General features: G+C 35.4%; 1 protein-coding gene across 1 annotated transcript; it reads left to right on the top strand.

Annotated features, from left to right (window-relative positions):
- The first annotated feature begins 41,930 nt into the window (after positions 1–41,930).
- Positions 41,931–136,494, top strand: LOC149770180 (kin of IRRE-like protein 2). Its single transcript, XM_089949273.1, has 8 exons — positions 41,931–43,688; positions 113,384–113,520; positions 126,407–126,617; positions 127,032–127,073; positions 127,560–127,580; positions 128,861–129,151; positions 130,849–130,875; positions 135,179–136,494. Exons 1-8 carry the CDS (start codon positions 43,502–43,504, stop codon positions 135,289–135,291), a joined length of 1,029 nt encoding a protein of 342 aa, XP_089805399.1. The 5' UTR covers positions 41,931–43,501; the 3' UTR covers positions 135,292–136,494.
- Positions 136,495–144,179: the final 7,685 nt, after the last annotated feature.

Raw genomic sequence — 144,179 nt, 5'->3', positions numbered from 1 at the left:
AAATAGAAGCTTTACATGCTTAAAATCACGTACCCTAAGTACAGCCTCGATTTCACTCTATAAATCACACACTAAGAATGAATATAAAACAAAATAACAAAGTTGTTTGCTGATTCTGAATCCAGGTCAGGGACTAGGTCACCATTTTATACAAAGTTCCAATATTAGGTTTATGAAAAACGTTCAGGTCAAACTAATTTCTGGAAAAATGTCAAATTCCAATAAATAAAATTACATTACAATAGCATGTAATGGAATCAAAAATTAAAATTACCAAAATGACAATTAAATTAAATAAAAGATAAATTAAATAAAAAAATGCATAACAAATTATTCTCAGGTGTACCAAAGGTACTTGCTTGATTGTCTTCACACACTGCTCGAATCGCTAACATATTTGCAGTGCAAATCGTTGATAGTCTAAACAATGCTGTTCAGGATCGGTTGGAAAAAGCTGGGATTGTAAACTGCTCAATCGAGTCGTGATTGATGATGAGGATTAAGCTCTAGAGCATCATTAAAAAGAAAGAAAGAAAAAGAAAATAGGCGAAACCTCCATAATCATACTACTGAGAGAGAGAGAGCATGAGAGAGGGAGAAAGAGAGGAGGAAACAAAAATATAAAAAAAAAGTGTTCTCTCTGGTTCCTACAAGCGAACGCCTGATAACATTAACATAATGTTTAAATGCGAACAAAAATTCCATACAGATTACATAACTGTTTTTATTCATACTCTATAAAGTTTAGAACCCGAACTCATGTATTACGGTACCCATTACCTTGCCTGCTACGTACGAATGCCCACGCAAAGGACTGTTTAACATCATTTTTAGTGACGTTTGCATGGTCGAGATAGATATTAGAGCAAAAACTAACATCATTACTATCAATATTTTAGTATATTATTTCCTTTTGTATGTCATGGAATTGTGATGATTATGCTTATGCAGGGGCCCCGAGTGGCCGAATGGTCTAACGCGCTCTCCGTTACGGATCATTGCCATCTCACCTCTGTCTGCGTGGGTTCGAGTCTCGGATTCACCCAATATGGGTATGTGAGAAAGCTTGCCAGTAGCTTCTCGTGGGTCGGTGGTTCTTTCCGGGGTTTTCTCGGGTTCTTCCTCCGCCATTAATACTGGCCGCCATGTATAGCCTATCGTGTGCTGAAAAATGGCGTTAAACCGTACAACAACAATAACAACAACAATGTTTATGCATTGTACCGGAACGAAAATGTACTCTGCTTTTGTTACCGCGTACTTGATTACCCTAGGTTGGTTTGGTTTGGTTTTGGTCTTTATTAATTTTAAAATACTGAATTCGGTTCATCAGATGCGGCACTATCAAAGTGTTGGCAGTGACAAACCCGATTACTTTAAGTTCTCTGGCCGTGGATATCACCATAACCATGTTACTTACAGAGTTAAGTCTATTACAACAAAACGAGTTATTTCAAGAGGCTGTCCATTTTACAGAAGGTTTCCTGGCCAACAAAAGCCAGTAAAGCAAAATACCTTACCGATGTTGCTCAATCAAACTTAGCATTAATTGTATGTTGAGAAATACATACACCAAAATCTTTACTAGATCAACCTTAAGCTATAGAGATATGTGGGATATATAACTACGTTGTTTTCTCTCTATACGTGTTATGTGATCGAATTGTTTGATACTTGGATGTACCAGTATTTATTTTAAAGTCATTTTATAAGTAAACAGACGACTTTATTTCGTTTACGCATTGCATTTAATAAAGGACGAGAAAATGTTCGAATTTTTACAATTATGGAAGATTATTCTTAATCCAATGTATATTCATGTATGAAGCTTGTTATTATAATAATCTCGTACAATAGTTCTGGCAAAATGATTAAATATGTAAGGAAAGAAATTCACGTGCGCTAGTGCGTAACGTATATAATTACACCTGTTCTTGACCGTGTCTGGTATTACTGTACGGCTCTGGTCATTATAAATTTTGCTAATTTTAGTTGGGGTGTAGTATAACTGTTTGAGGATTCCTGTAAGCCGTACGCCGTCAATCGTAACGTTGCCTCAGAGAGACATATTGACTTCTCGCGATGAGGGTAGAAAGCTTTGGTAGCAACGGGTCTACAACGATTTAGGGGCTCTTTAGGTATTCTTTGGCAGACTGGGAAGGGCAGGCCGTTCCTGGGGGCTCTTTGACCATATAAAGAAAGCGCTGGAAACGAAAATAATTCGTGCTCATTGACTGGGTTAGAAATGTTCCGTTGCTAAGTCAAAATTTAACATCGCTATTTGAGCGAAATCAATTATTCAGTATCGCTAGATAAGTGTAAATCAATCAAATACATGTCCTACTAGTGGATGAAACATTATTCGGTGACAGATGAAACATTGTCCAGTTTTGTTTTTAACTTCTAAACATTGATCATCCATGGTGATAGATTCATATATCAATCATATTTGTTTATCAGTTCCATACGTTGAGTCGTGTTTGATTACTCGTTTAAGCTACATGTTCTAATTAGACCCAGCTAGGCACGATATCATTTCATTATAACAATTCTAACTCACTGTGCATCATACTGTAAAATCCATCATTGGACTTGATGCGAACGCGTTTCGTGACGGATTCATTGATCGCTCAGTACATAATAAATAAACATCTCATTCACAAAATTGCTTTCAGTGTCTTTTTCTAAAATCAAATGCCATCCCTGCTTAAGCCTGTTACAGAGAAATTGTATCTCTATCAATAGTAAGTAATTATTTGATGATAAACCTGCGATGGATGATAAGACACGCCCCGGAAGACGCGCACTCACTTATGAAAGTTGTAGACCACCAATACTTTTAAACAAATACACATGGAACCCCCCCCCCTCCTCCGGTTAATCAAGACAGGGATCATGTACTAAGTGCAGTATATGAGCACTTTAACGAATGGGGATAATTTAAAGCAAAAATTAGGAGAGGGCCTGAAAATATGTTGCATGTTAGTTGTGCATTCTTTTGGGGGGCAATATGCTTGTGCATTAACTCGAATCCAGCAGTTCAACATCCTAGAATTGGCCATAAAGAGCATGATGTACAAAACATAATGTAGGTGGTAGGTTACATGGTACAACCTAATCGACCACTAGATAGTATCAATAGTAACATACGCTGTAAATCATTCATACAGCGTACAGATTAGATGCTACAACAGAGAATGCTGTACAAACATAATGTAGGTGGTAGGTTACATGGTACAACCTAATCGACCACTAGATATTATCCATAGTAACATACGCTGTAAATCATTCATACAGCGTACAGATTAGATGGTACAACATAGAATGTTGTACAAACATAATGTAGGTGGTAGATTACAACTGGCAGCTAAATTTGATTACCTGCTACTATTATGGCTAACAGGGGATACTTAACGTTGGACAAAAATTATCTTCATTATCCAGATTCTTCCTATATATACCTTTCCTTACTGACCACTGTTGTTTTGTCTTAATTAATCTCCTCCTCCATTATATTAATGATGGGATTTTTTTTTGCCCTCATAAAGCTCAGGTAATTTTTATTATACTAATTTTACATCGTTGGCCGAGAAAGTTTAATGGTACTAACCTATAATGATGATTCAACATGGGCCCAGTCGCAACAGTATTAAGAAATGGTTTAATTAAATTATATAAAATTTATCGTGGATAAAAGATGTCATTTAAAAAAGATAAGTACATATTCAGATTCTTTCCCAACATGCTAAAATCTATGCAGTTTATTTTGTTAATTTTAATCAAAGATTTCAGTTTTATTAGTAAGAAGTACAACGTTGGGCATAGCATCTAAAGCGCTGGTATCAAGCAAATTAATATGCCAATTCTCTTGGTACATCAAATTGTGACCCGTTACTGGCGCATTAATACGAATATACAAACATTCTTTCAATTGCAGGTCTATAGATCAATGATGAATTTCCACCCATTAATCATTAATCACGTATGAAGAAAACTATACAAATTATTAATAGCCCAGTTTTCTAAATGAATTTAACATGGTACACAATTTCATCGCAATCCTTTATTTTTTCTGCTCCCTCTCCCCTATCATTCATAAGGGGCAAAATACGCCGAAATATGGAGTGAGAGAGAAAAAGAATCTGGGTTGGATGAACACCTTAATACTGAACTTGAACCAAGTGACCTACAAGAATATGATTCATCGTAACGGTATGATTACACTTTCCTTATGATATATCTACGGTGTTCATAATATCAACGATACATGGTTGCTATAGCCTGTCGACGCTTTAAGTTAAATTTGTTGGTTACGAGGCACATATATTGTAACGTATTTATTGCTTTATTGTTGTTGTTGTTTCTTATATCTATTATAATGTTCTAAATATCGATTATTATGAATTAAATATGAAATTAAATGCCTAAACGGCGCCCTCCCTCTTCTCCTCCCTCCCCCCCCCTCTCTCTCTCTCTCTCTCTGGGCCATTGTAGCAAGATACCGACAAACATCCATGAAAATACGAGCGTTGGGGATTGTCGCTCATGTCATACGACCATGACTCTGGACCTACGAATGATGGTAAAGTTAAGTCAAACCGTCCGAAGGAAAAGGAGAGACACTTTTATGGCCAGTAGTAATGTTAATTAAACCAAAATAATGACTTTGGTCAGCTGTAAATATATAAAAATATTTTAATTGCCTATTGTTGGTTCGCCCTTTTGCTTAATTTCTATTCCACACTAATTTCTATACGCCATTACGTGAATGTCTGAGCGTTCAAACCATACAAGAGGCTCATGAGTTTGTCGTGCTCTACTTTCTTCAAAAACAACCCCAATCTTTCATGTTTCAATCACAAGCGCGTCTTATATTAATTGACATTTCTGCGTGTGTGGCAGAGACTACTGTCAGTTCTGTCCACGGTAACTTGTTGTTCATCATTAGAAAAATATTGCTTTAACACTATTGTGTTACAGCCGGCGCAGTGATTGTTTTGTTTTTTCAGCACCATGACAAATTCCACATCTAGATCAAACTGGCGTATTTTTTTTATTCTGACGCATAACCAGCTAATTATTTATTCATCTCATTGATAATTCCCGGTGACAATCTTGTTGTTTATGACGCTGTTGGTAACTCGTATGCAACCCTGTGTGACTGAGATAATCGTGTTACTCTAGACACAAATAAAGTAAATTGAACATTCAATGCGATCATCAAACCTACAGATATTTGGTATCTGATATTTGTACTCCCTGAGACGACTGGATTGTTATTGCATATCCCAAAGTCAAGCACGATGTGTTTGGCTGCTATCTTTGTGGAGAGACTGCCGTTTGCGTCTTCAACACAGACAAAGCCTGTTGTACAGCCTCTACTGGACCCTAAACGATATCATTAAGAACGAGTTTCTGTCTCATACCGATTCCAGGAATGTCAACGAGTATATTTTTCGGCGTGTATCTGTTGGTCGATAACGTAATAAAACTAGCTGATCAGAAAATGTTTGCTTGTGAAGCTGAAATAATTTACGTTGAAGTGAATAACCGACGTCTTGCCTGGATACAATATTTAGATCATTAGGGTGCCCTAAGTCCCAGAAATCTGATATTTTAGTCTCTTAAATTACGGTACGCAGTATTTCACATTGAATTTTGTCAGGTTGTAATCTGTTTAACGATATCCGTTGTCGATGCTGTTCATCCTGTGATCGATGGTCGTACAAAAGTTCTTCATAGTGGCTGGCATAGTTGACCAACCATTCGAGTGGAGATTCTCCAGTAAACGGCAGAGGCTATCCATGATCGCCACACATTGTAAGTGCAGTAGATTGTGTTGATAACCAATCAAGAAATATCTGTAATGTTTCTTTGGATACTGCGTAAATCTGATCCCAGATAATTGGTCTCGGGAGATATTTCTCACCCATTCGCTGGGGGTCCAGGTCTCGCCTCGCTATCTAAAGAAACTATGATACGTGCATGTGCTGACACCACGTTGTCTCATCTCTCTGGCAAGCCGGTGAGTTGTCATTAACACAATCATGAGTTTTGTTATGTATATTTAATCTAATTTATATTTCCTTTAATTTAATTGTTTGTTTGTTAGTTTTCATTTTTTATTGCATTATATGCTGTTGTTATGTAACTTTATTTACTGTATTAAATATTGTTCAGTTCTTACTGTTAATTGTATTTTTGACATAAATATCTTTACAGAAACATTGTACCTAATACTGACTTAGTTTCTGACCTTTGATACAGAACCAGTAATATATTCTAATAAACAACTTTTTAAACAATATCTTTATTCGTTATCAGAGTAAGATTCATAATGTGGAATGGAGGCCTTACTTGGAGTACGTGACAAATAACATGTAGCAATTGTTACAACCTCTGGTTTTTCCAGAGGATTGACCCACATCCGGGCATCTGTTTTGCGTTGTAGTTAGATTTTTTACTGATGTTTTGAGAAATAATAGTTGTCTTTGCCTTAAACACTTAAGAAGTTAAAGTGTTTTATGCTGTGACCAGTTTATGGCTAATTATTTTTTTTCTTCTATTTGTTTGGATTTCAAGTTTGTTTTCCGTGTAAATACAAGCAAGTACTCTAAATTAATTATTGTGCAAAGACATTTATTTAAATTAACACAGAATTAAAATACTGGCATATTTTTTCTGTAATTCAACAAAGAACTGTTGACACATCAGTATGACGCTGACCACAGCATACGTCATCGGCTTCCATTTTGGATTTTATCAGGATAGGAACTCAGTTTCATTAGGACTTTTTATCTATAGGACTTCTATTTTTTTAATTCTTTGATTATTTTGGATTTGATTTTTAAAACCGTAAGTTCTTTTTCTCATTTTTAACTTGTTTTCTAGGGAAATAAATCATTTGTTAAATATTACAAAGCTTGTAGCCTTCACTTTTTTCTTGTCACGCTCTGTAAGAGCCTAAACACGTAACAGTTTGTAAATAATTATATTGCACGGGTTTTTCTACATTAACCACCTGGACCATTCAGATAGACTGTACTATGTTTGTGATTGGATTGTTTACTGACGGTGACGATGAAATCTGTGATAAATTATCGTTGTGATAATAAACATCAGGTGTTTTAACGTCCGCGGATTCATAAATTTACATACTTGTTCGTGTTTTATTCGCCACGACCCCAAGTTTACACCCCTGGTGTCTTCTTCTATAAATGGCTTAAGAATTTCCATTTTACAACGACTAATATAAAAAGAATCCTTTGCGACTCTAACAACGTCATTGGGAAATCTGTTGATCATCGATAATAGGTTTATTGATGTGTAGGCAAGCATTAATGATCTCATATGAGTGAACTGAAGAGATTTCCCGTAATAGTAACTAATGATAGCGCCGATAATTATTCCGTCTCGTGTAGTTGCATTTCTCCGTGACACAAATATACCTTATGCCGCTGTGTCCTTGATGACAAAAGCTAATTCTGCTGGATCCATGATTACATTTGTACAACGACGTGATGACACTGAATAACTTTACCAATAATTGTTCTGCAAATATCTTTGTTGTCTTGTGGTAACCAAACTTAATGTTGTTGTTTGTACGAAATTATTGCATAGGTTACCGTTAACAATATGAAAATCTTTGCATCGAGCATGTATCGTAATAACACGATTGGAGCACAATGGCGGTGTTTTTTTTGCGCAATAGTTGTTGAGATTGACACTAGTATCAGGTTTATTAAAGTGTCTACCAAATAAAATTCGTATAATCGGATGAATACTCGCCAAAAAACTCGAATGATTTCAATTTTGGTGCATCCAGTAAAATCGATATTTGGTAGCAGCCCGTGTTTAGCAACTCTGGTCCTTTCGTGGTTTGGGTGCACGAATCGTTCAAAATAACGAAGACTCTTGCCAAGCCCATCAAAAGCTGCCAGGTAAGCTGCGACATTGTCATCAGAAATCATGCTGAATGTGTTATATTTTGTGTTCCAAAGACCGTCATCACCACATTTGACACAAGTGTGTGATATATCACCGAGAAATTCTGTTGGAGTTGGTAGCCAGGAATATTTTCTTAGGTTATATGCACAGCAACAGACGGCGCCTTAAAACCATTTTTGAGTAATTCATCGTTATCTATGTTTTATTTTACCAAAATATGTTTCATATTTTGTTGGAGTGATTCATTCCGATATATATCTCCAGATGGTATCATGCATTGATCAAATGTTGATTCATCCGACTCAGCGTCATTTCCGTGAAATGACCAGACTGGTACAGGGTGAAGCTTACTTATGTTGTAGATTTCATCGTAGATATTGCCGTCATAAAATCGCATTATTATCTTCCTTGGAAATATTGTCACCGAGTCGGTCCAAGTATGTGAAATTTGATCATATAAAATTATTGGAACCCCCTTACTACAGTATTGACCAGAACTGTACAAAACTCGTTTGTGAATGTTTTTATAATTATCTTAAAATGCTCTATTAATAAGAAGGTTTTCCGAGTAATCTATGTTTTATTCTTGATTCTGTAATTCCGTTTCCTGGTTTTGAGTTTGCAAAATGTTTTTTGACCCGTTGAGCAGCACAATTTAGCGAGTGTGTTTTCATCGGAGCAAAACCAGCAATGTTTGGTTCATTCATGCAATAACTTGAGTAAACAACTGCTGTAGCGGAATAGTGGAATCGGAGTTAAGGAGAAAATTCAAATGTGTCTAGTGTGTGGATGAAAAACATATAAAACATTCGAGCGATATTTTGAGATAACATATGCTTCCGATAATGTAAAGATAAAAAATGAGCAAGATTATATTGACCGCTATGAAACGAAAAAATCAATCGTGTTAGTGAAACATCTGTTGAACAGGTTGGTGATTCAATTAACCACGACAGTGAGAAATCCGTTGACCAGTACAGTGATTAAGTTGACCAAGACAGTGACAAGTTCAGGAAACATCCTTGTTCACTATATGCGAATCCGATCGAGGTTTAGTTATATGAAATTGCATAAACAAGAAACACCTCGGTTAGATCCACAGATATGAATATCTTACTACTGGTGTCAGAATTTCAACTAAAAGACTAAAAAACATTTTAACACATAGGTCCATATATGAATGTTTCAGTGATATAATCAAGGATGGTTTAATGATTGATCATATCAATTCTCTCAGAACAGACAATCGTATTCAAATTCTAGAAGCTGTCACACAAAGCGAAAAATATCAACGTTTATAAACTGGAAAACAAAGAACAACCACGAGAAGTTAAATTAATTAATATAGATACAGGTTAAAAATAGAATTTAATTCGATGTACTCAGCAGGAAATTATTTCGATATTAATTCGAGATCCATTCAAAATGATGCAGACGGAAATATAGCTCAAATACATCAAAACGACTTAATCATGAAATAAAAATATTACTTATTATATAGTGAACACATAACAATACCAGTTGAGCGATCATACAAATTGTTTGCCACTCACATTGATGTTTTATTTAAAATATATTCATATTTTATGGCACATATAAAACATCATGATGTGTCAAATATAGTTCATGTTAATGCTCATTGGTCATTCCAACAGCTCCATTCCCTTTTTTTTTATCAATTACAATAAATGACCGGAATCTCAGTTTTACTCACGGCTTATACATTACCCTGGTCACGTGACTTTGCTATTAATAACACCCAGTGATTCCCAATTGAAGTCACGCGGTTCAATGCGCTAACTCGCTGAAATGTACAGGTAAAATTGATTATTGTACACTCTGTGGAGAATTATATCTTTTACATTAAAAAGATACTTGAGGAATGAATAATACGATTTAAATACGTGTGTATGTTTTACGTATGTTGGTTTGTTCAGTAAGTGTATGCTCATATAAATTATTTCATCGTTTATTCTTAACTATGACAGTGGGCTATGTATTAAAGCGTAATAAACTTTCAAATGACATGTGAAAAGCGACTTCATGGGTTCGATTCCAAAAAGCGCAGTAAACATTGTCGGCGCTTGCGACATATGCTATTATAGTGAAAGGAACCCGAGGCGCATCGAAAAATGACTAGATATACTTAAATGGGTAATTGCACACTTGTATAAAAATAAACTAACCTAGGTGCACCTCGCCTGGCCCTCCTGATCCCTAAAAAGGCGTTCATTTTAAAGAGCATGGGGTTCACTTGCGGGTGCGCGTTCTTATAAATTGACACACTAAACTTCAGCCTGGACAGCCATCTGACTCTCACCATGGGGTGTAGTCAAAGAAAAATGGAAAATAAAAGCATTCTTTGATTCTCTAAACATTCGCACTCAGCGATCTACCGATTGCAATGGAAAACCAAACATATAACAATTACCCAACTTTTAAGAGATATCCAACGTCATTCAACCTGGTCGTGGAAAGTTCCGTTTGCTATTTTTGTTTGCCGTGCCCCCTACTATAATATAAAATCCTCGAATTCGCCTTTGGATAGTTTAATGAGTCAACACTACGTGGCTAAAACAACGTTTACTGTAGCATCCCCCTTTTGCAAAACGGGTCTTTTTCGGTTCCTTCCCCCTCCCTTGATCCTGATAAAAAGAGGTGAAAAAAACATATTTATACAGTGTCAATACAATACAAGAAGAAGCGTCTCAAACACAAAAATATAAGCCAACAAGACAACAATTTTAAGCAGGAACATATGAGATAATTTGTCCGTAAAACAACACGATATGTTGTTGGGAAATGCGGACGTGGAATTCTCAGTAGGTAAAGTAAAGTAAAATTGGTTATTCATAATTCAATAGTTCTGCCTTCCGAGGATTTGTCCTACGTTAAAGAAGCTTCCAGCGGTCCCGAAAGAGAACTGCTGTTGTAACGATGGAGGTGACTGGGGCTGGCCGTAAGATTCTCTTGTTATCTAAATATTTCAAGCAATCATCGGGTAGTAGGCGACCAATGTAACTGTTGAGAAAATGGTCAACAAGTGTTTGTCTCCTTGTAGCAAACTCAATGTGGCGACGGCTGCTCCGATGACACGATACGCCACAAAGATATGGCAGTACAAAACCGATTTTCCATTTAGGGACACGTTCCGCACCACTCCCAGTAAGTATGCTTTTGTAGCTCTTCACGGTTGAACTCTGTTCTTCAAACGTTCTATATAAGTGTAATTTATAAATATACCCGCTCTGCATCAACCGAATCCCCATTAACGTGGCAACAAACTAATAACACTAATATTGTATACGTATATACGACTGTATGGTCTTACAATGTAAAAGAAGAGAGTGAGACGAAAGCTATTTTGTTATTCAACAAATAATTAATTTCCCTAGAATACAGTGTGAAAATGTAGAAAAAGAACTTATGTTATTGAGAATTAAGTTACAAATAATTCTAGCATTATAGACACAAGTCCAAATGATTAAAGTTCTGAACAAATATTAGTATAAATTCAAATTAAATCAAACCGTTTAAGTTTTGATATGCCTGTGGTGGTGCGTGTAGTCTTGATGTGCCAATAGTCTTTTTTGTATCACAATAATACAGTCAACGAATCTCTCCCTGTTTTAAAATTTCACTATCAGTTTCAGTCTCTATTTCCAAGAATGTTTTTGAGCACGTTGTAGTTCCAATGAATAAATGATTTGAATAAATATATTCTATCCTTAACTGAGTGACTGAAAAGAACATATAAATGATTCTACTAAAATCTTAAAGCACTATTGAATACATTTCAGAAAAACAAGATTATATAGTCCTCTACATTACATCTATTTTAACAAATACCTAATGGAAAATTATTTCATTCTGGAAAGTTCTAGATGTTCACCAGATGAAACCTTAGTCATAATTAGAAGTCTGATTCTAAGATTATAATATAAAATGTAGTAAACAACATTTACACCCAGCATTTCATTGGGAATTTCCGAAGTCTACAATAAACCCGAGATAAACATGTTGTTTACAAACCAAAATCAATGATTTAGGTCAGTCAGAAAATGGACTTAAAGTCAAGTACAACATACAATGTTATATTATAAAAAGCATACAATGAAATATAACGAATTAACAAACTTAACAAACACTTAAAATTATAAAGATTTATGCCATGAAGCTTTCTTTAAACTATTATATATATATATATATATATATATGTGTGTGTGTGTGTGTGTGTGTGTGTGTGTGTGTGATAATACTTTACATTATCTTATGAATGGCACAAATTATACATGCAATAATTTAATATTTCTCTACACGTGAAAGTTCATCTGCTATTAGATTGTCTTTTCCCTTGACGTGCCTGGTGTCAATATTATATTCCTGGAAAATCAAACTCGACCTTAATATTAGGATTTTTGTTTTTCATCTTGCTAGTGAAGTTTTTTGCTTGTGATCGCTAAGTACAATACACGGAGGAGGAGCTGAACTGATATACACATCAAAGTGTTTCAAAGCCAATATCTAATTCAAACATTCCTTCTCACTTTTGGAATAATGTCTTTGCATTTTTAATTTCTGAGGAAAATAGCAAATTGGATGATCTCCATTTCCTTGTCTCCTTGAATCAATACTGCAGCAGCCATCATCACTTGCATCAACATACATTTTAAATGACTGCCTGAAATTTTGGATTGAAAGAACTGGTGCCCTCTTAAGTATGGCCTTTAACTTATCAAAAGCCTCCTGACATTTTGCTGTCTAATGAAACTTACTCAATATATTTTTCAGGTGTGCAATAATTATGGAAAATTTGGAACAAAATTTCCGATAGTGTCAATGCACACCCAAAACATATCATGAGTGTCTTTTACTGATGGGCACGGGGAATTTAGCCTTGATGTTAGCATCTAATGGTTTAACTTTTCCATGTCTTACGATATGTCTTAGGAATGTAACACAAGCACGACAACACTCGCTTAATGATAAATTAACTGTCGAATTTTCATCAGTGAGTCTGTCAAAAAAATCTCCGAATTGTCTCTTGAAAGTGATCTTTCCGTGTTTCAATGTAGATGACGATATCATCAATGTAAGCATCACAACTATGTAGACCAGATGTAATTATGTTCATTAAACATTGAAAATACAAAGGGGGAAACCTTCATTACTAACGGCATGACTTTATATTAACAAAGTTCATCTAGAGACAGGAATGCCGAAATTTCCTTTGGCCATTTAGCAAGTGGAATTTGCCAGAATCCTTTCAGACGGACGAATTTGGTAAATGTTATTAATGCAGTCATCGATTCTTGGCAATAGAAATTAATCTCTTTTGGTGACACTGTTCACTTTCCTATTGTCGGTGTAAATGCGGAAAATGTTATCTTGTTTCGGTACAAAAATGCATGATGAACTCCAGTTACTTTTACCTGATTCTTCAGCAAATACTAAATAACTTTTTTTGAGACATTCCTGTTTGAGAGGGCATATCCCGTACTGGTGCTGTTTCACATACGTGGAATCTACAATTTCAACTTCATGGTAGATTTTATTTGTTCGTGTAGGAACAAATGCAAGCAAGTGCTCATATTGAAGGAAAAGCTGTTTAGTTTAACATTTCTTATCGCAGCAGAGGTGAGAGCTTTTGGTCCAATTTATTCATAATTTCTTAATTCTAAAGATAGGTTTCCCCAAAGTCACTACTGCCCGATTGCATTCTATCACTGAAATTCTTACTGTGTAGGAAAGGTACAACTAAATTAATTATATGATTAACATTTCTATCTCTATCAACGTACCGGCACACATTTAGTATACTGTTATCACTTGATTAACAATATTGTAATTAACTCACTCTTCTTGTTTCTAACTGTATGAAGACCATGATACCTAATCTGAAGAAAATGTTGATGACTGAGCAATAACAACAGTAAATCATCAGACTGAAAGTTCTTTTCCTAGCAGATCTGTCGTACCATAATTTTACTTTTGCCTTGAATTGCTGGAAACTTCCAGACAAACAATTTGACCCTTGATCAGATTGAACATATTTGGGAAGGTCAAACTGAGTAAAAGAAACTTTGTCAAAGCCATTACTATTGTCTTAATTTTAATATTCCTCAAAGGAATTTCCTCTGGTAATGTTGTTGATGCACGCATTGTCATCAACAAGTATTGGTTGCCTGACTAGGTCATGGTAAAGGGCCCAACACAACCTACCATTTTTGTACTAAATGGTTCGTCAAATACAGTAATAGCTTGCAGATGAGCCTTATGTATCTTCTAACAGGGTTGTCCTACCATTTGACAATTGTGCCTAGATCACTTTTAAGTTTCAACCAACAACAGTGATTGAAGATATTGTAATAAGTCTTATTGACTCCTAAATGACCAAGTCAAACTTGTTTCTTGGGCTACATTTAAGCTAGTTTCATAGGCTAGACGAAGAAGTTCCTCTTTTTCTGACATGTGAACTACAAATTGATCGCTCACTGACATCTCGTCACCGGCACTAACCTCAGGGTGATCTCCATTTTCTCATAAGAATACCATTTTTCAAAAATTAACAAACTTGTTTGCGTTCAGTTTTGCCTAATTGCTATCTGAAACAAAAATATTTCAGGATGTTGTTCCAGGTCGACAACGAGCTATGGTCTTTTGTCAGCTGGATTAGAACAAAGAGAGAGAAAGAGAAAAAAAGATAGTGAGATAGACAGACAGGCAGGCAGGCAGAGAGAGTAGAGAAATTAGGATCACTTTAATCAATTACAATTATTGAATCAGTACAGGAATCAATCGGGACTACTTAAAAAAGGAACCAATACATGTGGCAGCAAAAGGAACCAAAGATTTAGTAACTGCACAAGCATAATACAAATCAGTGAAACCACTCTCAACAGAATCAACGTTTTGATCCGACCAAGTCTTTTCAGTTACAGCTGGATTAACAGCGACATCATTTCCGACTAGGCCAATGCCTAATGATAAGATTAGTCTGGTAAATACGACCGATGCCAAATTAGTACAATGGAGAGGAACATTAACAAAGCCGTACTCTAATTCCTGAATTACTTTAATTAGAAGACTTCTCAGAAAAGGCAAAGTAACTAATACCAAGAGACTGAGAAACTGTACTGGTTTTAATACAAGACCCTGACATTTACCTGTTTTAAATAAGAGCTTTTGGAATAGCTCTAGTTTTATTCCATGGATTAATGGTTAACCTAATAATCAGCAATGACGTGCCCTTTATTTTACAATAAAGGAAAATGATAGATAGAAAAAGATATGGATTTCTGATCAGTCTTATCAGCTGTTTACTTTCTAAAAGCTCTGCAGGATTGAGTTTTTGAAGTATTCATATGAGACTGAGATAACTTTGCCACGATATTGCTGAAGGGGTGAATTACTGTCAAATGGCAATTTTTGCTTCAATGAATATTGATCATCTGCGCGAGCAACATTTTTCAAAGTTTCCACGCATTGCAGATCAAGATAGATCCTGAAATCATTAAGGATGTAATGCTAGAATTTTTCAATTAAAATGAGCTGTCTGAGATTATCGTAGTCGTGATTGACATTCTTAGCTGAGGATCACCTAATAAATGGTTATTCTTCTTACCTTAAATTCAGCTTGGGTTTCTTTTGTTCTTTTCAACATTTCCTAAAACTGTGTCGATATGCGTCAGGTACTAACTCATAATCGATATATCCCTTAACCACATCAACACTTTGCTTCACAGATACAGAAGTGTCGACTGCAGAGTTATTAGTACCAATGAGTATATTTTGTACTAATAAAGACCACTGCTCTCAGTGCCGTTTCAATTTTCAGCAATGTTCTCAAATTGAAGATAGTATTTATATACTTCTTTTCCGAAAAACAATGGTACTAACCGAATAGTTCTGGTATTATTAAATCTGAATTTATATGTAAAAGCGGGATGGTCGTGGAGTGCTAAACCTGCAAGCCATAATAGTGTAATCTATAGCGCATATCGCTGTATTCTCTCTGCATTTGATGCATTTGATATTCCCTCTGCTCTTTATCCCCTCTCTTTGTGCCTCTACTTTTCCTATCTCTGATCTTGAATTTCTTTTTTCCCCCTCTTTCCGTCTCTGCTTATGCATCTGCATTTGCATTTATCTCTCCTTTTCTCTCTATCTCTCTTTCTGCATAGCTCTCACTCTCTCTCTCTCTGAATTTCATTTCCATCATTTCCTTCGGAAGCTGACGCTTTCGTAATTCCAGGTCCATCTATTTTTTTTAATTTATTTTTTTTGGTGGGGGATGGCTGTACTTCTTTTAATTTCCTATCTAGACCGAATAAAGACTTGTCAATAAAACACATATAACTTTTATTCAAAAGTTCCCTTCCCACCAAATACTGAATCAAATATTCTTTATCTCTTGCTTTGTTAAAGGCGCTTTCGATTCAGAAAGATCATAGTGACTGGCATGCTCAAGCAGCTCATATTTTTGCATATACTCAAACCCATCCTGGGTAGGATTCTAAACAAATTTCTTGATATTAGATGACATTATGAATTCTAGCTGTTTTTGTACCAGCAACAATGCAAATTATCACAGAAAGTCAAGTTACATGTTAAATAAATTTGGATCTCAAATGAACCCTAAATTTATGTTACGACCATAGGTCTTAAAATATGTAACACAAAGAAGTGAAACCGTCAATGTAAGTGATTCCAATAAATTATATATTTCCCTATAGTACAAAATTACGACACAAAAGACAGTTACAGTGTTTTGAATTAAATCCGAAATAATAAGTGTCATCGTAAAATAAACAATTTTCCAAAAGTATTGAATTTCGGGGTACATTTCAAGTTTTCAATGTCCTCATGTAACACAGTGATGAAGTCCAGAATGTCCTTGAACTAGTTCGTGCTATCTTCAAACTAGTATATAGTCCACAAGCTATCTAAATAACTCTTTAGTGATTCCAACAAATATTTGAAAAAAATGATTCCTCTCGAATTCTATTTGACCGTCAGAAATAAATGATTTGTTTATCAAATCATTATTTATACACATTATCACTTGGCCGATTGCATAATAGAATGTGAAGATCTCCAGCAGAAAAGCATCGTCTAACTGTACCAAGTATGTCTATTTAATTTACACTGTTTGTTACCTTTTCATTTTTTAGTATTATTTCATTATTCAGTTATTTAAGTTAAGTAATTCTTCAAAAAGAACATTCCTGGAAATAACGAAACGAATGTACAGTATACTGAAATTTCAATTAAGGATTTAAATTTTGGATTATGTCAATGGGATCCAGAATAAAACTGTTGAAGCATTCCCATTATACAGGCCACCACATGCACATCAACACCTTCAGCGTTGGATATAATTTGGATTACCAATAAAGTTTATTCATAGCTTCAATCAGCACGAGCTGTGTCGGCATTTCTATGATGACTGGGATTTAATTGCAATACCGTGGGTTCCATTTTTATACTTTCACTTTTGTATTATAGGCAAATAATGTTTTTAGTAAATTTACAAAGCTTTTTGCTTTTCATTCTTCTATATTACTTATTTTGCAATCATAAAGTCGTAATAGAGGACTGACTTTGAGTTGTTCCTACGTAAACATGTTGTTTACAATTTACAATTATAGACCAAATTTGGCTATGTGAGCATTCTATTTACTTACAACCATGGACAAACGTTAATCACACTCTATCAATTAAATATACATATCATTATGATAATAATATGGATGCATTAAGTTGTCTCAATAATGTTATTTGATTTATAGCTTTATGGTAGTACGGTTTTCTCTTTTTCGTTGTAGTCCTTGCTGTAGTGAGATCGCAAGAAACAACAAATTGAATATGTTGAATATGTTGAATAATAAGAAATACAATATCAGCGTAGCAGTAGTAGTAAATTGATTCTAAATGTCTGATAAATTGATACAATTATGTTATAATAAATACAATATATAGTGTTCACAGTAATTCATTAAAATTTGTTGAAATAGAAATATATTTAGCATGAAACGAATTAATTTTTCATGCTCCTTCCACTAAAATGCAATAGTAACTTATTGTAAATCGGTGACATTTTTCGTGAACAAGTTTTTTTATATATATATTGCTATAATTCATCTAAGTGAGGTGTTAAAACTTCATGGAAAATCAATGAAGCATATCGGTTATATAAACCTTTCCAATGTTTTTTTATAGCCTAAAGTGTCTATGTGACATACTCGGTTAGCCAAATTTTGCCTGGCCACTTTATAGTATATTTAAATATGCATTGGGTAAACATTGACAAGCACCTGGATGATCGTACTGGACTAAAGATTTTTTCAATGATTGTCCTGCAATAGTGGATCTACCACTACCGTGTCAAGCCGAGAGATCAATAATAATTGTTTGTCTATCATGCATTCTAACATTTGGTTTTACTGATTAATTTTGATATTTAATACAAAAGCGTCCTAGACTAATTTTCGTATGTTATTCTTTCCTTTTTATTTAAATTTGCAGGGATTACTGAATAATATTATTTTATATATGTCTTAGTTTAAAATATTTGTGCATAAAAGTGTATATCCTGACATAGATTTTCCAGTGTATCAAAATCTTGAAACACGATAAATAGCTTTTTGATTTAGTTTGATGCAACTGTTATCATAAGATACCTAGCTTTATCACGAAGAATGCAAAGTTCAAACGTTTTGACAACTCAGGACAATTTCATTAACTTTACATTCTGAAAACGATATGTCCTTAACTACATTGAACGGTGAGACGTAAAAATGACACAATCGGTAGGATATACAGGTATTTGGCGTTGCTCTTAAATCAACGTTTTCGATAGAACAGAGATGCATGAAAACTTCAAGTGTCACTGATGTCTAAGTAAATCAATGCACATTTCTATTAAATGATTTGTTAGGAATGCAAAAATAAAAATTCAGAGAAATTTTTTTTATGTTCTTGTAAAAATAATATATGAAAATGATGAAATGTTTAGAAAATTCGTGGCTAAAAAGAGTAACTTGTTCTATCATATATATATATATATATATATATATATATATATATATATATATATATCGTTTATTTATAGATGATTTTAGATAGAAAAATTCCACATCAAACACCTAGACTAGAGTTTTGACACTATGATGCGCACTGAGTTAATTAAGTGATCAATAACTGATATAACACAACAAAAATGATGTGGCTCATGACTGGAATGAATCGTAAGATATAATATAAGCAGGCAGGCAACAACAATAAATGAAAAGTGTGGATATATATCCTGCAGAAAGGTAAAGACAAGCAACAAATATTTTTATATAGTTTTGATGATATTAAGTCTTGCGTGAAAAATATAAAAATATAAAAATACGCGTGTATGACAAAGTATGAAGTTCTGTAAGGATGACTATAAAGCTACATATTATGCTTATGATGTTAGTAATTAAAAGAACAAATGGGATTGTCAGTATAGGTGCAATGGGAATTTAACATCAGGTTGCCATTTTTGATTGGATTATTATGGGGACAAGTGGAGCTTAATGATACAAACGTCCGTTTGAGATTGAATGTCGTTATGGGAGCAAACCATTTTAACATTACTTTGAATACGCGTAATCACTAACATCTACTGACCAACACACTGTCTTACTGACCAGAACCCATAACAACTAAACAGTACCCATCTATTCTAATCTGCGCTCACATCAACCGCCTGACACACATTGTTATTGACCAGTATCTCAAACTATTCAAGAAAACCTAGACCTACCAACCAGTTTACAGTGTTACAGACCAGAATCTATATCTACTCATCAACACTCATACCTACAGTGATGTGTGTTATTTGGATTTTTAACTTAGCTTTAACAACTTTTAGTCATATCGCTACGATGTCTGCAGTGTGTCAGTTTATATGATGGATAGCACTGGGGCATCATGCCGCAGACATGTAGTATGATGTCCCACCTAGTCACATTATCCTGACATCAAGTCGACTAGTCATAACACTAACCTCTTAATGACGAGCGACATTTTTATAAGTATTTGGTATGAATAGGCCAGTGATCGAACCCACGACCTTCCGCATTCGAAGCGGACGCTCTAACCACTAGGCCACCGGAGCGGTCCCAAACCTACTGACCAGAACACTATTAAAGGGATGTAAAGTACTAGATTGAGTATGCAAAGGTAACACATGGAATACGCAATATACATGAAGGCTCTAACCCCAAATCAGCGGGAAGTGAAAGGGGAAATGCAAAGGAGCCCTGAGTTATACAACAATATCATCACTGACATTTATACTGTCACACACTGAAATAAAGTAGGATAGAAGGTTTTAATTTCTTTGTGTTGCAGATAAACATGTACAAGCATAAAAACAAACATAAATCACATAGTGTGGGTAGGTACTGAGTAGCAGCTCATTTTCTGAGACATATCGGTGGCCCTGAAAAAGGACATTTAGTTTAGCCATATGAAGATTACTTTTTACCACACTGACTTTAGTGGCCAAATCTCTCTGGTCGGTTGCCACAGGCAACACATCTGGATGTATATGCATCCTCCCCAAGGGACTATTTGACACAGAGAGTATAAAGTGACACTGATTATCTTCATGTTCCCAGTTCTCGCCTTTTGAGAAGAGGTACCCTTTCTCCTCTTGACTTTGCGTGTGCTGTTGTTGATCTTAACCTCTCCACTGACAGAAGAGCCGTCTCGTTCATGGCTACAGCTCCTGTTGTTTTTGCTCCTACTTTAACCTCTTCTCTTTTTCCCCATACGTACTTTCTCTCTCTATTTCTTCCTTCGGCACCTCTATCCGAATAATTGTATTCATTCTAAAGGAGACTGAGCTTTTTGTGACCAATTTCTTATTTTGAGTACCTTCATTTCCCCTACCCGGCTCAGGACGTGATCAAACAATTTCCAAATATTACAATGCCTCATTCAGTCTTCCGCTAATGCTGAAACTCATTTTCCTTTCATGACCATAAATCTCGTAAAGTGGTTAATACACCGCTGTATGTCACATAGATGAAATCATCCACAAGGTCCTCGAAACGGTCGTACATTAAATCATATTTAACAAGACATGTACATTTGATGGAAAACTTCCATTAGAAAATTTAGAAAGATCGAATGATAGAAAATGAAAGAGCATCGTAATAACCTTTTGTCTTAAATATAAATCATAACCAAACAGACAAAATTTCAATACGAACCAATATTTTAATAAGCCTCGCTCCTCTGCCTAAAGAAAATAAAGACTGAAGAGTGAGAACTAAAGCAGCTCGACCTTTTTCATATACGCTATTTTAAAATATAGATGTACAAAAGAGTAAACATCACATAAACATATATGCATGGCTAACATAGTTTTTAAATGTTTCCAATTATCTTGGACAGTTTTATCTCGCCATAGATGTATACTATGTTTCTTTGCTAAAGGAAACATATATTTGTAATGATTACTAAAACACATTTCAATTTGTTATTATTTCTAGTGAAATCACGTCCAAAACAGCCAGTATATCTTCCAATAAAAATCCAAAAGATCGGAAAATACATGCAATATTGTCTACAGACTATATACTTTCATCCTTGAAAGCTCACAAAAATGAATTGGACATCAATTTATGTCATAAAGTCTGTCATACCGTCTTCCATATGAGCTAATCCATGCAAGCCAAAATATTCCACGCTGTGCCTGTTGTAAAAATGGGCCGACACCCAGTTCCAGGTCGACGACTATCATCTGTATTGATGCTCGAATGTCTTTAAATTTTCTATGAGCAAATTCATTTTCAGCACAAACTACTGGATTCCAGTGGTCAAGAGATATTTATTTCTCATAAGTATGGATTTCCCAGTTGACAATTTTAAAGTGGTCTGCGAATTAAGCCAGTGACATAGTCTGAAAAATCCATTTTTAGACGAGAACTTTAATGGTACACAAACATTGATACGTCTGTTAGTTTTATCGAGTGTCTTTCCAAAACGTATGTTGCAAATAGCCGAAATTGTATTGACGAGATGTGAAGCATTAAAGTTGTGGATTTTCTAGGGTAATTAAATTCTGGTCCTAAACTATTCTTGATCTTGTTAGCTGAGTATTGCTAAGGCAAAACTATTTTAATGTCCTGCAATATTTAATATTTGTGTCAGATGACTAATTTCTAGCAAAGCTACCTCTCGTTGACCTTCCTTGTTCATGCGTATGATATGATGTGATTTCACCGCGAAAGAACATAAATTTATTATTGGTAAACGCACACAGAGAACTGTTGCTATGTAATGTAAAATAAAATTGATGATTCATCGTTCGATAGTACTTGTCTCAGAGGAGGCACTCAAGCTCAAAAGAGAATGATATTGCATTTCTTCTGGAGGGTTGTTGTGAATAAAATTGTTTTAACTGGAGTTTGCTTAGATACCGCTGTTGTTACTACAATCTGGTTAGCAAGAAGATAACCAGTGCCATTGCTGGGTTAAAATGGCTCACAGTTGTTTATTCCCTTGTCGCAAATTCAAAATTTGAATGACTACTTCAGTGACAAAATACACCACAAAGATCTGATAACAAAAAGATGCGACGAACACGTTCTCCACACCAAACCTACTGTTGTTGTTTTGGTATCTGTATCTCCTGCAATGATGAAGTAGAAGAACGTGGCACGATCTTCAACTACATATTTCTGACTTCAGATTATTGTGATAGTCGATGATTTGCAATGTCGCAATCTAAGAACTAAATATGGGTGGAGATTTATATTTAAAGTTTCTTTTAACCTTCTTCGGTCATATCTGTCAGTGTATAGACAGGTGGAAAACGTCCACTCATTCGTCCGGTGATACAATTACATCATTCAATTAAACAATTAACTTTTGTCAAATGTTTGTTTTCTTGGCCCAAGCTACACTCAATCTCCTGTGTAAATTTCGTCCTTCTTAGATGTCTCCGGTATTCGAAGCAATCGATCAAACTTTGTCCTCATTTTGACACGAGTTTTATTTTGTATCTATTCGGTTTAAGTAAATGTGCTAACATGGCCGCAATACTTTTAGGAAAAGTGCTTTGGATGCTTCTCTCTCGTCTCTCTTTCCATTATCGTTCCTAACAGTGGCAGTGTTTGTGGTTTTTGTAAACGCTGTTTCTGATTTTTTCGTGCTTCATCACATTCCTAAATTCACAAATAGCAGGCCGTATCGATGATTTATTTAGGAGCTTTTTTAGTGGTCTTGCCTAAAGTTTTTGGTGAAACAGGCTGACGAAGTGCCACAATTTGCCGTGCCTTTGTGATGTTTCTCTTTCTACCATGTCTGTTCGATCTATCATTGATGGTAAGTTTTGCTCTATGTGTGACATCTCTGTGAGATTAGAATTAAATGGTAAGTGATGTATTCTTTCTTCTTACTGATGGTGGAGTACCATCTAACATTTACAAACGTCTGAAGTTATTTCTCGTCATTTAATAAGGTCCATGTGTAAAGGTGTGACGTCATTTGCGAGGGTACAACCCTGTATATGTTCACCTCAAAACTCCAGTTTGCTAATTAGCATTGGAATAAATTCTCCCCGTTGAATGAGCCCATTAATCTTTTTTTCTTGATTACCATGTATTGAAGAAGGCAGCATTGTCGTTCTAATCGATGTTTATGTGTCTTTGTCAAGGTAAACATTCCTTTCTTTCCGTTTAAACAAAATGTGCAGGCCGTATCGATGATTCATTTAGGATCTTTCATATAATCTGATTTCGCACGCTGGGCTTTTGCTTTGGTGAGCAACGACAATATATTCCGATGTTGTACTAAACGGAGAGGAATTACCATTTTGTCTCTTGAATCACAAAATCTTTAGATATTGATTCGTTAACTGTTAAGGGAGGATATTTTGTTTTAACAAGTAATTAGACTTTGGTCCAAAACTTCTTTCCTATTCTGGAATTCGTCTATATTCGTCGTCGACTTTGTCACCGATTACATCAATACAAAAATGTGTTACCGGTGGACTTAATATGCAATACTTTTCATCCAAATCAATCGAACGTTGTAACATTCTTATTCTATCTTGCAATTTTGTCCTAGGTAGGCGACCTTTTTGGCCGCATCATGAACGGCTGAAACAGAAGCAGATAAAGAAGAAGAAGGAGGAATAGAAGTCAATTTTGAAATGGGTATTAATGAGGCGTGCGTCTTCAGAAGATGGTGAAACACTTCTCTTAAATTAAGTGTCTGTTACCATTACTAATGGAGAAGTGGAGGAGGAGGGGGAGACCGCATAGGATGTAGGCTTGATGCGCTCATGTCGTGGATTCCGTGATTTGAAATCGATATACATGTGACAACTGAGTGGTGTTGTTATAATCATAATTCAGTCAGAGTGTTCTAGCTATTTGTCAATGCTTGGATTTAAAATGGGTCTTTAATGCTTTTGAACAATGACATATAATAACCTTTGAGACTGATTGTGCAATGCACTTTACTTTGCTAAAAACAATTGGAGTAATATTAATAATCTAGTGTTGCGATGATGTCCTTTTCGTGTAAATGAACGGTAAAGTTCTTCTACATATCCTCGTAACACGTCATCGTAGATGGTGATATTCTCTTAGTGAAGGTCCGGCACGATCCATCGTCTTCGCGAGGAATACCTTCTACAAAATTAATCAATTCTTCTTGACTTTCTTTTAGTACCGCTTGAGCCGACTGTCACTCTTTGTAATACCATTGGTACGGGGGGCCCCGAGTGGCCGAGTGGTCTAAAGCGCTCTTCGTTACGGATCACTGCCATCTCACCTCTGTCTGCGGCGGTTCGAGTCTAAGATTCAGCCAATGTAGGTATGTGAGAAAGCTTGCCAGTAGCTTCTCGAGGGTCGGTGGTTCTTTCCGGGATTTTCCTGGGTTCTTCCTCCACCATTAATACTGGCCGCCATGTATAGCCTATCGTGTGCTGAAAAATGGCGTTAAACCCCACAACAACAACAACAACAACAACAACCATTGGTACGTTGTGGAGTGTGTTCAACAAGGATGATTGATGTTTAATCAAATGTTTGACAGATTTGATCCCACATGAATCTCTAGGTCCACTAATGAACATGTTAAAGGGATGGCGAAGACACAGTGAAGATTTGACCTTTCGTCAGTCACTTTGAGAAAGCACAAATAATCATCGATGTCTCTTTGAAATTTGGAAACTACTACGTAACACACAATATATTTCATACACAAACATTATTTTCATCTGTTGTACAAAAAGCAGACAAAACACACAAAAACCCACTACATAGCGAATTAAAAAATATTCATTTCGTCCATTTTATTGGTCAGATCACAGGAGGTTGAGAATCTTTTTTGGTGAGTTAGGGTGTGAACATTCACATAGAACTATTGCATAGTTAGCAATATCTCTTTTTCCAAGTGATGAATTCAAAGTCCAGTCATTTCCGAGGAACGCTTATTGGTGTATGCCATTTTTGACTCATACGTTTTGGTAAGCATGAATTATGGATGTGGCCAGTCTTATCTTCACATAATGTTATATTGGGATTCTTCATTAATTGCACGATCTTCGACAATACGACTTTTGCTAACAGACAAACAGAAATCCACCTTTTGCACCCAAATTAAAAGGTGTAATATCCTCTAGTAAACTGTATTAATCTAAAAGCACTTTGTAGTCCTCTAAGTCTTGTCTCGTTTCACGAACTCTTCCCAACACCCACAGAATTCGTTACAATTCTGAACGCAGAAGTCGTGGCGTCACAGGTTTTATAACATGTTCGCAATTTATTAATGTTTGACGATATGAACCATTCCATGGTAATAGTGTGGTATAGCATCGGATGCAATGATTAAAATGTCTATGCTGCGGAGAATGAAATTGCTTATTGCGTTTAACTTGAACCTGTTATAGCCGCAAATGCATTTTTGCGTTGGCAATAGTGAAATTTACCTCGTCGGACAGACGATATATATTATTACAAAAATACATAACAAGGTGAAGTGCATACTTAAATCAACCATATCTCTGTCTCCTTCTTTCTCTTTATATCTCTCACACACTCTCAGCTGGTGGGCGGATGCTTATGTCTGAGGGAACGATTTACCCATGTCACATCCTTCGAATCGTTTGTCTCTCTTGTTAAGGAGATAGCATTCAGGTTGATCATTGATATATGAAAACAGATTTTTGTTATAAGCGTTGTAATTGTTACTTGTGAAATATTTGCAAATAGTTAATGTACCCAACCGGACAAAAACTGTTTGTTTTTATGAGCATTGTTTGCAACTGGATTTCTTTTACCTGCATGTAGATTGTCACTGTTCATGTTTGGTTTTATTTGTTTTTCCAATACCGAATATTGATTCGTCGTCCGTTCTTCCGACTCGCCATAAGCGCAACATGGTAAAAGAGATTTACGCTAATTTCATTCGTTTCCAACGTCATGGGTACATGGGATGATATAATCGCAATGTCACGTACGAGAAGCCTTCTGCAAATACCTTACTTCCAGTAACTCGTCTCTTACTACATGCAGGAGAAGGTCAATGTCATAATATGCACTCTTAAGATGGCATGGGTCTGCAACATCTTGAAAGTCAAGTCTGAACTTCTAACAAGGAATGCAAATAAACCTAATGCATTTGAAGTCTTTAAGTATAGTCGTTTTTACCTAATCGAGCTAAAATTATTGGTTTAAACGTTTTTCTAAACCTTCGTAGACGTAGTTTCATGGGTCAGACTAACTCTTTCCTGTCATTGCGATTTTGAAACTACAATTTGATAGTCACTGACCACTCGCCATTAGCAGGTACCTCGGGTGGTCTCCATTTTCTCATAAGAATCCAATTTGTAACAAAAAACAAACAGGTACTTATGTGGCTTCATTTTCAATAATGGCATTTTGAAACAAACATGAGATCTCATGATCCTTTTCTTGTTCGACAACAAGTGATTGTCGTTTGTCACCCTGATTAGAACAAAGAGAATGAATATTTAAAAGATGATCACTGTGATCAATTTCCTTTGATTGATCCAAACGAGGAGTGAAAGTGACCACATCAAAAGCTTGAGCAATAAATATGTCAGCTACAGGAATACTTTCTTGGTCAACATTATTCTCAGGAGCTTTCTTTTTCATGGCTCTAGTAACTGCACAATCTGGGTATACATTAGGGATTTCTTATTCAATAGGAACGAATATCTAATCCAAATAAGGTTGTCAGTTATAAGGAGATTAACAACAACCTTATCTCCAGCTATTTCACTGCCTAGTAAACAATGAACGCCATCCATAGGTAAAGAAGACACTGTCACGGGGGCTAAGACAAGTCTGATGACAAATTTACACAATGGAGAGGAACATTAACAAACCCGTACTCTACTCCCTGAATAAGAACACTCTAATCAGAAGAACACTTCTCAGAAAAAGGCATAGTGTCGGATAAACAAGACCCTGAGAAGCTTCTATATCCATTAATAGTTTAGTAGGGATAGGATTTGCCTAATCACCCATGAGTGATATATAACCCTTTGCCATGAATGGTTAGTAATTCTCCATTAAAATTCAGACTGGGATTTAATAAAACCAACAACAATAAAAAACCATTGCTTTTAAAACACGACCGTGATCTTGACCTCTTAAAAATAAGAACATTTTGAATAGGTCCCTCTTGATTCTGTTGCTTATTTTTCAATTTGAAAAGTCAGGAACAACGTGTCCTTTTTCTTGCAATAGGTACACGTAGGAAGAGATAAGAACTTCTGATTATTCTTATCAGAAAGTTTATTTTCAAAAGTTGTGCCAGAATGAGATTTGGAAGGGCTCGTATTAAGATAGAATGCTCTTTCAACAGAAGACTGCTGATTGGAACACTTAATAACAAAAGACCCTTGATATACTGAGGAATACTCGTCAGCAGTACGAGCAGTATTTTCCAAGGTGTCGATCTTAGGCTCATCGACATAGGTCAGATCAGTTGATTTTCTAGAATTCCTAAAACCTAGTCGATAAGACTGGATACCTACTCATAACTCTTCAAGATATATTCCTTAAACACATCATGATCAGCACTCTGATGTAGTGACAGTGAAATGTAAATATCACATGCTTTGCCAGTAAGTACAGATTCTAGTAACAGAGTCCATTGCTCTCTTGGCCATTTAACATTTTCAGCTATTATCTCAAAACGAACAAAATATTGACCGACTTCTTTTTCTAGAAAAGGGGGTATTAACTTGATATCTTAAAACATCAAAAATGTAGGAACGTATTTCACTTGCCAGCTCTAACTCCTTTAATTTAGTTTGAAATTTCATTATTTTCTTTTTCTCTTTGCATTTGTCTTTCTTCTCTTTCTTTCTGCCATTGTCTTTCTCTCTCTCTCTTCACTCTCTGTTTGCATCTTCAACTGTGTCACGTTTGCTAAGCCACAGCTATATAGTCATGCATAAGCTATAATCTGCTGTCTTGGAAATATTAATGTGGCCATGTGTTTGATTTCTAAAGATTTCAGCATGATAGTGTTAACTCTAAAGCGACCTGGAATCTTAGAGAGGCAAAGCGATAGATCGTTCGCATCTAAACAAATGCTTGTAGTTACGATACCTACGTGATAAGAGGTTAGGTTAGGATCAAAAGGAAGCCTGCTGGGTGAACGAGGCGTGTTCTCATCCGTCTTTAGTTTGACAGACAACGAGAGGGACATTGTCCGCTAAGTTTGATTGGATCGGATCATATCGATATCCAATCGAAATTGAGATAAAGGGTGTAATTACAACGCAAGGCGAATTATAAATTTTATAACTCGTAAACAAAGTTAGTTTCGCCTGTGTATATTGCTGAACAATAGGGTTGCTCCGAGTGGACCATTCGTAATTTGGCAGTAAAACTTAGAGAGTTAGATCCTGAAGAAAGACAGCTCTTCGGAAAGGTTTTTAAATTAATTTAAATTATTTGCTCGGTTTTTGCAGAGTATTACGGGATCATAATTGTAATAGTTTCTAGTATGCATGCGTAATAACTAGCAGTATGTATGCTTACCTTTGCAGTGTTTCATTTGCATGCGTATTTAAGAAATGGGTTTGAGTCTTACGTAGAGAAATAAGTAGATTGTTAGGTTGTGGTCAGAATTAATTTTGTAATTCATTCGCTATTACATTACTTCGTAGTCAACTAGCGCATTTAGTAATGCATTATGTTACACATGCTTGAATTATGAATTAGGAAAATGAGTGAAGTATGTAAGGTTAGTTTCTATGGACGTATGCATATAACAGAGCATGGATATTTGAATATTTGTGCACTTTGTGTGAGTCATAAGGTAAAGAAATGTCTCTGATTATTGTGATATTGTTTAGTATAACAGGATTAGGAATGTGTATTGATGTGACAGAATTTATTGAAGTGTGCATAAAAAGTAATTGATACCGTGCTGTATTATGACGTTTGTTTTACCGTACAAGAACGTATGGGAATCTCGACGTGAATGAATGCGTGACCGAAGAAATTAAATACCCGTTATCGGATAATAGACTCAGTTTAGTGTGAGCTGAGAGGGCTAAGGAAAAATATTGTACCGTCCTTGTGTTTTCACAGGAAGCATTTTATGGGACACAGAACGTTGGGTTCGATTGAGTTCCGAGTCTCAAGAGTTCGAGACGAAAGTGAGACTAGCTGAAACAGTCTGTGGAGAAAAGTTGGAGGAGGAGGAAAATGAGTTTGGAGTAGAAAGTGGAGGAGAAGAAAGAGAATAGAGACGTCGAGGAGGAGGAGAAGGAATTTTGAGAACGTCAGGTTAGAAGAGGAGAAGGAATTGGGAGAAATAGGAGAGAGAAGAATACCACAGATGAGTAGAATATAAGAACAGGTGGAAATCGATCTCACACTGCTAATCAAGTGATGCAATAGGCTATTAAAGGGACGAGCGGAAGTGGTGTAATTGGGAATTTGAATCATTTGATTATTGTAATTCTTCTTGAATTGTTATTTATTGAACTCAACTATTTTGTATCTTTAACCATCTAACCGTCGGCACTGCTAACTAGGGGCTCAGTGCTTTAATCTATCTTTTACTTATTTAACTTCCAACCAAAACTTCTATAATATTTTAAATAAAATATTGGGAGCACCCGCCACAACCATAACATCGCTCACGATCCTTTCTACCTGAAACTGAACCTTTCTTAACCATAATTCTAGCATTTTTAGCTTTGATTCCATTTTCAAAATTTCTAACCACTCCTGAAGGTGTTGCCGTGTATCTTATTGCTTACAGAGTGTTGATGTGTCAACAGTCTTTTGTTCAATCACAGTAACCTAATTCCAGGTTTGATTTCCGTATAAATTCCAGTGAATGTCTCTATCCTAAAATGTTATCAGAGCACTTTTGTATTTGCAGAGAAAATAATCACTGCTAATTTGAATAAAAAGATTCCAGCCCGAAATGCACAAAAAATTACTGGTCTCAACATATAATACAACTTGACTGTGCTGATGCAAAGCATGAAAGACCAAGTCCTCACAATAACAAGATTATACAGTTCTCTTTGTGACCTAAGGTCAAGTCCAGCATGTTACAATATCATGTAATGAAATAAAAAATGATAACCAACCAACAAACCATCAATTTAAATATGCATAACAGTATAGGATAAAAAAACAACTATAAAAAGTGTTGTAATTGCCATAAAATCATAGCCTGTCACCTACATTAAAATACAGATAGTCCTATCAAATTATATTTGTGAACCTCAGGTGATTTCTCTTCGATCATAGTAATGAGGTTCTTGTACAAATATCCTAAGTCCAACATGCTAAACCAATCGCTCTAATGGCCTGCAAATATAATCAGAACATTTACATATGGAAACAATCATGTAATTAACATTTTATCTTCCTAAACTGAGTGGCTTTCTGCGTAATGTACATCTTTTCTGGACTTTTCTCGATGGCAGTGTTTAGTCCTTGTTACTTTCCTGTAACGTATTACTTCCTCTGACGAGAGATTGATTAGATGGATACGTTCGGACAATTTTGGTAAAAGGGCAGTTACGAAATGGTGTCTGTTTGTTCGTAAAGAACAAACGCTAACAAGGAAAACAATAGTGACAAATCCTTTACTGGTAATGAATAGTGCGTACCTTGTTCCCTTTAGGAGAAAGAGATAGTCAGTGTGGAATAATTACAAATATTACACTTGCAAAAGTAGAAAAGGCAAAAGACAGTCTCGCGACAACCATCAGGGCTTTACTGCTCTGTCAACAGCTTGCCAAATCCTTGCCAAAATTCTGCTGAATAGTCTTCTGTGTCACATCGATCAATATCTCCTGCTAGAGGGTCATGGTGGCTTCAGAAAAGAAAGAGTGATCACAGACAAGGTGTACGAAGTTCGTCAAATCCAGAACAAATGGCAGTAACCGAACTCTTTGCACGACATTCATCGATCTAACAAAAGCCTTCAGGAAGTCAGCCATGGAAGCCTTTTGGAACGATCACAGCAAGTGATTGTTTCCCAGAGAAATTCATCGTGATAAGTTCGTCAGTTCCATGATAACATGGTAGCACGTATTGTGGATGGAGCTGTGTCATATGAACCATTCAGTGACCAATAAAAATAAACACGATCCCCTGGCTATAAACACTTTATCTCATAAGTGTGTAAATACATTTCTGAGCGGGCTTTCCTTTATATATAATCGAAACATCGAGTTTTAGGAAACGACGCGTTTCGCTTACCTGCCCCACTTGCAGCTTTTTCACCGTCCTTGCCTCTACCTACAACGATCATTTAGCCCTTATGTGAGCGTTGTTTGAAGTTCACTTTGAATTTGATTATGCACACATTCAAGCAGACGCGTTAATAGAGTGCATTTTTAACTTGGAGCTACTATTTTATGTACCCACTTGCAGCATTATGTTTTACAAACTAGTAACTCGACACCGAAAAACCAAATTCAAAAACAAAGACCAACACAAATAAAACCAAATCCAAATCCAAACACAAACACAAACACAGAAAACAAAACCCAAACATTCAACAAACACATACACAGAAGTCGAAAAGCAAATCCAAACACAAACATCGAAAACAAAACTAAATCTAAATCCAAACACAAACGCCGAAAACAACAAAAAACAACGCAAAGGCCAAACACAATCACGAAACCAAACCCAAAAAGACATCGAAGCAATCACCAAGAATCCTCAACTCATAATTAAGCCATGGTAGCTTCGGCAAAAGATTTGCTGCATTAAGGGTCATGGTTAGGGAAAGGTGAGGAAGTGTGGAGAGGACGCAATGTGGGCCAGTTAAGGCAAAACCCGTAATGTTCTACTGCTTATGCACACGTCTCTCAGTCACGTTGTACGTATCCTCACCTCTGGCCGCGAGTCAGGTCTAGGCTATATTTCTTTTTCCTGTCTCGAATACGGAGCCTAAAGCTTTTTACTTCATTATCAAGGTTGGGGTAAAAATCAGACTGGGCCCTAGGATGTGTGGCGCCCAAAGCAGCATGTGGGGCCCAAGACATCAAAAGTGATGCACGGGGCCCGAAGCAAAAATACTGCATTGCCTGAAAGTGCAGAGCCCAATATGGTTGAATTGTTCGCCTTGCCCTAGGGCCGGGCCAGGTAAAACTAATTATGTCACCCTTCTCTTGGAGAGGGTGATTAAGTGGGTTGTAGTGGTGCCAAACTTTCACGTCTATTAAACTGACTTCAAAACTTTTAAAACAGTACTTGAGATAATGTTTATTGATTGCACTACATCCTAAAAGAGAACAGAGTAGTCACAGCAGACTGTTCACATTCAGAGTAAATACACGTTATCACAGCAGTCTGTTCAGTTTCAGACCAAATACGTATATGGTATAACTACATGTTATTAAAAGTCTGCAAATTAGACAAAAATACTCGATGTTGTTAAGTTTGATGATATTACAAATATTTAAAAATTTCCTGTTTTATTTAAGATTTCACATTCATCGATTGATCCTTCCATCCATCCATCCATCCATCCATCCATCCATCCATCCATCCATCCATCCACCAATACATATATATCCCAACTGTACCATCAGTAGAGTCGTAATGAGATTTACAAAACAAGAATTTGAATTATATACAATAGGTTCGTATTACGATTATGTATCATCTATGTGACTTGTGATGATAATTTCGCGAGACAGTAAAATAGAGGCAATACTTAATACCTCTGGGGTTCTTAAGGAGCTGTATCACTAATTAAAAGGGTTTTATTAGTTAATGCTGGAAAACTATTTGTGTGGGCACTTGACTTTGAGATAAGACATTTGACTTAAGATAACGTAGGAGGCTTATCTAAACATCAAGACGGATAATAATAAAGGTTAGTAATAAATCAGTAAGATCTTACGTAGCAGTCATGTTGTCTTGGCATCCGTCCGTCTACGAGAGACGATGGCATAGCTCCAAAGTACGCTTTTGCTTATCCTTCTTTTTAGCTCTCTTTTCAGCTTGTTTTATTCTTCTCTTTTCCTCTGCGTTTTGAACTCCCTGCCTGACAGCTAGACGCCAGCTGGAACGGTTGTTTGCACAGCTCTCCCAGTCGTTGACATTGATGTTTGCCGTCTTCATATCCTTCTTGCAAACATCTTTGTAGCGCAGATGTGGTCGTCCAGTTGGTCGTGCACCTTCTGCTAACTCCCCATATAACAGGTCCTTGGGAATGCGACCTGGGTCCATTCTCTTGACATGGCCGAGCCAGCGAAGGCGCCTACCAGCGAAGGCGCCTCTCGCTGAGTATGGAGAACATGCTGTTCATGTTGGCGCGTTCTAGAACCTCTGTGTTGGGTACTTTGTCCTGCCACTGGGTGTGCAGAATGCGCCGCAGACATCTCAGGTGGAAGCTGTTGAGTTTCCTCTCGTGTCCTGCATAGGTGGTCCATGTTTCGCTGCTGTAGAGAAGTGAGCTGAGCACGCACGCTTGGTATACACGCAGTTTGGTCTTCTCTGTGAGGTTGGGGTTGTTCCAGACCCTCTGGTTAAGTCTGGCCATCACTGCTGCTGCCTTGGCAATCCTGCCGCCCACCTCAGAATCAATGGAGAGTGAGCTGGAGATGTTAGACCCGAGGTATGTGAAGTTCTCGACAACTTCCAAATTGTACCCATCGATGGAGACAGAGGGAGGGGAGTCTGTGTCCTGTGCCATGACATTCGTTTTCTTCAAACTGATGGTCAGTCCAAATTCCTTACATGCATGGGAGAGGCAGCATACCAGCTGCTGAAGTCCATCTTCTGTGTGTGATGTCAAGGCTGCATCGTCGGCAAAGAGCAATTCACGGATGAGTACCTCTGTGACTTTAGTCTTAGCACGGAGACGGGCGATGTTGAACAGCTTGCCGTCAGCCCTGGTATGGATGTACACTCCCTCGCTGCAGTCCTTGAATGCGTACTGGAGAAGCATGGAGAAGAAGATGGCAAAGAGCGTCGGTGCAAGGACACAGCCTTGTTTGACTCCGCTAATGACTGGGAATGCTTCAGATGTTGCGCCATTGAAGCACACTGTGCTGTGCATGCTCTCGTGGAATGACATAATGACAGCAAGCAGACGTGGGGGGCAGCCGATCTTCTGCAGGAGTCTGAAGAGTCCACTCCGACTAACCATGTCAAACGCCTTCGTCAGGTCTATGAAGGCAATGTAGAGGGGCATCCGCTGCTCGCGACACTTCTCCTGCAGCTGACGTAGTGAGAAGATCATGTCTACAGTTGACCTGCCGGCTCGAAATCCACACTGGGATTCTGGGTAGACGCGGGAGGCTAGGATCTGCAAGCGCGCCAAGGCAACACGGGCAAAGGCCTTTCCGACGATGCTGAGGAGGGAGATGCCCAGATAGTTGTTGCAGTCGCTACGGTCTCCTTTGTTTTTGTACAAAGTGACGATGTTGGCGTCACGCATGTCCTGTGGGATGTATCCCTGTTCCCAGCAAAGGCAGAGGAGTGTGTGTAGGGGCTGGAGCAGTGCTGGTTTTCCGCTCTTGAGGACTTCAGGCGGAATGCCGTCGCTTCCAGGAGCCTTCCCACAGGCAAGGCAATCGATGGCTTTTCCGAGCTCTTCCAGGGTGGGCTGTGTGTCTAGCTCCTCCATGACAGGCAGGTCTGGAATGGCGTCCAGGGCAGTTCCAGTGACATTGTTTTGGGTTGCATATAGCTCGAGATAGTGCTCAACCCATCGCTGCAGTTGTTTCCCCTGGTCTGTGATGACTTCGCCCGTCTTGGACTTGAGGGGGGCGATCTTGTAGCTGGGGGGGGGGCCTGTCGCCTTTTTGATACCCTCATACATTCCTCTTGTATCCCCGGTGTCAGCAGCTGTCTGTATACTGTTGCAAAGGTTCAGCCAGTAGGTGTTGGCACAGCGGCGGCCGGTCTTCTGGGCGTTTTTCCTTGCAATCCTTAGGGCTTGTAGTGTTCTGGGGCTAGGTGCAGCCTTGTATGCCAGGAGGGCTTTCCTCTTTGCCTCAGTCACGGGCTCCATCTCCTCCCAGTTTGCTTCATACCAGTCGACATTCTTTCGCTCCCTCTTCCCGTAAGCTGTGATGGCTGAATTGTACACAGAGTCACGGATATGGGACCACTTGGAATCAATGGTGTCATCAGGTGTCACTTTGGTGAGGTCTTCCTTCAGTTTGCTGATGAACTGCTGTGTTTTCTCTGGGTTGCTTGCACAGCAGGTGTTGATACGTGGGTGACCCTTCTTCTTGGCGTGGTGCAGCTTCTTGGGTAATATTCGCACCTTGCTGGCCACGAGGGAATGGTCCGAGTCACAATCGGCACTGTGGTAGCTGCGGGTAAGGAGGACACTGGCCAGTTCTGCACGCCTGGTGATGACGAGGTCTAGCTGGTGCCAGTGGCGTGAACGTGGGTGTCTCCACGACACCTGGTGGATCTCCTTGCATTTGAAGAAAGTGTTGGTCACACATAGGCTGTGGGAGCAGCACATCTCCAGCAGTCACTGACCATTCTCGTTGATCTTGCCCCTTCCGTAAAAGCCGAGACAGGTGGACCAGGCCTCATGGTCAGCTCCCACTCTAGCATTGAAGTCTCATAGTAAGTAAAGGCTTTCATTGTTGGGGATACTGGATATTGCCTGATCCAGAGCCTCATAAAACTTGTCTTTCTCCTCGTAGGTGGAGTAGAGGGTTGGGGCGTACACACTGAAGATGTTGACCGGGCCTAAGGATGTTGACAGCCGGAGGGCAAGGATTCTCACAGTACCTGATGATGGAGGTTCAATGAAGGCGATTAGCGTGTTCTTGACAGCAAAGCCTACACCACGCTGCCTAGGTTCATCCAAGGGCTTCCCCTGCCAAAAGAATGTGTAATTGGCTTCCCTGATGGTGCCACTATCAGCCAGTCGGGTCTCCTGGAGGCAGGCAATGTCGATGTTCAGTCGGGAGAGTTCTCTGTCGATGACGGCAGTCTTCTGTGCATCGTCGATCTGCTGTAGGTCAGTGGTCAATCCAGGACAAATGGTCCTGATGTTCCAGGTTGCAAAACGAAGAGTTGGAGTCTTTTTATTTCTTCTTTTAGTCTTTCCTGGTGCAGAGTTTTGTGGCCCACTTGTCGAGATGGTTCTCTAAGCTCCACGCACCCAGCGAAGTAGGCAGGCCATGGCGGGCAGCACCTTACTGACTGGGGGCTGCCCAGCTTGAGGCGGGCGGTAGCTGTCCAGTGAGACCTGATGATCTCTCCCACCGTCAGAAGTAACCCCTGGCGCCAAGCTCTACGCCAATCGAGCTTTGACTTAGAACCGGTAAACTGCTACTTCTCGTGTTGTGCCGACGCCGTACGACGACGCTGGAGTGTCCTCTCCAGTGGAGCTATGAAGCCTGGGCAGGGTGGAATGGAGAATCAGCTGTTGCCCATGCAGCAGATCCCCCCTCTCCACGCAGCTGGTGTGCCCAAGGGAACGACGAATGCCGATACAGCTTGGCACCAACGGCGTCGCAGGAGTTGCCGGAATGACGTTGAAGTCAATGTCATACCGCCTTAGGGACTCCATCTCCGGATTTTCTGTCGGGGTTTACTCCCTTAGCCTTTCCCATGAGTGGGTATAGCCACAAGGCAGCAGAGGTTTGGAATCGGAGTTTTCCTTCTCCTAGATGAGCTACCATCCAAGGTTTACGAGTCCCATCTACCCGAAGCAACTGGTTTTAAGGCGCCAGTGGGCCGCCTTCACCCCTTCTCCTGTTAGTAGAAAACATGGTCTGCCGGGCTTCAAATCTAAGCCACTCGCGAAGGCCAGGAGCTGGATTTTAGTTGACAGAGGCAGTAAGAGACGCAGGCCGTATGGGGCATTTTGGAGGATTGGGGCGCTTGTCTCCCACTCCCACCCCGGGCAATGTCAACCTTAGACCATGTTATCATTGACAATTGTAGGAAAGTGAAGTTGCATAATACAAGGTATGTAGGTATGACTGAGCTTTGCCTGACAATATGTAATCTGTATACATGCAGGTGTACTCAGAAATTCAATATTACGTTGACAAATATTTATTCAACAAGATGCAATGAAAATAATGTTAACTTTCAAATGACATACCAAGTATATATAACATACTAAAATAAAGTCGATGACATTCCAGTGCATACTCCTGCGCTTTGACGCTATTCCAGTTGGGGTCTGCCTTCGCCCATAAAACGCTGCTGCAGTTCTGTAAATATATATTTTGTTCTTCATGTCCACTTAAAGCATGCATAGGTATATATTAGGAATCATTATAGTTACCAAGCACGGCAAGAGTAAACCGCATGGGGCATAGCCCAGTGTTTAACAAAATGTACAAGTGCATGTGTCTTCATGCCCACAAAACGAATATTAGATTATTCGGAAATGATCTTTATAATTTCAAAGTTTTGATGTGATGAAGTAAATCCCCGACCCACGAGGCATGATCCAGCGTATATATTGGATAAATACCTCTTTGGCCTCTTGCCAATTAAAGCAATATATGGTTATAGGTTTGGGATACTAGCAGAATCCAAGTTATTACCCTATGAATAACATTCCCCATCTAGACGATTAAAAGATTCATACGTACATAAACATTCTCAATAAAATAATTAATAACAATTATGTTCAGACTGTCAGTACGTTTTACTCATCATATCTGTGAACGATCATAGTCATTTGCGAGAAATTCATTCAAACAATCGAAAGGACGATTTTTCATTTTGAAAAGAAGTGTACAAACCATTATAGTGTATGTTATAAGAGGTTGTATCGAGTAATGAAATAACAATCATTCAATTTATGTATGTGATAAAGAATTGAAGAAAACACCTAACAGACAGTGAAAACGTTTTGAAATTTGTAATGGTATGGTACAAACAGCCGTAGGTTTTGCATATGTTCAGTATAGTCAATACTTTAAGTAACTTTATTATTATCGTATTATAGAAGTATAACTTGTAATATGTTATGAAATCACTTTAAACATGTAAGTAAGAGGATACTGAAATGGATATAGATAAATTGGAAATTGATTCAATTATACTCGCATAATCTAAGGTTAAAATATGCTAACCGCCATTCTTATTAAAACAGCTGCTGCTTCATAAATAATAGAGTTTTACGCTTCGTGTAACAAATGTAGTTCACTTCGATGAACCATGAATCATCCAAAAATGCCCGTCTAGCAAATACTGTACCTTGTTAACAAAATTGCAAAGTTCGGAGAGAGAATACACGAGTGGGCTTTTATTCGAAGGTGAAGGCTATATTAAAAACACCATGTTAATCGATTACTTGGAGAATGAAAAGGACACTCACACGCGCCCCCCCCCTCTCTCTCTCTCTCTCTCTCTCTCTCTCTCTCTCTCTCTCTCTCTCTCTATATATATATATATATATATATATATATATATATATATATATATATATATATATATATATATATATATATATATATGTGTGTGTGTGTGTGTGTGTGTGTGTGTGTGTGTGTGTGTGTGTACAAAGATCAAAAGATCAAATATTACAAATTTGAAAATAAAATCAAAACAAACATTCCAAAAAATTGCTCGAACTAAACATGTATTGCTCTTTGCGAAATGTTTACAAATCCATATGCAAGTTTTTTAAACCTAAACTTCGTAGTATCATGCATCAAACCATGTCAATAGCAGGTGAATACTACTAGAGAAATTCGACATTGGTTTCACATATACGCGTAACAAGCAATAGACCTACGAATATAAAATAAAATATTAATTAAACCACGAGCATTCAAAAATGACCAAACACAAGCACTTGATTTGCTGTGTCTAAATCAACAGTTAGCTGCACACGAAACAGTTTCTGAGCGAGAAATGCGCCCATCTTAATTGCAACCTGTCAAGTAATCAATCAAAAATCTTAATTAACGACTGTGCATAATCTGTAGTTGATGTTGCAAAGTGTCAGTGCTAGGAAACAGTTCTAACTATTAATTTCTTCAATATACGCAATAGTGCAACTTCTAATAATCTAAAGGAACATGAAATTTGTGTATTTCAATATAGACAATATCAAGATTCTTGCATTTCACGACCATAATTTTGCTAGAAATCATAAAATCTACAATATACAGCAATATTACATGTATTCATTTCAACCCTATTTATAATTTACATAACTTTAAGGCGTACCGTCTTTGAATGCCAGAATACTCTAATCCATTCAGAATCAGCTATCAATATTTTCCTGCAAGGAGGACTCTAAAAAAAGAAATTTAATTTGGTAATATTACTTCCCCTTGTTTGATACCCACTCTGTTAAAATATCCGGATGTTTCATGCAAGATTTACATTCTTATACATTGTGTTTATTACATTAAAGATTTTACCGCGTATTCCTGGTTTATAATTGTTATGCAACAATCCATTCCAATATGTTGAACCAAATGCTTTACAAATTATTTTTGTTTTCTGATATACTTTGTGATCAATTTTTCTCTTCTTCTGCAATTTAACAGTCTAACTCAGAAACGCTAGCTTCATCAATACTAGCAAGTCTTGGTCTACAACATGTCCAGCATCAGCAACAAAGTAACATTGTATATTATCCCTCTATATACAGGGCGAACATGAGTCAAAACATTAACTATACCAACAAACAAATCTTAAGGAGAAGAAACTAAGAAATTATTAAATTGTAAGGAAATAATGCTGTCAAAATAATTAATCCCAATATAAACTCAGTCTAAACAAATAATTACAATCTATACTCTGTCCAATAAATTGGAATTGATATAACAGAAGTTCCCCACTACTCTCTTTTGCACGGTTTCTGGAATATTGTCTGTTGATGTCAAATGCCTTATAACGATGCAATCAATATAACCTTTTTATTTGTCCATAATTTCATCAAAGTTAAATGATTAGTCTGTGAAAATCCTTAGAACCATTCTTGTCACAAGTCAGACCAATAATAATAATAATAATGAGGACTTTGTATAGCGCCTAATCTTTAGAAGGTCTAAGCGCTTTACAACATTAGACAACACCTATAAGATAAAAAACATATAATGATATGATTACAAAAACAAACACAATGAAATTAGAAAACATAAAAAACATGCTGAATATATTTAAGATAGGAAACATTGTTATTAACATTCCATTAACCTTCCATCTCAAGAAGTTTAGCCCGGCCACAGATAACACTTGTATGTATATATATATATATATATATATATATATATATATATATATATATATATATATATATATATATATATATATATATATATATATATATATATATATATATATATATATATATATCTATATATATATCTATATATATATATATATATATATATATATATATATATATATATATATATCTATATATATATATATATATATATATATATATATATATATATATATATATATATATATATATATATATATATATATATATATATATATATATATAATCCGCTTCCATTGTCTTTATCAGACTTTCATCTCTTGATAGAAGTGTATATGAAACAGCCACAATTACTACAACCACCACCACTACTAATAATAATAGTAAAGAAAAATTCAAAGTACATTGTATTACTGCCTTCATGTTTCTCAATATGCACGCACAGTTGCTACCGTCGATCTTGTTTTAGTGACGATGATAAAGTATCATACGTTACGCTACTTGTTGTTGTTGTTGTAGGGTTTAACGCCATTTTTCAGCACACGATAGGCTATACATGGCGGCCAGTATTAATGGTGGAGGAAGAACCCGGAAAAGCCCGAAAAGAACCACCAGCCCACGAGAAGCTACTGGCAAGCTTTCTCACATAACCGCATTAGCCGAATCCGAGACTGAACCAACGCAGACAAAGGTGAGATAGCATTGATCGGTAACGGAGAGCGCTTTAGACCACTTGGACACTCGGGGCCCCCGCTACTTGCAGTTTAACTCCAAAACTGAGTTTAATTTAGTCAAAGTAATTTTCACCATCCCACCATAATCGCTACCGTTAACATTACGTCATGGTTATCATCATTTTACAATAATAATAATAATAATAATAATAATAATAATAACAACAATAATAATAATAATAACAATAATAATAATGATAATAATACTAATTAGTAGTAGTAGTAGTAATAGTAGTCCTATGAGTATTTTCTTTCCAACTAACGGTTGTAGTTTACTTTTGCTTTGACAATTACAACTGTTGTTATTCATCTTTCCTCAGCTCACATTTAATATATATTGTAAAGATAATGTTTTGATAAATTTTCTTGATTTTCGTCTTGTCAATCTAGATAATAGTGCATAACAGTTATGTAAGTATATACATAGCATTTCTGAGTAATAGTCGAAAACATTGCCAGAAAGAGGAAGCTGCAGACACTTATCTGGCTACATCTCTTTCATAGCACAGTGGGTTAGTCCGCTAGCAGTCTTAGCAGTCACAATCGTTGGCAATATAAAACGGCCGTGAAATCTCACAGCGACGTCTTGCAACAGTTTATATTGATGCGATTGGGAGCTCCAAACTAATATCGACTTCAAGCACACAAATCTGGACCAAGTTGACATGGGAGGGCTCTAAAGTGAAGGATGTGCATTTTTTTCTCCTGCGGAGTCAGCTATATTTAAATGGTTTGGTTGCCTTCAAAAGCGGTGTTTTTCTAGACATGTTTTTGAAGCAATTTACTTGGAGGAAAATTGTATTTCCTGCAACAGGAAAGAAAGGATTACATGGATTTATATATTAATTTCTAACTGAGTTTGCGTAACTGGATCTGTATTTCTTTCAAATGAGAAAGAAACTCGATGCCTTGTAATAAGCGTTTGTTTCTGATCATCTCGAAAGCAACTCGGTACGAAAAGTATCTTAAGGCATTTGTGTCTTTGTAGTAATCTACACATAAATACTTTGAGAAGAAAAAAAACAGTGATCTCCAAATGGAAGAAACGTGTGTAAATTTGCAAATGTTTAACATCATAAATAGGTTATAATTTCATCCCTATGAAAAGATACAGATGCAAAATATAAAAAAGTACTCTTGTGTTGGAATGAATAAAATTCTGCATAAGGAGTGGTTTGGAATCAATGAGATGTCACATTATTCAATGTTTATGGTTTGTCAAATACACGTTTTGCTTTGAAACTTGTAAAGATTTCATAAATTTTGGATTTAAGTGATGGGATAGCATCATGTTAAATGTATATAAATAATAAAAACGAGAAAAATAATTTTCTATTGATGCTTTACACTCTAATATCGCTAATGCTGATTCAATTCTGAGATAGCATGCTGCTGAGAATGGTAGACGTCCTAAATAAATTGATTATGCTAATCAATGCAATTTCTGAATTGGCTCCTGAAAATAATACATAAATAAATAAAAGAGGGGCTTTTGATCTTGGGTTCTTTGATTGGATTAGGTACCGGCGTGGTGGTAATTTTTATAGCTGATATTAACAACGAAACTGTTTGGAAGTAAGACTATTTCATCAATTATACAAAGGTTGTGTCTGTAGTATTACTGACACATCAGTTATGTGGATTACGTCTACACAAAACGCATTGCAGTGTCTTAAATTGATGGCTAATTCTGTGGCGTATTTGCTCAAAGAACACGTTTTACCTTTGGAAACAGATATCAAATTGTTGAATGCGCCGGTGGTTATGCCGGTTCTATTCTAAGAGACTGATTATACGTCAATGCGACTCGCAGAAATGCACAGCATTCATCAATAATTTCCATGCATTATTCTAGTATTAATTCTCCTGGTCTACAAGCTTAATGTGGGATAAATCTTGTAAATGGTAATGATGTGTTAATTTGTGGATATACGTGGATATTAATGGAGTTAGATGGTCCTTGGAAAAATACCTGCATGAGTAAGCTAGAAATTGTTGAAATGGATGGGCTGAGTGACGTTCTCCATACAAACGTGACACAGTAACTTCGAAGTTATTACTATCATTGCAACAGTTGTTCAAAGATGAAAGTTGAATAACGGATCCGCTCGATGTTTTTAGTGTTCAATAACAATTGGTACCTTTTGTTGAAAAGCATATGCAATTCGGAATTCTCTGTGAGAATTTTCCTCTACACGATGTTAAATGAGAACGGCATTTTGGTATTACATATTGCAAGCTTTTGGTTTCCACTGCTGGTGATCTTCTTCCTGATGATTTGCATGGTATCTTCACAAGGTGAGTGATATTTTAAATAATATAACATGTAACCGCGGTATTGATTTCTGTCTCTTTTGTTCCTAAAGGAAATATATAAAAATAACCTGGTAGAGTAAGCTAAGAGTTTATTTTTCTCTCAAGCATAGAGATATTTTTATATCATTGAATGAAACCCAAATGCCTATTGATGTATAATAAGGTTTCCAAAGATATATAATAAAGTATATGTCATTCTATCTTTATTATCTCTTTGCTCAAAATAAGATACAAGTATCAAAACTACAACCAATGAAACTTAGTCCCAAATTTAGACTGAACGACATACGATCTCTTCAACGATTTCACTTTACCTAGACTGCCTTTGCCGTAATAATCCGTAAAACGTTTACCTATGACCTGTGCTCAGTCTTTTCTGGGATCTTGTCTGTTGAACTATGACGTCATTATTCCGAATAAAGGTGTAACTGAGGTTTAGCTACGGTCTGACAGAATGAAGACGGATGGCAGATAAATGGTTCCACTATTTTAATCCTGACTTATGAACTGAACCCATATGGCGGGAAAGAGATTATTGTATTTGTTCCTAACAAACCTTTTTCTTGCTCAGAAAAATGGCATTGTTTTCTGCTAACTAAATTTTTTCCGCAACAGTTATCTTTGGTCAGAGTGGAAGATGCACCATTGTTATCCGATCAGTTTAGAAATATAATGAAGCTCAGAAATAGAGCACATGTTGGTGAATTATTACTACGTAATTTTGCAGAACTGAGTTCAATATATTATTAATACAAAAGACTAGCTTGCAGCTACTTACCATCTTGACAGTTTACTTCTAAAATAGAAAGGCCGTAGGAAGTGTACAGAATGAACATGCATATAAGCCTTGACACTTTATGTATATTTCTCTTTTCAGGATTGATATTTCGCCTACTTTAACTACTTTATATTTTACTCGCTATTGTCTTCTTCTCTTCGCTAACCTTTTCATTGTTTGCACTTTTCGTCATGTTGGAAAAATAAATAACAATGTATTAACGATAACCTTTGTAAATAATAAAGAAACTTGAATCAAGCACATGCAGATTTGGAGATTAGGGTTGGATATTTTATTTTGTCACAAATTAAACCCAATAAATAACGTTCTCTATTTGCTAATTTCACGTGTGCAATTTAAATGTATTGTAGAAACCGAGTTGCGAGCCCCGAATTTACTATATTGTATTGAATTCTGAGAACTTCTATAATTAAGAGGGTTTGCTGAGCGACTGAAAAAGAGTTATATATGCAATATTGTAAAATAAAAGCTGTTTCTTTGTCGAAACGGCCTTCGTTTCATAAATATTCCAGATTTACGCTAGATCGGTCAACTAATCAGCAACTGAATGACCGATTTAATCATGAAAGGACTGCTTATTGAAATCGTTGAAATCATATTATATTTCAATCGTGAGAACTGAGTGGATGTATGTTATAGCATCAGCTGTGTGACATCTGCGTTGATACGAGCTGTTTCGTCATCTGCTCAAGATCTGACTTGATACAGGCAGTTTTGCGACATAACTCAATTTGTTGCGATTGTACTGAATAACTTAAATCTGTATGCCTAAATTTGTTTTGTTTTTTATATGAACTGATCAAGATAAAATCCGAAGTTTTACTCCTTCAGTTAAAAGGCTGTTCATCTACTTGTATACAAATTAACAACATTATGTACGTTTTGAAGAGAAAATGTTGTCAAGTAGAAAATATAGATTTTCTGTATATGGTTATTACGTTCATAAATATAAGTTACTACCAAGATCGGTAAAAAAAATCAACAAGGCTACACAAGCAACCGAATTTTTGCCAGCAAACGTTCGTCATAATGATTTAGTTTAAAATTATGTTATCACAAAGTTTGTAACGCCGTTTCTGACCAGTACATATGAATAAAAGAACGGCTTTGCTTCTTCAGTGGTACATTATTCATATAAATTACGAGAGACGCGCAATGTTGGAACAGTTCATCTTCACCACCTTTGCTATTTATTGTAGGTGTCATTGAATTTTGGATTTTTAACTGAGCTATTTGTTGTAAATGGGTCTGACATTATATATACTGAGCAGTGTATGCTTTCCACGTAAGGCTACAGTTGTAATAGCTTTCTGAGCTGACTGCATATTACTTAATAATATACGGTTATAATTGTTGTTACTGAGCTACAGTTAATCCTAAAAATATGGCGCAAGTCAAAAGTTTAACGTACCCGCTCAGATACGATAAACATTATGTGACTTTACAATGCAGAGACTGCAGTGAAGTTTTCATTAAACAAGATTTACAACATATTCGATTATCAAGAATCGATATTCTAAATAAACATGATGCTGGTCTGACTTCAACATGACCGTATTACCCGACATCTTTAAAACTTTTGTTAGTGTTACTTCTCCTTATCCGATAAGAGGCATTTTTAGATAGCTATATTTTTGTCAGGTACCATAAGCATATCTAAAAATGCCTCTTACCGGATGAGGAGAAGTAACACTAACAAAAGTTTATGGTACCTGACAAAAATATAGCTAGCTGATGTCCAACATATTAAGTAAATCTACTTGACAGTTTAGTCAAATTATGTAAATATATTGGCCATTTCCAAAGTCTTAAAGGAATACCCCGACTGCAGGAACTATGGCATTGATATTTGATTTTGACTAATGCACGTATCTCAGTATGATCTTGTCCCAGAATGAAACTGTACAGATCTGACCACCAACGTGTATGTAATAGTGAAAACCATTTAGTAAACCATACCTGCTTGACCACGGATGCAATAATGCACTTATCGAGCTTTTGAGCTTTGTAACTTGCGCTTCTATAAATTATAGTTTGACTAGACTTATATCAAGTTATTTTCAGTATGCAAGTTGATAGTCAACATTCTAGCATTAAAGATGGACGCTCAGCTTCCAGCATCTACTGGATAATGAGCATCATAGCATAAACTAATATCAATGTTTTTTGTTGCCATGTTTTACCTTTGTCAAGCCCAGATTGTGAATATACGGTTAGAATTCCTTCAATGATGCGAACTCAGTAAACGTGTATTGATCTTTTATCCAAGATATGCTGTTCTAGGTCAAAGATAATGAACAATATATCCATAATGCACTTATTTAATCAGCCTGTTATTCGCACAAATAAAAGTATTTTATTACCGAATTGGATACATTGAATTTTCTCAGGAACAACTAAGATGGTTTAAATGTTTAGTAATTAAAAAAAATAGAGTAAAGTACATTTCTACAAATTCTTTGCAGCTAGTATAGCGTCGGCTCCCCGTCAGAAGTCTTCTGTTTTATTGGTGTTAGCCTGCTCTTTTATTTTAATTGCCAGCAGACACCTATAATATTGATTCGTATTTGTATTATACACAGTACCAGACAATGTAAAATTGGTCATTTACAAATCTTAATAATATATATCTGGTTTCAATTAAACCCCTGTGCATAAAATATAGTATCTTGACCTTATTTACGAAGAGAAATCAATATCACATAATATTTAGTATACACGCATGCACCAGTAATGGTCAATCCTGTAGTAGATCCTAATTTATTCAAATTAATATTAATCCGAGTGAAAACCTGAGGTTCACATATCACTACAAATGTACACGTTAATAATGCACATTACTTATCAGAAGTGCGATTTAAACAAATTATATTGCACGCTTATCCTGTATATAAATGCATCGTTAATAAAATTTCGTTTATTCGATATTAAAGTTTTTCAAGGAATTCAAAAAGTATGTACACTATAAATAAAAGCATTTTAATTACAACTCTTCTGACAAGCATTAATACCAACATGTACATTATGTATCAACAAGCAATATGGAACAAGTAATATCACTAACACATCTCGGCGAATGCATCAGACATTATTCTACTTAAATGATTATTGTATTTTTAGGTATTTCTCAAAATCTCTGAGAAATAATAAGCTGGCAAATATTCAATTACTAAACTTTAGAAGCTGCATTCTTCGATGAAACTAGAAACTGAACTGTTTAACGAGAATTGCTGAAACAGAATTTAGAAAACAACGTTTCGTTTAATAATTGCGGATCCAGAAATATTGGTTCACGCTCGTTTTTCCCTTTGTTTTTCTACTTTTCTTTTTCTGGGATGGATGGAGGATACAGGTTCTATCTTCCCACTCCACGTGAAAATACATGTGTATGAAATAACGCGCCATAAAGGGATCAATGACATAAACCATGGACAATTAACCTGGTTTGGTGCATTAAGGCAGATTAACACAAGTAGGTTATTTAATGCCAAGGTAAATGGAGTAAAATGACTTGCCCTCGAACACACCCAGGCAAATACGATGGTATGTTTCGAACCTGCTCCCTCTCGGTCTTGCATCTGGAACGCTTCAGATACCAAGAGCAATCCTTCATAGGAAATAAATGAACATGCCATATTCGAAATGCTATGTCCTTTTTAGCTTTCCATCCCTGCAACAACTTGTATTAAGGAACACATTTGGTGGCAGTATGATAAGTTTTAGATTTAATTGAATCAGCTGTCTGTTTAGTACTGTCTGGATAGTCTGTCATAATCGTTTGCCTAACTGATTAATTAGGGTTTTCTTTATATATTAAAAGGACATTACACGTTATGGACCCACAGTAACTTCAGAAAGATTCAGACAAAATCTCACAAAATTATTTAATGTCTATTAATGGCTATGTTTATGAAGACATTATAATAGCTTCACCAGCAATATCAGAATATCACAGATGCTTGTCGTTTATGTTTCGAATCCAATTTGTCTTCGAACTAGTTCTGGTAAAGCTAAAGTATTCAGTTTTCATATTCCGATTATGTGAAACACTGCAATGCAGATTGGAAGAGCAATGGTTGCAAACCGTTTCTGCACCCAGTGCATCCTAATGATGATTCTAGCAGCCATCAAACAAAGAGTGGGTAGTTCTAACGTATGGTTCCTAATGACGTTCAAATTTGAATGTTATAGTTAATTTTATACATTCTTATATCGTAGGCGATAGGATAAAAACAATATCATTCGAAGGTAAGATTTTTGTCAGAAGAGACATGCTACAGACGATTATTCATTTGACTTGGAAGATGATGTTCTATATGCAAAACAAAACAAACAATACAAGCATCAACAACAAAACAAAACACAACAACAAAGCACAGAAGAAAACCTATCATCACAGTTAAAAGGTTCATATAAAGGAAACGAAAGATGAATTGTCATAGATATATTAGACATACGAAACTGCATGACATTCATTGTGCTGTACAAAACACTTTCGTCCTTAGAATGTATGTTTCTGTGTTAATAATTTGAGATTTGAAACAAAAATGATACAGTAAATAATTACATCAATTCATTAGATGATGTATGCCGTTTGTTGCCAAGTAATAGCAAAATGATATTTATCCTAATGCACATATCATGAATAAGTAATGAAGATACCACCTGTGATTAGACACGCAATGAAATTAGATAATGAATTGTTTTTATAACACATGGTACGAAACATTTTTATTTCCATCCAATGCATGTGTCTGTTATAATTATGTTGATCGAGTGACTAATGTTATTGATTTTAATTTAACAGTTCTGCTCCTACGATATCGTTTTCAGAAAGTACACTCTTTTGGTAATACTATTTTTTTTCTGAAAAACCTTGTATCTTCTTCGTGATTTACGAAATTATCATTTGCTTTCATTCAGATTACGAATCTGTACCACATTTTCTATCATAATACTGAATCTGAAAGTTTACCAGTCGCATCAGATCCTTTTGGAATATATTGTCAACCAAAGCGATTATATTTTTTCTACTTGCTTTCATGTTACGGTGATTTATTGGCTGAAAAATAGATAACAACGAATATGTGTTTACGAGGAACTAATTTGGAATTACTGTTGTTCATCGCTTTATTTATGCTGCTTTATTGATGAAGCATTTCATGAAAGACGCTTGTTTTTATTTTCCATTTTTTTAGGTCACTGAACACAAATATATCAAGGTTCAGTCTGTCGTTAGGTTGTGCTCACGTTGAGACAACGGATCCTTACTGTCATGGCTGTTAATCGGCAAATCGTATCTCTCCGCTGACCCCAATGTTTAGTGCGCCACGGATGCGGTAGGTGCCGGGATCAAACCCTGGTAAAGCCATACCAAAGACTTATACAAATGGTACAGCTGCCTCCTTGGTGCTCATCATTAAGAAGTTAGTGTCAGTGTTAGGGCTGGTCGGCCTGGTGTCAGAATAATGTGAATGGGTGGAACAGGATGTTACATGCCTACAGCATGATGCCGCAGTGTTAGACATCGCTAACTGCCACACTGCAGACATTGTAGGGACATGACTTAAAATTGTTAAAGTTACTTTAATAATCCAACACAAAACACACACTTATCATTAAATTTGCTAGGTTCTTTGGTAAAGGAAATCAGTGCTTCAAAGACATTAATACTAACACATATAACACATACTACAAAGATTTTAACCAGAAATGCTAGTTAAAATATTTCTATCTGTTGCTTGTACAGGTTTGCTCTCCTAAAGGCTTTGAGTGTCAGCATATAATTATTATTCACACAGGAATGTTTATTATAGTCGTTACTTTTTTCAGATGAACTAAAACCAGGCAGTACTTACAATCTACATTTTGAGTACTAAATCGAGAAATAATATTACAATGAATCAACGCATTTATTTCATTTTTGTATCTCAGGTAACTCAGTCTTGTGTGATGCATATTTATTTTATTTTGTGTACCTGACTTTTGTCATGATTGTGATTGTGGGTTATGAATAGAGTTTCTACATACCTGACTTTTGCCATAATTATAAATAGTAAACAAAATGTATACCAGAATTAGACTTCAAGGTTTAGTGGAATTTTACATTTTAATGAATAAGTTTTCCAGATCGTTCTATTGCGACGTTGTTCAAGTCAAGTGAGGATCTATACAAAGGGGAATTGATACACAATTACTCATTCATGCTTCATATCCGACTTTGTAATATGCGATAAAAGTTTGCAGTTGTGATCAGATGTAATTTGAGAGGAATTATTTATTTGAATTATTCATTGGAATTGCAAAGTGCGTATTGATCTTTTGGACTTAAACACTTTGGGATTATTGAGAACTCATTGAAAGAAATTCTGGATATTATCATTGTGGTACATCACGACATTCAAGATTATTGGAATTCATTAGGAACATTCTATACATTTGGAATATGATAGCACAATTAGGGGTATTTCGAATTTACCATGTACACATCATGCATACTAAGTACCACGTCCACATGAGGTTGTGTTTGCTACCATGACCTTTGTAGCATCGGGTTTTGGTGATGTGTGCATGATCGAGATGGTATAGGGGTTGGTGGTGACAGGCAAGGCGATGAGTGCCGTTTAACCACGAATCCCCGCTTTGATTCTTCATGTAGCGCGAATTACAAATTCTATAACCTGTAAGATAATATTATTTATATGTATTTTTGAATATCGTATTAGTATTATCAAGCATTATCCTGTAGAAAACAGAGATAGCATTTTCCTTTCTGTTTAGCACATATTTGTAATTCTCTATAATTAGCTTGATTTCTGTTTCAGAAATCAGGAAAGACTGTGTACTTAGATAAGGATTGTATAATAGGTCGACAAAAGAGTGTGTCTGCTACGCACGTGATCATATACCACCGATTCTGTAACATCATTTCTGGTGATGTGTGCATGGTCGAGATGATTGATATAGGGGTTAGTGCAAGGCGATAAATATCGCTTACACGTGGGGCTGGGTTCAAATCTCCGTATATATATATATATATATATATATATATATATATATATATATATATATATATATATATATATATATATATATATATATATATATATATATATATATATATATATATATATATATATATATATGTGTGTGTGTGTGTGTGTGTGTGTGTGTGTGTGTGAGAGAGAGAGAGAGAGAGAGAGAGAGAGAGAGATCTGTTTAGTAAAACAACCCCTCAAAGCTACTAACAACTAGAAGCTCGTAATCAGAAGGAATATAAGCTATCGAAGGTTAATCGTTCAACCATTTATACGATGAGTTTTATATGTGTCTTACTGGAGGAGATCATCTAGACGAACGTTTTCTATTGTCTTCTTATACATTTTTTACATGCTTTCTATAAATCTTATCGCTGGCCTGGACAAAGCAAGCGTTGAAAACGTTTTTGATCATTGTATATGATGTTTTGGTCTATCGAGATTTTCCTGCCAGATAATATGGACCCTGTTGAACAAACAACCATCAAATTTAAATAGCACTGACATCGGTTATTATTATTATTATTATTAGTAGTAGTAGTAGTAGTAGTAGTATTTTTGTTGTTGTTGATGATGTTGTTGCTGCTGATACTGGTGTTGCTGTTGCTGTTGTTATAATTAGCATTGTTATTATAATTATCACAAGTGTTCCTGCTACTTCTTCCTTTTACTTCAATCTGCTGCTTTTATAGCGACATTTTCTTTATAATCTTGTGTTGAATTTATGTTTGTGCGCAAACATCCCGTCATTCATGTTATTACTATTTTAAAGCAGATCGCAACGCCTTTTTCAGCATGCTTTATTCCCATAAACTTCAACAGTACCGATGGTAGAAATTCAATACAAACTTTAAAACGACTCGAGCTTTTCTTTGATAGTGCTGATTGAGCGATCATACATATAACCTTTTGTATGGCGCTAAATAGCCTAACAGTGCTGATGCGCCGTACAAATACAATCAGTCAATCATGATAGTGTTGAGGGATGCTTCTACCAGGGTTAATAGCCACAATGAAGGCTGCCTTCAGTTATTACAGTACTTCTTGTCGTTATGCTACACTGATGATGTGCTCGATCGAAACCGATATTGACTTCAAACATATGGCTCCCACACAGCACTCTTGAGTACAGACTGTGTAATATTTCTGTATCGGAGCAAGCAACATCCATACAGATGGGCTTTTGGGGTTCAGTTAATGAGCTTTTGTGTATTATCCATTTCAGCAACAAATGACTCTGATGAACATTTTAGAAAAAACAGTTCGAGATGATGGATGAATTTCCATGAAGATTCTGCGATTTTTGGTGCTATTAGAGTTTATTTATTCCAAATTAGAGTGCATTCTAATCGTGTTTGAAGCATTTGTGTTCTTTTATTGATTGCTCAACACGAACAATATTACATGGAACTTTTTTTACTCCATGTGCTTCTCTTTCGTTTTGGTTAGGTGTTCTACGGCAAAAAACAAGAATGGTAGGAAATTTAGTACAGAGGCATTGGATTACTGTGTTTTGTCCAAAGACACACTAATGTATTCGACCGAACTCTTTCGTTCGTGTTTTCAACATTTTAATCACCGAGTCATCAACGTTTCTGTCTCACGCAAGCACCACTTACAGCGTGTTGGAGAGAGCCAAGTGTCTATTTTCTGTAATCTTATAATTACCGAAATATTATTAAAAACGTGACTGACTATATGCATATATTGATATACTCGTGTTAATGTATTGTCTTCATATAATCTGCATGAATTCCCAGCACTTATGACATGCTTCGCCAATGTAAACTAACGATACAATGGCTGAAGCACCATGACCATGTTTGGCTCAGGTAACAAAATGAGTTGACATAAATCTCTAATGCACTTTAGAAATGTTTTAGCCATTCTCATGCATAATTCAGTGGTCAAATATCCATGTTTTCAGGTTCAATATGCGCAAAGGGGTTTGCTTTGTGAGGCTATGATTGTGTTACTATGTTGAATATCGAGTTATTGTATGAACATAAATGAAATACATAAGGAAAATAATGTTTTAAATATGATTAAAATTAAGCATGAATCGTGTTCACGAATGCCTTTAAGGGAAATACATTCTGACAAATACATTCAACATACGGCACCTAGAAGATAGAGTGATGAACATTTTCACGCTCTTTGTGCTAACTGGTTCGGTTTCTGTAAGTACTCGAATCATGTTAATTTGTACTCTGAACTGTCCGTAGTACACCGAGCAAGAAATGCCTCTTGCGGTTGCTTAATCAGCCTAGGACGTGTTACAATTTTGAGCCTGTAACTCCAGTATGGATGAGACTGTGTAAAACTATCCTGTGCGAGAACTTCAAGGCACACATGGTTAATATTGCAATGTTCCAAGGATGACTTGAGAGGATCTTTGAGGTGTTCCTTCTAATTCCTTGTGATCGTTTTCCCTGTTTCTGCTCGCCCTAGGAGATCTTCTTGTCATAGTAGTTCATCTGACCTCTCAGCAAAGTACTGATGCTTAGTATACCTACACATGTGAGACTCTTAGTGTCTGGGACATTGTCAACACATCTTATCCTCATCATTTTCATCCTTAATCATATGCATAAATGAACCCCCTCTTTTTGTCATTGCATCTGAGTAATGTCCTAGGTTTGCATGCATACAGTAGAATTTTTAACACAATGACTTTGTAGACCTTCCGTCTTCTGTGTGTTTTTGTTTGCTTGCAGACTGACGTCATACATTTGTAAGTAATTAGACGAAGTATTTGCTTGCTTAGCAATTCTGATAACGATATGGGCTATATGTGACTATGTGCTGCCGAAATAGGTGACCGTATCCACTGCTTGGTAGGTTTAGTCAATTATTGTGATGATAGGCTCTGCAGAAGGTATTTATAGTGAAGGTTGGCGCATCACCTTTGTCTCTTGATAGTGCCCACATGGTCAAAAACTGAAGAGATATGGTCCATACTCCGTTGTAATTCAGGCTCGTAATTGTCATTTAGAAAACAATCGTCAGCTGATAGGAGATCATGAACATTTCCCTGGTAGTATGCCGATAAGCTCTTTATACTGAATAATTGCCATACGTCCGTTATTTGGTATCGTTCCTGATGTAATAGTCACGAAGGCATCTGTAAGAACGACAGAGGGCATCATATACAAGAAAGTCAGTGCCAACACTCCAATGTAATTGCTAAACTATTATAATGAATTTCTCTGGGCAACCAACTGTTTCCATAATATTCCATGGGCCCTCGCACAGTGTCCGTTACTGTCTATAAAAGTGTTGTACGAGTTGGAGTTCCTGGTGTTTTTACTTGGGTTAGTGATATGTCAACAATATGTCTACGGTCCCTAGTCTTTTCCTGAGGCCACACGGACTCTCAAGGCAGGCGCCTATGGTCGATATGATGCACAAGGTGATTCAGCCGAATGCAGGGGAGGATGTTACTGGCTATTGAGAGATGTCCCAATAGTTCATTGATCTCCCATTGACTTGAAAGGTGCAGTCAGTTTCTGAGCAACGTGCGAGCCTCTGGTTTTATCGAATTTTGCTGGTATAGCATCTGCTCCAGGGATTTTGCCATTTGACGTTATCATAGGAAGATCAGCAAGTGATATGTTGAATTCCACTTGGGGCAATCGATCAATTTCCCCTGTAATGATCTATCACTGTCAATGGCAACTATTAAGACAAAAAAATGAGTTTATCTGTTAGTAAACATAGCCAAATAATACATACAAACATTGTAATCAATTAGACTAGAAAATGTACCATGTTTTAGCAACCTCTGTACACTGCAGTACATTCTGAGGCAAAGCATTTTAAAAAATGTAATATCCCGCTTTGTTTTATTTTCCACGATATTGTTGACATGTAAAACCCAAATTTTTTAGGGTGGGATGGACAGCCCGTCCGCGTTGGGCCCTTTACGACAGATAAATAGTGCACAGGCCTATTATGTAATAAACCTTTCCTTGCATCTAGAAGGACTAGTAGACTGAAAAATGTATTAGTCGTGCTGAATCTTCACTGGTTCTTCCTATAAAACAATGTCAGATACGTATCTATATTAACAACACTTAGATGTTTTATATATCACCATCCTTCATAACTCAGCTGTACAAAACCACCACTAGAAAATAGCCACTACTGTTTGACAAAAGGCAATGACTGATTCTCCTGAAATAAACTGTACTAAAGATAAAACATGAAACATTCGAAGAAAAAAAAAAACATATAATAAAAGAAGAAGACAAAGACCTCATTCACACTGGTATATACCCATCGTACCTCCACTGACATAACTATCTAAGGCAGTATCTCTTGTGATACAGTGAAAGCAGAATGAAATGATATATCAAGATAGCATTGTGCGAGTTTTCACAACAGATGTTTGATGGTTGATCTCGGACTAAACATGTTGAAAATGGTGTCTTTTCTTTTGTAAATGAAAATACATTACGTGATTTTCTTATAGTATATCGATTTCTTAAAACAACATTATAAACTGGGCAAGATTTTCTTGTTGACCTTTTGTGACTGTGCAGAGCCAGGTCAGAATTCGCCTGTCAATGAAATAAAGACATAAAAAAATGCTGTACTCGCAATTTCTGAGACGATAAATCGTCGTCCAATTGATTTAATGCAGGTAGAGCTCGATGTAAGGTCGTTCAAGTTTGCTAGGCCCAGTAGCACCCCATGCTGACACCGCAAAGTTTTATAACATAAATAAACTCTGACTGGTGAAAACTGTAACTTTGCCTTTGGACAGTTAAAATTATGAAAACAAACAGCTAGTCCGACAAGAAGTTTACTGGCATGGGCCTGTACTGGAATTAACTGCGAACGCTCATTTTGATACTTACAGATGAATTAAGTATGCTTTAAATAGTCGTCTCTACATATCATTGGATGTCAATTGTAATGCATAGTAAATTCAAAGTTATAATTCAGTGAATGGAGCAAGACATTGTGTACCAGTGTACTGAATGGAAAACATCAAAGATGCATGATTTCACCAGCATACGCAGTTCGTACTTTGTATGACGTATACAATATTACAACCTAATGGTAGTATTTGACAAGGTTCGTTTTGATGCCAAGCCAGGAATTCCATATGCTTCATATGATTAACTCTAATTATCATCTCAGTAAAGCTTTGAATTAAATAAAAGTTATAAATTCAATCAAGTGAGCCAAAATGTTTAATTACTACTGCTCTTACAGAAAACCAATTTTCGTATCCTAATATCTCAGTGTTCTTTTGCAAGTCTTGAGCAGGTGTAAAGATACCACGATACATCAACGACTAATAAATAAGCTTCTAACTAAATGTGTAACCTGTTTGGCACTTTAATCTGTATTGTCCTTGTGCAAATAAAGTTATGTTTTTAAGCGAAAGTAAAAGTATATTCAGTATGAACCATAATAATGATTGACTTGCTGTCTATGTATGTATGTATGTATGTATGTATGTATGTATCTACCTACCTACCTACCTACCTAACTACCTATTTATGTATTTATCTATCTATCTTCCTTTGTTTATAATTTCTTGAAATTATTTCGATCCCTAATATTTCCAAACGGCAAAAATGTGGTAAGATTCAAAGTCCTTATGAGTTATTACTGAAATTTTGTTTGACATTATCATAGGGAACTCAAGAATTCAAAACATGCAGTTTTTATAAGCAAAACTAATTTATGCATTTCGAGCTGTGTCATGTGCTTTTTCCCCACCAAATGTTGTAAAATAGACGTGATTTACTAAAAAAAATCTTTTCAACGTTTTTTGGGAAAAGTAAATGAGTGTTTTCGTGATAGAATTTGCAAATTTATTCATACAGGCTGGAACCAAACATGCGCAACCATATGATTTTGACAAATCGTGAGTAAGAATATGTAGGTATTTATATTAGCTCATTTTCCTAACTTTCATAAGGTAGTAACATACCCACAATAACAGCCTATAATTATTTTGTTACCTCCAACGAGGTATCTGGCGAGTGCTGAAGGCAAATTGGTACATGCATATGCCGCATTCAAACGAATTTTTGAGTAAATAAATTAGTTTGATTTCCTATCCCAAGGATGAAGAATGCACAATACAAATAATTATTTACTTGTTTGCGACCAATGTGACAATTAAGAAGATAAAATTGTAACAACATGTATGCGTCTTAGGAGCCTAGTGACGATGCCAATATATTTCTAGATTTTTCAATGTTTCCTATTTCATCATAAACATTAGTTGTCATCAAACGCTTTTCCTATTTAAATCCACTCCCCTCTCCCCTCTAAAGTTTCGCTTTCATTTTATGTAAGAACTTTATTTCGTAAGAAGGAAGAGTCATATGTACTACTATGTTGTGTCATGAACTTCTAGAAAGACAAATAGTTACATAATTTAGAGTGAAAAGCAGTTTAATAGAAAAATGATTCCTATTTATTGTGAGGGTGAAAAGCTGCTTAGAGATTATTTCACTGTATCGGGGTGAGAGTGACACCTAAACATTCAGTTTAACGTACGGGTTAGACTCGCCATAAATTATTGACTGTGATGGGTTGAATCTGTTCTGTTTGGGGCATGAGTTACATTTGAATTAGGACTCGTGTAAATAACGGTTATTCCAGATAAGAGTGCAGTGTTAACGCAAGGTCAATAGCGGTGAATGAGAAAGAGTTGAGACGAAACAGGGAAGATTGTTTAGGAAATCGGAGGAGATTTGAAACAGGTGTAATAACATGATATTTTCCAGAATGGTTATTAATACATGCGGACTAGAAAGGATTATTCTAACTTTGATGGAAGTGATGCCATTGTTGGCGATTCAAGAAGTAATCGTGAGCTAAACGAAAGGGTGCGTGTTCCCAGACGGAATTCAGGATTTATAAATAATCTCCCTCGCGATATTAATCACGCAAAGCTTTCTGCCAATTGCGAAAGTCTGAGGGACCCAAAGAAAATAAATAATAAGTAATTTATCTCGTTAGATAAATAGAACAAGTAAAAGGGAGTCTTGACATTTGTGAGACCAGAAACCAGAGAAGAGAGACGGCTCGGGAAGGCAATGTTAGTCTCCATCACATCAATGTTCATTGATTATATACAATGTGTTCATTGATGTATATTTGTACATTATTGTTGAATGCCTTCGTTTTTAATTCATACATCAATTTTTTTTATTGAGTTCAGAAATAATTGTGCATGATATGAGATTCCAATATTGTAAGAATGTCATACAATTTTTCGTTATATGAATAAGTTCGGATTTACTTGTTTTGTATGTAATAAAAACCATTTATCATAAAGATTTAATTTAATCAGTCGCTTGATCATTTGATGAAATCTGTAACTTTATTTCTTAAAGTGAATAAGTCATAAATCATGATAAATTTCAATTTGTATTTTTAACTGAACAAATTGTTATATTTTAAATACGGGGGTGAAGGCTCGTGTTATTCTATGTTATATCTCTACCCAGATCTCTGTTATTCCATCTGTTCTACTCGATCTGGGCAATACCACCGTGGTCGATCATCTAGAAAAAAATTAACCAGGAGCCATAAGGAGTTGGGAAGGTCCATCACCTCCTGACATTTATTGGTGTTCTAAAACGTGTCTTCTGTCTGACTTTAAGTGCTATAAAGTCACTCATTCTGAGATAGACATTCTTTCCATTTTATATAGGAATGTAGATACTGAACGTAATGTCCCCATGTCAGCCTAGATTGAGAGATGGCTGGGAGGAGCGGGTAAACCGATACGTCAGCCCCACACTAATAATGACACTGACTGAAGGTTTAGTGGTTGAACTCACCCTTTGATTAAAACATGCAAATATCTGTAGACAATTTCGTCTGCCAACATCGGTGTGCATTTTATACACTTACTGTTATTACTTGTGTCTGTTGATTTACCGTCGATTGAAGTGTTCTTTAGGCTATATGGATATAATATTTTACCAAATACCGGTAGGTGTCTAAACTGTAAGCAGGTGTGATCTGGAAAGATTTCCATGCAGGGAAATTGCACATTGCAGAAATCGTCCATCAATATCAACACCCATTTGGGGTTTGATATGGACTAGGGGTCTAGTTGACTATTATTATGTTAATGCGTTTATTTTGTGGGTATTACTTATCCTGTCGTTGAGGAAAATTATAACTTGGTCAGTACTTACTTTAATGGATTGAGGAAGGGCTCCCGTTGTCTCCAGAGGAAAGTCATAGCTAGTTGGATCTTTGAAATCATTGGTAGATCGAACCACAATAACCACGAAAGTTTGTAACCTACGAAAACTAGAGAATTGACAGTAATGCATTCGGGGAAGGTAGTTATGAAACAATTCATTTGGTATAACCTAACTTCCATCTATTCTAGCGTATAGACTTCAAAAGTGAGTTCTAGTAATGAAAGGTCAGAATGGTACGATGGGGCAACGTATCGTATACACCACATACAATCAAAAGTACGTCTCTACACATAAGTTCATGTAATATGTAAAGATTAAAATGTTAAAGATTTCCTCTTAAATTGTGCAGACAGAGTTTGTTATCTTGTAAAAAAAATATATGTCCTTGACTGTTTTATCCCACTAATGAAACAACCAATGAGATTATTTTCTTTTCGGCTGATTAATAACTGCTATAATACTTATTAGACATCATATTTGGTATTATATTGCTCAACAATTGGTTTCCTTTCTCGCGGCTATTGCAATTGCTATGTGGAAAGGATGACAAATTACCCCAAGTATCAGATAATATAAAAATAATACAAAAATGTAATGTTTCATATCAGCCTAAATAATAAATTTCGCCCTAACTGACACAGTAAAATAATGAGTCTTAACTGACAGAGAAAAATAATGAGTCTTAACTGACAGAGTAAAATAATGAATCCTACCCGAAACAAATAAAATATTTTCAAAACGTTTCACCATGGTATTAAAAGAGATTTGGCTGTGTATAATATCCTGAACATTTTAAACGGCTTTACGGTAGATAGATGGAGTTTGTGGGAAGAAAAACCAAAGTGTATGAAGTTTGATATATTTTTGTGGGGATGGGATTATTGTGTCCTCTCTTTACTTAACGATTTTTTTTGTCGTTCTCTTGCACTAGGATCTTAAGTTATTTTTTATCTCCGTTTTACATTCAATTTTTTTAAAATAAAATTTGGAGTTATGGGAAGTACCATCTTTTCTGAGATCTATAAGCAAGATATAGGTGTGCCTCAAAGCAGTACATTTTTCAGTCATAGTAACATATACATTAGCAGCACGGTAAAATATACTAACGTGAGAACTGAATGCTCATTGTATGTTGACGACTTTGTGATATGATATATAGCAAAGAGTAACGACCATGGACACAGATCTTGAACTCTTCAAGTAATACAAGTTTTTTTAAACTTTCATAATCTTGTATAGCTTTCTTGGCTTAGCACCGTCTATCAAATAACTGCTCTTTTTCGCTAGCAAATTCGACATGAGGTTGTCCAGCTTCCTTCCTTTATAGTTTCTAAATTTTTGCCGATAAGAGTCAGGGACAAACTCATAACCCTTTAAGATGCATTATTTGACCGTATCATAGTCACTACTTTGTTGAACTGACAGTGAATTGTAAATATCACTAGCCTTACCAGTGAGTACACATTGTAATAACTGAGTACAGTTCTCCCTTGGCTATTTCAAATTTTCAGCAAATTTTTCAGAAGGAGTAAAATATTTGTCTACTTCTTTTTCTCTGAAATAGGGCTCTAACTTAATATTCTTTGCAACATCAAAACGTAAATTTGCATTTGAAGTGTGAATGTGCTTTTCACTTGCCAGCTCCATTTCTTTTATTCTAAATTGATATTCCCTCTCTCCCTTCTCTCTTTGCATTTGCATCTCTCTCTGTCTCTCTCTTTCTCTCTTTCTCCCTTATCTAATTGCATTTTCACTTGTTCTTTTAGTAATTGCTTTTGTCTTTCTTTCCTTCTTCCGCGTGTAAATGCATTTTTCCTTCTTTCTAATTTTTCTTGCAAATGCATTTTTTTCTTGTTCCTTTTGTAATAATATTTGTTCTTTCTCTTTCTCCAGTTGCAACTGCCTTTGTTTTTCTTCTTTATCTTTCTGACGTTCCAGCGTCCTCAAATCCAATCCCATCTTGTATTTTAATTCTGATTCCTTTATTTGTATTTCAGAGTCTGATACAGATTTACTGATCGAAACCAAAGCACTTTTTTCCAAAACATTCTTTTCTACCAAGTACTGGACCACAGTATTTTTATTTCATACTTTGTTAAGGAAGCCTTTACCTCAGAAAGATCATATTTTCTAGCAAGTTGAATTAATTCATCTTTGTTGAAATTTCTAATTGGTTTTGGGTATGACCTGAAAGAAAGGCTTTCACTTTTGATGACATTTTAGAAAAAGCTTGCTGATTTCACTAAAGATAAAAAAAAATAGGGGAATTCAAATTCCAAATAACAAAGTTTTCTGAAATATTTTGGCGAAAATTAAAAAATCCGAGGACGAGGCTCCAATTCATACGTGGCGCATTTAGGCGCTAATAAACAGTAATAAAAGAAAGAGTGAAAACAAAAAGCTTTGAAAAATATAACAAATAATTTATTTCCATGAAAAAACACTGTAAAAATGAAACAAAAAAGAACTTACGGTTTTAAGAATCCAATCAATAAATAATCCAAGACTAATCCACGAATTAAATTTTAGAAGTCCTAGTAATGAAATGTTCTAATTAATTCAAGTCCAAGTCCCGGCGAAAAATCCAAAACGGAAGGCGATGACGTATACTGCAGTCAGTAGAGCTGATGTTTTACAGTTCTTTGTGAGCTACATACAATAATATTCTGGTGTTTGAATTTACAAATAAAACTTAAATAAATGTCATTGTCCAAGAATTCTCTATAAGCACTCACATATTTTCAGGAAAAAGAATCAATATTTTAGAATCCAAATTCGTACTCTACGGATATTCAAACCCAGGTCCGCAGGTAAACGGCACCCATCTCCTTGCCTGCACACACGAGCCCATATTTCCTCACGACTATGCACACATCACCAAAAAATGATGTTATTCAATCGATGTTATATGTACTCTGTGTAGCAGACACACTCGCATGACGACCTAGTAATTTATTATGAGGTATCTACAGTCATTCCGGATTTCTATAAAAGAAATCAAGATATTTCTAATTAATTACAGAGCATAATAAATATACACCAGACAGAAAGGAGAGTGCTATCCCTGGATTCCTATAGAAGAATGATTGATAATAGAAAGCAGAATTAATAACCTGTATGATAGTATTATTTGTATTAAATTATAAAGTAGATGAAAATTCCGATGACGCTGATAGATTCGCGCCACATAGATTTTCCGTATTCCCCGTCAACGTTGAAATTTGTCCAGTGGTGTTTCTGACACAATGTATGTCCACCTACATGTTCGTGACTTCCTGATTGTTGGCTACGGGTGGATAATCATTATCATCAGCTTGGTTCCTGCCGCCGAGATGACAGCTCCGGTGAGCCTTCCTCCAGTAGTCGATAATTTTGTTCCTCCAAACGAGTTTGACTGCAAAAACGAGATTGCGTGAGTGTGATTGGTGATTGGCCATGTGGCGAGAAGTCCGTATCATATTTGTCCTTCCAACGACGTTATTCTGTATAGGCGAAATTTGGTGTTGATATCCACCAGACAGGTATATGAGGCACTGTTCACGCGAAAATCCCTCCACTGTTTGAATCACAATGGGTGTAATATTTGATTTATTACGATCGCGTGATCATTTATAATCTCAATCCTCACCAGGAAAAATACAGAACGCTCTCTGAGTTTAGCGTGTCTCTGTAAAAACAGAGTGTTAAGGAACACATCACAAGCACTGATTCCGGTCAACAGAACGACCAAACATGCAACTGATGTAGGTGCTTGTGACAATATACTTAGTGTCATTTTATATGCATTTCAGTCTACTCTAATAAAGGCTTCTTACTTCATGTTTTTTTTCCCAGCCACATACGAACATTTTAAATGGTTGTATGAATAATTCATATATAATGTTGTTACATCCCTCATTGTAATTTGTCGGCCTCAAATAATGATGCACCTGCACTTTTTTTATTTCAATGAATGTGCATTTTAAAAGCAACAAAAAGAACCCATAATAAATATAGAAATTCTAACATGATAAACCCATTTTTACATATGGCTCTCTTATACTGGAACACGTATGTACCAAATATGTTTAAAATCTATTGCAGACTGAAATGAAAAAAAAATCCAATTAATGAACTTGATATTTCTTGATATTTAAATTCCTATTAATGTTATGAAATTAAACAAATTGTCAAATGTTTACATAAACAGTAAATTTCGTACATATTGAAATCCAAATCTCATTCCAATTAGACTCAACACAGAGAGAGAGAGAGAGAGAGAGAGAGAGAGGTAGGTATATATATATATATATATATATATATATATATATATATATATAGTGTGTGTGTGTATATATGTATATGAAAAGTGAAAATGAAGTTTATGTTATCAAACGAATGAGATCATTCAATTGAGATATTCAGTATTACCTTCGAGTATATGTAACATTTACTGTATATAACTGTTTGCAGGGCCATGCAAGGCTGCCCCGCTAAACATACACACACACACATACACATAGTCACTTCTCACTTGAAATATGTCCATCGTTTTATTCTTTTTGTATTATGCACACTTTGAATAAAAAGACATAACGACTTTTGCATTGGTACCCTTTCAAGTTTTCCAAGTGATAAAGCTGTCAAAATTTCAGAAAACTTCTACCTGTTACCCATCGATTCTAACGAACGGTTACCTGGGTACCCGACAAAGGGAAATTGTATTATATGTGTACAAAACCTGAAGTAAAGTCCACATATTTTATTCACACAGTATCTAATAAATATCACTATCAAATGTCATCTGGTACAAATTCCAAGAATTCATCCTCGTCGTCTGATAACATTCTGAAATCCTCCATCGTTGTCCAGTAAATCTTCGTGTTTAATTAAAGTCTGAGCTTGAACCTTGTAAGTAACATTTCGATTATACAATTTGCAAAATCTATTAACGGTTGCTGCTGAACACGTTATTTGTGCGGCAAGATGAAATAACCAGCTTCTTTTACTTGCCACTGTACCACAGTCACGGCTCAATCAAAGAGTTCTCACGTGAAAAACAAAGCTATAGGATTAAAGGCAATTTTATACAGGCAAAGACAACACCTCTGCTTGGCACTGAAAAATCACAAGGACTGTCAACTTGAAAATGACGTGAGTACTGGCTTTACAAGCACTGGCAGAACACTGGTATGCTTTTACGATAAACAATAAATTTGGAAAACTCTGGCCAAACTTACTAAACATGCCAATCGGTATCCGGGTACTCGGGGACCCATTTATTGTTAATAACCTAGGTTATAAAATGTGCCATATTGTACCCGTTTATCAGATAATTTCTTCATTAACTCGATAAGAGCTCGTTTCACACCAGCTGATTTATTAATGGATGATTTTGTCCCATTTGGCTTAAAGATTGACTGGCAAGTATTCATCTAGGAGCTTAGACAGTTCGCAAGTCCACATTCGTTGTCATCTTCTTCACTGTCCTTTTTCTTTACTCATCGCTTTTCTCTTTCATGCTATTGCGTGATGTATTTTTTTTTTTTTTTTGGTGCGCCTTTAGTCCACTTGATTGTCGATCCTTTGATCTTTTTATTCTTTTAATGAGATGTTTGGGTCCTTTTATCAATTCAATGTTAGGACAATAACTAAGTGTCATACCCAATAGACCCTCTCTTCCTGCATATCTGCAAATCTTGAATTTTTCTATCTATTCTGTGGTTGAACCTGACATCTGTCGCTGCAGCTCTGGCTTCTCCTCGTGATATACCCTTCTTAGAATGGGGTAAAAACTTGATGACATTCCCTTTCTTCGATGTATCAGACCAAATGTTCTTACAATCTGGACCAAATCATTATCACTGGCTTTTTTCCCCATGTACCTTTCTGAAATTTTGAATGCATCTCTTCGTCTTTTTTCTCATCTTGATTAATCTTCGAAGCATCCTCTCCTGAGATGACAGACTAGGTTACTGTTTGCACTTGTCAGTATGCAGGGAAACGTTTTATTCTCAGTGGATATTGTCTTAATGAGTTCTTTCAACATTAATCCCAATCACACTTCAAGGACAGACAACTTCTGGTCACACATTGTTTCCTCAGCTCTTCTGCATGTAAATGTAGTAGCGAATCAATAAACGTGACGAGAACCAAGATATGCAATTCTGATGACAATCGCCAAAGGTTTTGTGTGGCTGTCCCAATGTTTTCTAAAGTTACTAAGTTACTGCAGTCTTTTTCAGCATCCGCAACTCTCATATATTTCAATATATGAATGATGCCTGACGTTTAATATGCTGATATTAAATTAATGATTTTGGACTTTCTCGATTGTGGTACTGGAAATACTAGAATAAATATTGCATACTTTTGTTCTCAACTATAAGCTTAAAATGATTTCTTGCAATATTGTAGGCAGGTGCAAACTAAACTTTTTCGTTTGTTTCACTCAATTCGGCCTTCTCCACAAAATCATTGAGAACCACATTCAATGCGGTTATATCGTCATCTCTACTTCTGAAAGGTGGAGGATGACGATATAATAGTGGCGGTGATTGTGTATATTTTATATCTTGATACTCTACTATTATACTATCAGTACCGCATACCAGTTTTATCTTTATTTGTCATAAATGGTATCTGTATTTCTTCCAGGAGGGCTAGAACATCTTCGAAAATATCTTTATTAGCATCAACTTTTATCCTGTTATTTGAATATTCTTCCTCTTCCTCTTCTCCTTCTCATCTTTCATTCATTTTATCTTCATAACTTCATTGTACATCTTCCTCATCTATACCACTAACATCAATAAATGGCAACACATCACAAGATACATTTGGATCATGCTGGATGTTTTTCCTGTATCTCCATTACCGTCTGCTGCTGTAATGGAGGTAATGGCTCCATAATGCCCTCTCTATCTTCACTGAATATATTTAGCGGGAAGTTTTCGTTTCTGCCATTATTAAAAAAAAGTATCCATTTTCTTCACATCGTGAATGGCCAAGGATCAAAAGCTTTCGTCTAGATCCACGTTTTCTTGCTGAAATTCCAAATTTTCAATAAGAAGCCACTTTGTATACATTTTCGTTGAAGGATGTAATGACCTAAGTCTTGTTCAATATATTTCAGGCCCATGTGGTTAAAAAACGTTATATGGCACAATCTTTGTCTGATGTAATCTTCAGGAGCACCCATTCTAAAACTTTTTTAGTTGTGGTACCTCCTTGCATGCACAGTCTTCTTTGTTTTCACAGAGAGGAAGATGCCATGTTATCACATCGTTTGCATGGTTGCTTCACTCTCCTTCCACCAGGTTGTGAAACTGTTTTCATGGTGAACTAGACAAGACTGTCCATGAAAAATACAAGATGGCAAACCAAATGTTCAGAAGGTCACATGCTTTTATATAGCATAGCTAACATGGTTTCAGATATGTTTTAAAGTGAAAAAGACCTGGAACTGCTGCCTTCTTGAGAAGCCTGTCTCTATTTCGCAGCTGATGTGATGGAAAAAAACAAATGTAATGTTATAGTAGTTGATGATCAATTCATCTGTAATAATATCTTGTACGAGGCCACTGTAGTTTATATTAAGCATTTCAGTGATGAATCAAACCTGCAATATAAAGAGGACAGGATTTAGGTGTAGAAATCATCTGTCGATCGAAGCCTGGGGCTGTCTTTGTTCGGTAGTGTTTGTTCTAATAAAAACTGGAATGATAAAGGAACGTGCAAGCACCCTTCTCTCATTATTTTAAAATGGTCTACATCTAAGGGGTCTGCAAGCTAATGTTTCACCTCTTTAAAACATTGAAAGCAAACGTAGTCAAGAATACTGCATTCCTCTGGAAGATCTTGGTCATCCTGAAAAGATGAAAGGCACACGTAATGGGGTCGGAGTTTTCCAGATCTCTCATGACTACTTGCAGGAAAACGCTCACCAAGCAGAAGGTAACCATTGGGAAAAAATAGTATGTCAGGCAAATATACATTGTGACTTTTCTTCAGAGAGGTACGAACCTTCAGGGATATATCATCATATGTTTCAACATTATGTTGCAATTCCTGTAGTTCGATACCAACCTGTATTCCTACTTTATGTGCACACACAATTTGTGCACTGAAAATATACGACATTTTGAAACCGAAGTGCAGGAATGTCCCTAAAGCATTTTCTGTGTCGGTTTCTATTTCCTTGGGTCAATTGATACTTTCCAGATAGATAGTAATTTCATTTATTGCATCAGCAGCAAACTTCTAAGCAACATTCCACTGACAAACCTTCAAGCACAACTGATAAAATTCTTCTCCATTTTCTGTCAATTCGTTACATAATCCAAAGATTCCCATTTACTTTCCTGCTCATCTTCATAGTCTGACACTTTTTTCTTACAAAAGGTACTATAGTGCCACTCACACAGTTGAAGTTGATTTCATTTGCTGTTTGTTGTTCTAAGAGTTTATCATATACCACTTTGCAAACCTGGAAGTCATCATAGTGATGAAACATATATCGAAAGAAAGACAACAACGAAACCAATTTATTTTCTTCTCTCTTGATTATCCGACTATCATGTCTTTGTAATTCCTGAAAATGCTTTCTTTCCTCACAATTGTATTCCTGTCATAAATTGAATGGTTACATTTAAGGAACTTTACAAGATCATCTACGGCTACGAAAGTTCCATCTTCAATTGCATTGAAAGATAGAGACTCCAGTGACGGTGGACAGATGGAACTCAGTTGAAGAATGAAATTATTTGACTATCTGTAGTCAAAAATTCAGTCAAACTAGATATTGGCTTAAAACATAAAGTTAAAATTGAAATACTACAATTAAGACCGATTAAGGCGAAACACGGAATGATTTGTGTTGTTTTCTGGATTATAACAGAGATATTGACGCGATCGCGAGAGACCACTGCGGCGGCATCACCTGTAAAGAATTCAGAGTGTTACACCGCGTCGAATTCTGAAGAAAATCATGATTTTATGACGTTATATCTTAATGCACAAAGTTACTGGAGAAATATAAAAAAGGTTTACATGACTTTATTGTAACTGATACCTACAGCTGTCCTTCCGTCTGATGTCTTTTGTCTACTGTCGTCGGTATAACACCATGTCGTGAAACAAGATCAGCAGTAAACATTAGGGTGAAGAAGTGTTCAGAAAATGTGTCGAACAAAGAGCGGCATTATATTACAAGGTCATCGAGGATATAGAAGGTCAGCTGGTGTTTCAGTAGATTGTCGCTTAGGAGTTTCTTAACCCTGTTACTGAGCCATGAGCCAAACAACAGGAAATATGTGCTGCTCAGGAAACTAGGCTCCTTTAAATACTGATGGATCTCGAGAAACAGCTAGTGGATTAGAGCAAATCTGCACTGGACACATTGACCAGAGTCAGCAGACTAGATTAAGCTAAAATGATGGAGGAGTATCTAAAACCGGTGGTGAGAGATTAAACGCATCTCGAGAAAATGTGAAAAAGAAAGAACGCTCAAGGAAAAAGAATTGTTAGCCCAGGCGATTCATAATCTGCTTCTGTTTCATAATCTGATTAAAATCCATCCTGATCTTATGTCGTACGGTAGTAGCATATTCAGACTTCGTGATGGTCTCAATCGCACTCTCAGCGTTCTCGGCATCAAAACCACAAGTTGCAGCAAACAAGCACCACCATCACCACCCACAGTGTCGTTTCCGTCACCGCCATAAAAAGTCTGCTTGGAGTCATATTACCCGATCATGTACGAGATCAAGCACAAGCACATGTTGCCATAGTGATGATGCCGTCACCGCATTGGATACTGACGATCACACAGGCACCGCTATCCAAACTCTGGGTCAACCACCCATGAAACTTGAAAGAGAATATACATATTTTACCCGTAGTCCTATGGGTGTGTCTGAAATAGAAAATACCCTTTTTACACGTGAGTCAGCAGCTCCTAGGAAACCTGCACACCCTGCGCGTCTCTTCATGTCTACACGTAAAACCAGGAATTTAAAAGAGAACTTCTACCTTTTTTACGTGATAATCCAAGAAGTGTCTGTCGCTTTCTCGAGCGTCATGCAGCCAGATGTCTTTGAGAAGACAGTACTACTGAAAGTGTTGATACTGCCGCTGAATTGGATAATATGGATCAGGATAGTGAAGAGATGCTTAAAGCACAGAATAAGAAGACGCAATAATGTGTTAGCTACTAAAAATATGAAGCGGTGATCGTGAAACGGTTAACATTACTGATTGTCCTTAAATAAGCTGGTAATGCTGGTGTAGAAATCATAGCAAGATGACGGAAATCTTAAATCATCTTCAGTAGATTACTCTCTTCACGAAGGAGAAGTGGCAGCTTTTGTATCAGGATTTGATCGGTTAGCAATGGTAAGTGTTTTGCACTTCCATAAAGTTGTTCCGGTGCAGTCTTGTAACAGTGCTAGCATAGTACAAAAAGATGTTTCTTAGCGATACCACACTGGTATTCAATTCACGTTCGGTTAGTTTCACGATGAGATATCATCTGGAATTAGATCAAACGGCGACGTAGAAGATCGCGTTGATCTATGTGCAAATATGGAACAGCACGTTTAACGTGAAAGCGAGTAACAATCAGTTTTCGAATTGGGCCAGTGCCCTGCGACAGACGATCACAATTTTCCCAGGTGGATATAACATTACTGATATCGCCACGGAAATTTCAAGACTGATTAACGCTAATAGACATATTGCTGAAAATATGTAAATCGAACCTAATTATTCTATGCTTTCTACCAGATTCACATTATTGGGCTGATACCGTGTTGGATTTGTTATTTCTAATTCGATTGGATCACTACTGGACTTTAGGACGGGTACTGTGCTATCAGGAAATGGGGTGATCGAGGGAGATTTACCTGTCAATATCGCCGACGAGAATAGTTTATTCATTAACTGCTTCATCGCACAAGGGCCACTCTCTTCAGTCAAGTCGGCTTACAACGTCATTTATTCCACAGCGATTAATGTACCACCGGGATCGCTCATGCAAATCCGACTTTAATCATTTTATTTATTATCCCATCGTAAACACGTATGCAATTTCAGAAATCACCATATGGCTCACTGATCGGTCCGGAAACATCATCGACAACAACAATGAAAAAATCACCTAATATATGCACGTACGAAAAATAGCCGTAAAACAGATGTAAGACGTCTTAGTGGAAGACATGAACCACAACGTGGGTGGAAAGATTTAGCTGTGAGAAACTGTTTTGCTAAAAACGTAAAAAAGTAGCTGTTAAAAGTATAAAACACGAAGCCATCACGCACTGCACGACGTAAATCGTAGGTGGGGTTTTCTCCACGTTGTGTTCATACATTAAATCACCATTTCCTGTTCTATAAATCTTCACCCATTGCTTTCAAGTACCCAAAAGCTGAAGTCACCGGAGCTCAACAATCAGACCTTATAAGAAATCAGTGGCTATTTACCACAAACCCGCACGATCCTGAATTTAATGATGTTCAGCGATGATTACATGCAATCGTGTGCTTTAAAGACAATAATACCGGTGCTGCCAAAAGTATCGGATTTTCTGACACGGCAGATATGCTTCCTATAGGTGGCGTCGGTAACTGGGATGCTCTCAATGGTGATAAATTCAAAAATAATTTTGCTTTTGTTTGATCTCTCACCGATTCTAGTCTAGACATTTTTATGATGCTTCCTCTGAGCAGCATTTTTGTACGGGTTGCGCTGGAGATCCACGGGATGGTCAGTTTACGTTGACGTGGCTCTTTTGTCGATGACTAAAATTACACCGTCTAATTAGTCAGAGCGTATCAAACATTCACGAACGGATATCGAAATTCGATGGACTGGTCGTGTTCCTGTTGTGGATTATGTCTGTTACGTGTTAGTGACATCCGATTGAGTTTTGATGATGGATTTGCTTAATGGAAAAATGAACGTCAGTGTGTAGACAACGATCAACTGTGTAAATCCGCGGCATATGCCAACCATAGTCATGTAACAGGAGACATACAAAGTCTTAAAAATAATTGCATCTGATGTAATATATAGCAAAGAAATGTCGTGCGTGCCAGTAGGATTAACACTGTTTCCGCAGCAGAAAAGATATTGCTACAGTGGCTCAGCATAAGAGATTGATGGCCATTAAACTTACCTCGACAGCATTAACAGGTCCTGATCAACTTATGCTGACTCATAGTAAGGCCACCCTTATGAAGTAACATGCTAGCAAAGCATTTGTTTTCAAATTGTCTGCTTTGCAACGTTCAAACCAAGGAGGATTTGTCGTACCACTTTAGCTGGTCTCACTGGAACTCTTCTTCCAGGATTACTCGGTACTGGAAAAGGACTTTAGCTTCCTAAAACTACGTGTAGTGAAAGGCATTTCCCACAAGAGACTTGGTCGAGAAAAAAAAGAAATTATCGACTGCAGTGTTATTTAACTTTAATTTTGAGAGTAAGTTATTACCAAACTTTGGGAATTTCAGAGGCGTGTTTACCAGGGATCATCTTCCAGATCAAATCCACCACGACGAGAGCTGTGTGATTAATATTCAAAATTATTATGAGGGTTCCGAAACTCATTGGGTGGCTGTGTATAATGATACATAGCAGAGAGACATTGAGTACATTAATTCCTTTGGTTTACTTCGTCCAGATAAAGTGAAGCGATACTTAAAATCCGTTGGGCAGTGTGGTGCTGTTTGCAGTTAAGTGTCGCTTGAGGATGTCAATGACAACATCTGTGGGTGGTATTGTGATTTTTATATCCAGCAGAGATACAGCGGAACACCTCCTGTCGCAACAATATTATTGCTGCTACAGCCGCATCGTCGTTTTGTGGAAAGGTAAAATATAATGTAATAAAATCTTACCATGGACTCGGGGTGTCTCAAGTGTAAGCTCGAACGGTAGCAAAAACCTTGTACCTTTTCTGTACAAAAAATGTCATTTCAGACACTGCGATCTGAACACGAGATGTGAAGACCTTCGGACAGAACGAAATTTGTGTGTGCGAGTTTGTAAACAATGTGGTGAGCGTCAATTCATAGATAGTGCTATTGATATCTATACACTAATTGGAATCTCTGGCAATGAAACAGCAGACAAAGTTGCAAAAACCAAACTAGGAGATCAAAACTCTATCAAGCTTAACTATAGCTCTACAGAAGCAATAAGCTTCGCACAAACATATATAGACCAAACATGGCAAGATTTTTGGAACTCCTCCACAAAAGGGAAAAATCACCATGAAACCCAAAAAAACGTAGATAGGAACATACGGCTACCTAAGGGTACCTATTTAGAACAGAAAACCATAAACAGGATAATAACTGGAAAAACTAAACTAGCAAGCAGTTTTGGAAGGTTTATAGGACCAAAACCAGCAACCATTAACTGCTTTAACTGCCACACCACCGAAGATCTACACCACGTATTCAATATATGCCCAAAATATCAACCCGCTCGGAAAATATTTATCAAAAACCAAAAAGAGATTGGATTACCACACACATACCCAGAGTTACTTATGGACTCTAATAAAAAATAAACAATCAGCATATAAAAATATAAATCAATTCATAGACTCAGCAGGACTTAGGAACAAAATATAATTACTATCCCCACAAAACCAAAAGACCCAGTAACTAGCTAAATAAATGTAGAAGCCACCACATAAAAAACCATAACATATCATTCAATTTTATAAAAGTATTAATAAATAATTCACTTACGAAGCACCTATAAAAAACTAAGGAAACCGCAAAATCGGATGTCCTAGATGTCCTTAACGAACCGAGTAATCAGCTAGGATTCCTGTCCTAGATGTCCTTAACGAACCGTGTAATCGGCTAGGACTCCGGTCTCTTGCTAAATAAAGTATAAATAACATTCAGTCTCTAAAAACATCAATTAATAAATAACTTAAAGAGGTAATATCTAAAAACTTATAAATAACATAACGTAGGAAACATATCCTAAACACCTCGACTAGTAATACCATAATAACCTTGAAAATCTCTCTTCATACATGATATCTACTAAGAACCTCTATAAACAGCATAGAACATCCCCCCTCCTTTTAGAACATTTTGAAGAAAAAAAAAGAAGAAAAAAAATCGCTAAAAAAAAACTCGAAAAAAAAAATATCGAAAAAAAAAAAAAGGCAAATGCAACAAGAAACCAGCGATGTAAAGCAAGCAGGACCGTTCCTGAGCTCTCCTTCCCACTAATGACAGCCAACCATTCAACTGTAGGGACCTTTATGGACCCACAGATTGAGGCCAAACTATCAGGGTTCCTTGAATCCATAAAAGCCTGGGGGAGGTGGCACCATCCCCTTCCCCAGGAACAACTAGCATTCTGCGGTGCAGTCAGAAAAAAGTGGCACATGCACAATTGCGCGAACGCTACTATAATTAAACTCAACAACAACTAATTGGAAAACTTCATAGACCACGCGGAGGATGGACATTACCAGGACATAAAAAATACATAGGACAATGGAATCCGCTAGAAAAGCACCTTGATGACAATGATTAACCCCTTCCTGGTCAAGAGAAATGTAACGGTGTTGATGCGATTGCATTACAGCTTTATGTCAATTACATAGATCATCCAAACGATAAGGCAGTATGTGATAAAATCATGTTGAGGGACTTAGAGGATCTGAGACCCTTACATTTCAGAGAACGAGTGGATCGCCATCTGGTACGTGATTTCATAGGAACTAAACATAAGGTTGGTGTTGGAGTCAATACTAGCGTGGGTGTACCTTCATGGTTAATGATGTGGAGGTAACGAATATGTAAAAGTTGTCAGAATCTGCGATGCTCTCCGATAAACTTCACAAACCTGCTCGCAATTATATATAATGCTTACCCACTATCAAATGTGGCGGTGGTTAAAGAAAATACAAAATTGTTCAGACATCTTATTTTCAAAAGTAACTAAAATATACTTAGGCTATTTGTACGGTTGTTATATCTTTAATTGTAACTAATTGTAGTATTTATAATGATTGGTTTCCCCATGTAATACGAATATGTGTAATATTTTCTGAATGAGACATATAGAGAACATTAAAACAAATTTGTATTCATCTTCGACATCAGTAATTACATGAAGTTAGCAATTTCTTTCATGCTTTTCGATGCCTGCATGTCTATCAGTGATACTTGACGAGTTTGATAAAGCCCTTAATTTACTTCAAACCTTTTTGCGGCTGTAATTAGCCATTATTATCTGATAGGGAAAGTGCTCAAATAAATCTGTTATACTTTTATGAAGGTTTCGAAGCATCTGCTTAAACTCTTGTCAGAATAAAATGCATTTTAGTCTTTGGTTAAAAAAAAGTGATTAAAGGAAGATATCTGGAATTAATTAGCGTAATACCGGACTCCTCCTGAGCCGGAGCTCACCAGTGGCTTTCTCACATTAGAAACCAAGTTTTTAAATTCTTTCTTTAGCAAGTCATTGTTCGTAGAAAGTTAACATCTATTCAGCATTTGCAATATTCTTATTTCTTGTTTTACATGTTCAGCATTCAAAATTTTCCAGAATTTGACCGCACAGAGACCAAATTTTAGATTAAAAAGAATTTTAAAAAATCACACATTATATTCATTGGCAATTGTAGGTTATTAGCATGTTACCCCTTTGCTAGCATAAGCACCTATAACAAATTTAAACCAGCAATTGTTGGTAAAAAAAACAAAAAACAAATCCTAAATAATTCATATAATATATGGAATAATTATTTTTGGAAATAATATCGACAGAAAGAATCCTACTTACCCGTATTTCTTGGCCAACTGCTCCTCTATTTAGCTATTAGAAAGAGGACAAACGGGTTATTAGTCTTAGGTACATTTTGGGACACTTGTCACTATTATATTCCACATTTTTGTGTGATTATAGTCTTTCTTGTTTATTGTATGGCATCGTTGACGATGTGATGTCCTCTTCTAAATGTTTACGAAGTATTACTTTTGAAGCATGTTTATGCATGCAAACAGGTCACACTAGTCTTTTAGTTTTTGTGCATTCGTATTACAAATATACGATTGTTCATTTACAAGAATAAATTGGAAAACCTGAGCAAATTATTCATTAAATTCAACTGAACACAACTAAAAATGATTCCTCTGAAGACTGATGTTAAGAAATGAATACACAATGTATTTTAACTTATATAGAAACCTAAGACACAATTATGAAGACAACGATGAGGGTCATCCTAATGGGAATTTCCATCAAACTGCAAACAAGTTCGTATATAGAATCTTCCAGTGTCACAAACAAGGCTGTGTACACAACTTAAAACTAGGTAAACATTTTTACCCGCAAATAATTATCATCTTAATATATAATCTACAATCATAGTTAAAGTATCTATGTAATTTGTTGTTTATAACAAAGACATTAGTAAGGTAGACCCAAACACCTACCCTCAATTATGGAAAAAGGTCAATTACACAATACAGTTGTAATATACATTGCAATATTTTAAACACTATAATTTTTCCTCTGCTGTATGTGATATGTGGAAGTAAATAGATCGTTTTCGGAAGCCGAAAACTAAATAAATAAATGTTTTTAAAAAAACATGTCATTTTCCTAATATTTGGATGAAGGACAAGTAATCAGAAGAAAATCGAAGCACAAATTTGGTTAGAATACGGCATCGCTGGACTGGTTTGTTTCTATTCTAACTACGAAGCGAAATCTATCATTAAATCGAAGTGGCAGACAAGTCGCCTAGACAATATAATTACATAACGGTCGAGTGCTTATCTTTTGTAGGATCTAATCATTCAGAACCTTTCAGAGCCAGCATGCAGTTAAGCATTCGTGTCACAAATTTAGACCAGTTGAAAGCAGCGTGCCATATAAATGGATTAATCATATGATATTTGGTAAATGAAACAGACGAGAGACAATACGTACACTACTTGATGATGACCTTAGGTGTTTTATTCAAATAGATATGCATTTGTAATACCAATAAAGGCGAACCCAGCATTTGTTTTAGTTTACATGGCAGCAAGCAAAAAAAAAGCACACAAAAAATCTCCCACAAAACAAAAATAAAAACAAACAAACAAACAAAAAAACGAAGCTTTGATTGCTACCTATAGGGCACAGTCTAGTCTTATTAAAGCCACCAAACAATTGCTTTAGGAAATTCTTCTTTGTAGATACTGATTAATGTTAGAAAATCGATCGAAAGAGATAATATGTTTGCAACAACAGCTGTGTCCAAATATAAAGAACAAAAATATTGACGAGAACATAACATTATTTGGGTATTTTCTTGTGCATTTTTCTATGAGACGGATGTTAAATCATTTTCATTAAATTTGCCTTTTCATTTTTAGAGTTAAGCTTGTTTATCGTAAAAGAATGTAAATCTTTTCGTACGATATAACATTGATTTTCTTCGACACTTTGCGAAGAAAAATGTATATTTCGGAAAGTCATTTCTTGCCGAAGGTATAACATTAATCAATGAAATAATAATCAGGAAACACCGTAAGCAGTATTATTCCAGTGACCCGTGCAATAACTTCCTTTGGAAACATGTTTGAAGAAAAATATCACTCTCTATTTGCACCCCAAATGATGCTTCATAATTTAAAATATATAAGATGGGCAACTTTATCTGTAGCTGATTCAAAAGTAATCTATCCTAATAGATGGAGTTGAAAACTGCCATTCGTTTTTGTCTCATTACAAACATTCAGATATAACTAACCCATGGCCTAATACTCTATATTCTTATTAACCGATTATCATAATATCTCCAATAAAAATGGCGTCTTCTATATGATTTCTATATGTATATACCTTATAAACGAAAAACGCTTACAAACTTAATCATACTCATTAAGACATAACACATGAATTGCCTTGTATATCTCAAAAGTACGTTTATATCCACACACTACAACACGTTAATCCACACACTACAACACGTTAATCTATTTGTTTCGTGACAAAATCCAACATTTATATTCAACAATGCGCCTAATACATAGTCATGTTATACAACAAGAACAACAACAACAACAACAACAACAATAATAATAATAATAATAATAATAATAATAATAATAATAATAATAATAATATAATAATAATAATAATAATGTCTTTAAAAATGGGACACTGCACACCCATAAAAAGCTATAACACAAACCTAAACCACATGATTTACTAAAACCGCACATAACATGATTGCATAACAGTCTAACTAGTTGTTACAAGAAGCAATTATTATCCGGTATTAACTGAACTCTTCTGACAGCAAGTGAAACAGCAGACACACGATCTGAATTTTAAAATTTCTGAGAATTTATATTCAGCTGCCGTACACTGTGAAACAGCCCAAAAATTGTTTTCTGTTTCCTCGGTGCTCAACCCCTTTGCATTAACATTTAGGTGCAAATACTTATTGAGAATAAGCACATTTTCGTTACAAAACCAATAATTATTCACGAGTAAAGAAAGAATATTGAATGGCTTAAAATCTTGGACATAATAAGCTTTGATAATTCATAAATAACTGTGATGTTTCATTAGTTATACAGTGCAATGATAGCATAAGCAAAGATTATATTACTTCCTTTTGCGTCATGAAGTTCATATCGGTTAATCAAATGCTCGCCACCGGAATAGTTGAAAACGGCAGTCCTTTTGCGTCATGAAGTTCATATCGCTTAATCAAATGCTCTCCACCGGAATAGTTGAAAATGGCAGTCCTTTTGCGTCATGAAGTTCATACCGCTTAATCAAATGCTCTCCGCCGGAATAGTTGAAAACGGCAGTCCTTTTTGAAGACTAATTACTTAAGGTTTCTTTACAGAGAGGACACTGAAAATTTGTGTTATGTTCAAAAGAAGTTTAGCAAACGTAGCGCGTTCGTTCGGGGCAATCGTGTCAGTGTCATGCATTGCATATGCATCGTAGCGGAATAATTTCATTGGGTAAAAGTAACAGATGACGTTTTCTACATTACTACTTAAAAACCTACATTAAATAGATACATGTAATAGTAGCTTTGATTTCATATAAAGAATATTAACATTATTTACTGGATCAAACAAACAACCAAATCTATCCACATTACGACATATAAAAAGTAGCAGTATGTGTGCATATCTCTCTCTCTCTCTCTCTCTCTCTCTCTCTCTCTCTCTCTCTCTATATATATATATATATATATATATATATATATATATATATATATATATATATATATATATATATATATATATATATATATATATATATATATTCAACCCGTTGCAGCAAATAAAATCAGTACTCCGAATTCAACTCACGAAACTTTCAATCTGATTACTTTAAGTCAGTTGCTAGGAGAACTGAAGACTCTGAAAGCTGTATGGCCTGACAATCTGAAACTGGCCGAAGATCTTTTGACAAGGCTCACTGGAACTTGTACTTCATACCAGAATATTTTAAAATAGGAATAATTGTTTCGAGTTTCATAATTGGATTAGGCTCAATTGGAGTAAGATAATTTACTCTCATGTTATACAACAACAACAACAACATTAATAATAGAATTAACAATAATAATAATAATAATAATAATAATAATAATATCCTTCAAAGCGTTGCTGGGCCGTAAACCAAACCGTCTAATATAAAAGAAAGGTGGAAAGGTGGAAATATCCATGATAGACATATTGCTTGAACATTTCTTCATGTTTATAAAAATACTAAGTCGGGGTAACAAAGGAATTTAGGTTCAATACGTATGTTATCCAGACTAATATAAATCAAAGCAAACGACTATACGCAGCTTTCCTGGATAGACAGAAAGCATTCGTTACTGTTTGGAATACAGAGTTGTTTTATAAGTTTCATACATTTTAAATTTCTCGCACAGTTGATTTTGTCATCTAATAATCATACAGAAAAAATATATGATTGTTTTGAATGGATCGTATTCTCCAAAGTTTTCCTTGTAACATAAACGAGGTATTCGACAAGAAGAAATTCGCTTTTCCTGTTGAACTTTTTACATTATCACTTACAATTTAAATGAGTTGGATGAATATAAACTGAATGTAGATACTTAGGTATGTTTATCCTCATTAAATAATCGAGCTTATACGGAAAAACTAGATCGTGAAATTATTTCATGATTTAAGATATGTTATACTAAATTGTTCTGACAGTGTGAAGCTAGATATGTTCTCATCCATGCGTGTAATTACAATTTTATGTTTGGTTATCAGATGGCAAGTATTAATGCATTGCATGCATTTGTATTGGTACTGCCCTCGCTGATCTAGTAGAAACACCGATATCATTACAGATGTAATTATTTCATATAATTTATTATATAATTTAATGTCTACTAGTATTACAACTTTCGACCCGATGACGAATTCAATCTTCTCTTTATAGGTAGTCATTTCCCTGGAGAACCGGTTCTAAATTATTATGAGGAATATCGTAAAATCCCATTGCCATTTGTAGTTTTATTGTTTCTACGGGATATGTATATTTCTGACGTGTATAGGGAGCGTAGAATTTCCTTGGACAAATTTATCTGAATCTCTTTATGTATATGTGTCTGCTTACATGTACCTGATGCAAAATATATCTATACATCTGCTACTTTAATTGCAAATCAAACTCTTAGTTTCTTAAGTGGTTTGCATTTTACAAGTCCCATTTTTTCACATTTCGTTTGAAAATATATTTATAAGGTTAGCTTCTAATCAAAGATTAAAAGATTCAACAGTGAACAATCTTCGTGATATATAACAGAACCCTAGCTCTAATCCACGAAGTTAACTTCCACTGCCAATAGCATTTGCCCAAAATCACAAAAATGGACGACAACGAGAACAAATAAATTAATAATAATGTCTTTTAAGTCTATGACGGACTCATATTGTCCATAAAAATTTAAACTTTGCACAACCTCATTGATTTTCAGTATATGCTATGGCGTTCGTTATCAATCAATCCAAAATTTTCTTTTATATCAGAATTTCTTCTCATGTCAAAATTTGGCATACAACTATAATTTATTAATTGCCCCTTAAGCATGCATAGGTTTCTTTTTATACAGAATTGGAAACTTTTATTTTTTCATAATCGCTCTACAAGTCTTTCCAAAATCGATTTTTGGCTTGGCTTAAGTTAATATTGTCGTGATCAATTAAATTTTCTTGGATGACTGATTATTCAATCCTAATTTAATTGGTTCAAATTTCTAGAATTTTGCGCCTTCCAAGGAGTAGTAAATGCACAACCCATGAAAAGAAAATTAAAATGAGAAAATAAATTGACAAGAAAAGATGAAAAGAAGTCTAATAAAATTGAAACAACGATCGTTGACACAGACAGGGACGCGGAGAGGGACAGAATGGACCGTTATTGACAAAAGACCTCAGCGGTTGCCAGCATGTGATATAGTTCAAACAGTCTGAGGTACAACAACTATAAAAACAAAATACAAACTATGTTATTTGCTGACAATTGTGGTTACATCGAGAATACATGCATATCTCTGTAGCTTGTTTGTGTCGATATGAATCGTCATGAAAATAAACTGTCAAAAACTCGATTGTGCTCACAGTGTATGTCAAGCTGCTAATGCTTTTAAGGTCGTGTTGTCTCTGTGTAAAGTATGCTAACTTAATTTAGCAATCAATTCAGATACAATTATTGGGGCCGTTTTGTTAATAAAGATAACCCGAATCAGTTCGTGTAAAATGATTAGTATCGGTAATAGTGATACATAATGATCTCTGAAGTATCCTTTGGAGTTGAACATATTTATGTCTATTCATGTCTTGAGTTTCTATATGCAAGATGCTTTATGTATTATAAAATATGTACGATAATGATAGGAACTGCATGTGCACCCAAGGATGAAACGATGTTAATTTTGAGTCTGTTTTGGTGACAGAACCTACAAACCTGTATTTTTCTTGTCTGGTAATTGAGGTAGACTCTATTCACTGGCTTTATAACTTATGTTCTGTTTACACAGGCTTCTCGTTGAAAGTTTAAGTTAGTAGTTCTTAAACCACTGGTGTCTGAATCAACATTTGTCCTAATTAGCAGTGATGTGTTTGGTTCCGATGAAGCATACTAAAACTTGAGTGCTTTTTTTTCTCAGTCTCTGGTTATCATTGCTGCTATACCATTGTGGATGTAGATCATGTGTTAACGGAGATCATGGACAAAATACATATCTTATCTGAAACAATAGGGTTTTGTTTCATGCTTTGATTGAACTGTATTTGCTTCTCCAGCAAACACAAAATGAACACACCATACTTAAAACAAGACCATACTAGTAGTCGGCTCCGTCTCAATGACTCTGACACATTTTCGATTGCTTCGTATCCTTTGCAACATCCGCTTTCTAAAAGGAAAACACAAAGAAAATAAGAATGTAACACGTGATTGTATTACGTCGGGATTATGCAAGATGTTTACTGTAAACTAGATATGCGAATCATACCTATGATTTTTACCAATTCAATGGAGCAATATATGATGTCGTATGATGTATTGATTGCTTCGTGGAAAATATACTCTACATAATGCTAGTTCCCATGTCTTTTACTAGCAATATTCATAACATGTCCTTTAAAGTGGTGGTATAAAGCAGTTAGATATACCAATAATATTGGCATATCAAATTGTGATCCGCCTATAGCGCAATCATGCGCATATATAAACATTCTTGCAACTGTGTGTTGTTGATTTTAGATGTAACAAGATAACCAAGTTGGGCTCAGATTATAACAAAGAACACTTCGATGGTAATAAAAATACAATGTTTTTTATGAATGATTCAATGAAAAAGACTGATTCGTGAGCCGACAAAATCCAAATATTGGATATTTAACAAAATATGCACGAACCTGGTAATGTATTGTGATCTAAATGAAATGGGAATAGATATTCAAGAAATAACCTTAAATAGTAAAAAGATACAATGATTAACGATTCCACACAAGCAATGGAAAAAACGATTCACGTAAACATTGACAATTTTCATACGAAAATGATGTAGTTCACTCAAATAATAGAATATGACACGTTTTCACTCAAATAATTAAATATGAGTTTTCAGTCAGATAGTGAAATATGATATGAAACGTTGGGACATATATCTTGCGGAATCGAACACAAGTCCGAAAGGTCTTTTCAGCCCCAACGCTCTGTCGAATGGTTGAGGAGCCACCACGAACGGTCTGCCCCAACTGTTCTACCTAAGGATTCGTAAAATCTCTTGTTCTCTTCGGACCCGTTACTCCCGAAGACCTGGCTCTTCACTACGTGATGACCTTTATCTTCTTCTGGGCCAGCTTCACCCCAGACAGCACTACACTGGTTATAAGACAAACCAAATTTGCACCACGGCTAAACAACACATACAGTAAGGCGCATATACAGAGATACAGCATAACTATCTCTCCGTCCCTCCTTCACTCTTTCAGCACTAGACGCAGCATTCATCAGTCACCGGCCATCAAAACATCAATCACCAATCAGTCAGTTGAAAATATATTATTCGTATCCGTGTACTACAAATGACACGGTCAAGAATCTTACAGTACTTAACGTAACACCTTGTCTTCCTTAATAAGTACAACATTATTGCGAATATAGTCATTCTGTTTTAAGTAACATACAGATAAACATGGAAACAGACTATAACATTGCATTAAACGACAACATTAGGAATTTCCTAAAATACAAGATATATGTGATATTAAACAATTATACCCTACATTACAAATATGAATAAAATATTTAACTCGCATACACCTACAGCTGGAGATCGCACATCATTAAAGTAGATTGTTCACTGACAAGACTTCATGTAATGTGATGTTTTATACTACGATGAGGAAATTTATACACAGGCTCAGGCCATGTAGCCATACACTTCCTGTGCGCTCAGGAATGTGGGGAATTCATTCACTCCGTCAGTACACAGTTGCATTTAGTTAGTCTTAATGGTATGTGTTTTTGTAAGTGATATAAATAAAATACAAGTATAGTATGTACGCTATATCAATGATATCTCGTGGTATATCATTGATACAGCGTGCATACTACATACATACATACATACATACACTGTGGAAAAAAAACTAGTATCTAACTAGTCCGAGCGCTTTCGACGCTTTAATGAGTCTGTTTCAAAGGCAAATACAACACATAGACAAGACAAACAAATAAAACAGAAAAACGGTTATGTTCCAGCAGTCAGAGTGAAAAATGTATTCCATATTTACTAATCATTGGCATTTACTTTCCTTTACTTTTAAAGAGTCAGAAATATGTGCACACCACACAGATGGTCTGCAAATAAATGTGCATTTAACAAAAGCTAAGTTAAAACAGGGTCATGGCTATATCACATTTTGTCACGAGATATATCTTTTTTAATATAAAACCTTATATAATTTTGTTTTCAAACACCTGAAACGTCATTAAGCCGAAAAGAAACTAGATACCCACGGGACTGGCCTGGACTGATAGACAAGAGTAAGCACTTATAACTCCGTAGCGAACGAAACGGAACTACTCAGCGGCTATAATTGTAACACTGCTAAAAGTAAAACAACTCCAAAAGTGGACTATTATCTGAAGGCAGATAAATTAGACCCATATAAAAGTCTGACACGAAAATACGCAAAGGAGATAATAACCAGTTGATCCTGTTCGATTGCACTGAGCTAAATTTTTAATGATAGAGTTGTTGTAGGTCAAACGCCATTTCGGCTGTCAGTATATCTGCTGGAGGTAAAATAGCATGCAAACCCAGTTAAGAACCACAAACCAGCGGGAATCAACTGACAAGTAATATCACACACACACACACACACACACACACACACCACCCCCGCTGGCTGAGCCCAAGACTTTAACCCACGAGGTGAATGATAAGATGTCATTGACCTATAAAAATGAGCTCCCTTATACCAATCGGCCACCCAACTCCACTACATGAAAGAGAGTAGTTAAATGTGATATAACTATTAAGATGTGGCAAATGTTCTACATAACCAGACACAGAGCAGAATATTCCCCTGAACGTTACTTTCAGAGTTATATATCTCCTAGGCATAACCAAGTTAACAATAAATTCTAAAATCAAAATCTAATCGTAATTGACATATACCTTGTGTTGGTCACCTTATGTACAGTTCAACAGAAAAAGATCTGACCATTTCCTTTGTTGGTTCGGTAAATATACATTTTTCCGAGAAGATGAACACTTCTGCAAATGATTCATCAGCACAGTTATGCTGTGCTATATTGACAAGACCGCATTACCCATGCAAATATTTCTGATAATTTTGGCAGCTGGAAATATGAGAAACTGCATCCATGAAAAGAGACTATGATATCTCCAGAACGTTTATGATCTTTTATAGTATTTGTTTCGAGGCGATTCATTTTAATAAATGTAAACGGCTCTCAAATATTGGCATACATGTTCTATAAAGATATATTTAAGTTTGGTACAACAAAATGCAATGTAAAAGCATCCTCAAATTAATCATTTCTAATTATAGGGAGTTAGGAGTCTTATGATACGTGTTTAGGCTCGACTAAACAGCAAAACAAGAAAGAAGGAAACGATAAGCTTCGAAGAATATAATAATTTATTCCCCTGGAAAAATACTGTAAAAATGAAACAAAAAAATTACGGTTTCCAGAATCAAATCCAAAAAAAAATCCAAGAATAATCCAAGAATACAATTTTATAAGTCTTAATATTGAAATGTTCCAATGAATTAAAGTTTGAGTCTTAACGAAGAATCCAAGATGGAAGGCGATGACGTATGCTGTAACCTGTACTGCGTTGAAGTCTACAGTTCTTTGTAGAAACACAATAATTAATCTTCCGGTTTTGGAAATCCAAATAAAATTTTTTTGAAATGTCTTTGTTCAAGAATTATGTATGAGCACAACATATTTCCAGAGAAACGGTTTAACCTTTAAGGATCCGAAAAATTTAAATAAAACTCAAAAACTCAAAACTGGTCACAACAGAAGAAACAACTTCACATCAAGTGTTCAAAAGCCACAAAACAGTGAGATCTCTCTCTAAACATCACTATTAATACTAAGTATTTCGCAATTTTGGAAATACCTAATTGCGAAATAGAGGATCACGTGATCATGTTTACAGATAGAAATCACGTAGCCCTGTATGTCCTTGATAAGAATCAACCATTTTACTCTGAGAATAGAAGTTGTTTACTTGACCCTCAATCAAAGCCAGGAACTGAGTCAAAAATAGAAGCATTGTTTATATTATTATGCATTATGGAAATATTCAGGTCAAACTGAATTTTCTAGAAAATGTCAAATTCCTAGTAAACAAAAATACAATACATTGACATGTAAAGAAAATAAAAAGATTTAAAAACCCACAAGCAATCCAATCAAATCAAACACAGATTAAATCAAGTATAAATTAAATCCAATATACGTAACAGACGACACATTAGATAATATTTATAAAAATTTTAAAGCGAGCCATGATATATTAGGCAACAACAATAGTTTGCGTGCTGAATTGTAGAAGCAAAATTATTATTTTATTTTATAATACACTCAAGAATTATAAGATTGGCGTGATGGTATTTATGTATTTGTTGTTCCTTTCATAAGGTTTTTAGAACACAAAAGCAACGTAGTTTTGACTAGTTGAGTTAAGTAGAGACAAAATATTGAAACAATCCTGACTACCTGTCAACTTATATTCTTATAAAGTGCATTTGCGCATATCATTAATGTTTGAGATAATGTATAATCTCCTTTAAATGTTTACATTGCCCTCATGTTGGAAAGTTTTACCTATGTTTAAAATGCATATACAAGTAACTGTAGTAAACATTTTTGATATATGACTCTTGTATAAAAGACAATATAAAAATGATTTGTTTAAATATTCATCATCTGGGTAAAGACGCTTGAAGCCCAGTGTGTGCATGATACGATTGTAAACTGTTTTCACTTACCTCCTATTCTGAGAGAAAAATATGCCATAGTATCCATTTTTCTCCAGGATTAAGGTAATACTCATGTAAGTTCGTAAATTTTCGTCACCAGTGTGATGAAACTGTTCATCATTGTCAATGTTGAATCTTTGTATAATTTATTGTGAAATTATTGCTATTTTTGCCGTTTGAAATCGGGCGTTTTTTTTACTATTGTATATTGAACGCTTGGCTTTCCACTAGGAGGCGCTCAGGTTAATCTTTCCAAATTATTCCATATTTAGTAATATTCGTGAAAATTTTGTCATGAATTTCCCGAGTGTGTTCCCAAATCTTATAAGCAGGGGTGAGATCCGTCGTTTTGGCAGCTGTGGTTCTGGTGGACTCCAGTAACGGTCATAAGACCAAGTAAAAGTCTATTGTCATCTCAACTGATAATTTCAATCATTAATACTAGCGACACCTTAAATTTAGCACTCATAATGACTATAATGTTTCTCTGAAGTTATTTCAATGTTTATTTCCTCGTCATATTAGATGAAAGTATTAGGGATTTAACTGACGACACTGTCACTGTGTCGTCATCAACACAGCCGTCTGATATCCACTGGAAATTTAGCATTCGGATTGGCATTATCGAATTTTCTACTCAGTTTCATGTATAAGTTTAAAATCACAAATTTCTGTCCATTTTGTAGCGGTTGTGTCATTTGATGTCAATATAATATACCCGACACAACGACACACTTTGTTGCTATAAAACGACACACATTGTCGGATTCAACTCGCATTCAACCAAAGAAACACAGTATTGACATCCGGTTCCAGACTGTGTCACTCAAAACAACAAGCTGTGTCCCAGCCAACCAACGCGACACACTATTAATATCCGGTTCCAGCCTGTGCCTCTAACATTTACCATTGGACTCTGAAAATACAAACCCGGGTCTGGTTCCGAAACTTGACTGGATGCACAAAATCATTACCACTTCGGTACGAAATGTGAACAAATTTTGAGAACTATTAACTTAATTTTCTGTGCAAGATTGGTTTTGGAATTGGGATCATCTGAGTTTGAGATTATATTAATTAGGACAAAATGAACATTTATTCTAATTTTCACATGTAATTTACCACTGATACTACTGTTGTCATTTCAGCATTCTTTATCAAACATCTGTGTTACATATTTTCAGATATTATATTCACTATTGTGAGCACTAAATTGTGTGATAAACATAAATAAGTCTCGAAGTTATATAGTAAACTGTGTTATTTATACTTGTTTTTTGTGCTGTTATGATCACAATAAGAGCTTTTGTGGAGAATACACCATTAAATTACAATACAATACACTGGAGAGATCTAGTAACTGAAAAAGGCGTGAGCTGTCCATCTATTTAATTTCGTTTGGTCTTCATCCTTGACAAGTTACAGTACTGCAGTTAAAATATAACTTTTACTAGTGCGTGATCCTGTCACATGACTTTGGCCTTGTTAAGAAAAACACCATATTTATCCTGAATTTTCCACTATGTTTACAATTAGATATGTTACTTTGTGTCCCACTTATTCGATGTATATTCAAAGCAGATCTTTTAAACATGATCCAGGACAAGCAATCATAGTTTTATAGAAGTAAACTTAATATAAATGTTAATCGTCATTGTTAGTTCCTTTCCAACATTTTCTAACAAAAAGAGTTTACAATTTTCCGATTAGGTCAATTAGGAGCAATTTTACAACAGACGAGAACATTCATTATGTGACAGGTGTAGTAGCAGTAGTCAAATATTAAAAAGAGTCGAAAATGTTTAGGACAGGTGGAAATTTGCAATAGGCGCCATCTCACTTCCAAGATATATTGTGATAGTGTGGCAAGAGCCAACGGTCTTCACTCAACGAAAATGTCGTCTGACGTCATAGGTTTATCATGTGTGGCGAGTTGGTCTGTTTGTAACAGAGTAACTTATGTTTAGCGGGTTATGTGAGAAAATGTCGTAATTTGTTTTGTTTGATACATATAGGGACATAAAACTACATCGAAGTTGCGCATCGTAATGTGGGGGTGTGTCTGAGAGAGAGAGAGAGAGAGAGAGAGAGAGAGAGAGAGAGCACAAAACAAGTCAACACGAGGTTTCAAAATCAAAATTTTATTACACTCTACACTCCTCGCATTTAAAATGCAGAGGAATGGAAAGTGCTTATGCCGTCCTATTCATATACAAAAACATAAATATCTACATATTTACAGGTTTGCCAAAAATTACTGTATTACCATTGTTTTAGAGAAATAATATCAGTTGGGCTTCTAAACACTGTGTTGTAAAGGTGTTTCGTTTGTTGTGTCATTTTGAGAATTACATTTTAATGTTTATTCGAATTATTTGGATTTCTAAAGAATTAATTTTTTTGTCCTAGAAATATATGTGTGCTCATTCAGATTTCTTATAAATAGAAATTTCATTAATTGTAACACGGGATTATTTCTTGTTTCTGCAAGGAAATGTAGACAACAACATTGATCAGGATACAGCATACGTCATCGCCTTCCATCTTGGATTTTTCGTCGGGACTCGAACTTGAAATCGTTAGAACACTTTATTATTTAGGACTTCTAATTTTTATTCTTGGAATATTATTGGATTATTTTGGAGTTAACTCTTAAAACCGTAAGTTCTTATTTTTTTATATTTTTACAGTATTTTTCCAGGGAAAATAATTATTTATTAAATTTTTCAAAGCCTGGTGTTTTCACTCATTCTTTTGTTAGTGGTTAATAAAGCCTAAACCCGTAAGATAAGAACAGCAGTCGATGTTCGATGTACTATCCCTTACACACACACACACACACACACACACACACACACACACACACACACGCACGCACGCACGCACGCACACACACGCACGCACACACACACACACACACACACACACACACACACACACACACACACACACACACACACACACGCACGCACGCACGCACGCACACACACGCACGCACACACACACACACACACACACACACACACACACACACACACACACACACACTCTCTACTATGAAACACCCCCTTTGATATACTGTTCAAAACACACAGAACCTAGCACACGCTTATTGAAAAACAAACCCCCTCAACACACATCCTACAATCCAGTATACGCTTTTTCCTATGCTATAACTTAGACACCCTCAGATCTAGCACCCGTTTTCTGATATATGATCCCAAGCACACACACCCTATTATCCAGCATCCATTTTATATGCTATCCAACACACTTCTTATTATCCAGCAGCAGCGTTCTGATATAGTGTTTTAATAAACCTATTGTATGTTTTATTTGTAATTGCGTACCATCTTTTTACTTTGCTAGATTTTAGTGATTATTATGTTGAATTATGGGGGTACGTGTTGGGAATATATTTCGCAACCTGAATAAGTAGACTATTTCAAGAGCAGACGTCATAATGTACAATATTCCACGCGATTTTAAGACATCATGGATTAGTTTCATAAAATATACTCTGGCTGATTTATGATCAAAGGGAATTCTGGATATTATTAAGTATACGTGTTTAGTAATTTGAGAGATAAATAATTGTTAGTACTGGGTATTTGTGTCGCGTTTTGTGTTTTACAGCGTAAAGTATAGCTTAGAGCGATTTATTGGTGAATCATACAAAAGTGAAATATGAAAAACCACGTAAGTGTGAAATTATTCGAGTTATACTATCCAACACTCCGCATGTAGTGACCAATACGTACACATACACAAACATACTAATGCAAATGGAGTTAAGGGTGTGTAAGACATGAAAGACAAATGATGAAATACACACGCACACATTCACATACACACACACACACAAACTATTACCAACATGAAAGGGTAAGAATGTTTACACTCTGTTTCCACAACTGTACTTAAATTCTATCACACAACAAATATATGGTCAGTTAAGAAATTAATTTCATGCGTATGCTTGAAATCATATAGGGTGTCAACCATTGTATATTAGGATACGTTGTAAAGCTTGTACAAAATTATTTTAGAAGTCAAAATGTTGGGGTTTATTCAATATTTTATTTCAATTGTCATTTTTTAATTCTGATTCATAGCATTCACTTTCAATTATCACGTTAAAAAATTTTCATTATTTAATTGTTTTCAATTTGTTTAATATTTTAATTTCCTTTTAAATTTTCCTTTATGAGTTTAGTGTTTCAAATTTCATATTGCCATTTTCAATTTTTTTTTAGATCTTGGTTTTCATATTCCATATTGTAATTTTCCTTTTGAACCCTAACTTTGTAAAGTCGTCTTATTTTTAAATTTTAATTTTTATTTTCAGATGTAGATTTCACATTTTACTTCTTAATTTTCATATGGAATATTCAATAAGTATTTGTTTGAATTTTTAATTTTCTTTTACTATTCTCAGCTTCCTTTTCTATTTCATTTTCCAGTCTCATTTTAAAATATGAATTTGCAATTTATTTTAAGTGTTTCTTTTAAATTTTATTTGCAATGTTGATTTGTTCATTTTCAAATTCATTTTCATTTTTTCTTGTCTTCATGTTTCAAATCTAATTTATCAACATTCATATTTTTTAAATTTTTGTTTTTAATTTTCAATTTTATGTATCATTTTATATCTTCGTTTTCAAATTTGGTTATTGAAATATGGTTTTGCAATTTTTATTTGGCCACACTTGTATTTTCAATTTAATTTTACATTTCCCATTTTTAATTTTTGTCTCCAAATATTTATCAATATTTTTTTCTTAATTTGCATTTTAGATTTTCATGTTCAACTCTATGGTGGTAATGGTGCCTTTTACGTACTCACCAGAATGGCAGTATATAGCAAAGCTGTAAGGTTAGAAGTAGCCATCAGCTTATTTGCAGAGAGTTAAGCACCTCCTATATATGGTGAATTAAATGGCGGTGACTAGAACTCAGGAATTGATTAGTGAGGTGATATAGTATGAGAGACTGGTCTGGGAAATAATCAGAGCAATACATACCTTTCAGAAACAGAGATTATACTCGCTCTATTGCCATTTAATTTTCATTGCATGTGTTTTCTGTAAGCATTTTGTCTTCCGCTACTAATACTGAAACCTAGCCTCCTCGTCGGTCTTGTGTTGGATGGTACATCAGCATGTTTGTCTGTATGCATGAATGTTTCACTAGTCTTATCCTTTCTCTCCTTGTACTTCCTATTGGTTCTGTACGATTATAGATGTGATTTGGGAACCTTTTACCTTTGTATATAAGGGGACTGCAGATGACTTTTTATGGGGCATGGAATGGAACGGATTTAGTTTGGTTTCTAAAGGGTTTAATTTCTATTTTATCTAACATATTCTTCATCCTACACTTTGTGTGAATTAGTGAAGGTATTGGTAAGTACGTATAGGTAGTAGTCAGTAAATGGTGGTGCTGGTCAGTCTGTCTTTGTGTTGGGCAACAGGTGTATGTTACACCCATGAACAAATGCTCAATTCCCTTTGTCGTGCGAGGGTCATGTTTGTGAAATTTTAACACTGACAAAGGAACGTGTTAAATTTTTTGACAGTCTTCCAAATCCAGCCTTATGTTGAAGTTCCGGTGTTGCCATATGGATATGCTTAAAAACTGGTGGCCGTATATCTTATTTTAACTTTTCGGGTTAAGATCACTATTTTCGATATATCATCACAATATGCTACTTGTATTACAATTTAATTGTCAGGTACCTGTTACTTATACATTACTTCTTTACGTCAGTTAAATATTTATTTTGTTATTGTTGTTGTTGCTGTTGTTGTAGGGTTTAACGCCATTTTTCAGCACACGATAGGCTATACATGGCGGCCAGTGTTAATGGTGGAGGAAGAATCCGGGAAAACCCCGGAAAGAACCACTGACCCACGAGAAGCTACTGGCAAGCTTTCTCACATACCCACATCATCCGAATCTGAGACTCGAACCCACGCAGACAGAGGTGAGATAGTAGTAATATGTAACGGAGAGCGCTTTAGACCACTCGGTCACTCGGGGCCCCAAATATCTATTTTGAATAAAATACCGAAATGAATCACCTAGTATGGTTGAAGGCACATATTTGACATTTTCTTTCAGGTATATCCAAACTTTGCCGCCTTCCAGTTTCAACTGCGAATTGTGATTATAATATTACTTTGTACTTTGTTGCAAACATGTTCGAAATGTCTAAAAATAAATTAAATACCTAATAAGTTATACTTCTATGGAATTAAAAACACTCGAACGACAGTCTTGTTTAAATTTAGCTTTCCATTCAATTAGCAGAGTGGAAATAGTGTAACATAACACCATATATTTTTTTCTCTCATGTTTTCATTAAGTCTATCCCAAAATATAACAGCTCTAATAGCTGTGATAAAAATATTCGCACGTGTTTCTTTATTTACGAACAGTACGCTACTCCAGTTCTAACCCATTCAGAAACTAGGACAGTCTGGCCTTTCTACAGTACAAATGTCTTCCTTAGATCATGTGATGTTTACTAAATTTTCTAGAAGATGGACTCCGGAATTTGTATGAATGAAATAGTAACAATTTATACATTTCCTCACTGTACGAGTACGAAATCCCATTCATATAACTTTAGAATTATAAATGTCAATGGCTAAATGACTTTTACATAACTATTATTATAAAACAAATAAATTTGATATCGATATACTTAACAAACAATGCTTTATCAGCTTGTTCAGTAAATCTCTTTTTCGCTCAGTACTATTAACCACGTTTTTATAACACAACCCTAAATATAAACCTAATCAAGAATTACAAAAACTGGATCCAAGATGATAAGGAGAAACAGAGTTGATCGATAAAAAAATATCACTATTTTGTCCAAACTGACTTTTAATCTATATCTTATGAGGTATATATAGAATTCATTCAAAACTTTCAAGACGTTTTTCTTTATTTGCAAGTTTTTCATCACCGTTAGCAAAAGGTCAGCCAGTAAATTAACAAGTACATTAATTTCAATATATTTGTTTCATTTATTCTGACGATACTGTTATTCTGGCACATAGCGAAAAAGATAATTATTGCTAACTGAATAATGTTATATTTTAAAATAGATATATACTCCGTTTAATGCAAATGTTACCCTCACAAGAAGAGTTTTATTACATAAGCAAAGAAGATCGAATTCAAACATGTCCAGAACATAAAACTTTAGTTATTTTCAACTATGTATATGAAAGAATTTCCGAGAGATCCGAGAGGCTTGTTCCATAAAATATTGAAAACACAAGAATCTAAAGTTATGGACTACTTGTTGAATATTAGTTTGTGCTCGTCTTCCATTTCAATATTTCGCACATGCACTGCAGTCCATAGTGGGTGCTCAACTTGTGAATGCCGCTTAAGTTTATCTTGATAAAGTAAGCTGAGAGGTTATTCGATGCTTTTGTACGAATATTTGTATGCATAAATTTTATTTTTGTTTACACGCAAAGTCAGACAATCTTAATAAATCCCTATCTCCTCAAAGATCAGTGCAAAAGTCCTTTTATTATCCGTAAAGAAAAATATGATGATGGAAAGCCTTGATGTAAACATTTTCTAAGTAAAATATCACAAACAATACCCTCGTCTCATTCACACGCGATATATATATATATATATATATATATATATATATATATATATATATATATATATATAAAGCTATGATGGGCGAATATCTCATGTTTTGTACAGTCGACGTTTTCTTTCTCTCTCTAGCAATTTAAAAGGGTATGCTGAGTTAAATGTGAACATGGAAAGCTGGATAGATGCTTGTTTGGTTTTCATAGAAATAGCTGATACCTGAAATCCTAGCGTGGAGATCAGGCTGAGTTTTAATCATTTTGATTAAACGGCATCTTTTTTATATTGATTAGCGTACACTTTTCGAATTATCTGTAAATATTGCTGCCTTATTGTTTTTCCAATATCTCTGAGATTCTCTGAAATGTTAAAAGGAGATCATCTTTCTCTGTATATTATACCCTATCAAATCTTACACTTCACATATACATGAATATTCTGATGAGTACCAATTAATTAGCAATGTCAATAAGCTTACCTGTGGCAATCAGATCAATTAGTCCATTAATGATATATTTGTACAAAGCAATATGAGGATGCCAATACTGTTATCATTATAAATTTGCCTTCTGTTGCTGAATAAATGAAGTTGTTAAAATGTACAGACTTTCCATCCTCATGTGTGAACGTATCTGGTAACAACAGCGACAAATGTATAGATTAGCAGAACTGTGTAATCTATTCGAGATATAGAGATGGTCAAACATATGGCCGAGACCAAATCTTTCAGAAGTTTGACAACGTGAGTTAAGTAAATGGTCAGTCTGAAGATAAGATGTCGAGCCAATAATACAATCTGTTAACTAAACGATCAGTCTGAAGATAAGATGTCGAGCCAATAATACAACCTGTTAACTAAACGATCAGTCTGAAGATAAGATGTTGAACCAATAATATAATGTATCATCTGATATGCTACATCTGTGCCATTCCATATGCTGTAATTTGCCTTTGTGATTCTAACCTGTAGGAGTCAAGACTTTTTCTCGGTCTTTGTGCTCAGTGTTGTTTTTTTTTTTTTTTTCTTTTTTTTTCTTTTCTTTTTTTTGGTTGATACTTTAAGTTGTTTTTATTTCCCTGACGAAGATCAGTCTGAAGATACGATGTCGTTTTCTGAAGACAACTTACAGATGCTCCCAGGAAAATGGTTGTCTCAAACCATTTTTTGGTTCTTGATTTACTTAAAAAGTGAGGTTACATTTGACAACGATTATTAATATTGATGAACTGTATTAGAAATTTATTTAAAATCTAGATAATCCCAAACCAATCTAACTTTTTCAAATTTTAACTAATGCTATAAATATTAAACATTTTGTTGTAAGTGGACTTCTTTTTATAGATCCTGCTTGCGATTCCTCTTTTAAAATGTGGGTTGAGATAAGTTGAAAGTGTCTTTAAGGAAATCACGAATTTCGCTTTCGATAACATCCCAACTTTTCCCAGCAGGTACCCTGATTTCCATGAAAAGCTGGGTCTTATTTTAATAAGCGGGATCCTAAAGCATCCAACCTGTTTTCGAGATTGGCAATTTTATCATACAATTTTTTTTCCCTTCAACAAACTCCAAATTATCAACTCATGCTTCGCTGACTATGGTCTGAGCTTTCGATCTAAGATTTAACTGAACCAAAATGACTTTAGAGATTTAGAAATTGAAGCTATTGATGTATAGCTTTCAAAGTCTGAACAAAATCAGTATTGGACTGACGGATGGTCAGACGAACTTGCCCAAATTCACCAACAATAATAGTAGATTTTCTACCCAGGCCACTGGTTGACCTCACCTGACCAGCAAACACAATGAAAAACGCTCATATTTAAAAGATACTCACAAATAAGCTAAACTTGGGACGAGTCTTCTGAGGTCTTTGAAAGTCTCAGTGTTAAATTACTGTAACTGCGCCTGTTAGGTAGGAGAAAGAATCGTCTTTAGAACAAAGCTTCTACTAGTAATCACCAGCGTAAGAACATACTCTATCCAGAATACAAAGTTTTATTTTGGACAGTTGCGACAACCATATAGATGGCGCAGATGTTTTATTCTAAATATTTTCCGCCCTGGAGATTATGCAAAGTAATTAAAAGAAAATGCTGATTATTTTTTTCACACTAGTTTTCTGGAGTTGTTTGTAGTACTGACAAATATGTGTGTGCCTGCGTGTGTATCTTTATAAAGCGTGATATAATGTACACTTTATCTTACAAAATGGATTTATGCAATTAATTTTTTTGAAGTAATGTTTATCTTTGTCATGTGGGGCGATTTTCTCGAAAGTATCACTACCTTGCTACAATTGCAGAAGTAAATGGAAAAGTTACGGCATGCGCAGTCTATTTTGGCTCCTTGTCAAATCCCCAAAACAAAACACGACAAATGATGAATAATATTTGATTAGGTATGCTGAAGGACTTAATGCAAGTTCGTGTCACACATAAGTGACCATTTTAAAATAGATATAAATTTCGACGTTAAAAATTTTCGTCGATGCTTAATGTATAATGAGTCTCATTGAGTATTGTATATAAATATTACTGCTATTTTATTGTAAATATGTTTCAAAATAAATATGGCAAGCAATAATTATTTTCTACGGAAAGGCCAATTTTTAAGAAAAAGATATTTCTCTGTCTTGGAATAAGATGGAAAAGAGAATAAGGAAATCATACTAATTTTTAAATGGTTGGAAAGCAGTGAAACTATGAATTGTCAATCATTTAACAGAGTACTTCAAAACCCAGCGGAACTTCTTTAAATGGTGTTTGTTGCTTTGCTTACACGTTTTCTGTAATTGTATTTGTCTCTATAGGAGCTTAGATTTCATTCAACATCTATAAAATGGCCTCCAATAATTTCATAAATCGTTAAAACATACCCAGTACTACATTTAACCAAAATTAGTAAATTAAATATCCAAGACATGTTCCATCTTCAGCAACCATAATTTTGGAAATCTTTCCAATACAGACGAATATGAACAGCATTTAATTTCCTTTTGCGGGGCGCTTTGTTCATTGAACGGTAAAACCTATTCAATATTTAATTCAAATGCAGAATATATGTTTTGAATTGTATTTCCCTTCAGATAAAGTTGCAAATGCGATGGTTAAAACAAGACAATCTGGTTACTGAAACATAAAATCTTTTTCTACAACTTGCTCAATGAACAAAAGTCTTCGAATTCGACAAAGAGAAATATTTCATCCAAGAGCCCTTTCACGGTTGTATTTAACTTACTGTAGAATAGTATTATCTGAACGATATGATATTTTGAATTACTGTGCAATAAAATTACATGTAAACTCGTGCCATGAGTGTTCTTCTGTATAACAGTTTCGCCTCCACTCCTAATGTACAACAAATTGGCAGAGATGTAAATAAACTCAACCTTTTCTATTACCACTTCAGCTGAACGAGTGTGTTGTCGTTTTTGTTCAGCATGTAATTGTTATGAAGGGCTATATATTTCAACCTAAAACTGTAACGTGATAAAGCGTCTTCTCAATCACTTGACTTCGCTAATGAGTTGAATCAAATGTTCATGGAATGCTAATCCGAATTGTCATCGACTATTAGCACTCGATATCAGGAATATTCCATTTACGCCTTCAGTGTGGGTCTTCAAAATACACCAATTTATCTTATGTATCAACTTAATATCACTCTGAAATTAGGCGAGATAAAGTGGTCAGACGAATTTTATGCAAAAATTGTGCTCATTTTTTGGGGGGAAATTCCGTTCATCAATATATGAAGCGGGAATAAAGACATTCCGTACAAATGAATGGCATTAATTGTGTTCGTAACCCTATTTGTAATAATAATAGTACATGCATAATAATCTGACAGTAAACTGAAGAATGTAAATCGTGTCCATATCCAGACATATTCATGGAGTTTAGTTTGCTTGACGAGTCCAAATAGTATTGCACTGAACATATACACAAAATATGAGATGGATGTATATAGGATATATGAATTTTTTTATATAAAAAAAATTTGCTTTTTTTCATTCAACGTATCTAACTAGTATATATGTAACATCTGTCGAAAGCAGCCTGTTGAAATGTATATAGTATACAGTAACTGTACATTGACTTGCTTTGTCGAAATACTGATCGGCCGATTAATCTGAACTTTTGTAGTTTTCTGGAATAAAACATTATAAAGGGATTAATTAATATTATGATATATTTTTTCTACATGAAGGTAGTTTGACATTTTATCAATTAAATATTTTAGCAATAGTTATATACATATCTAATTGTGTGGACTGGTGTTATCCCTAAAGATTCAAGAACAAGCCAGGGGATCAGATATGCCATGCTCGAGCAAGTCTTGAACTGGCATTTTGTGAAATATAGACATTATATATGTATAGTGTTTCATATTATATATATATATATATATATATATATATATATATATATATATATATATATATATATATATATATATATATATATATAGTGTTGCATCGAATGTTTCGTGAGTTAGTGCTACCACCTAGATACATCGGTACTTGATTTAGTTGTTCATCATCTGCCTGGTTTACTCAAATTGCAATAAATATGTTTACTGTTTGCCACTGTTTTGCATTCTAGTATTTAAATCTTAATGAAGTTATTACATTTTAAAATTGCTGTGATATTGTTTAGTATAACGGGATTAGGTATATGTACTGATTTAACAGAATTTACTGATGTATCTTTAAGAAGTAATTGACACCATGCTGTATTATGACGTTTGTTTTACCATACGAGAATGTATGGGTATCTATATGTGAACGAATGCGTGACCAAAGACATTTAATAGCCGTTATATGATGATAGGCTGTGTGTAGTTTAAGATGAGAGGGCTAAGGAAAAAGAATGTACCGTCCTTTTGTTTTCAAAGGGAGCTTTTTAGGGGAAGAAGAACTTCCGATTTTACTGGGTTCCAAGTCTTCAAGAGTTGGAGACGAAATTGAGACTGTGGCCGAGATAGTCGAAGTCGACAGGATTGTAGTCATGGGAGAGAAAGTGGAGGAGGAGCGGGAATCTAGAGAAAGTAGAGTAGGAGAAGGAGAAGGAATTTGGAGAAATGTCGGGGAGGAAAAGGAATTGGGAGAATTAGGAAAGAGAAAGGATACAACAGATGAATAGAAATACAAGGACAGGTGGAAATCAATCTCACGCTGCTAATCAAGTGATGTGATAGGCTTATTAAAGGGTCGAGCGGAAAAAGTGTATTTGGAAAGTTGAGTCATTTGAGTATTGAACTGCTATTAAATTGTTATTCATTGAATTTGAACCTATTTTGTATATCTGACAATCTAACCCTCGGCAGGTTAGGAGCTTTACACGTATCTTTCATTAAATTTAACTACCAACAAACTAGAGCCTGGGTGGGACTTCTATAGTAGTTTAAATCAAATATTGAGAGCACCCCACCCCAATCATATGAATCATCACACGGACTGACAAGAGAGTTTGATAGACATTATTATTCGATGCAAAAGGTCCAGTCATCCACGTACGTGTGCCTGACTCTGTTAGTTTCATTTATATTCTGTTTCGAAAGTTTATGGAACACTTCCGATCGACATTTCCACGCACCTAAGGCACCTATATATTCTACTCTGTGACAACTCACCTGTACACAAATCTGCGGTAGAGAGAACTCCTGAAGGAAGCCAAATACGTACAGCCTTGAATCACATAAAGTGATCTATTGCTGAATCCCGTTATCAATGATTTGCTGATGAGCAGACGATCTGAAAGCCGCCGTGGGGTCGGAAGTGTTAATTTCCAGTTTTAAAAAACAACCGAAAACAAGTAAAGAAGGTGGATACAAAAGGCAACTAAAATCGGATAATCAGACTTCGAACAACAATAAATGTTTCAAAATAAATTGTTTCGCGAACAAATGTTTTAGTAGTAAAAATACAATCGAATCACAAAACAAATGAAATTACTACTAAGAATATGGAGGCAATAGTAATATTTTGTTTTTAATTTGAACATTAATTTATCTTTCGTCAAAATTTTCAAAGAATGAAATGACAAATAAACAACTGCAATGCTCCACAGTCAGAAATACGTATTTGATGTGCCCTGAGTGCATGGACATGACACATTTTACTTTATTAACGCTGTATTGCAACAGTGGAAGAGGTTTGCGAAGACGTCTTCATTCAGTGAAATTTACCACTTCTAGAAAAAGGTTATTCTAACTAAACATCTATATGATCACGTGTTATGTATATTTAATTGTATTGTGTGTTGGCTATCATCCATGATGGGGCTCTGAGTGGCCGAGTGGTCCGTTACGGATCATTGCCATCTCACCTTTATCTGCGTGGGTTCGAGTCTCGGATTAGGCTAATGTGGGTATGTGAGAAAGCTTGTCAGGTGTTTCTCGTCTGTTGGTGGTTCTTTCCGGGGTTTTCCCGGGTTCTTCCTCCACCATTAATACTGACCGCCATGTATAGCCTATCGTGTGCTGAAAAATGGCGTTAAATCCTACAACAACAACAACAATTATACATGATTATATGTTGTGTATATTTATATTGGTCAATAGGCGAGTTTAAGGCCTAATGTCTAGCTACTTCTAAACAACATTTGCATAGTCATACATCTATGATATTAGATTATATTTTAGGATTATTATTACTTGGATGTAAAAAAATTTTACTAGGTCTGAGCTCATAAGACATAATGTATTCCTCTAATACGCTCAGCCATCATTACTAACTGATCTGCTCTCTCTTAGTAACAAATACTGGCCTGCAGCGTGAACTAGTAATCACTATCTTACCTAATGTCGTATATATGTACAGATATGGCCGATATTAAATTACCGTATAGTTCGCATTGCTGCTCCAATCTTAATACAAACCATTCATACGTTAAGTGGATTCTTAGTTATGCAAATGAAACAAACATCACATAACTACATTGTTTGCTAAGAACCAATTAATTTACATAAGCATCCTACAGACCTAATAATAATCAAATCTTACCATACATGGTTCATAAACAAATAAATTCAAACAATTATCTTAAGACTCCTGTCAAAGAAAAATAATGAATGAAATTAAGGCGCTGTACCTTTCTATATTTTCGCCTTTTGCAGAATCGCCCCTTTACATCTTGGTTACGTGTCTTTCAAGACTTCCACTACATGTTTCTTTGGCAACCTTTACGAGAGCGTTACACATACTACCGAAGGAAGCTAAGGACTCAAAACTAGACTAAATAATTTTGCGGTGTAAGAAATTTATATAACACGAGACTCGCCTGTGAACACACCCCAAACCGTTAACTTATCAAATCAAAATTTATGTTAATTTAATCACCCTTATTGACATACGTCCTAAGGGTTTACAAAATTTGTAAATTTTACAGCTTTCTTAATAAACAGATTTGTGCAAAGTTTCAACTTCTCAAAATTATTTCTGCAAGAACAAATGCCGTTTCTGCAACATTTCAATCCTTGAGCAAAATGATAAATAAAACCAATTATAATCCTCTTGATCAGTTCGCGGGTCAAAGGTATGAACCAGAACCACAGTAACAATTAATCTTGCTCACATCAGATGCATTACAGTTTCAAATACTTACACATGCCCTTGAGTTCATTCACACACATTAATTTAATATTTCTATGTGTTACAATGATACCTGTAAATTTTACTCTGTTATGTGTTATAATGACATCTGTAATTTTCGTACTGTTACATGTATGTATGTATGTGCATGCATGGATCGTTGGATGGATGGACGGATGATGCAGATCATATCCAGCTTTAAATGTAGTTGCTCCACTGTTCATTCTTTCAAATAGCTATCTACTTCCTACTTATACGGTTTTGTTACATTTTAAGTAGTAAATCTGGTAGATCATATACGGTTCGGCTGTGGATATGTACATCAACAGAGTTCGTCTTTCTGTGCCCTTCGTCACATGTTTCATTCACCAGCATAATCGCACAAACAGGAAATACAGACGGTCGAAGATATGCAGACATTCGACTATCAGAACCGAATGACATCTGTGTAATTTAGTTCAAAATATATTAAATAACTATTCTTGCTAATTAAACCCACTGTGTTCTTTCTTTTTCTTGCTTCTTTGTTCTGTAAATATCATTATCGTTGAAAGCGTTATGAACATCATGATACATAGAAACAATACCATTATTAATTTTCCGTTCATTATACAATTTATTTTTAATGCTAGGCACTGGGTTTTCCAAGCAAGGCCAAAATAAATTATTTGTGGTTCAGGTCTACAAAACCAAAAAAAGTAGAGTAGGTCGGTAGGCTTTTGTTCCACGAAAACAAGTATGTGTAGTATAATTAAGGTTCATCGCGAGTAAACGTTCCGCCTTACGAAACATCTTTATGTATTTATATACCCTCGGCAGCTAGTGTTCTTGATGGAAGAAGACCCCAGATGCTCTTCAATCCATTTCCAAGTGTAGTACCAAGAGCCTCCTGCAAACAAATGACATTTTTCTCACAAACAGGCTCAAGTGGATTTGAACCTCTGGAGTTTATGGCGACAAATCACAAACAACACTATTATCTGATTTATATGTTTCAATTTGCCGGCTATTTGTTTTTATTGCGCATTTAACATAGAAAAACAAATCTATATCTGCCATGGAATAACAAGAGAGCTGCCTAGTGGGACAACACATTCTCTTCTATACATGTTATAATTAATAAATACAGTGATGTTGCCTTCTGAATAAGAACTGGATTATATGTCACTGTTTGAAGCTGAACGTCATAAAATAGCCACGTTTGAAGATATTGTTTTACAACATGAATCACAAAAGACAAATTAAAAATAGGTGATACAATATATTCATTTTGGTATATTACGTTCTATTGAGATAGCATTAGTCATCTAGGAGAATAAAAGAACACAAAATTATATCCGTATAGTCTAAATACAAATAAACATGACTAACTCTTACAAAATTAATCTGAATAAAAACTTCTTGCCAAATGTCTACCAAGTTTGATCATTATAGCATCTACTGTTGTCTAGATGGAGTAGAGGACACTTAATGATACCTTTCTGTCCATATTTAGTACAAAACCAAGCCTCTTGCAAAATGTGTTGGCAGCCGAATACCGTTGCCATATGCATACCTCCACTATGTAGTTGGCATGCCAAACAGGTTTGGTGGAGAATATTTTATCGGGGGGAAAAAACGTTGGGGTCGGAGGCTAAATGTAAGGGTCGGCTGAACCACACATTGGCCTTAAGTAATTGTGATAATTCACTGGAGCCAAATAATAAAAATAATTTCACTGACGCCTCGGTAGCAAGAAAACCGTGAAATATTAAGTCATTCTAAGACACTTACTTGGCCGAGGGCCAAATATGGCCACCTCCCGTTGAAGATAGCTTGAAATAAAATCCAACAAGGCAAGAATTATGTATTTTATTCTTAATGTGCTATTTTACTTTGAATTGGAAAGGAGAATTATGTAACTTTTGAATATTTTGAATATTTTATGTATGAATAATTACAAAACACAGCAGAACATACACGATTAACCGCTGACTTTGCGCGGGATCCAGCAAGAAATCTGCTACTTCAATCTGTTATACAGTACATTTTACGAAACAATAGGTCTGAGAATAACATAAAAAAAACCTGCTTGCTGAGAGTGAATAACGGATATATTTAATCTCTTCGATGGAAAACAAGTATTTTCACGCACTAGATGAAATATATCCCTTATCCACTCGTTTCCAGCGAATATTCTCTATGTAGGGTATTTCATACAAATATATGGTATTGAGAAAAAAAGTCAAAAAAAAAGATGTCTACTCTCCCGAGCCAAACAAATAACCCGTAGTTATCCCTACGTAAGCTGAATTTAAATATGGATGCATGCGTATTAACTCATCAGCACTCGAAAAAATAGCCAATATGCCGAACGTTCATCATTGAGAACAATTGTCTTGATCAACATCTGTATGTTTCCATCACCACCAGTTAAGAGAACGTAATTGCACAAATTTGGTTGAATATCCACCAAAATTGCTCTTTATATACCCTAAAATCCTTTTAATTCCACATCTAGTGTCTTTTCTTGGATATATATATATATATATATATATATATATATATATATATATATATATATATATATATATATATATATATATATAACCTTTAAGCAGATTGTGGCTTGAAAACAACGCCGACACTGCATACAACGTTCAGAATTGTGGTCATGCTGCGCCTTTATTTGGTATTTTAATACGATGAAGCGTTTTTTCAGAAGCCTTAATTAGTTGATGATATCTAAATTTAATTAGTAGGCATCTGGATTCAATATTAAAGACTTTATCGAATTTAATCACATTTTCATTTTTGCTGCTGGGCATTTCATTCTAGTAGAACGTGTTAAGAATTTTTTTAAATGTATCACTAGAAAAACGTACGCCTGAAAGTAGCGGTAGGAGTAAGTCCGTAGGCTAGCCGTCTCACGAGGTACAGATTCAACAAATTATCGATTCTAGCTAATGGACTATGTTGTTAACTTGTTGTACGAAAAAGATACAGCAATCACTGTATTGTAAAGTCTAAGAATGCTTATATTATAGAGGGTGTTTGTTTGAAAAATGTGCTTCCTGATATAATTCTAAAATCAAAGCTGTTTGACAGATTAAAATATCGCCCTTCTCAGACAAGTCATATATTACAGAAGAAAAGCAAAATGCTGTTTCATTTAAAGAGTTATTTAGTGGTTGAACCTGAATAAATTAGTACTGTATTAATGTAAAACGAGTGGGCGATTATGATGGTGATTTTTATGAACTCTCCAAAAAGTCCATCGCCTTTGCCTTAGCTGATTCAAAACATTTGTCTCCCTCGGGCAATAGGAGAGATAACGAGAAATGTATTTCATTTTGTTTCTTGGCTTTTGTAACTGGACTAAAGTCAAAACAAGTGTCTCATAGTTCAGAAAGTTACAGGGAAAAATGTAATATATGGATGACTTTCTTCCAAACCAAATCGCGCATTATCGTTTCGAATGAAAACGGCGTTTATATTTTAATACCAAGATGAAACAATCGAACAAACATTTGAAACGATGTTTCGACACTGCCACTTTCAAATATCAGTAAACGTTCTCATAGGAATCCACTGCATAGTAGAACTGAGAATTTACATGTTACGAATGAGTATAAATTCATAATACAAGTTCTTAAGAATTAAAATCAAACTTGTCATAACGGTCAATAACACGGGATTCCGACTTTCAACAAATCTCAGAGTCGTTGGAATTGTCATTGACTTGATGAAAAAACCTAATAAATATTTGAAACAATTTTTCGACACTGACACTTTCAAACATAGGTAAAAGTTCTCATAGAAATCCAATGCATAGTGGTATCAAGTACAATTGAGAATTTTCATGTTACGAATGGGTATAAATTCATAATAAAAGTTCGTATCTATCAAATCTATATATGCCATGGAATAACAAGAGAGCTGGCTAGTGGGGCAACACATTCTCGTCTATACATGTTATATTTAATAAATACAGTGATGTTGCCTTTTGAATAAGAACTGGATTATATGTCACTGTTTGAAGCTGAACTTCAATAAAATAGCAAAGTTTTAAGATATTGTTTTACAAAAGTAATCACACGCGACAACAGTAAAGAATAGGCGATACAGAATATTCATTTTGATATACTAAGTTCTATCGAGATATTATTAGTGATCTAGTAGAATAAAACAACACAAAATTATATCCGTATAGCATAAATACAATACAAAATAGCTAACTGACTAACTCTTATAAAAAAAATAATCTGAATAAATTCTTCTTGCCAAATGTCTACCAGGTTTGATAATTATATCATCTTATGTTGTCTAGAAGGAGTAGGAGACACTTAATGATACCTTTATATCCATATTTAGTACAAAACCAAGCCTCTTGCAAAATTTGTTGGGAACTGAATACCTTTGCCATATGCATACCTCCACGTTGTGGTTAGCATACCAAGGAAGTATGGTGGAGAAAGCATTTTTTGTCTAGGAGGAGGTGACACAAAAATGTTCATGGACAGACAATGTCAGGACATACAGCATACCGTCCTAGACGGGTGTATAAAATGTACAGTATTTGTTTTGTTTTCCAAAACGTCTTTGAGTGATGGGAACTGTTTCAAGGAATTTGTAATCCAAACAGATTTGTAAAACTGTGTTATGTTGATTTCTTAGAGCATAAACAGTTTCTGTGTGTTTTATATAAAATCAGCTTGGTGAATTTAGTTTGCTTACTACTGTCTACATGTGTGTCACATTTGATGTCCACTAGAGTCATTTCTAGCCTCGTATCCGTCCTTGACTGCAGCTGTCGGCGAAACCGAACAGAGCATCCGGTCTTCTTTCAGGCTGATGACTGGATGTTTTCACTGAAACAGGCCCATGAATGTCAAATCATGATTCACGTACAATAAATTATTGCCATCATTGATGTGACGGCAGTTATTAAAGTTTACAGCAATTAGAGTGGAAGGGAAGCTTCTTGCACTGGCCATGCTGTTTATTGTTCACCGCTGCGCATGTCTGTTTTACAAGCAAATGCGCCAATAAAACCGAATATTCCGATTGTTACTTTGGTATGGTGTAAATCAGTATAAATAGTCATTGTCGCAGACGGGGCTGGCAACTCTGCGAGAGAAAAAAAATTAGCAAAAAAAAAAAAAGACGTTAGGGTCGGAGTCTAAACACAAGGGTCGTTTGGGTAACCTGAACCACACATGAATATTTTTGGGGCCTAAAGTAACTGTGATAATTCACTGGAGTCAAATAATAAAAATAATTTCACTGCCGCCTTGGTAGCAAGGAAACCGTTAAATTTTAAGTTATTCTAAGACACTTACTTTGCCGAGTGGTAAATATGGTCACCTCCCATTGAAGATAACTTGAAACAAAATCCAACAAGGCACGAATTATGTATTTTATTCTTAATGGGCTATTTTAATTTGAATTGGAAATGGGAATTATGTAAATGTTTAATATTTTATGTGTGAATAATCAGAAAACACAGCAGAACATACACGGTGTACCGTTGACACTGCGCGGAATCCAGCAAGATATCTGCTACTTCAATCTGTTATACAGTAAATTTGACAATAGGTTTGAGCATAATATAAAAAAGGAATCTTGCTTGCTGAGAGTGAATAACGGATATATTTAATCTCTTCGATGGGAAACAAGTATTTTCACCCACTAGATGAAATATATCCCTTATCCACTCGTTTCCAGCGAATATTCTCTTTGTAGGTTCTTTCATAACAAATATATGGTATTGAAGAAAAAAAATTAAAGAAAAAAGATATATACTCCCCCGAGCCAAACAAATAACCCGTATCTGACTCGACGTAAGCTGAATTTAAATATTAATGCATGCGTATTAGCACCTCAGCACTCGGAAAGAAATGATAAAGCCAATATGCCAAACGTTCGTCATTGAGAACAATTGTCTTGATCAACATCTGTATGTTACCTTCACCACCAGTTAAGAAATTGCAATTGCACAAATTTGATTGAATATCCATAAAAATTGCTCTTTATATACGCTAAACTTCTTTTAATTCCACATCTAGTGTCTTTTCTTGGATATATATATATATATATATATATATATATATATATATATATATATATATATATATATATATATAACCTTTAAGCAGACTATGGCTTCAGAACAACGCCGACCCTGCATACAACGTTCAGAATTGTGGTCATGCTGCGCCTTTATTTGGTATTTTAATACGATGAAGCGTTTTTTCAGAAGCCTTAATTAGTTGATGATATCTAAATTTTATTAGTAGGCATCTGGATTCAATATTAAAGACTTTATCGAATTTAATCACATTTTCTTTTCTGCTGCTGGGCGTTTCATTCTAGTAGAACGTGTTAAGAATTTTTTTAAATGGATGACTAGAAAAACGTACGCCTGAAATTAGCTGTAGAAGTAGGTCCGTAGGCAGGCCGTCTCACGAGATATACATTGAACAAATTATCGATTCTTGATAATGGAGTATGTTGTTAACTTGTACGAAAAAGATACATCAATCACTATATTGTAAAGTCTAACAATGCTTATATTATATGAGCGTGTTTCTTTGAAAAATGTACTTCCTGATTAAATTCTAAAATATTTTTTTTCGACAGATTAAAATATCACCCATTTCAGCCAAGTTATATATTACATAACAAAGCAAAATGCTGTTTCATTTAAAGAGTGATTTAGTGGTTGAACCTGAATAAATTAGTACTGTATTAACGTAAAACGAGTAGGCGATTATGATGGTGATTCTTCTGAAATCTCCAAAATCATTCCTGTGATGAAATTTACATACATTTCCTGGATTATTTTAGATTTTCTTAGTCTCGACTTAACGAAAAGACCCTACACTTTCCTACTTGTTTTGGTGCCAAAACTTTAGTGGAACTATTTACTCATTCGACGTAATCAATTTAATTTTGATAAAATGACAGATATCATCTCTCTCTCTCTCTCTCTCTCTCCGGTGGCCTAGTGGTTAGAGCGTCCGCCTCGGATGCGGGAGGTCATGGTACTAACAGCTGCATCGCTAGGCGCTCAGCATTAAGAGGTTAGTGTTAGGTCTGGTCGGCCTGGTGTCAGGATAATGTGACTGGGCGGGACATGATGCTACATGTCTGCGGCATGATGCTCCAGTGCTAGACATCACTATAAACTGTTACATTGCAGACATCGTAGCGATATGACTGAAAAATTGTTAAAGCTACGTAAAAAAAACTCTCTCTCTCTCTGAGCGACATTGAACGTTCCATGTTATCTCTCAAATACGACATACGACTGTACTTCGTCTTCCACAACTCTCAAACAGGATTTTCCGAGACTACTTTATTGATCATGTGGTATGATTCCAGACAAGTATGCATCACTCACAACAACAAAAAAAGGTGTAAACGCATTATGTAAACAATGAATGCGTCATTGCACCACAAGCAAAACTGCAGTGCCTAATTCCATGCAAACAATAAAGTGGACAGCGGGGATTCAGACATTTACCTAAGACAAGTGAACCGCTCCAGTGGTCTAATGGTTGGAGCGTCCGCCTCGGATGTAGGAGGTCGCGGGTTTGAAAAACTCCGCCACTTGAACTCAAAATTATATTTATGACATTTTTATATGTGTTTAGTTGTTTAAAAAATAAAGATATTTAACAAATATCTATATCTAGATGTATTCCTAACTTTCTAATATATTGCATTTAAGCTTATTCTTTTAAGATGTCAACGTTACAGTTGAAGTGTGCACTTAAGGTGATTGGTAAATAAATAAATGTAAGGTAAGAGAGAAACGCGTTTTCTGCATGTTGATCCTCCGATAATTCTGTATGGGTGAAATGGATGCAAACACTCTGAATCTCGTTAATGGTGAATTTTATTTAGTATACAGTTATAGTATTGTTGCATACATCTGTCAACCATGTGCCCATCCCCTCGCGACCGTTCCTTTAAGAAATGTATTGTATTACTTACGGTCAATTACAATGTCCAAGCGGCAATTTTATCAAATTTGTTCTGGGTCTATTTTGTTAGAACAGTTTGTTTCTGTCTGGCATACTAATGGCAAGAAATTTCGCTATTTTCATTGAGTGGAGGTAATAACTGTTTCACAGTAACCACTTCTTTCCATTTGATTTACTTTACTAGCATCAAGATATTTACACTACAAAGAAGAAATAAGATAAGAAAATCTCTCTCACTCAAAGGATGACAAGTACTAAGAAAACAAAATGTCTATCTTTCATTTCGTGCCATTGTCGGTTTGAGATGCCAGCCCATCTCCCACATGTTTCTTTCGAAGAATTCAGTCTACGTTTGCTTTCGTGAGTACCACTGAATATGGGTGCGTCATGAGTTAGAAGAGATAATATATTGTATGGACAAGAGAAGGCATTTTATATAATCCAAGAATGACAGAAAGGCCGTAAGAAATGAAGATTTATCCGGACAAATCAAGGAAGGGAATACTTCCATTTCTCAACATATTTAGCCACAATATAACAAAAAGAAACAAAAGTGTTTGTAAAATGTCATCCTTTTTTCATAATGTCCTTTGTCGCAGTGAATACATAAAACGTCATCTTATTCTTGGAATCCAAAAACACTCTCACACAGAAAGGCGCGTTTACTTTGATGAGAGTCAATCGCCTTGTTTGCCCTATTCGGTGTTAATGTATGTATACAAGTCTTTGGATTAGTAGTTAGGTAGTTGTGAATCTATATAAATATATGGATTTTTATGTGTTGCGTGGGGTATTTGTTTTATGCGAAGTTGTTGTGTATGTCATTTTCATATTTATGGTCTTATTAAATTTTCTGTCGGCGTCATTAAAAAAAGCAAAACTAATTTGTCTCAGTCTGATTTTGTAAGTTATTGTTAACGCCTTCACCAGTCAAGTATACTGCATTTTATGAGTCACCTTGCTACTCTGTATTTACTGTATCATTTCTATTTGATCTGCACCATATCATCACCTTCATGTTTATTTTGCAACCTCCAAATATTTGTAAGGGTAAATGGCGTCCGTCGCCCGTGGTGTAAATGGCGACCAGGGCGACAATGATGCCCAGCGTACGAGGACCAAATGGCTGAAGCTGGGGTAGGTTTCTAGGGAGAGGGATAGCGTTCCCTCCCACCAGCTATGGGGTTTCGGAGAGTGCTATATGCTCCCCATGCGGGGTCTGGGATACGGTTTACAGAGGAGAGTTATTTGAATTTTTGAAGATAGCTTGTAGCATGTTGAACTCGGGTTTGGATCAGTAGCAGAGCAAAATCCTGCAATACACAGATAACTTAATGATATGACGCTTATGTGCATGCAATTTACTGTCATCAATATTTGTTGTCACAAGGCTGGAGTATTGTAAGAAACTGTTAGCTTGATCAGGCGAAACTATTTTTGTCTTTTTGTGATTCTCTCTTCTCTATGCTCAACAGATTTCTGTATAAGGTTGTATAAATTTAGTGCTTTGGCAACGTTTCGAAAATACGCGTTAGCGTTCTCCTCAACAGTTCTTACGTACTTCTGTAAACATGACTGGTATAAAGAGACTTATTTGGGAATTTGCAAAAAGGCTAATGGAAAGAATGTTCACAGAACTTTATGCTTCTTTCATGTACTGTGACAGAAGTTTACTTTTTTGTGTTATTAGCAAAAAACGCGCTACCTAGAGCAGAGAGGTGATTGAAATGGCTGTTCCCATGTGCTTGAGAAATGGACTTGAACAACGTTAACTTTAGCAGTTACTAAACCAGAGAAGATGAATTATGCCGGAGTAAACAAGACTAACTTTTTAAAGTGTAATGCATGAATTATAAAATACAAAAATCACTTAGAAAAGGTTATCAAATGCTTTTAAACTTTGTCAGGTAAGTCATTTGTACATGCGTTCGTTTGTGAATGTGAGTGTGAGTTTTTACTAGACTTGCATTAAAACAGATTCCAATAATTAATAACATTGGAACCTATTTTGACTGCCTTGTCTTCGCATGCCACCCGTGGCTGCATCTGTTGAGACTTCCTCGTTTTTCACGAGTTCGCATGAACGAAAAATAAGCCATCAATAATACCATGTAATAATCTCCAACAAACAAATAACAATGTCCGTTTGATACATCGTGTTTTGAACATAAACGATGATCGCTCACTTCAAAAGCGTGAAAAATCGTGTTGGGTCACAATGGCCAGTAGATTAATTAAGCAAACTGATCATTGTTCTGGGGAAATGACGAATTGTTCGCAGAGGCAGTCAGGAATGATAAAGGCAGGTAGTGGATTGTCTTCTGTGACTTGCAACAACCTTAGGCAAAAACGAAACATAGAACCACCAACATGCAACTCGTTGTCCTTTTTGCCACAGGGATACCGCCAACGATGTCCTATAAAATATACACTTTAGAATCAGTATCTTGGTCTAAAAAATGTGAAAACCAAATTGGGAAAACACCAAGCCGGAGAAAATTCCTATGCAACAATGTAGAGCGCTGCGTACGATAGGTTTCTTCAGCATTTATGGACTAAATAACAGATAAAATAAACAAATTCGGGCTAAGATATATGCTGTTAACTTAAAGTAGAATTTGAATTTGTTTTATTTATTAAACTTTTTATGAAATATTAATTTAGTTTCCATATACACAGTAGCACAGTGATCCCGTCACGTAAGAGGTTCAGTTCCTTAAATGAATTTCAATATGGCTGCCTCTGCGAGATATCGAAAGTAATTTTACGGATAGGGCCCAGGATTCTCCGATTGATAATTCCAATATTCAGAATGTTTCCATTTGCCTGGAAAGTCAGTGAATGTAACAGAGGCGAAAAAATTCGTCATTTATAAGGAGATATCTCTGTCCTTTTCAATTGTCTATTATTGTCGAACCTGCTCTGAAGGAGGCTTGAGAATATGAATCATTTGAATATCCTTGTGCGAGTCATCCGTACATCTATTCACAACCCTAGCTTCACCTCAAAGGAGGGTCTCTTGTATATGAGATATCGTAATTATTTATCTTTAACTGTATTTGTTGTTTCTCCATTAGCAAGACCTGGCCGAACACCAAAATTGTCTTTATCATTGGATTTATCTGGTAAAGCTATGCTGCTTTATACAATTCAGAACCCATCTGAATGTAACATTTTTATTACAGGTACAATGTTTAATCTGCCTTGTGCTGATTCACTTTTCTGGGGTCAGTGTTGCTATCTAAATAAAATGTGTAGCATCATATAGAACGTACTCTGCTTGGCTGGAAAAAATAAAATGAATGTCTCTCCAAAATTATCAACTCCAGAAATGTAGTGGTAAAATCGTCAGTATCATTAGTTCAAACTATCGGGAAGTAATGCATGCTGTCTTTGATCATTTGTAGGATACCACGAATATCCCGAATATATGGATTTAGACGAGCAACCGCCATATTTCATTCCAAGACCAAACAATGTCACGTCTCTAAGAGGCGAAACGGCAAAATTACAATGTTCTATTGAAAATCTAGGATCGAAGTTCGTAAGTAGATCTGTCTCTACATGTCTCCACTTATTTGTTTCACTCTTTTAGTATATTTGTATATGTTCATTGTATCCTTTTTATGTGCAAGTTGGTATTTTCAGCTTCCTGTTTCTTTATCCCGATTTGGGAATTTCCGAATAAAAGAACACCAGAAGTTCTTTTACGGATGCTAAAATATACGTATATCCTACTACATATAAGAAAAGAAAATATTTTTGAGATAATCAATTTATGATACATAAGGACTTAAAGAAACCAAAATATTTATCTTCATGTTCAAATTTGACGTCGTTCCATGCTGAACTTGCCATACGGTTCAAGGATGCAATGTGTCCAATTATATATCAATCATCCGTGAAAGACACCATATAGTGATATAGATATGATTAGTGTTTAGGAAAGTATAGCAGGAGAATAATGTATTTATTCGATCACCGATAAGAGAAGACTGAATTACTCGTTCGTTATGGGCTGTGGTTTTTAATACATTTCATCAGCATCGATTATATTAGAAATTTCGAGGTGTATTGAAAACTCAGAGACACAAAATTGATTTAATTTTGTACATGGAAAATAGCAGGCAATATCTTTCAGACAAAAAGAGGACATTAACCATTATGATCTTGCAATGTTCCAAATAGATCTATACGTAAGGCATAGTGTATACTGAATATTGATGATAAACGCAACAGTTTGGGTAACTGGTTAATAAATTTTATTTCGATCTTTTAATGCTAATAATCTTTCTATATTAATATATTGGGTCTTTTGTTTTACATGCCTTCGGAATATGATCATTTTAATATAAGCGAAAATGAGGTCTCAGATTCACTATATATAAATACATATGTGTATTCTGTTCAAATAATAGCGTTTATTATAAGCTGGAAATGCATGAATGTTACTCGTGTGAACCATGTTCTATCCTTGTGTGTGTATATATATATATATATATATATATATATATATATATATATATATATATATATATATATATAAATTAGTTATTATTACAAAACATTGATGCATCATAAAATAAAACGAAATACTTAAACATATTATGTGTCGATGAATGAAACATTATAAAGAGTAGTACTAAACTGCCAGTTTTGCCCCACTGGCCGACGTTGTGGCCTTCTACCCTTCCTCGTCTCTACCAACTATGACCATTTTGCTCCTATTTGAGCGTTGTCTATTCTTCACTTTTATTTTGACCGTACACAGGCCGGCAGACACGTGTCGAGAGTGATCCATTCAAGGGAGGATAGAAAATGCCGGCAAAGAAGGCCAGTGGGCCAAACAGACCCAGATTCGTACTATTCGGCAGTGATTGTAAATACTAGAAAATGATCCTGCAGAGTAATGTACTCAAATAGCCAAGTCTATGGCAGCGATCAATATATATACGCTGTCAGCAGAGCCAGTCAAATGAATAAACTGACGAATGCTTTGATACCAGCTCTGTTGTTTGCTGATTTTCTTTGCAGTGTGATATATTATGTAATGTGTACATTGATACTTTTGTGCAAGTGGAACGAAAATATATAGCCAGGTCGAGTTTTGAAATATTTTCATATTGAAGACATTGTCAGTGACTGTTTAAATACAAATGTTGAATGGCGGCGAAACTATTGGTTCGCGAGTAAACGGAAGGAATCTATGGAAATTACAAATAATGCCATAAATCTTCTAAAAGAATGAGATGTCAATAACGTGATAACAAATTGAGTTCATTGTATTGTTTGAATGCATCATACAGGTTGATTAAAGAGGCTCAGAAAATGTTTAACGAATTTTCTGGAAAGAATTCAGAACACACTAACAAGTAGGTGAATCTGGGAGTCACCTTAGAAATGGAACGAAACAAACTTTGGCAGAACTTTGAAAGAAATGATACTAAATAGATGTGCGGAATATCATGTATGAATAAATATACCATCGAAGGAAACATAATAACAAGCTCATCGCATCTGAGGTGAGTGGCGTTTTTAATGAAGCCAGTGACCAAGAAGTTCAAATGCAGGGTAATTAAAGAAAAAATTATTTGGAGCCATAGGTATAAGAATGATATCCGAACACAACTTGTTTTTCATGGCAATACACGGCGAAGCAGAATAAAAGACATCGTGAATATAAAATAAATGTTTTAAACTCTCATATCAAGCACAAATGTAACTGAAATTTACGAGAGAAAGTTTAACATTATCGTGTACGTACTAAAGTCGCCTGACAAAACTGATTTTGCGGTTGTACTCGATGATCATTTCTTTTGCACTTATTGAGGCGGACCTGTTTTTGAAAAATAGTTTACTTAACACCGCAGAGTTCTTCGCTATTGATACTCTGACATAAGATTAGTTAATTATTTTACAAGGGTTGATTTACAGCTTCGTGTTTGCAATGGAGAGTACGTGTGGGTTACTGCTAACAACACAGAACAGAAAATGTAGTAGCGTCTTCGCCCATTAGATACACGATTGTAGGTGTTGTATATAAGGAGTTCCGTGACATTGAAACGCAACAAATGCAAAGCTGCCTGCCTTTGAAAATACGAACTCATTATGCCATTATAAATACTATAAAACACATGCGAAAATATTAGGTGATGGTCTAGTGGCACGATCTTTTCTGGCATCGGAGTCAGCTCACGTAACAAACTTTATCAGTCTTCAATATCTGTTCATGAGTGCTAAACAACACGGCAAAACAAATCAAAACCAAAGACAAGCAGATATTACTTCAACGACAACAACGCAAATAACAAATTAACAAAAACACAATAAAACAGAAATAGATGGAATAATAACTAAAAATGAATCGATCCAAGTTTCTGATCCTGATAGAATACTAAAAACCAACTCCAAAACCTTATCAATTAGAAAGACGTTTCGCCCTCCCCTTAGTAAAAAATGCCTACAGTGCCATAGCTTAAACAGCTCGCACGACAGCATGGCATATACATGCCAGTCATATGAGAAAAACAGATATGCTTGAATTATTGAGACCCATATTGGTGCTGAATACATAGCTATCACCACCACCACCGGTTGTCCTGCCACTGCAGAATCAACAACAACAAAACCCAAGAAAACAATGGGGAAACAACAAAGACAACTTGCGCGTTTGCAAAATATACGAATACCAAGCAGCGCCAGAAAAGTTGACTTCCTTGTGGTAGTAGATGAGTATGAAAACATCGTCGTCGTTGTCTCGCCTCTGATATCACTACTAAATCAAATGAGTACGTTTCTTGCAAAAACACAGCAATCACATGTGCCCGATTTCAAATTTCAGAAACGTAGTAGTGAGTTGGAAAAGCGGAAAAGCACGTGGTCATTATTCCACATACTTACTCAATAGGCAATACACAATAGGAAAAGACGCTCAACAACCATTGAAAAATATAATTCCTGGAGTCGTAGCGGTGTTAGAAAACTTTGGTCACCCCGGGGAAATTGTCCTCAGTGCTCAGCTGGTTATATCACTTAGTCGTGCCAAAGATTAATTTAAACCTGCTACTCCGTGGATTCACAGTATTTCTTGCTCCATCCCGAATCGCAAGCACAGCAGCTAAATCAATGATGAAATTGCCAAAGGTATTTAAATGGTTATTGAAAGGCTGGAGAAATACACCAATACCGAATCGGGATATACTCTCGAAGGATGTGCCCACATTGAGGTCCATCTCTTGCCATATAATCCGTTTCGTGGATCCATTTACATACCAACAGCAAAATGGACCACACCAAGGTCAGTTATCAACGTGATAAACTTCGAGAACATTGCAGTTGTGTCAGCGTTACATACGGTCAATGATCACCGAGACATGCTCGACCCCAACTTAGGTGATACTGAGTTTACTGTGCAGGTTACTAAAGTCACGCTAACGAAATTTGAAAGACTTAATCCAGGTATAACTGTTAATGTATTCACGTATGACAAGGGCATTAATCCGCTTGCTTTAGCTCCCCGTGGTCCACACTAACGAATTCTGATTAACTTTGTTGTTGCTGAGAAACAAAATGGGTGTGTATGGATAAAGTATCTTTCTCAACTACTTAAACGTAAGTACGGACATAAAACTTTCCATGCCGATGTTGTATGCATGTATTTAATGCCCAACAACTGCTCACCAGTCATGACTTTTACCCAGGTGGTACTGGCGGAAAACACATCGAACAATCATATCTTAGCCCGGTAAAATTTTACTGCATTACAAAATTGAAAAAGTCACTTAAATCTTCTGCTCTGATTTTGAATGCCTGATTGTTCCTTTGGCAGACGCGAATGAGCCCAGTTCTATTAACAAAGACACTTATGTACCTGATATCAATCGAACAGTGCAACAAATTTCATGCAGGTTTCGTTATGTAGTTGTGTGTGTGATACAATAGTAAATGAGAGCCTCCAGCCCTTTCCTTTATTGTACCCAGAGTGATTCAGACACAGCTGAGGTGTTCCTCAGATTGATCGAAGTCACGGCAAAATGGATTCGGCAGCATCTCTACTCACCAACAATCATAATTATGACGGGTGATAACATTCGTGAATTCTCCGCAGCTACTCCCCTGTTAGACTTGTTTAAAACGGTTTGCTGACAAAGGGTAAAGCTCATCGACTGACTAGGAACATAGCCCGTTCAACGATGGAAGTAAAAGCATGGTTCCAAAGTTCGAGATCACTTTCACATCACTGGCCAGTACAGAGGTGCTGCACAGAACGCGTGCAATCTGCAGTTGCGAATGTATCCCAACAAAACCAAAATCCCCGTCGTATTTCATAACCTGCGTGCATACAATGGCAACTTGATAATGCAAGCAGTAGCCACGGCATCATCACTGATAAGTGCGATCCAAAGGAACATGAAGAACAAATACATGACATTTCGACTATAACAGTTTTAGTTTATCGATTGGTTACAGTTTATGAATTTGTTCCTGGAGACGATATTGAATAATCTCACGGCAAAGAACTCCAAAATACGGTCGAACCAATACGGACTTGAAAATGAGGAAAGGCTTCTATCTCCTATGAGTACATATACAACTGGAACAGATTTTCTGAAACTCAGTTGCCACCGATCGAGGTGTTTTATTAATCTTTGTCACATGAAAATTTTACCCAATAATAATGACACCGCAAAGAAAGTTTAGTCTGCGTTCGATTGCGAAACCTGGGTTATTAACACGAGCTGTATTTCCGCACGAATGTGTTATTATTACTCGATAATGTGTTTAGAGCATTTTGTGACACCGCCATGTACTTGTACGAGCACGATGCCGCGTATTACTCTTCGTCACCGGGTTGTTCTTCAAGATCAAAATCGAGCTCGAATTGCTCACTGATATTGACCAGCATCTTTTTATCGAGCGATCACCCATGTCAAGTCACAGATTCGATAGTGCCAACAACGCCAACGTGACATGGTATAACCCTGCTGACCCCAATAATCACATGATGTGTCTCAATACCAAACATTTGTAGGAATTGGCCATGATGCAGCTACTTCCGGTTGGTGAATTTCAGTAGATCGATCCTTCGCACATTCATCTATAAAACGATCATAACATCCACATGGACTACGGATTCTTCTTTAAAGTTTCGTTGGAAAATCCCGAGCATTTATACGAGGCACACGGTGATTATCCGCTGGCTCCAGTACCACTGTCGGTGCCGGTACGTGGTTGTTCCTATATCAGTGTTCGATCAGTGATGAGTCCTGTCGCAAATGCACCAAATGTGCTAAATTGGTAGCGAGTCATCGGATTAAAACAAGTATGAATTGTACATGCGAACTCTGCAGTTGTATTTGCGACTGGGAAATGTTTTTATTAGGATTCATCGAGCTGTTGGATTTAGTCACAAGCTTGGATGTCGTCGTTTGTTCAGATGGATAATGGACCCACGTACAAAGGCCACCAATGAATTTGAAAAAGGCCTTTTCGAAGTCATGGTCAATGGCGTGTTTGTCAAAATGGCAAATCTGTGCAAACGACGTCGAGTCGATCTTGTCTGTGACAGTGAGCAGAACAGTCTTCCAAAGCTCATTGAGGACTCGGCCTTTGAGTCCAAAAAATCTCTGATGGTGGACTTCTTTCCGTTCACAGTAACAACTCAAAACTCAAACTGACAAAACCAATATATGTGGGTTTGACTGTGTCACGGGGTCATTGATATGTCGTTGTTTCCCGCCTTCAGCTATTCTGGTGCTTACAGATATCGAACAAATTTGTCTTCGATTGGTTGTAACGGTACAAGCTCTGAAATCATTTTCTGAGTTACAGTCACGGTCTTTTATCAAATCGCATTAGCTGGTTTAAAAGTAGGCTAGAAAGGAAGTTTTCTTTTTATGTATCTAATTCTCCACAAAGTTTAATTCGACTTTATTGTTTATTTAAAAAATATCGTGGAAGTATAGTGATTATATTACGAAAAGTCCCCACGATTCCGCATATTGCCGAGTTGTTTCGAGTTTTGATGAGACAACAGATCACGTGGTCCTGAGACGCAATACTAGCCAGTCCTCGGAATACAAACAATAACATGTCCAGCGAAACAGACATCGATCCGTAACAATTTGAACCATTTATGGATGACTCTGCTTTTGCTAACATTGATGATGATGAGAGTCCGATGCAGTCTCAATCTTCAAGTGATGGAGGAAGAATGGCAAACACACATTGGTTTGTAGATACACCATACTGATACTATTCATGTGTATTTATAGTCTAACAATAGTACCGTTATGCATGAATAACTAGCATCTAATAATAGTACCGTCTATTAATTTTCATTTAGAGTGTATTTTCCGCATTTAGATCCGCGGAGAACAATACCATATTTAGAAATTCCTAAATAATTTAAAATATACTCATGGTTAGCGAAATGAGACATGGTTTATTTAATGTAGGACTAATATATTTGTTAATTCATGCCCAATAGTTATGATGAAAAAGGCATGAAATACATCGTACATTAATAGTGGATGAAAGATAGTACGGCCACATGGCTGTTAAATATGTCAACAGTGACCTATATTGCTAGCCAATAAATAATATATTTTGTAGGCTTACCAAAATCTTAGTTAAATTTTCACTTGTCATACTATAATATATCTTGTTACAAGAAAAATTGCAGTTTAAATATTTTGTATTCAATGAATATATGTGTGTATGTGGTTTACTGCAACATCAGTACAACTATAACCATTGTGCAGCGTTATTCAACTTATAAGAGTTTAGGACTCCAGCTGGAATGGACCGGCATACAATATATAGGTATATATGGATTTATCAACTGCATTAGCATAGTATATGCTGCTGAAAGATCTTCACTGTATGATATTTGTGTTCATCATACCTAGTTTTATATGAAACTTAAAGTGAAGACCTCAGAGTTAGATAATTTTGTAATAGACGTTCCTAAAACAACCATGACTTCTTTACCAGCTATAGATGGTTTCCGATAAGGTCACTAGAAAACAGTCTTCTGTCCATTTTACCTGCAAGATGCGCAATCTGGCAGTTATTCTGATATGCGACCACTAACACTGGATATGTTGAATACGGCCACACTGAGTACAAATCAACTTATAAATTCCAAATATAGATAATGAATCAAAGCCTCATTTGCACTCTGATAATGTGTATATGTTTTGTAACAGTTTCTTGAGATGCAATGAATTCAATTGAATTTTCGAAAGCCATATAAAATCAACAGTAAAATCTGCCAACAAACCACAAATATGGCCACTGTTGATGTTTTCGGGATCTGTGTATTGAAAGACAATGCATCAGCTCAACTGTACCACGAATAATTTCTATTCCACCTCCCTTAGTAAAATCCAGACCAATATACAATATGACATTATGCTGACTCTTGCATCACCGCATCAAACCAAAATATTTACTTGTCAAGGAAAGGTTTGTTCATTTGTTTAATATGGGTTATTAATAACACCGTAACCATTTGGTTGTACATACGCAAGTGTCTTTGGCTGACACACCCTCCTAATCATTTGTCGCCCTCCCCATGCCCGATTTTGTAAACTTTATAAACGAGAAAGCACATTTTTTCCTTGATTCTACACTCTATACATGTATAATAAAATATAAAGGTCAAAATCAAGAAGAAATAAGTTGTGGACAATCTCTAAGATCAGATATATTTTGCCCAGTGTATAATATGTATTATGAGTATCTTGATTGGCAAGCACATGTATTCAAGTGTTGTTAATGTTAGCGTCTTAGACCGAGTTTACAATATATGGTATGCATCTGTGCATGCATAGTTAGTGTAGTCAGTTTTACTTTTAAAAATATGTATCTTTGTATAATTAATGTATGTATGTCACAGAGAGAGAGAGAGAGAATAGCACCTTAAGATGTGGAGTTTGCTACTCAGTTCTAGGGTAAATATCACGATTTTGTTCAAATCTCATACCTGGGTGTTTGTCTCATTTTGCAGGTGTGATTGTGAGCATGGAAGTATATGCCTTCTAAAGATGAGTGTGTGTGTTTCACTGTTCCTAAGTACTAAGATGGATAATGTGGGCATTGCGTGCATTAATTACATAATGAATTATACGCTACTTGCTTGAATATATACTGTGTTTAGCTTGTATTCATTACAATGGTTGACCCAGATGGTCCTTTGAATGACAATGAACCCATGAATGAGTAAGTCTTTTTAGGACATTTGTTTCTACACTGATTTTTAAGTTATGGGTATCAATCGTGGTAATAGAATTAGAACTGAAGAGAACGAACACTTTCAAAGGCATTCTGTGTTTAGTTTAGAACCGATAAAGCATAACAACTCCAGCTGTCTGGTTTTGCAAGAAAAGGGGGAAGTTTCCCAATATCGGAAAAAGTTCATGAAATAAGATAGAACTTGCATCACAATGCAAGAAAACGTGTAAAGCTGAGTTGAGAATTCACACGTCTATGCATACTTCACGCTTCACTATTTATAATGTACCGTGCAGGAAAATCCAACAAAAATGTACAAAAATTCAATGTTAAAGCTGTTTTTCAAATCATTGTTGGCAAATTCTTGTACATATTTAATGTAAACCGTATTATCGACCATTAGGACTGACGAAAATAATGTTTTGAAAAACAACTTAATTAACAATTTTTTCTTCTTTTCCAGGACATATATGCAGCTCATCGCAAATTTGTAAGTTGGATCTGTCATCGCCTTGGAAAGTGAAATAGAAGAATACTTCCATCTTGTGTGGTCTGCAATATACGTGACATATATCCTTATCTTCTGTCAAATAAAGTTGGATTCAAGTACTTGACTAATCAATTATTAATTAAAAATAATGTAAATCAGACTTTAGGTATTATGTAATATATATATATATATATATATATATATATATATATATATATATATATATATATATATATATATATATATATATATATATATATATATACCAACTAATTGTTAATTATCAAAATATAATAGAAAGCATAAAAGAGAACCACTTTTCCACACTCTCTTCTTCAAATACATACATACATATACTGACAATACTGGATTACCTTTTTGGCTGCAAACAATGAATTACAAAATATGTTACAGCTATATGCAATCTTTTTCCAATCAGGAATAAATACCGTCTACATGGGTTTCAATGTAAATCTTGATTTGTGCTTCTCTGTCAGAAAATCTTTATATACTTTAGCATAGTTCTCAGTTAGCTTTTCCGGGACATCTCTTAGAACTTTCTATGCCGTTTTGAAAGCCTGTTTAAAGATGGGTAATGAAGCCTGTAAAGTGTCGAATTTTGAATAGTATTAAGCCTTAAAGGTGAATGCATTGAGCGTTAAAATTGTATCACATTTAAGCCAGAAAAGACTTTGTGAAGAGGCACTTCGACCTTTCTGCTTTTCTCTCCCCCCCCCCCTCCCCATTGTCAGTGTTAAACTTGAAAGGCCAACATCTACGACTCATTGAGATTTGTCAAATAATCATTTTAAAATGAAATTGATATGCAACGTAGTTCAGAGATTCTATGCTGTCCAAAATCTGTCGGAAGAAATGATTATCTTGTGAAAAATGTAGGAACCGCTGCGTATGATTGGTCAGAGTAAATTAAGGCTTACACTTAGGAAGTATTGTGAATATAAAGTGAGGACCTGGCTCGGAATTATTTAGTCCGAAAATCTGCTTTTCTCCCCCCTCCCCCCATTGTCAGTGTTAAACTTGAAAGGCCAACATCTACGACTCATTGAGATTTGAACAGGGCATGGCAACACTGTCCTGAGAAAGTGAATATTTGAGCTACCAACCACAACCACTTGATAGGAACCCATGTCAAATAATCATTTTCAAATGAAATTGATATGCAACATAGCTCAGAGATTCTATGCTGTCCAAAATCTGTCGGAAGAAATGATTATCTTGAGAATAATGTAGGAACCGCTGCGTATGATTGGTCAGAGTAAATTAAGGCGTACACTTAGGAAGCAATGTGAATTTAAAGTGAGGACCTGGTGTGAATTCTTTAGTCCGAAAATCCTGGAAGAGGATATGTTTGGTTCCGTGGAAGCCTAAAAGGAATAGTACGTTCCTTGTTAAACAAGAAAAGGGGACCAGGTGAATGTCTTGTAAGAAAAGACATGGTTTAGTGCTAGGACGCAAAATTTCTGAAAGAAAACAGCATTAAGGAAACAGCTGTCTGGAAGAGACAGGACAGTCCGAAGACGGAAGTCGGAAGTCCGGAAATAGATGTCGTATTCAGAATAAAAGACTAAGAAGTCCAGAAGAGATGAAGCGTTCAGAATAGGAAGACTAGAGAATAGTAAGACGTGATACAAGGGTCACGAGAGGGTCAGTCGTGGATATTGCTCTCTTTTCAACACTCGTTATTATGATGAATTAAATCCAAATTAGACACTGCAATTGGATTCTGATGATATAACTTAGATTGAATTGGAGTTGCCGATATGAATTGTTATTAATTTAAATTGGTTATTTTTCTTGAATAAGGGGGCTCGTATTGCATTATTTTTTCCCAATAGTCTTGCTCAGTTCTCTGTTGATATTCTATCTATCACGGATGTGCGCAATAACGTCCGTTTTAACCCCCAACATTTTTTTTTATAAAACCCGAGGTAATCAACATAAAATTTGCCGAGCTTGCTGCAAAGCTCACCAATATAGATAATATCTGCAGTGGAATTACTTGCCCAAATGACCGTGTCAAAATCTGACCAGATCGCTAGTCTTCGTACAGATCTCACTGCGGCCATGAATTCTTTAGTGGAGATGAGAAGCGTTTTGCCACACTCACAGTGTCCAGTCACCCACACACGCTGGTACCCCCTACTCACGCAAGGTCCAGATTTTTATTCAGAATTAAACTCACGCGCGTCTGTATATTCATATAAAAAAATTCAAAGACCATCTAACCATGCAAAACCACGCTCTATCAGGAGTCATTAGCAAGCCATGCCGAACATTGCACGTACCCACACACGCGAACGACTAGACCTACCTCGTGGGAGAATGGTGGGATCGCTCTTGTTGAAGGTAGGATACAGATACCATCCCTCTGAATCCTCACCATGACCACCCCAAATCAGAAAACGAAAAGCAAAATACAAAAAAATAGCAAAAGAAAAACGATAAATATTGTTTCTCTTATTGAGTGTACGTCTTTTTTCTGAATCCCTCCCCAACTGCTTTCAAAACTGCGTAAACCCAGATCTTACGTTGTGATAAACTAAAATTACTTTAATGTTCCTGACAGTATGATCTGCTGAAGAATCCGGTTTGAAAGACAAATGAAATCAAGCACAAAGTTAAAAAAAAATGTATTTTCTTCCTTTTTATCTTTACTGGTGATTTAACCTACAAGAATGAACTTCCTACTGCTACGGAAACAATTCATGGAAATAGTTTCAATTTCACCTGATATATGTTGTCATCCATTGCAGGATTCATGTTTTTGTAATCATAACATGCAAAAATGCAGATAGTCATGTTGCTTGTGAGTATTTATGTTATAGTTATCAAATCGTTCGGTATTTCTTATCATCCAGATGGAGTGGGGAAAGGCAACCGGACGCCTCGTTTGATTCAGCTATGAGATATCTAAACCAGACGATTTCTTGGCTTGCAGCAAATTTTGAATTAAACAACACACCCTAGGTTTATCCCCATGTTCTGTTTATCCGATGCTACAATTTATTATTACATACATGTGAAGCTTATTTATCTGCCAAAGTGCAGATGTCTGCCACGCCATGATATCACGCAGCTACGCTGGAAACAACTCGGGCATTTGTTAAAATTATTGCGCGATTTATGATATGAAAATTCCTTTCTAATTTTATTTACTGATATGATTCAAATTGTCCATGTCTTTTCATAAACATAACCCCTTGAACTGAAGATCCGATCAAAATTAAGTAAACAATTTCGGCATAAATTGTTTTCTAGTACCCAGACGTCTTTAGATATCAACTGTGTCTTTAAATCTGCAACGACTTTATTGAAAGTAGTTATCGTGTTTCAAGTAAAAAAGTTAAATTTGTTATGGTTTCAAAATGATGTGCTAGGTTCGGCTGACTCTAATGCTATTTCGTGTTGTGGCAATAAGTTTATGCTATTGATTTGGTATAATTCCTTAAATGATTACTACATTAGTAGTTTTGTTCTACGATCAACGCCAGTCTGATGTAGAATGATTCAGTGAATACATATGAAAGTAACATAATCAATGGTTCTCGTTATGTTATGTTTTTGATATGATGTCTTACTAAAATAATGACTGGAAACGAATCTGTAATTTGCTTTCAGTTGATAATTAGTTAATACTAAAGGAGTCTAGAATAAATATACATATATGGTATTTCTTTTACAGGTTGTTTGGAGAAAGGCGTCTGATCCCCATCCCATTAGTGTCGGGACATTTATTTATTCTCCAGATAAACGATTTAATGTCAGTTTCTCACCAACCCGCCGAGAGTTTAATCTCGTAATACAGGATGTTCAACCGTCAGATGAGGGCGTGTACGAATGTCAAGTCAGCTCCAAAAATAAACTCATACGGCATATATTACTAACAGTCAACAGTGAGTTTTCTCTCTCTCTCTCTCTCTCTCTCTCTCTCTCTCGTGAGCGCAGGCGAAATTTGATGAAACAATGTATGGACACAAATGAATTTTCAGAAGTATGTAACCATTGCAATCTGTAGCATGGAAGATTCTCTAAGATTTCGCAAAGATACGCAAATAGGCCACTCATAATAGCACCAGTTTTGCCGATGTATGAATGCATTAGTAAAAGCATGTGTGAGTACACAAATAATAATTGAATTTTATAATTTTACGATTAAATAAATAATACTCAATTCACATTAATTATTACCTTTATATGCTAGTTTGCTGCTATTTTGCATATCCTACTTTGATAGAGAAGGCTAAAATCCTCGTTTCATCAATCACGTTTTGAACTAATTTTAATGAAGGTTTTCTTTTTATTTCAAGAAACAAACCTAAGCGAAAGTTCTAAGTTGAGACATTTACAAAGTAAGTAATAGTTTCATCAGATTTGTTTAAAAGATAACACCGGGATAGAGGGCAATCCACCTTAATGCCAAAAGATTCTTTGTGGGATGTTAAAAAATGTTCATACATTTTGCAAGTAAACACTTAACACGAATACATTATATTAATTCATACGTTCAACTATCAAGTTTATGATTATTTAGGGGTAAGTGAGTATAGTAAAATATAATTATTTAAATTATTAAGGCAACATGAGATTTAGAGAATATATATGTGTGTTTGCAATAAACATAAGATGTACTAATTCATTGTATTTTCTATTGTTTATACACTGATAATATCATAGACATAAAACACCACATTAAGATTTGGGGAGATTGAATATTTCATTCCAGTTTCTAGTAGCTTTATACACTCCTCTCTCTCTCTCTCTCTCTCTCTCTCTCTCTCTCTCTGATTATATTGGTGACAATTTTAAGAGCTCACATTTGCTTTTGTTCCTTACAGATATAAATCCACATAATCCGGGTGAGTATTCGATATTGCTCTACCATTTTCACACCCGTCATCAAATACAATCTCGTCGGGCATCCTGTACTTGTTTGCATCGATCCCTGGTATATACATACATTTTATAATCTAGGCATAAGGTCATAACATTTGCAAGATTATGAAACACTGTAATTGACACACAACTGTTATAAAACCAAATACTAATTTCCGGATTCTTGAAGAATGACGGTATGAAACTTTTACAATTATTTTATGGATAAAAACAAATAATTTTGGAACTGATATTTTTAATTAGATCCGTGATTAGCAGTGAGGAATTTGTAGGTTATAGAGGAGAGATCCATATTTGCCATATTGTGGTCGTTCAGATGATATCTAAACCAGACATCTTAAACGTGTCTTCTATTACTGTCGATTATAACATAAATACTTCTATTTAGATAATAACATATTTACTTCTATTACTGTCGATTATAATATAAATACTTATATTTATGTAGATAATAACATATTTACTTCTATTACTGTCGATTATAATATAAATACTTATATTTATATAGATAATAACATACTTACTTCTATTCATGTGGATGATAATACAAATACTTCATGTATTAGTCTGTGTGCCTTTCTCTCCTATAGTTGTTGAGATCTCTTGTTTGAAGACTTTCATACTTTGGCCAATTGAAAAATGTAAAAAAAATGTCAGATAGAGGTTTTTAAGTGGATGTACCAGCTGTATTTTAAAATTATTTGTTGTGTCATAAATTAAAGCTGGGAAGACGGTTGTGAAATAAAATATGCACAGAAGACAAGATCAGGATGGGGATTTTATTGTTAATTTCTTCAATAATAAAAATGTGGAAGATCAATGTCCAATCATTAAAATTTTAACTTGTAATGAATTGCCATCAATAAATACTCCAAGAACTAAGTCTGAATGAACCTTTAGAAAGGCATTGAAGTTATAGATATTGTGGGGACGGTAATGCGCATGAGCGTACCTTGAAGGATAGAAATAACCTAGTGCATTAAATACAATCAAGTTAATGTATTTACCTTGGCACTCGAAGGCGTGTCGCTACAAGCCTTTTAAATCAGAAAAAGATGAAATATATTATTACTGTGTAAACTTACAAGCCTTACACCTGCCGCACCTTGGTGCAGAATTATCTAGCTTATTTTGTTGTTTCTGCACTGCTATCATCTTTTGCTTTGTGTTCAGGTACATGCACTCTTAATATCAACTATACTTTGATCAGCAACTATCAATCCCCAATTTTATGTTCTTTCAGATATTTTACTGGAAGGCAAGGAGTTTATTAACAGTGGAGAAATTCTCAGGCTGATGTGCAATGTCAGTGGTGTCCAAGAAATGTCTCAGGATATAGATTGGTTCAAAGATGGGAATCCATTAAAACCGTCCCGTTATAAACGAATTTCAATTGAAGAACAGAGCTCTTTAGCAAACCGTATGGTAACAAGTGTCTTGGAAATCGAAAATAGTTCTACTGTTGATACAGGAACATACGTGTGTCGAAATTCTGACTTACTAATAGCAAGTAAAAAAGTGATAGTGTTAAGCGGTGAGTATACGCGACCTCTGAAAATGTAAATCACTATCCTTTACTTATTTTGATATGCCTTTCATATAAGCTGTGACCAAATTATATAAAATTTGATCAACCCTATACGCTACAAATCAATCCTTGCAATATATACCCTTCTTGTACTAAGTATTGCACAGAAACTTTTAACAATTTACAGGACTGTACTAACAGATATAAACATCTTAACACTATGGAGAAATGGTTTTCGTACAAAATAATTATGTCCGTAAGGAAATGTTGAAATGCAGCAGTGTAGTACGCAACCGGAGGGTAAGGCGAAGGCACGAAGCATAAAGAATCAAGCAGACCCATCAGTGGTACTCATGACCCAGCATGTAAACCAAATGCATCTTTTAGATATGACACCCTACACATTAGACTCAGTAGTTAAGGCTCAAGTTTCACATACATTCTCAAACATGACTCTGGAACAGAACTTTTGCATTATCATACTTAAGATGGGTCTGACAATATTGGGGGTTGTGCGAGAGATAGAAGACAAAGAATCGAAAACACATTTCTAATTTTAAAATGATACAATTTCGATATCCTTGCATTATTTCTAAAAGAAATAAATAAAGACCATTTGAGAAATTCCTCATATTAGGAAATAATAATAGTTTTCCACGGAGATAAAACAAGACGACCTATTTAAGGAAAGTGGAAGATATGTTGATCCTAAATTTCTACATAATATTCCTGGAAAACTAAAATTTCTAACAAAGGAATTAGAAAAAATTGATGAATTTAAAATGAGGATGAAAATTTGAGATGTTGAGTGAAATCAGGCCTGTCATATAAAGTCACTAATCATTATTTCTAAATCAAACAAAGGTCAGTGATATTTGGTTGTTCCGTTGTCTTGTACTGAACAATATTGTTTTAAGTAAATGACATTGTGTCATTCAGAGGCACTTCGGTTTATGCATGGCTCCGAAGAGCAACTACTTTAGGTAATTCCGCTTTATATGCATAAATGCAAATAGTTTTGAGAGAAATGGATGGACGAACATAAGGAACATTCAAATAAAAGATGTTTATTCGACGCCAAACTGATTCATAATTAAGTGCCAACCTATCTGCTCATGGAAATCTTACAGAAGCACCTGTGTTATGCAATATTAAAGGGTATGCGATTTTGTAGAATACACTGTATATGGTATGTTTATCTAATTTAGTAGGTTTCTAATCCTCATTAGGTCCATGAAGGCCAGAACATACTATCTATCTAACACGTATTGCATACCTTTTAATAATTAAAGTTAAACACATTGCATGATATTTTTAATGATGATGTCCAAACGATCAAGCCTTTTTTTATTTGTTCAATAATTTTATTTTCATACTACGTTGCATTGTACCGGTCCCGATTACTTAAGATTTTTGAAAGTTAAGGTGATGATTTACCCCAAATATTAAGATTAACTAAATGATATTTACACACTTGCTTTAATACTACTACTCGTCTCAATATATTAATCCTAGTGATAACAGCTGGAAGTGGTATTTCCAAATTACTCTGTTCCAATCTTGACATAGTTCCGTTTGTTGTTATTACATTTGTTTTATTTGTATGAGAATATATAGAAGTATTTAATGATACTAGTGTCGTATATGTCCCTTTAAAAGTTAAGATAAAATTACTAAGTCAAACAAATTTCAATCTCTTTCAGAGGAAAAGTCAAATCCGGACAAGAGAGGTAGGTAGATTAAACATTCTCATGTAACGGTCAACTTGTTTTATATCCATCAAATTATAGTATCAAAAATATATCTTACTCATTAACGTCATTAAAATACATAAATTATGCTGATAATCTATGTCATTTTTGTCCCTTACAGTTTTGTAAGACTTTATTAAATAATGATGACATATAAGGTATAGGGAGATTACTTAAAACTGACATTTTCGACACTGACATATTTATGAATATCAACGTTTTTTCTTATAAAAAATAGATCTTGTTTTGTTGTCGGCTAAAGGTATAAGTTTAAGGGCATTGAAACAGTTCTCAGTTCTTCCCTTTTTAGTGACTATAAATTAAATGGAAAAGCATCCGAGTCTTAAAATTGAATCATAATATATTTATGTTTATTCAAGGTATACATATATATATATATATATATATATATATATATATATATATATATATATATATATATATATATATATATATATATATATATATATATATAATAATAATAATAATAATAATGATAATAATAATAATAATAATGAGGACTTTGTATAGCGCCTAATCTTTAAAAGCTCTAAGCGCTTTACAACATTAGACAACACCTATAAGATAAGAAACATAGTAATATTATTACAAAAACAAACAACATGAAATTAGCAAAACAGTAAAAAATAAAAAAAATATGCTGAGAATATTTCAGGTAGGAAACATTATTAGGTCTTTAAGTTTGTTCTTGTAGTCGAAATAAGTGAGATTTGAGAACACTCTTGAATGGGATCCCTGTGTCTTTGTGTCTAAGTTCAGTTGGCAATTCATTCCACGTTGCTGGGCCCTGGTATGAAAAAGAACGCTGTCCATATGGCTTTGTTTTCATAGTGGGAATAATGAGTATACGATTGTCAGAAGAGGAGCTTAAGTATCTTGCTGGTGTGTACACATAGGTGGGGTCAGATAGGTATGTTGGACTGGAGTCCGACAGTGAAATGTAGCACAGAGAACAAATTTTGTGTTTGATTCTGGATCGAATGGATAGCCAGTGTAGGCTACAGAGTAGCGGGGAGGTGTGCTCTGATCGTGGTACTCTAAGTATGATCTTAGCAGCTGTGTTTTGAACTTTTTGAAGTTTCTGGAGTAGATATTGAGATGAACCAGACAGAATTGAGTTACAATAGTCCAGTCTTGAAAGTACTAATGAACACACAAGTGTTTTAGTGGCTTCAACTGAAAGATATTTGCGAATTGAACTGATGCGTCTCAGCTCAAGATATGCAGCCTTGCATATGTTCATGACATGTTGGTGCAATGTGAGAGTACTGTCCAGAGTAACACCTAGGTTTCGTACTGATTATGTGAATTTAATGTTGGCGTTGCTGATATTTATTGTTTGAGGTAAAGGATGTGAATGAGAAAGTTTTTTTATTGTGATCAGAATGGCCTCAGTTTTATCATCATTCATCTGCAGTTTGTTACAAGTCATCCATGATTTCACATCAGAAATGCACCTCTCTACACCTTGGATGGTAGCATCAACTTCTGTTGGGTGGCTAGATTTGTATATTTGGGTGTCATCAGCGTACAATTGGTGAGACACTGGATGATGATCTATAACACTTGAGAGCGGCTGAGTGTACATAATGAATAGAACAGGTCCAAGAACAGACCCCTGTGGAACACCACAACATAGATAAACTGGGCTGGAGTGTATTCCATTTGCAGATAGAATTTACATTATGTTGACCAAGTAGGACTTGAACCACAGTAAGGCTGTATCACGAATGCCAAATACATGCTGGAGACGGTGAAGTAATATATCATGGTCTATTGTGTCAAATGCTGCAGATAAATCAAGGAGGGTGAGGACTGTAATCTTTCCGCTATCCAACGCAGAGAGAATGTCATTAACTACTTTAAGAAGAGTAGTTTCAGTACTATGGCAAGGGCGATATGCAGATTGTACATTGCTAAAAAGACTATTTGAATTTAGATGAGATACAAGCTGGGATAGGACAACCTTTTCTAAGATTTTTTAAATGAATCTGAGATTAGAAACTGAGGGTAGTTCTTTAAATCGTTATGGTCTAGTGTTGGTTTCTTCAGCAGAGGCTTTACAATGGCAGTTTTGAAAAATGATGGGAATTTCCCAGATAAGAGAGAGGTATTAATAACATCAGTTAGTGAAGGCAATACTGGATCTAAGTACTCAAGCAACAGTGATGCTGGAATTGGATCAAGTTCACATGACTTTGGTGCACTCTTCATCACCATTGTACGTACGAAATCCATAGAGACAGGATCAAATGCTGCTAATGGTTGCCGCTCAAATTCTGTATCCCAACTGTATGGTGACGACGAGTCAATTGAAATTGTGGTGTCAAGCTTATCTCTAATGGTTTGTACTTTGTCACGGAAGAAATTTGCAAACATGTCCGGAAGGTCGACTGGAGAGAAGATAGTTGGAAGTGGTGTTGATTTGTTCCTTGACATTAGCTTGTTAGTAATCTCGAAGAGCTCTTTGCAGCTGGATCTTTCCATGATCTTAGTAGAGTAGTGGGCTGATTTCGCTGCATGGACTATATTTGTGACATTCTTCTTAGCGACTTCATGGATTTGCTTATAAATAGTGAGTCTGGTGGAAAGCCAGAGCCTCTCAACTTTGCGGCGGTCTCTTTTAGCAGTGCGAAGCTGGTCCCTAACACTGCTATACCATGGAGAACACTTTTGAATTGATACTCTGCACTTGGTAGCTGGGACATGTTTGTCAAGTAATGAACGCACACAGTTATCAAGTTGTTCTGCGGTAGGACGTAAGCAAGTTGTCAGGTTAGCTTGGATGTCGTGCATTAGTTTGGTTCTATTTATCATACGGAGGTTTCTCTTAGTAGCAGATAAAGGTGGAGGGTTAGTGACTGATACGTCAAGATGGCATATAATGCAGAGGTGATCTGATGCATGGTCATGGGATACCAGGGAGGACCGTAGAATGTTATCATCAGGTCTATGAAGAATCCAGTCTAAAATGTGACCATGTTTATGGGTGGGTTGGTTAACTGACTGTTTGAGGTTGAAAACATTAATGGAATCAATGAGTTTTGATGTATTTGAGTTTCCGGGACAGTCAAAGTGAAAGTTGAAATCTCCAAGAATAATCAGGTTGCCACCTATCGAATTTCCATAGTCCAGGAGATTCGGAAACTGCTCCAAGAAGAGAGAGTCAGCCAGCATGTTTTTTCTACTAGGAGGAGGGCGGTATTGGCAGAAAAGATGGACTGACCTTTGCTCCAGTGTGAGTGTGGTTTGGACTAGTTCAAACGATGTGTGGTCGAAATTGAATGTTGTGGTATAGTTAAGATGTTTTATCATGGAGTTCTTTGTGATGACAGCAATTCCACCTCCGCGAGAATTACGTATAAACTACTTGATGGAGTAACCAGTGGGTGTTAGATCCGCACACTTGGGCTCATCGCCTGATGTTCTTAGCCATGTTTCTGTCACGAAAAATATGTCAACATTTTGGTCGTTGATAAAATTAACTACTTCTGTGCGCTTTTCCGGTGGTCCTACTGACCGGGCATTGAATAATGCAATGCGCAGAGGTATTTCTTGGATAGTTGACACAAAGGTTGACGAATTAATTGGGATTTGAATTAGGTTATCTAAATTAACGGTCGAAATTTTTTTAAATGGTTGTGCCTAAATAAGGGAGATAACTGGAATTCTTCTTCCTGTTGTACGCCGGCCAGCTTTGAAACAACGTTTCTTTTTTCGCTTCTGTTTACATTTAGGTAATGATGAATTTAGTCCCAGTTCGTTTAGTCTAGAACACAATGTAGTGTGGAGAGCCGAGGAGTGAACATTTAAAGCAATTAATGAGGGCCCATCGTAGCATAAACGGATTGACTGGCGAGTATCACGTGATGGCGATTTGTTCAAAAACAGTGGAGCAAGACAGCTGAGAAAAAGTCTAATTATTCTCGTTTCCAAAACAAGGTGATGAAGAGACATCTACAAATTTAACAGCCAATACATAATGAACACAGTAACGAAGATGAAAACAGTCAACAAGCACAAATATCATGAAAACGGCACTAAAAAAACGGAACAGCTGCTTCAAGCCGGTTATGCGATAGCGACCATCTTGTTCACATCATCATACATATATACATCACTTAATCATTTTGACTTTCATTATGGCATAAAGGTACTAGTCCATGAATTGTAGTACTTTGCTGACCCTTTCTATTACTTTATTTTAGTCAAGAGGTAATCTAATCAAATAACATTCATATATATTTATTTTTAATTCCAGGTACGGCTGGAGAGACTAAAAACTGTCAGACAAGTCACGGTCAATTTTGGACAATGTGTTTAATGACAATGGTCATAAGTGTTGTAGCTAAAGGATTTTTCTACCTCACATAACATATTCCTCTTTCTACACATTTCGGGCACCAAACAATTCTCATTTACTTATTATTAATCATCCACATTCCCGTAAATCTGCGCATTTGCACCACTGAAAAAGTTAATATTAGCATCACATTTCTCAAGGAAGTGACGAAACTTAATCGTGAATGAGGCTAGAGCAACGATGATGATGCACATATACATTTCCTAGTGTACCAATTCTATCTTTTTGCTTATTATGTTTTGAATTTTGCCCTTAACTAAGATTGAAAGATTTAATAAGAGTATCGAATTATGAAGAAAAGTAAAGGAAATAACCTTTAAGTGACTGGCTACCAGCAAAATCACACCTTAACGCATGATCTGCAGCCGCGTTCATTTTATTTGCAAAGAGACCTTACCTGGAAAACTAGATACAATAAGGTTTTCGTACAAAAAGGCAATGCATTTTAATTTGTATTGTATTGGTCAAGAAATTAATTACCTTTGTAGATCATTCTCGACTTATTTAAGGGATTCATATAGACGGATGAAGCCGTACAAGATATAAATGCAGACTCGTGGCTTGGTAAAACAAAATAATGGCTAAACTTAGATATGTAGTGATGTAATATCATTGTATCTTATGAGGTTAAAAAGCCCAGAATGCATTGCATCGAAATATTTGTTTCCCACTTAGACCAATGTTTCTCCCTGGTCATCAACGGTCAACGTTTTGTTGGAGAGTGATTTCGATCAACAAATTTCATTTCTATTATTGGTAGCTCTGGAATCAAATTTTACATTCAAAGTGTGCATTGATGTTTATTTCGTATCTTACAAAGTAAATGTTATGAAAACATGTTAAAGAAAAGTTTTTAAATAAGAAAATCTCATCGTTTGTAATTTAATGGCACCAATATTTTTAAAATCCATATCGAATCTCCATTCAGTCACCGCTATCATGTCTATAACGAACTACTGTATCATATCGTGATCAAAGCCTTTAAAGTTAATATGTCATCATCCTCGTAGTCGTCGTCATTGTTAGAATTATCATCATCTTCAAATATTTTCTCTAATACAAAAATACTTCATTTTGTGTTTGAAAGTAGAATCTCAAAATCATAGTCATATTTGTGGTTATAATGTAAATGCAAGAAGACGCTTAATTTATCATGGATTACTGTTACAATTATCACTATTTTTATGAGAGAATGAAACAAAATTTTAAAATACCGTCGCATTTGTTTTGATTTTTCCCACATTAACCATGATGTATTTTTATATTATATGAACACTTATAACAATGTGGCAAGATTCTCACACGTACCTTGCATGATTATATCATGTGTTCATCCTTTATTTCTCTGGGGTTAGGTCAACAGATTTTGGTTTTCTGCGTTGTAGACAAGATAGTCCATTCTTTGAGTTTGTTATGCAAGATTCAAGCGCCAATGGAGGCCCAAAAACACGGATATAGTTTATCAGTTTTAGGATGTTTTATCTTTATCCATATATATATATATATATATATATATATATATATATATATATATATATATATATATATATAGAGAGAGAGAGAGAGAGAGAGAGAGAGAGAGAGAGAGAGACAGACAGACAGACAGACAGACAGACAGACAGAGACAGAGACATAGGTAGAGAGAGCTATTCACTTAACCGGAAAATATTCGCTCCAGTGAAAACATCATGACGGCTCCATGATTTCTCCTGCCCAGTCCAGCCCACCCCATCCCACCCCCAAGAAAAGAAAAGGACTATTAACGCGAGGAAACAACTGTAACGTTTAATGGATCAAGTTTTCTTTACCGTTAAATGACTCCATTCGCAACACTTAAAAATTAGGAACTGCTGTGTGCTTCGATGCCTGGAGTTTCCGTTCTTCAGATCCCTCCCCTACTTATTGACGCCCTCTCCTCCCATGCCAGAAACGATATTTTCGGGGTTTTGACTCTGGGACGGACTGAGAGATGCCATCTGTTCAAATTGGCACTACTGTTGTTAAAATTCAACGTCTTTCCTTTACTTTTTGAATTTATTGAGAAAACGAATGGTTAATTATAAAAATAAGGTTGTGTACTTTTTTCGTTTAAAATTACATTGTAAACCCCTTTTCATATTTACAAAATAATGTTTAATTACATTATGCTAAAATATAAAGAAAGCATTTTAAATGAAAATGCTAGTAATTATATGCTTAATAGAAACATCATGTTATAATTGCATATATGAAAGGGCAATGTCCAGTTTGGTTGAAGGTCCCCCCCCAAAAAAAACAAAATGGAGTTTCCCCGTGTTTTTAAGCTGCTAGTTGAAAAGATGACTTGTAACAGCCGAGTTCTATTCACTCATTTTTCAACAAATAAATGTCTGCAGTTGTAGTCACAAGCACAGCTTAGTCAAGACACTCATCCAATCAGTTTGTAGATAAGCAGTTGCTATTGTCTACAGATCAAAACAAGTAAAGCTTTCTCGTCGATCTATACAGCATCGTTGGTGGCAGGGAATAGTTTCGTAAATTAGCCCCCGTCAAATTTATTAACTTAAGGTTATGGTGTGACTTTTTCAGCTGTTACTGTTTACTAATTAAAGTAATGGATATATTATAAGCTAGGTGTTTCGAGGTATTGTTGTTCTTGAAATTGATGTAAGGCATGAACATCTCCCATAGTTACCCTGCAGTAAGATGATAAGCACAATACCCATAGTCGGCTAGAAAGAATAGCTAGCCACCCATAGAAGTAGACATGTGTGTTCAGGGTAAGTAGAATATCTCACAAATGGCTTTGATATCTACTATTTTGTATTACATCAAGTTGTTAAGTATACAATGATTTTCAAAAGTATGTTTTAAGCATCCATTAGTAATCAACTCCTAATACATTTATGGAAGAGAACTCCTTGAAGATTAGAGAATTTCATCATCGTGGCTGTCAGCTCGAAGCCAGTCTTTCAAGGTTGGTTGTTATGCTCTTCCGAGAACAAAAGCTCAATAATTTAGCAGCTGGATAAAGAGTGTCATCACAAAAAATTTAAGATCGTCCAAAGATTTATGTATTCTTACTGTATTTAAATTAACATTATACCGCCATTTTTGTTGGAATATGCAAAGCGGATTGTTTAATAGTTAAATTTTCTTGCGTCATTTTCGATAATATTCGTCAAGCGCTTTTGCCCTTTGAATTTAATTTGAGATCCAACTGCACAGCTTATAAAACCGTTTGTTAATTATTAAAAATTATAGTTACGAGCGTAAGTGCTGATACCACAAACGAAACGTAGTGTTTAGAGATATAATTGTTTTTCAAACTTTAATATGTGGTTAAAAATAAATGACACTTTTTCTGCATTCCAAATAAGACTCCCAAGTGTTCGTGGCCTGATATCTAACCAAAAAGATGTGGGTTCGAATCCTACGGCCGGACCAAGCTGGGTGGATCTATGGTGGCGAGTCCTTGGACAAGACACTTAGTCCAACTTGCTTCGGCACTAAATAACCTACTTGTGTTGCTGTGCCGTAAAGCAACAAACCAGACCAAACCCATGTGTTCAAACAAAATCTTAATCGCTGCTTTGCTCTCGAAGAAGATATCGAAATATACATTTAGAATTTCACATATAATGGGGATACATTTTCGTAGATTTTTGAAACCATTATAGTATTATATATACAAAAAGTATGTAAGGTTAAAGAGGGATAGATCCTACACACCTGATTTGTAATTCTTGGCTCATCGTTGCAATATATAAAAATAAAGATACTGATTATTATTGTTATGTACAAATAATTTGCACTCTTTGTTATGTTTTATTTATTGTATGCTGTGGGTTATGTAAAATTGTATTTCGTAGCGAACCTTGTCTAAAATCAATTTCATTGTCTACCTGACCAAAATCAATCTTTAGTAAATAATCACGACAACCTCCTAAGCTATCAATTTTATCAGTATATATCACTGGTGATTAAAAATACTCATTCACACCAACTGCAAAGTGTTTAATTTTATTTTTTATGATATGTGCTACAAATCGTATTGAATGGTTTTCATTTGATTCATAATTTTATTCACTGAAAATAAACTTTTAAAAAAATCAATTTGTTATGTCCTGAACAGTTGAATCAGGCAATGTAATACTTTTGTAGTTGGTCACCTAAAGGAGACATCATACAATCACCTCAAGGAGATATCCTATCATCACCTAAAGGAAACATCATATCATCATCTAAATGAGACATCATACCATCACCTAAATGAGATATCATATATTCACCTAAATGAGATATCATATGGTCACCTAAAGGAATATCATATCATCATCTAAAGAAGATACATATAATCACCTAAAGAAATATCATATAATCACCTAAAGGAGATATATCATCACCTAAAGGAATATCATATCGGCATCTAAAGGAGATATCATATGGTCACCTAAAGGAGATATCATATTATCACCTAAAGAAGATATCACATCATCTAACATTCTCATTTGGACGCATTATTTATTAAACTGCTAGTCCGCTACTAACTTTTATAAAGAAATAAGCCCATCCGATTCCTTCTTCTGGTGATTTGTGAGTTGTAGTTTTCAGGGCTTGGTATCCATGTTGCCCTATTCCACCACTGGTCTGGTTCATTAAGTTAAATTTTTTCTCTTGCACACTATACTGCGCAATTTAATTGATTCTGCTATAATTTCATATCACAAGAAGCCCTCTATCTGTTCGTTGAAAACAGAGTACTAAGATGATGATAAATCTTCAGTTAAGTCAATCTCTGTAAATGTGATAGGTTCTAGTTAGACGCACAAGGATTAAAATATTATCTTTTAGATATATCCAATCATCATTAGGAGAAATATTACAAATTAACTTAAATTGTTTAAAGTTAGTGTGCTCTTTGTTGGATTAATGATTAATTTGTCAGACAATATTGGTAATGAGCTTTCAGTAAAGTACACGTAAAACATATATTGATATTACTAACCCGTCTGCAATTCAGAAATATACTTAATGTATTCCACATCCTGCTGTTGTACGTTATACTTATACAACGCAATTGATTAAAGCGAAAATTATAATATTACGCTGTGACCTCTATTATTACGCTGTGACCTCTATCTGTTCGGTGAATAATCAGTATCTAAGTATTGACCAAAAATGTTTAATTGTTTTTATATATATAACAGGATCTTTGTTACGAATCTGTGATATTAAACTGAGCAACCGAAAAAAGGGCTTAAACCAGCACGTTTTTTTAAATTCAACAAATAATGTATTTCCCTAGAATGCATAGTTAAAATTAAAATAAAAAAATTACAATATTTTTAATAAAATCCCAAATACTCCTAAACGTTCGATCACAATCCGAAATGTAAGAAGTTCCAATTGAATCCCAGTGGGATCCAAAATAAATTCCAATAAAGACTATGTCTCTCCGAACGTGCTATGTGCCAGTAGAAGACGATTGTGGCAATGCATTAAGAGTTTTTTGATGTATCAAGATAATAAAATCCAAACAAGGTTGTTGTCTTTATTCACTATAATTCCAAAATCAATGTTTCTGTCCAACAATATTATTGATCAGCATTTGTATTTCCAGTGAATAATAATTTGAATAAAGAAATCAATCCAAATGAAAAACTGAACACAACACTACGATTGATTTTGCTTCAAGATGTTAATGCAAGAATAAGACATTTCCCCAGTAAATAACCTTATATAATAAACTAGGGCACAATAATAGAGCCCGGATGTTGATCAGCCTCGTTTCTAAAACTTTCAAAGAGGTCAACAAGATTAAGAATTTCCAAGTGAAAATCTAATATCCTATTCCCAGACCCAAATAAACATGTACACCTAAACTGATAATGACCTGAATATTTAATCCACATTCAAAGAGAAATATAAGCTATGTATTTATTATGTTATTTACAAAAAAATGTCCCTGTATATATATATATATATATATATATATATATATATATATATATATATATATATATATATATATATATATATATATATATATATATATATATATATATATATATATATATATATATAATGCCTTTCAATATCGCATAGTGACTTTACATCAACATAGTGTTTGTCACAACAATATCAACTTATGATTATATAGGGCAGTCTTGTGTGTCTAAATGCCAAAAGATAACGTTGGAATACACCACTTTCACTGTACCTGTGTACTATATGGTGCACTGTCTGCACTCTTATTCACGTCACATGACTTTAGTTAGCCAATCAATGTTTGTCCTTCTCAGCGTTAGCCATGGCGGTAACCATGTCAACTGTTCAAACTGCAATGGAAAATTCCTCTGAACACAAACTTTAGACAGAATTAAGTTGCCCTCTAAATGTTCGTGGTGTGCGTTTTTACTTTTAATCTTTTTTGTATATTCATACCTATGATTACGTAGAATAGAATGAAACGGACAAGTGAATTTTGATGCGAATCGTGCGAGAGTATAATGTACTGTTGATGCAATGAGTCGTATACGGTTAGAAATATTCCCTGTCAAATGCATAATATTTCGCACATTAAAGTAAAATTGATTCCATCACTATCCTGCATCTCCACTGTTACGGAGAAGAAAAAAAAAACCTTCACCGGATGATTGAAGTCTCTAATTTATAGACTAACATCATATTTCTGGCTTTGATATTCCAAAATCATGGAAGGTAAGATAATTCATTTCCTAAACTATTCATGAGAAATTCCAGCACGACACACGCATGGTCTACCATGGAAATAAATATGGCACAATAACTGCTGTTATGCGGATTTCTTTCCACTTGACGTTGATGTCCCAGGGCTTGTAAAACTGTTGATGTCTTTAAATGAATTCCATGACGAATTCATTAATATGCATGAAAACAGCGTGACATTTCGAGGACCAGAGCAAGGTTTTATACTCATATTTAGTATAAAACATAGAATACATATTTATAAGAAATGTAGCAGCAGAGAGGGTGCACAGACCAGTTGCTGGATGGTCCATTTTCGAAAAAAGAAAGGTTTCTACGAAAAACAAAAATAAAAGATCAATAACGTCAAACGAAGCCTCTGACAAAACCGAGAGTTTCTCTAATTTGGTTAGTTTATTTTGTTACTCTATCTTTGTCGTTTGTGTTTTTCAAAAATTTGTACATATTTTGTTTACCCATTGTGACACTCAACTGTAGTCGCATCCTCTCTGCTGCTGTAATGTGTGAGTAATTAAATGATTGTTATATCAATAATGGAATCTTACACAAGTAGATTAGCCCTAGAAAGATTAGAAGCAATCCGAAGACATCTACCTGTTCTTGATGCTTTCAAACAAAAATTGCAAGAACGTCCAGAAGCACAGTTTGAATATGCAGAAGATAAAGAACAATATTTTAAACCTGTTACAAAAGGTTACTGAAAGAGTTACAGAAGCTACTGAGGTCTTCTTCTCCAGTTTAAACAAACTGCTGAGCAAACTGAAAAGATAGCAAGAAGAACTGAACAGACAAAAAGATTTTAAGAGATCTTCCGGGCAAAATAGATGCCGTTTAACCTGCCCCTCAACCTCCGGTTCAACCAGAAATAGTTGGCGAGGAACTTGAAGGTGCTGTTGGTGAAGAACCAAAAACAAAAATGAAAATAAAGAAAAAGTTAAATTGTTTAATAAATTTACCCCAGTAACTAGTGATAAAATTAAAGAATATGTAAAAGCAAAAGATATAGCCGCATTTGCTGCTGCGAGCTATAGACATAATTATTTAAAACCCGAATATTATTATAAGCCGGTGTCAAAAGAAACCTGGTTCAAATGGATATTTCAAATAAATAAAGGAGACAAACAGCCAGAAATGATGATCTTAACTATATTGCATATACATATGAAATAGATAAGTATTTTTCAGAGGTACAGCAATATGTTAAATCTAAAAGACAACCTAAATCTAAAACAAAGAAAAACAAAACAACCTCATAAACCTGAACCAGAAGCTCAGTCTCCTCAACAACAATTACCTGAACTTAGAAGTAAATTTACATATAAGGGTTTACAAGCTACTGTGACTGCGATATATTAACAATAAGTAGATATCTCAACAAATTATTATAAAATGAAACAATATGTAAGAAGTAAACATGCTAAGTCTTTCACAAAAGATGATTCTGCTGGTAATCTTGCCGGTAAAGCATTTTCATCAATCAAAGAAAGATTAGCTATATTAGTACGCAGGCCGCAAAAACCAAAGCCAGTAAAATTAACCAACACTAAAGAAGTTAAGCTTACAAAAGTCAGTTGTTACGTATATTTGATTTAATTTATATTTGATTTAATTTGTATTTGATTTGACTGTTTGTGGGTCTTGAAATATTTTTCTTTTCTTTACATGTCAATCTAATGTAATTTTGTTTATTAGGAACTTGATATTTTCCAGAAAATTCAGTTTGACCTGAATATTTCCATTAATACCTAATAAAAAAAACACCTGTTTATATTTTTGACTTACTTCCTGGCCTTGATTGAGGGTCAAGTAATCAGCGTTTTCTCGAAGTAAAATGTTTCGTTCTTATCAAGGACATTCAATTGCTAGGTGATTTTTATATGTAAACATGATCACCTGATCCTCTATTTCGCAATTAGGCATTTCCAAAATTGAGAAATGTTTAGTAATAATAGTCATGTTTAGAGAGAGGGAGGTCTGATAGTTTTTTGGGGCTTTCAAACACTTGACGTCAAGTTGTTTTCTTCTGTTGTGACTAGTTTTAAGTTTTTGAGTTATAGGTTAAATTTTCTTCAGATTATTTGGACTTTAAAAGTTTAATTCGTTGCTCTGGAAATATTATTGTATTCATACAGAATTCATGAACAAGAACATTTCCTCACATCTGTATTTG

The sequence above is a fragment of the Sinohyriopsis cumingii genome, unplaced genomic scaffold (genome assembly GCF_028554795.1).
Source record: "Sinohyriopsis cumingii isolate HCF-2022 unplaced genomic scaffold, ASM2855479v2 utg002530l, whole genome shotgun sequence".
NCBI lineage: Eukaryota > Metazoa > Mollusca > Bivalvia > Unionida > Unionidae > Sinohyriopsis > Sinohyriopsis cumingii.
This window is presented reverse-complemented; position numbering and strand designations above follow the sequence as displayed.

Bases quoted from the DNA above. Each gene is read 5' to 3' on its own strand.
- LOC149770180 (XM_089949273.1), top strand. From the start codon at position 43,502: ATGTTTTTAGTGTTCAATAACAATTGGTACCTTTTGTTGAAAAGCATA. The intron at 127,581-128,860 runs GTGAGTATTCGA...ATGTTCTTTCAG, and splicing joins TATAAATCCACATAATCCGG to ATATTTTACTGGAAGGCAAG. The intron at 129,152-130,848 runs GTGAGTATACGC...AATCTCTTTCAG, and splicing joins AAAAGTGATAGTGTTAAGCG to AGGAAAAGTCAAATCCGGAC.